This window comes from Podarcis muralis, chromosome 1, assembly GCF_964188315.1.
Source record: "Podarcis muralis chromosome 1, rPodMur119.hap1.1, whole genome shotgun sequence".
In the NCBI taxonomy this organism is placed as follows: domain Eukaryota; kingdom Metazoa; phylum Chordata; class Lepidosauria; order Squamata; family Lacertidae; genus Podarcis; species Podarcis muralis.
The window spans coordinates 45,508,590-45,645,458 of record NC_135655.1 but is presented as its reverse complement, the minus strand read 5'-3'; the positions used below and the strand labels follow the sequence as shown (position 1 = coordinate 45,645,458).

Here is a 136,869-nt window from a genome sequence, read left to right as displayed (position 1 = left end):
ATTGCTATATAGAAGTTCCACAGAATTCAACCCAGTATATATACTTATGGGTGGCATTCAATTAAGTCAAAAGTTAGACCCCCTGAAGTCAGCTCTATGATCTATTTCATATATACATTAGCTGTCCTAGGATTTACGTAGCAGTCCAAGGATTTATTTGCAGTTTCATAAGGGTATATATTGAAAGTAAATAATTAAATGAGCAAATGAAATGAATTTGGAAGGTATTTTTAAAAGGGGGGGAAGAGGGGGGAAGGAAGTCAAACTTTGAAATGTTGAATTGATTGTAAAACTAATGAAATGTATAAACTTGAAAAGTATAAATAAAAACTTTTTTTAAAAAAAAAAAGGATTTACTTCTCCCTAATTGTACTATTTCTATCTTAACACTAGGCTTTCAAGAGAAAGAGCTGAGCTCTCAATGCCCGCGCCTCCAGGGCGAGCAACAGCGCATCTCTGAGGTAAAACCAAAACCAAAAACTTCTCCCGAGGGCGGGACGCCGTTTCCTCAACCCGTTTCTACGAGTTGCTCGAAGCCACGCCCACACGGGTTCGTCGCGTGGCCAGAGAATCCTCCGCGCCCCGCCTACTTCTTCTGAACGGACAATACAGTAACCCCTTCCCCGCCGCCAAACAGTCACGTGACCGTCAGCGAGGCAGGAGGTTGGGCGGAGGGGACGCGGGGAGAGACATTGAAGATACATAGTTCGGCCGCTCTGGATCTCTCTCTCTCTCTCCCGGCGAGGAAAACAAAACAGCATATGATCGGCACCCCGATTCGACCAATTGAAAGGCTCGGGCGGGCGGAGAGGCGGGACGAGGAAGGGAACCAATGAGAGAGCAGTTGTGAAGGGGGAAGCTGAAGGAAGTGCTGAGTCGAAGTAGCTTAAAGCTTCCGAGTGAACGGGCTGCGGGGGGGGGGCGGGGGGCGAGGCAGAGAGTAGTTTTTCCTGCCACGTCGCTGCTGGAGGTGTCTGGAACCTTGAAGATCAAAGATTAGGTGGGATATGCGTGCGCGCGCATGTGGTCGCTAGCAGAGGGAGGAGCTGGGAGGAGGAGGCGGAGCAGAAGCGGAGGAGGAGACGCAGGAGTAGGAGCGACTCCTTGACCACTTCCAGAGTTTTGAGGGAAACGGAGCTGGAAGGAAGGAGGCTGCTGACGGCTGCTGCTTGAGGCTGGTAGGACGGAGTCCGGGGGGGGGGGGAGCGGGAAGTTATGGGTCTTTGCTTCACTCCTTGAAGCGGGAAGGGCAGAGGCGCCGTGTGCTGCCGACTTTGTGGACTTCCCACAGGCACCTGGTTGGCCGCTACGGCCCCTCGGCACAAATTCGCTGTTTTTTCCTCCTCTGACTTTAGCTGTGGGTTAGGTTTTGGTTGGGTTATGATAATTTTAGCTCATATTTTAGTGGTCAAGATTTAATGTATATTTTTAACTGCTGCTAAATCTGAATGGTCTCTGTTAAACCCAGTTGCAATTCAATGTATTCCTGTTGTGTTTTATGATTTTTCTGATCTTGTAAGTGAGCCGGAACTGGTCTGTGACTGTAATAATAAAATTCATTTTAATTGTTGGGTTGAGAGACCCTTGACTTAATCCAACCATAAAATAATAGTTACAGGTAGTAGCCGTGTTGGTCTGCCGTAGTCGAAACAAAATTAAAAAATTACTTCCAGTAGCACCTTAGAGTCCAATTAAGTTTGTTATTGGTATGGGCTTTCGTATGCATGCACACTTCTTCAGATAGTCTGGCTTGTATAAACAACTTCCATGAAAGCCGATATAGAAACAGTTTCCATTAAAGTCGGCCTAACAACACAATTGCAGTACAAGGCTAATAATACTAAGACAAAACTAACCAGTAGTAGGAATAGCCAATACCTATATCCTAACAGAAAGCTTGTTACGGGTTTCACGTGCTGTCTTAAATGAATCAGAGAGTAAGTTGGATGAATGTTATTGTGCAGCGGCTAGGATCCAGAGAGTTGCTTTACTGGAGCTCTGGTTTTACTGCTAGCCCGGTGGACTTATTTCCTTATTTTTTGTTTTTTAAGTTGAAGAACACATGTTGTATGTACAGTGGTATGTACAGTGCTTCAGGATGAGAACAGAAATTGTGCGGCGGGGGCGGGAGGCCCCATTAGCTAAAGTGGTGCTTCAGGTTAAGAACAGTTTCAGGTTAAGAACGGACCTCCAGAACGAATTAAGTACGTAACCAGAGGTACCACTGTATCACAAACTACTTTTTGAAATAATTTCCCCAAAGAATCCTGGGGGAGCTACAATTCTCAGCAGCCTTTAACACGCTACCGTTCCCAGGATTCTTTGGGGGAAGCCATGTGCTTTCGGGGTGCAGTGGCGTAGCATGCAGTGGCGTAGCGTGGGTTGTCAGCACCCGGGGCAAGGCAAGTAATTTGCGCCCCCTAACCCGTGGATTTGCGCCCCCTAACCTGTGGATTTGCCCTAACCCCAGATGTTGCGCCCGGTGCGGCCGGCCCCCCCTGCACCCCCCATGCTACGCCACTGTCGGGGTGTATGATGTGGCCGTGAACACAGAATTTAAAGCAGCTGAATTGTGGTGTTATTTGTGTAGAGCTCTTCAAAACTGCTGAAAGTTGTGCTGTACAGTGTACAGAATGAAACGAAACTGTTGGCGAGGCAGAATCTGCTGGCGAGACAATCGAAGGCCAGGTCCCAATCAGACTTGGAGGATACGCCACCGCTGGACTTCTTCAGCAAGGCTAGGGTAGGTGATGATACTTTCAAATTTTTAAGGATTAATGCTTTAAATAGAATGGATGAGTCTTGGATATTTACAGTGAAAGTCCACGCTTAAATATTGGCACAATAGTTGCCCTGCCACACTCAGTTTGCAACTCAGTGCTGCAGAACATCAGTGTCGGTGTCCATTGGAGGAAGCAGAAAAACTGAAACATTAATTTTTTTCATGCACTTTCTACAGTGGTTTACAGAAATAAATATGCAGATAGTTAAGAAAAGTAATAATAAATATGCAGACAATTTAAAATATTTTCTATAATTTTAAATTTTATGTGATTTCAATTTGTATGTATAATTGCTGTAAACCGCTTTCATTGTTTTTATGAATTTGAAGTATACAAGTATTTTTTAAATAAAATAAATATATAAGCAATGAAGCGTTTTGGCCCTTAAGCATTATCTAAGAAGGTCTTTAGGGTTTTATGTTAATTTTTTGTTCACAGTTCATATGTGATATATGCCTTTTAGATGAAAATGGCTAATTTTTTGATTGCCCCTATTAAAACAGATAGCAAACTAACTAATGTTTGTGTGGACGTCACTCCGAGTCAATAGTAAATTATCTGAAGTATGTACGTTGCTCTGGATAACTCTGTAGAGATTAGGTAATCTGTCTATAAACTGCATACACACAGTAAAATTGATTCCTATATTGGGATAGAGTAGACCATGGGACTTAACATTTGGTTATTGTAAGCAGTGTTGTAGGAGGACTTGGAAGTGAAAGATCCAGGGGGATATTGGACGAGGTGGAATTTGAGTATTATACTGAGAGGTGGGGCATTTTTCCAATGCGGAAGGGAAAAGAAATGTAATAGCGGGGGGGGGGGGGGAGAGAGAGAAAGCAGGGGACATGTTCCCTTTTCTTATTCCGTTCTCTTCCTCAGCGTCCCCCAACAAAATTGAGTTCCCCAGTAGAACACTGGAGTAAAGGTAAAGGTACCCCTGCCCGTACGGGCCAGTCTTGACAGACTCTAGGGTTGTGCGCCCATCTCACTCAAGAGGCCGGGGGCCAGCGCTGTCCGGAGACACTTCCGGGTCACGTGGCCAGCGTGACATCGCTGCTCTGGCGAGCCAGAGCCGCACACGGAAACGCCGTTTACCTTCCCGCTATAAAGCGGTCCCTATTTATCTACTTGCACCCGGGGGTGCTTTCGAACTGCTAGGTTGGCAGGCGCTGGGACTGAACAACGGGAGCGCACCCCGCCGCGGGGATTCGAACCGTCGACCTTTTGATCGGCAAGCCCTAGGCGCTGAGGCTTTTACCCACAGCGCCACCTGCGAACACTGGAGTAGGTGGCTTTATATTGCTCAGGATAATGACATTTCTTGAAATTAGTTTCCTGCTTTTTTATTCACTCTTAACCTTTTCACTGATAGTTAATTCGATATTTGTACTTGTTTAATATTTAACCCACCAAATATTTTATGGAATCTTTCTTACTTATGTATCTCCTTCTTATAGACAAGAACCACCACTGCACCCAGACACTGGCGAAGATGAATCTCCCTCCTCTGCATTATCTGAAATACTCTCGAACTTGCCACCACCTGGTAAGGAATTTACCAAGAAAGTTCCCACTGCTTTCATGAGTTTGAGACCTTTGACATGTATCGTCACTCAACTTTTCAAAGGGTGCCTGCCGCCTGTGTCTAAGGAATATTTTAATCAGTTTTAAAATATTGACAAGTCAAATTGACAAATGGAAAGTAGCGGCTTTCTTGAAGTCAAATATTTTTTTCAAACGATAAATATATAAACATTTTTTTCAAACATAATTCACTTAAATGAATATTTCAAGGCCTTGCCATGCCATCTTTATTAATACAAGTTTCTTTAGGGTGCTTCTGCCAGACATGTTGTCAACTTCAGCAACTGAGAGTGAGGTTTCCATCTTCATTTCTGTACATAAGAACTGCCCTGCTGCATCAACCTGCATGATTGACAAATAATTCCATTACTAAATTCATAGGGTTAATACGCGGTTTAAAGATTCTCACATTCTAGCAATGTCAACAGGGATGAGTGGGGGACGACTGCCATATCTGATCAGATAGAAATCAGATACATCTGTCCAGAGCAATAATACATGTTCATATTGTAAAAGGAGTTAACCTCCCTGAAGCCTCTAGGAGACGGCGAGTATAATGTGCTAAAAAAGTTATGTGCAAAGTTAAAGTAATCTTAAAGAATGACTATGCTGTCTCTATTCCAGTTGGTGAATGCAGTAACTTTGATTTGCTGCTTTCATTGTAAGTAGCCAAGGTGGATACAAATCAGTGATTTAAAAAATAGAAAAAAATGATTTTTAAAAATTTAAATTGGATTTTTAAAAATAAAATGCTTTTGGAGGAAAAATCTTGCTAAAGATAGTTTTCTAATAAGGATCTGCTTTTAATTATGTAGTATGAGGCTTTATATGCAATGTTTAAATTTTTTGGTAAATGAATTTCATTAATCCATTCACAATGTCATGCTCTTCCAGAGATTATTTGGGGCAGTTTTCTAACAAGAAGGTATTATCACAGATGCTTGTTTTTGCAGTTCTCAGAAGTATGAATTTGTGTCTGCAGATATAACATGCCTTTTCTTCATAGGAAAAATGTTATAAACATACAGAGTTGAGGAAAAAAACTTAATCCCATTGTTCCTTTCCAAATTTACATGCACAGAATCAATCCCATACCTCTTAAATGCTGAGTTCCAAGAGGTTCAATGAATAGATTGTTTGGAGTGGAATAGATCTGCACAAGTAGCTAAGTGTGAAGCTGTAAAAATGAAAGTGCAACCTCGTGAGCAGAAAACTCCGCAAGTCTTGGGATCTTTGTGTAATAATTGTGCAAGTCCGTTGTTTAACCACATCAGTTAACAAACATGGATACATATGCTATAATGTTACTGTTTTAGTTAAATAAATTGTTTAAATTGTTATTAAGGAAGTGGTTATTTTTCTCCTTCCAAAAAAGTACAGCAGAAAAGTTGTCCAAATATAAATAGTTAAATTATTAAATCTCACAATAATTTCATACTTATCTATGTATTTCTAATAGTATAACCAAATCAGTAATTTTTGCTATAACAGTAAAAACTACTCTGAAAATTTATTATTCCAAAAATGAGAGCTTCATCTGGTTGTAAATATTAAGATTATACCAGGAAGAACGAGTCTTTTTGTAAAAAGATTATTTAAATCAAGTCTTTTTAAAAATATATATATATATTTTTTAAAAAATACACATACACTTACAACCATAATAGCATAACAACAAAAAGAAAAAAGGATAAGAAGAAAAACAAAAGAAAAAAATTAAGGTAAGAAAGAAGTACATAAAATAGGTGGATGATAATACACCTTTGTGACTTCCCTCCACTAGTGCTTGTCATTTTTTCATTCAAGTTCGTATTTACATTGCAAATAATGTATCACTACATTATTTCTTTTAGTATACTATACTATTATATTATCAAGACAACTTTATGAGCTTAGTCTAAACATACCAGCATGTTATCTTTAGAGCAGTGTTTGCTCATGTACTCTTCGAACCATAACCATTGTGACCTTAATTTCTGATGTGTTTGCTATCTTATTGCCGCAGTTAATTTTGCCAGTTCTATAAATTCTGTTAATTTATATAGCCAATCCTCTTTTGTGGGTATATAATTTCCTTTCCAGTTCTTTGCAAGGAGTAACCTGGCTGCTGCAGTTGCACAAAAGAGTAATTTTTTCCTTTCTTGTGGTATCTCATCTCCTACTATACTTAGTAAGAATGACTCGGGTTTTCCCCCTAAAGATATCCTGAGCATCTTTTTTAGTTCCTCATGGATGCATCCATCCTATTTAAATCAAGTCTTACTGGCTAGTGATTTAAATCAAATCCACCCTGTAAGTAGCTACAGTTGTCCTTTGCACTGAGTTTTTATATTTATTTGTAAGAGAACTACCAGCTACTTCCTTGTGTTAAACTGCAATGGTGGATGCTTTTCCTACCACAGAAAGTAATTGTATGAAGTCCTACAAATGTTTGTCCCTTGTTATGCAGTGTAATCTATGGGGAGGATGGAAGAGGGTTCTGCTAACAGTGTTTGATTTCTTTTTAAGAATTACCAGGATTTTACTACGATCCTGAAAGGAACCGCTACTTTCGCTTGCTTCCTGGGCATAACAACAGCAACCCTCTCACCAATGAGAGTATTCAGCACAGAAGGATGGAGAGTCAAAGGCTAAAGCTCTTGGAGGAGGAGGAGAAATGCATGAAGGTGAGCTGTTGCACTTAATTATTCTCTCAAATTAGGTTCGCTTAACGCGTAAGGTCATTGCCATCAGCTGCTTTAAGGGTATGTACCCTATTTTTTGCTCTATAAGACTCACTTTTTCCCTCCTAAAAAGTAAGGGGAAATGTGTGTGCGTCTTATGGAGCGAATGCAGGCTGTGCAGCTATCCCAGAAGCCAGAACAGCAAGAGGGATTGCTGCTTTCACTGCGCAGTGATCCCTCTTGCTGTTCTGGCATCTGAGAGTCAGAATATTTTTTTCCCTTGTTTTCCTCCTCCAAAAACTAGGTGCGTCTTATGGTCTGGTGTGTCTTATAGAGCGAAAAATACGGTAATTCTATGCCGGATTCTGGTTTCTGATTTAAGTTTACACATTTCTCTTACGTATGAAAATCTTATTGTTCAAGCTTTAATTCATAAATTGAAAGCTTACATTAGTCATATGATTAAGCATAGAACAAGATTATGTGAAGTCCACACACTTGCTCGATGTAAGAGTGACAATGGTACATGAAGAGTTCATGGAGTTGTATTCAATGAAGTCACTGGATGAACAACTTCCAGTGGTGCAATGGAACTTCCTGTCCTTTGTCCTTTGGGAGTTCCCCCATTCCTCCAGAGCAGGACGGCGTTTGTCTGTACTCAAGCACACATGTGGAGGTTGGGAAATTCCATTGTGTGACAGTTCTGCTTATGGTTTTGTTGGATTCAGCCCATGATTTTTTTAAGCACAAGGAACATGATTGTGCACTTTCACCATTTTTAAACAGAAAGCATCCAGGTCTGGGCTGAACTCTTCAATCGTTTTACGCAAGAGGCAGTTAGGTTTGCCTAGCTCTATCAACTATCGCAGGTAAGAGGATTTCACATTCCTTTTATGTTGCAAAGCTCTTTCTCTTAAGCTCTGTGGAAAAGGGGAACTTCTCTAACAGGCCAGAGTGACTACAAGGTGCCCAATTACTGAATATACATTGTTGCTTATGGGTTTATTTGTATCAGATTCTACAGTATGTGGAGGATGGATCTACAACATACCTTTCACATTTATTTGGTTTGCAGCCTACCTAAAACCTCTTTTGCTTGATTTGGTGGAAGAGATAGTTATCAAAGTACTTTTTTGATCAAATGGTAATTTTTCTCTGTTCATGGTACTTTAAAAAAACAATGTGTAGTTCTTGTATATAAGTTACTTTTACTCCATTTTTATCCCGTCCTTCCAAAGGGCAGCCTTTATTAGACTAGATTTTATTTCAGCTAAACAGTCTAATTGCTGCTGTCACTGAGGGTGATATCCAACTAACTCACTTGTAAATGCATTTGCGCGATTCACCTTACAAACCCCATCAGCAAAAGCCCTATGCGAGGGCTTCCACTTGCATGATGGGGCTTTCCCTCGTCTCTCCTCCCACCACTGTATGCCACCTGAAATTGACTGGTGGGGAGGTGGAGGTGAAGCCCCCAGAGCAGTGAAGGGGGGGATCGATCCATCTGGCAAGTAGATAGGGGAGGAACCACCTATTCAAATCAGCAGGCTTAAGTCTCTTTTGAGTATGATGAACGCTGGATATCATCTATGGAATTTCACTGATCTTGATAGGCAATACACTGCAATTTATCCCCCCCCCCCCCAAAAAAAAACTCCACTATTGGACTCTGCACTGGAAATGATAGGTTTGGGAACATTCAGGTACCAATCCTATGGCTAGTTGGTGGGGAAATATGAAGGCATTTTAACCACCCATCTATTAATGCCTTGTCAGACTCCACTGGCAGAATAGAAGGGAGTACAGAGTGCAGTCCTTCCATTACCATGTGTAAAATATTTTTAAAAATACTTTGGTTTTTCCTCCTGTTGGAAACAAGGGGCCGGATACATTTAGATAAAGTTCAGAAGTGTATGTAAATCTCCGAGTTTTGGAATGTTATCAGGAAACCAGGAAGGCTTTGGACCCAACCAGCTTCCTAAAATGTCTTCACCCTTTTGACCCTGCATCATGTTGGGCCAAGGTGTCAGAAGAAGCTGGTGCCATTGGAGAAGGATGCTCCGACACTGGTTCTCCCTGACCCACAGTTCTGTTTGTTATGTAGAAGGGTTAGATCTGATTGTCCTATGAGCACTGCTACACCATCTCCAGGGGCCACAGGACAGCACTCTTAATTTATCTGATCACTCTAAAATAACACTTGATTATTAGCACTGATACTGGCTTGTTGACATTAAATGCCAGTTTCCTTGGTTGTTCTCTTTTCCTCGTTCTTATGTAGGTCGATCCATGAATTAAAAGTGAATTGCATGCAGAGAAGGAAATTGGAAATTGAGACCCCAGATTCCTCTATTTGTGGAAGCAACAATTTTAAATTGATAATGGTAAGTTGGAGGGGTTTTGTTTTGTTTTTTTACTTATGTTAGGACAGTCATTTATCTTGGTATTAAGGTTGCAATGTGGTCTTACAGCAAGAAGGATCTCTTCTAGATGCATCCATGGGTCCCTTTAGAAATTATTCTTCCATTCATTTGGAAGAATGGCAGCTAGGATCTTGGGGCAGGATGGGTGGCAGGGGGGCATTTGGCAACTGATAAACTTTCTGTAACATTTTGAGATGAGCTTGCGATTTTCTTCATTAGTGGAAGAGCCCTCCTTGGGGGAAAAGTAACCCCTCAGCAATTCACACCTTGCTTTTGCAGGCAGACAGTGCCTCTGAAAGAATATTCACGGTGAATGATGTGGAGCATGGAGGATGTAAATGTGGTATTGTCAACCTCAGTGGTCTGGGGAAGAATACTCTTACTGTGGAAATGTACGACAACCTGTATTTTACAAACCGCAAGGTACTGCTCTGTCCTTCTTTCAAGTTTAGAATTTATTTCTTCTCTTTAACCCTAACTATTGAGACCAAGCAGAAATGTGGAGCACTTAAGTAGATTTCTGAATATCAGTTGCTGGGGAACAACACTTGGAGAGGACCAATTTACTTGTGTTCTGCTTATGGGCTTTCCATAGCCATCTGGTTTGACCGCTGTGGGACATGGGATGTTGAACTAGATAAGCCTCTGGTCTCATAAGTTGGTCTGCTCTTGTGTGAGAGCCTAGCCACAGTTATCTGTGTTCCAGGTTAGATTATTGTAACTCATATGTGGTTTGAATATGGAAGCTCTTTTCAGAATTCAGTTGCAAGACTGCTAAACCAAGACCAGACATTAGGAACATGTTTCATCTCTGCTTAAATAAGTTTTTGGAGGGTGGAATATCAGTCCTTATAACCATAGGGATGAGACCCTTTTCCAAAGATTGTAGTGCGCAGTATAAAAACACAAAATGCCTAACATTAAAAAAAAAAAATAATTACACACATCCCACACAAACATACTTTTAAAAGGCCATAAATTTTTTAAAAGGCCTGGTTAAAGAGCTGTGCCAATCTGTATGAAATCTATGGATTCTCATCTATTAACTAGATTGCGTTCAGCTTCCTATTCATTTTCAGGGGGCAGGGGGAGCAGGGTTATACTTTCATCACTAAGCCTGTTCAGTTAATCTATCTGCATTCATATATCCTTGTTCCAATAGGCATTTTCTGTTTTTTTGTTTTTGTTTATTTTCAAGGTGAATTCTGTGTGTTGGGCCTCGCTAAGTCATCCGGATTCCCATGTGTTATATCCTTCTTATAAAAAAATGAAATGCTATCGACTGTCTGGCTCCGAAACACCCTCTCTGATTGCATGAAGCCCGGCTGGCCCTGTAGTTTTTGCTGGAGATGAGGATGATGAAACAATCGCTGACACTGCTAGAGCACCGGTGGCTGAAAACTCATTCCGAGTCAGACCAAACACTGGTTAGAGCTCAATGTTGAGCCTACCAAGTGGTGATAGTGACGGCGAAGAGGACCTTCTTCACCGCCTCTATTGCATCTGCAGAGAACAGCAGCAGGAGACTCTTTTCAAGTGGTTCACAATCTAGCGGAACCACCTTCACCATCAGGTCCTTGTGATGACCCCAATTATCTCCTGCAATGATTTTGAAAAGTTCTTTGCAGATAGTCGCTCAGATTCAGAAAGAGGTAGACTCCACGGTGGGATCCAGGCTGGGGTGGAAGAGTGCTAGGGTCCTGTCTGGTGATGTTGCATGGGATCAATTCCAATGAGGATGTGGACAGGCTGCTTGGACAAGTGAAACCAACCACATGTCTCCTGGATCCTTGCCCATCCTGGCTCATAAAAGCGAGCCGGGCTGGGCGATGGGCTCCACAGGGTGGTGAATGCTTTCCTCTGGACACTGAGGTCCAGCTCCGAGGGCCTTCTAGCGGTTCCCTCACTGCGAGAGGCCAAGTTACAGGGAACCAGGCAGAGGGCCTTCTCGGTAGTGGCGCCCGCCCTGTGGAACGCCCTCCCATCAGATGTCAAAGCGATAAACCTGACATTCAGAAGACATCTGAAGGCAGCCCTGTTCAGGGAAGTTTTTAATATGTGACATTTTAGTGTATCTTTCATCTTTGTTGGAAGCCGCCCAGAGTGGCTGGGGAAACCCAGCCAGATGGGCGGGGTACAAATAATAAATTATTATTATTATTAATATATCTGTGAGGGAGCCTTCCCAGACCCGCTGAAAGTGGCAGTTTATTAAACCGCTTCTTAAAAAACATCTTTGGACCTGGCCAATATGGCCAACTATCACCCAGTCTCAAATCTTCTGTTTTGGGGCAAGGTGCACCATTTAGGTGCACCATTTAGACCCCTCCCAAAAAACATGAAAATCATGTTCTCTTCAGTATGACTCTAGAAAAATCAGTTTTCTGTTCTGGGGCTTTGAAATTAAATTAAGTAACGCTACTGCAATGTTTTTGTGCTTTGTGGTAGAAAGAGGAGGAACATGACTTCCATCATTTATCTGTTTTTTCCTTCTGTTTATTCTTAGTATCCATGCTAAAAGTAGGGAGCAGAGATTGGAGACATTGGTTTAAATGGGGGTGGGGAACCCCGTAAGTTAACACTTTTATCTATGATGCTTTCTTGATAGTGCATGTAGTACATCTTGAAATGCTCTGAAATCTCCTGTTTTCTAGTGAAATATTTATTAGTGCAACTGTGGCAGAGGGAGATCCGCCTCTTGGGCTGATTTAAAGTGACACATTCTGTTCCTGCGAGAGCTGTCTGTATTGTCTCTTTAATATCCTTAACTACCTCCATCAAGCTGTGCCTCATGGGCATTGCAGAAACTCTCGGCTGTGCCAGCCTGCTTCCAGCATCTTTGTTCAATAACTCTAATGCAGGTAGTGTATATCTGTTGGGTGAAGTCTTAGGCATGCAGAGATCCTATATGAGACATACCAGTTTTACCGTTCCCAAGTATGGTTTTTCTGAGTGTTATAAGAATAACACTGACATTGCCTTGTGTCCAGGCCTCTGGCTTTTGTTGGTTTGGTTTAGGTAACTAGTCAGCCTTCTGTCGGTAACTGTTTTGCTCCCTTTATTGAACATGGTTTTTTAAATTATGTCCGAAGCACGTTGCTAATGTTCAGCCACTGAAAGAGGCAAGCATATGCTTTGGGTAGAGGGCATACTTATAAAAGATGGGATTTAGGGATGCATCGTGCAATTTATTCATCATAGGGGGAAAGAGAATGTTAGCCACTTTGAGACTCCTTAAAGGGAGTGAAAGGCGGGATATCAAATCCAAACTCCTCTTCTTCAAAGCAGTTTGACTAAAGTAAATGAGACTGCTTTGGTCTAAGTGGATTATGGCCTTGCTCCCTGGCAGGCATGCAAAGCAGGCATTGGGTCATCAGTTAAGCAGTTCAATGCAGCAGAAGCTCTTCAAGTGGTTTTTTTGCATTTGAATGTTTTGAAGATACAGTGGTGTGAATAATAAAAGATAGGTACCCTATACCGGTTTTGGGGAGACAAACCTGGTGTTGAGGATGCTTTCCTAATGGCTTCTTCCTTTTTCTTTTTAGGAGACCAGCCTGGAATGTTGTGCAGCTTCAAGATCTCCACAGCCTGGTCCTGTGCTTGGTGTCTGAATCCTCAGGCTGATAATTACTTTAGCACAGGTAAGGTGCAATACTTTACCACTATCATTATGGAGCTAATTACTTGTCTGGTGCTTACATTTTGTTTCATCTTAGGTTTAAGTCAACAAGTCCATGTGACCAATGCAGTGACCGGTCATCGTCAGATATTTTCTATCAGCAGTGATGCTCTCGCACAGCAGTTTGCCACCCAGGTAGGAGACACTTTTTGTGCAACAAGCAGACCCAGGCAATGATAGCCCTGAATTTCTGTGGTTAATGTTGTCACCACTCAACTTAAACAAGCTTTGAGGATACAGGTAAGTTGTACTATAGAGTAGTGGATAGAGCACTGAGCTTTGGTGGAGAAAACCTGGGTTCGGATCCTAGTCACTGAATTTGCCTGGTTTTCTTTGGTTGGTATCATGTAGCTTATTTCAGATGGTTGATGCCTGGATAAAATGGAGGTGGGGAAAAGCCCAGGTACACAACCCCTCGCTACCCAAGAAGGAGGGTTTGGGTACAAGTAGTAAGGCAGTGTTGAAATCCACTGAATTTGTTCTTTGGCTTTTATAGGCTCCAGTGCTGTATAATGGCTGCCGTTCAGGGGAGATTTTCAGCATTGATATCCGCCGCCCCATGAATACAGGGCAAGGGTTGAAAAGCCTCCGGCTGTTTCATGACTCTGCAGTCACATCTGTGAATCTTCTGAAGGATGAACAGTACCTCTTGGCTGCAGACATGGCAGGCCGGGTAGAGATCCAGTTTGTTTCACAAAATATTCCATGAATATTGTTTTTACTGATTTGCCTAAGCATTCCTGATGTGTTTGTTCTCTTACTCTGTCCATTTACAGATAAAACTCTGGGATCTGAGAAAACTAAAATGTGTGAAAGAATATCATGGTCATCACAATGAACACAGCATTCTGCCTTTGCATGTCAATGAGGAAGAAGGGCTTCTTACAGCAGGTAGGGCACATGGTCATGCACAAAATGGAGTTTGCCTAAAAAACAATGTTGAGACAAAGCTGTCTGCCGTTGTTTTTGACAAATGTTTTATATATCTCTAGGGCTGTGTAGTGAGAGTTTTTCCACCGTTGTTCAGCCACTGGATCCAGTGCATTTCACTCACAGTAACTGTACCAAGTCAAAATATTGGTCCATCTGCCTTAGTGTTGTCCACACTGGCTGGCAGCAGCTGCCCAGTGTTTCAGACGGACTTATATAACCTATAATTAGAAAATAATGCTGTCCTGCATTTGAATTGTGAAGAAATCTTAATAGCTGACAGGAAACATGCCCAGGACTCCACAAAATGTGTTTAGTCTGCTGACCCAAATTTTCAGAAAAGTTCTCCTCTTTGGGAGATTCATTTGCGCTTTCTTCCACATATGTATTTCCTGGGCTTGTGTTTTACTCTCCACAAATGGCTGAGCTTTATCCTTGGCCTCTGATGTTGTTGGCCACCATCTCCATAAATCCACAATCAGTCCCAGCCTCGCATGACTGAGGAGACAGGGAGATGTAAATGTAAATGTAACAAGTATTTCAACAAATGGACGCAATGGGCTGTTCGGTGCTAGAATTTTTGTTCTTTCCTTCCTCAGTGGGTCAGGATTGTTATACACGAATTTGGAGTCTCCAAGACGCTCATTTGCTACGGACTATCCCTTCTCCACATCCATTTTCCACTGACTCCATCCCAAGTGTGGAGTTTTCATCCCACCTTGGAGGCTCCCGAGGGGTTCCTGGCTTGCTTATGGCTGTCAAGCAGGATCTCCATTATTTCTCCTATAAAACAGACGATCCATATTGTCTGTCTGCCAAAGAAGCGGACAATTCCACTCCACCTCAGTGATGGAGAACAAAAATGTGGAGGCTGTCTGCCCTGCATCTTGGTGTATGGAGGTGGGCTGTGGTTCTTTCCTTTAACATTCTTTATTTTCTTATTTCGTGAACACTTTTCTCCTCAGTTTTCATTTTTTCAGAATATTGTGAATAAAGTCAACTGGTTATGGGAGCGGTTAGTTGATTTTGCTATTTTCAAACACAGTTCTTTGATTTTTATTGCATATTGTCAGCTTCAGATGTTGAAACTCATAGAAGAAAAAATTCAGTATACCTGCATCCTCAGATATGCCACTTTACAGTTTCCATGCTGCATGCTTGCTCCTAATTGTTTTCTTGGAGAGCTTATAGGTTTTATATAAGCCCACCGAAATAGTAGAACAATGCTGGCTATCGAGGAAGGGTGCTTTCATCAGCAGTGCAAGCAACCTGCAGGAATATTGCCCATGCCATGCAGAATGGCTGCTGTTCTGGAAATCCTGATTATACCTACCATTCTTGCTTCTGGGCTGAACCTGTTCAGTTCCAGTTACTGAGCTTGTTGATTACTCAATACATATTTTTCTTGCTTCTGTAATTTGCTAGGAATGCTTACCAAAAGCTATGCCATCTTGCATAGTCTCTGAGGTGGGTCTGCTCATGTTCCCAATGTCCTAAGAACTAGAATTATCTAAGAGATATTTCAAGTGACATAAATCAAGCACAACAAATACTTGCTTCCCAAAGTATGTTTCTACTTTGATGGATAGGGAACAAGTGTGTGCAGATTTATGCTAAACCTGACCTGTTCAGCACACCATTTTACGCTTTTTAAAATAAGTGGATTTAGATTTTATTTTGACTGTTCTTCGGCAACTTTGCTTACTGAAATCTAGATAAGATTTTTGTGTTAAACTCAAATGTTTAAGAATTTAAGCAAAAGTTTGTTATTTGTTGCTGCTGCTGTTTTTAGAGATTCTGCATCTTCATCATTCCACTATGAAAATGTTTCTTAAAAGATAAAGGGAGACTGAAGTTCTCAGTGGATGGTGGATTTGAAACCGCAGATCCATTCCAGCATAATAACAAACATTTTTGCAGTCTCTGGAAAAGTGGTATGGTTTTTAAGACAACAGCAGCTGAAGGAGGAATTTAATTATTTTACTTGGAGCTCAGATACCAGCATGTCTGATGACACCTAATCCACAATAGCAGCTTGTAGTTCTGAAACAAGTAAGGAGTGAGAGACGGCTGCCAAAGAGGGCTCCCCCCCCGCACCAGAACAGAAATTGAGACTCTCTTGCCCACCTTTGGGGGCTTGGAAGACAGTTTTGGAAATATCAGCACAGCTTTTGCTGAGATAACTGTTAAGCATCATTTTCCAAGGCTCCAAAGAGCCTACCAAAATTCAAAAGACAAGACTTTTGATGTGGAAAACAGTTCTGGGTGTTCTCATTATGGTTTTAATGAGCGTTTGGAACAGGATATGACAGGTGTGTATGGCTTGCAGATATATTTGATTTGAAGGTCCCCGGGGGGGGGGGGATTTGAGTATACTCATTGAGTTAACTTTTCCACTGGAGTGGCAAGCGGGACTTAATGACATATTGTAGTAAGTGAAAACCTTCCTTACCAATGAGGATCAGCACAGTATTTCAAGACTGATCTGCTGGGCTGTTTCATTGCAGGGAACAATTTTCATTGAAGTGGGTCATTGAATCCTTAATCTACTTAGGTGTACAAATACCTACTCAGTTGTCAAAACTGTAATTTCATACTACAGGCAACCACCACCTCAACCCCCTAGAGAAGGAGAATCTGGAATATGATGCTTTTGAATGAACTAGTTAACGTGACTTTTTTCATAAGCATAACCGAGAGTCTGTTCCATGTTCAAAATATTTTAAGACACTGTAGGGTTTTTTGACGAGTAGGAATAAATTAAATATTTTGGACTGGAGGTTCTGAATGTGGCTCTCCCAGACATCCCTTTAGTGTGCACCAAGTTCCCTCACCATTCATTCTTTATTATTATTATTAATTGGGATTCCTTGGCGCTTGCTATTCCTTTCTGCCTCCACACCCCATGTAGACTAGGACCTGGGTAGCCAGCACTGAAATCCTGCCCTGGGCCAGTCACTGTCTTAGTCTAACCTGCCTCACAACGCTGTTGTGACAAAGATTAGACGGGGGGAGAAACCTTGCGCTCCTTAAAGGAAAAGTGAAATACGTAGAATGAATAAAAATTCTTTATAGGATTGGAAAGGAAGAGAGCGTAGCAGGTGGCGGAAGCCTTTGCATCTTAGCCTCCCGCAACATTTCCAGCAAAGCACACCTGCTACTGCCTAGTAATTCTGAGGGATCAGGGAATGACCAGGAGTGCTTTGCTTAGAGGTGGGGACAGGTATCTGCTTTTTAAAAAAAGCTTTGGCCAGTTCTTGTGGTTGGCCTGTTGTTTTGGCCCGTGAACCTCTCCAGATAGGTTTCTGCTTCAGCTTGAATCCTAAGCTGGTAGCAGGCACTCCTAGCCACTGGATTTCCACAGAGTCCAAGAGAACCACCAAACTGTATTCTTGCCCCTTGAGAGGAATGCAACCCTATCCTGATAAGACACAACAGTGAAGACTCTCTGGATGACCTTCCCAGTGCTTTCATGTAGAGAAATCATAAACGTGTCACCATAAATCAATTAATGGAAGACTTGCAGTTACCTTTTTCAGAAGGGGAACAGTAGGCTTGGGGAAAATATGATTGTTTTTACTGAATCTGTAAAACAGACTTTGATATTTCTCTTATTAAACATTGAATCTTTACATTGAAATAATATATAGTGAAGGCTGAATTCAAATACTTCATTGTAAACAAAAGAAGAAATGCTTCATTTTTGATACCAGTATCTAAGCCTATCTTTCCATTTGCCAGCTGCCACGTTGGAAACGAATGATAACTTTGTCACGGAATAGTTGACTCGAAGCCTTTAATTTTGTAACTTTTTTTGGGTATGTTTTGGCATGGTTGCTTCATCTTACTACAGCCGGATCCCAGACGGAGAAACACACCTGTGTGCTGGGTGACCCATGCACTGCGCCTTGTAGAATATGTAAACCAGGAAAATCCCTGTTTGTGGGGCTCTTTATGGTATGGTGTGTGAAGAATATTTATTTCATTTTATACAAAACCTATGTGGGATTTAAACTTCAGTTTGGCAGGGGTGTATCACCTTTTCCTACTTTCTTTATAATGGCAAGCCAAAGACACTTCAGTAATTTGTATTATCTTATGACAATTCCTTTGTGAGCAGACACCTACTTTTGGCTTCCCATTTAAATTCCCACCCTGGCTGTGAGTCCTGGGAGAGCTGTTCCCTGCCCTGCAAGCCTTTTCCCACTTGGCCTGGGAGGACCTGGGCCCTGACTGACTTCAGCTACAAAAGCTGAGGCCGCTGAACAGACTTTGGGGCTCGACTGACTGAGGTGGGGGTGGGGGGTTGTTGCTGTTACTTTTTTTTTTTTTGTATTTTTATTTTGGTGTTATGATTTATATGGATTTTTTTTAATGTGGTTGTGTACTTTTTGATGTCTTATTGTTTATGACTACTTTTAACGTTATAATTATGTATTTTTCATTTTGTAAGCTGCCATGAGCATAGTTTTAACTATGGAAAGGTGCCATACAAATAAAATTATATATGTTTGAAAAATCTGCTAATTTTTATTCGTATTTTTTTTTACTAGTTACCACTAGCTGTACTAATTTAGCACCAATACACACATCCCTTTTTGTCAATAGATTATGAGAAGGGTGTAACGAAAGTCCATGGCAAAGGTTGATATTTTTGGCATATAAGCCCTTCTTACCGATAAAATCCCAGTTAGGAGATGGGAAGCAACAAGGTGGAAGGGGAAGGAGAGAAGGCTTTTCAGATATCTTGCCTTCCTTTTATTGACTTTGTGCACACTAAACTTAATTTGAACATATGTTAGCCTGGTACATTTGCTTATTTGTCTTTTTTTTCAAGGAAGATGAATGCCATTTCCCCCAGGCTCCCTTAGGCATATCCCTCTAATGCAGAGGTTTTCAACCTCTTTTGAGTCCATGGCTCCCTTGACCAACTACCTTCTTTCTTGTGGAGCCCAGTTATGTCACCCCTTGCCTGCAGAGTTGGCAGTCCCTCACCCCTTTTTGAACACCCTCCCTTGTGGAGTGTTCCCTCAGCCCCCTTTCCTCGGGAGTCCTCTGGGCAGCCACAGCTGCCGCCCCTGCCCCAAAGAGAGGTGCCTCCTCACACTGCCTCACAAGGGCCTGGGAAGCACCCCCTGGCCAGCCCCAGAGGCACCGTTCACCTGCTGAGCTTGTAGCCAGGGGTTCTGCAACAAACAGCTATGCATGCTTTTGGGAGGCAGAGACGCAAGAGGGCATCAGAGGAGGGAGGGAGGGAAGGAAAGAGGGACAGAGACAGCAGCAGCACATATTTGAAGACAAAGGAGCAGCAAAGGTTCACGAGGATCCCTTCACCTTCCTTTCCGGATCTGCTGTCCATGGGTAATGGGTGGACAGGCCCTCCCTATTGGGGAAAGGATACTAGACTAAATGGGCCCTTGGCCTGATCCAGCAGACACTCCTTATGTTTTAGGTGCAGGTAAACGCTAAACTCTGAAAGTCCTTGTGCTGGCCTTCCACAGCTGTGGCAGGTTAGCAGAATCCCACCTATGGTATTTCTCACAGAGAGCCCCAGTAGTTTGAAGTCTTGTTTCTTGCTATAAAAATTTCTAGATTTGTTTGGTTTGCTACTGATACAGCTAATCTTTTATCTGAGGGGTTGTAGTCATTCAGATACCTAGCTTGTCTAGGAAAAAAAGGCATCCTAATTATTTGATGCCTTGAGTCCTTTTGTATCTGGAGATTCCAATCTTTTACTTGGGTATGATTTTGAAACTAAGGGAAAGCAACCAGTTGCTCTTGGAAGCATAAACCTCCCTCTTGTTTCCAATATAATACTGAGTATTGCAGGGCCAAGCAAAATTACAGGTTCAACTTCCCCATCTCCTAAAAATTATGGCACGTTATTTCTACTTTGTGGAAACTGAGCCAGTTCTTAAGAGCATGGCCACTTATAAGCTTTCTCCACTTTCTAGAACAGCTAAGTGACTTAAGGGGAGAGGGGAGGGCAAGGAGAGTGAGTGAGATGGTGCTAACAGGCTTTCTGTTATCCCTCAGATACACTGAACCCACCATGGCACGCATTGTAGAAATGCAATAGCTGGCTTTAAGAGAATGAGGCTGTTCTGTGGTAACAACAAAACCCAGACAAGTCAATGAAACAGAAGCTTACAAGTGAAGATTTTATACAAGGAATGCCAAGGGTGGTCTCTGGGTGTGCAATAACATGGTAGAATACCTACATGCATGGAGAACATACAGAGGGCATGGACTACACAACAGGTTTCACTTGTATTTTCCACCACAGAGTCAAAAATAAAACACTTCAAAGTGCAGTTACCTAGGTTGAAAAATCACTACAAGATAACTTCTCCCACTTCTATCCCTTGAAGAAAAAAACCCCAAACCTATCAGCTTCTAGTTACAAAACACATATTAATCCCTGTAGAGTTTAGACAGCAGGAATGTACTACTACATTATCCAGTTCCATTTTGGCATGCAAGCCGGAAACTGTCTCCCCCTTCCCAAGACACAGCAAGATTAGGTAGATATACAGAAGAAATCAGCACACTTGTTCAGAAGGGATAGTCCTTTATAGCACTTAATTTCATATTACAGTTCTAAAATAGGGGTCAGTCATCAAGGTATACAAGGTTATATTTTAATAAGTGGGAGAAACAACAGTGCCAGGGTATTGTGCCTGACTATCATGCCAAACTCCAGCTGTTATGAGTGACGACAAATCTCTGCCATGGGAATGTGCCATTCTCAGGAGTAAAAAGGAGAAGGGGATTCATTCTTCAAACTGATTGGGTTTCTGAAGGTCTCTTGTCATGGAAGCAGAGATCCACATCAAAGTCTAATGCGATAATTTTACTCAGTGGTTTGATCGGTGTCTCAAAGTGGTTCAATGCAGGGTTTTCTCCCTCCAAAAAGACAATCCCCCGATGTCATCAGAAGTACATCACTGTTTTCCAAGTTGGTTTATATGAGTGCGTTAAGGGTGGTTGACATAGATACCGCTAAGAATCTATACTTGGGACCATTTACAGAAGACAAGTGACTAAGATGCTAAGCAAACACTACACTGCAGGTTTGTGGGTCTTGCCTAGTACTTACCTTTGCTCTTAGCCTGAAGATTTTTGATTGGGGGGGGGGGGGCGGGGAAGAGTCCATCAACAAGGAAAACCAAGCATAGAGGAATGTGAACAAGAGAAATAAGGCCTCGTCAGCCCAAAGTGAAGCTGAAATAGCTGTTAGAAGACCAGCTTTAAGTTTTGTGTTACATTGTTTGATTCCCCCCATACTTCCACTGCCTTTAGTGCATGGCCCTTCTAAGATTACCATATGTGCAGCAGCACCTATTTTTATCAGGACCTGTACAGAGCAGCTTCCTCATTTCTCCGGCTGGTTTCAGCCCTGAGGAAACTCCTTAGCTCTGGATGACAAGGCCCTATAAACAGAACAAAAGCAATCTGGGGTAAAATAAATATGGGTGATGGGAGTTCCAAAGGGTCAGACCCAAAAGCTTAGGACTCACTGCTCGAAACAGGGAGTATGAACATCGGTTAGCTCAAGGTGTATAGAACCAAAGCCTTTGTAAGTCTAAGACGCTGTAAACAAACAGCAAAATGCTTCACACAAAAGAATTCCAAGGCACTCAAGAAGCTGTATGTTTGACCCCCATTACATTTCAGAAAACGGTTCTATTTACCTTTGCTTGTTTTAATTGTAAATCATCAATGCTTCATCAGCCAGCTGCATTCTTAGCATACTCAATAATATAGATATAGAGATACATACTTTAAACTGGTATATAATACACTGGATTTTTGGATTCCTCATTTTACTGCAAGCTTCTCCATACATCCCAAGTTGGCCAAGTCCTGCAGAACTTGTTAAAACTAGCTGTTCAGCAATCCTATAGAAATCCGCACATGGGGAAAAAGGGCCAGAGATCAGGAGCATGCACTCTGGCTGTAAAAGGTTAAAAAGGGTGACTTTTGTTTTATCTAACCCTGAGAAGCTAAGGTGTTACGGAGGACCCAGAAAGGTAGGTAGGGTTAAAGGTCACCGGGCTTTTTATTGCAATTAAAGCAGACTCTGACAGGATGATCCCAGCCACGGGAAGGGACAGCTCTGCGCTCCAGAGAGCACTCGTCACAGAAACCCTGGCCACAGGCACGGCAGTGGTGCTTCGACAGCTTGATATTGAATTCCTTCTGGCAACTGTGGCAGTGTAAGATTTCATGGTCGGGCACCCAGTAGGCAGGTCTGGCAGCATCCTTCACAAGACCTACAGAGAGTTAGGGGGGAAAACCCACAATACCATTTCTGTTTGTTATCAGTAAAGAGGAGGAGGGACTGTACAAAACCCACCTCTGCTTTTGCTGCCCTTAATGAAGTATTAAGACTAATCTATAGGATGGTTCAAGTAATTCTCAGGCTGTGGTTTATAAAGGATTAGTGAACAAGTTGTTGATAAGCCCAAGATTTCTGTTTTCCCTGCTTACGCTTTTGGGTGCAACCTTATGTATGGGAACCAGGTTTAGAGAATAAAACAACCTATTGCAAAGCTCTGCATCTTAGCATTAACTTGGTGGGGGAGAGGGAAGGATGGCAGTACCTGTGCAGATTCCCCACACCTGCCACCTGGAGAACCCTGGTCTTCTGCTTCACTGGACTTCTTTTATTTCACTAAGTGTACTTGCTGAGGGGGAAAGAAAAGCCTCCAATTCTATACATACCCAATGAACTGAGAAGCTAAAAGGTTTCTAAATGCACCAATAACACTTACCCAACGGGATATCAATGGCAGTCACTACAGCTCCAAGAGTGTTCTGCACAGCTTCACCAACCTTCCTGGCAATCACTGTCCCCCCTTCCTCATCAGTTGGAGCCTCAGGCACATCTGCATGACAGAGGTTAGGGCTCAGAGACAAAGGCACAACTCCAGCCTAAGACACAGCTGTTCTATTTAGAATTAAAATTGACGTTCCCCCAGAAGTTGCAGCCAGCTGCAGTCAGTGGTTGGTCCCTAACATTGTAGGGGACAATAACTGAAATCCATAGATCTTCCATACTGAGATCTTCATCAAAGGCTACCTCCTCAGGACGAGACCACCAAAAACTGTTTTGTGGGCAGAATCCATGAGTAAGAAGAGATGAAAGCTCACGATTTGCCTTTCTTGTTACCTTTACTTTCAGCTACTGCCAAGTGGGCAAGGCACAAAGCAGGGCTATATCCTCACAATAGTGTGAATAAAACTATTGTGCTTCGCTACCCTATCAGTGGCATAGGCTATCTGTGTGACTGTGAAGGTTTTCAAGGTAGCAGCAGATGAGGGGACTAACTGCCATAGGAAAATTTGCTGTGATTTATCATGCTTAGGCAACAAATTGTTCAGTCTGCAGCTTACTTATCTGTCCATGCTTAAAGACATGGTTTCTACATGAGCATGAGTTGGAAATGAGCTGAACATGGGAGAAACAGGTTCTTGATCCTCCTTTGTTTTATTTCAGGTTAAGTAAAGGTAAAGGGACCCCTGACCATTAGGTCCAGTCATGGCTGACTCAGGGGTTGCGGTGCTCATCTTGCTTTATTGGCCGAGGGAGCCAGCATACAGCTTCCAGATCATGTGGCCAGCATGACTAAGCCGCTTCTGGTGAAACCAGAGCAGTGCACGAAAACGCTGTTTACCTTCCCACTGGAGCGGTACCTATTTATCTACTTGCACTTTGACGTGCTTTCGAACTGCTAGGTTGGCAGGAGCAGGGATCGAGCAACGGGAGCTCACCCCGTCACGGGGATTCGAACAGCCAACCTTCTGATCAGCAAGTCCTAGGCTCTGTGGTTTAACCCACAGCGCCACCCGCATCCCACTTTCAGGTTAAGAGACCCTGTAAATAACAACAGGCCCATTATACCAGGGATAAAAGGGTGACTGGCGTTCTTGAATTCATTGTAATGCCATAGGATCCTTGAGACAGTCAACAAAAGTGTGTGATTGATTCTTCGGGATGCAAACAGATACACCTTCAAAGAGGAGGAAGGCTTTTCTGCTGTGGAGGGAGCTCTGCTTTCAGAAGCGGCTGGCATGGCAGGGTAATGCAGGAGTGCCTTCCTGGTACAGCAGCCCTGCTGCCAGCTACTGACAGTGGCAAGATCAGGGATGTGTGGGTTCACTGGCAGAGCCAGTCTGGCACTCCCACCATTGCCCCAGTGAAGTCCTTGCCACACTGCCACTCTGTCCCACCCCACTGCACTAGCCACTCCTGTCTTCTTCCCTACCGCCGCTGCCACTCTTGCAATGGCACCGTCTCACGTTACGCTTCCGGCGGATGCCTGCTTTGCAGGGTAGGGGGTCAGGGAGAGAACCTAAAACACAAGGATCTTGGCTAGCTATCTCTTGAAACATTGGTTCAATGCTATAATAATAAATAATAATAATAATAATAATAATAATAATAATAATAATAATAATAATAATAGAAGTTATGTGTTAAGCTTTATAAAACTGCTTTTGAGAAGGAAGTGGATTTGTGAATGACAGAATGGCTAGCCAACTGGCACGGTCAAATTCAGCATCTGCTGAAAACCAGAACATCAGGACTTTCCTGCGTTTGATCGGAGCAGAGGAAGGTACATTTCACAACAGGCTCGCTGCTGAAATTTTTTCATCTGTCCAAACACCATGATACCCCCTTGTTGAATCAACTCTCATTTATCCACAGGTGTATAAGCAACCTCTATAATACGTTCTCCTAGCTTGAATCATGCACAAGTGTCTTGAAATGGTATGTTATCAGAGTCATAAACAGCTCTGGTATAGCCCTGGGCAGGTTGCCCTCCAAGGTTGCACACAAGGCTTCTCTAGTGAGCACCACACTGAGTGCTGCCACTTCCTCCCCTTGTAAGCTCAGCATGGCAGCAGCAGAGATGGGTGGCAACACTCAGCATGGTGCTCCCCAGCAATGCGCCGAGCAAAGCAGCTGTCTGCTGCCATCTTTATTAATCCAGAATGCCTTGGGAATTCTGGGGTAAGAAAAGATGATAGCTGTTGTGTTCAATTAGCTCAGTGCTCATCAGAAATTAAAACAAAACAAAATAAAGAATGACAGCATCAGCCCAGTCAGCTCTCCAGGGTCCATGGGGAACTATGATGAAAGTGTCGGTTTGGAACTGAGCAGCTTCAGGAGCAGAACGACAAGAAAGCATCAACAACCTCCTTCCTCTGGGGAAGCTACTCGGTACATACACACTGTTTTCTCTATTGCCATTAAATAGATCATTTTCTTACAACCGGTGAATAAATCCATTGATTCTAGAGTTAAAATGAAGGAGATTTAATTCAATCTGAATAGCAATTTCTTAAGATTTAGGTGAGTTGTTTTCCTGGAGGAAGAAGACTTCAATTGTAAATGCACTGAGAAATTTGGAAACTAAAATGTATTATTATGCTCCTTCATTTTGCTTTCTCATTATTCTGCTGTTTGGTGGGGAATTGCCCTCTACTTTTGGATACAGGAAGGACCACAGGTGAGTGTCAGGTCAAAACTAGATGAATCACTCAACTGGAAGGGACAGGAGATCATCTTGCCTGATGCAGGAAATGCAGTGCTACCACATCCCTTATAGGTGGCCATCCAGCTTCTGCTTAACACCTCTAATGAAAGAGATGAGATGTTGGAAATCCACAGCTAGATCCCCCGATTTATTTCATAAGCAACCAGAAGGCCTTAAATCAGAACATTCTCCCACCCATGGGGCAAATAGTGACTTTGGGGTGTATTTAGATCAGGTGTTGGGAAGCCTTTAGTCCTCCAGATGTTGCTGGGCTACAATTCCCATCATCCCTAGCCACTGGCCATGCTTGCTGGGGTTGATGGGAGTTGTAGTTCCACAACAGGTGGAGGGCCAAAGGTTCCACACACATTATTTAGATGATGCAAATAGCACAGGTTAACAGCTTCCTCCAAATGATGCCATCCCAATCCAACTCAGGGACCCCATGGCTGCTTTTGAAGAATCAATGCAAGACATCTAATCACAGATCTTCAACATCTCACATAGCCTGACCTCAGTCTCAGCTGGGAGGTGACAAAAGGCAACAGGGACAAGCATTTAAAAACACAACATGATACACCAACACACACAGAAGGTTATAGGTTCCCCCCCTTTGGTTCACACACCTACTATGGTCAGGATGGGATTACCTAACTGAACGCCCCTGCTGTCATAGCAGCCATCGCACACTCGCACAGGTGCGGGGCCCCAGCCACGTTCGGGAACAGGGCGGGTCTTGGATGAACAACCATCACAGAAACCTTCTCCACAAGCCCGACAATGGTGTTTGGTGTCATTATCTTTAAAAGAGATGCCACACTTTCTGCAATTCTGAAGGAGATAAAAAAACACGACAAGCCATTGGACTAAGTAGTTTGGTGAAAGAGGGTGAAGAGGCATTTTTAGTCTTTCAGTCAGCTAAATTGGTGGTGGGAACATCTGGCCAGCAGGGAACTCAAGCCATATCCACTTGTTCCTACACCTGATACGGCACTGTGTGTGTGTGGACCAGGAGTGCCAACTTGAATATTGGGTGGGCCAAGGTAAGATCCACCCCACATAATCAATCACAAGTCACAATGCACACACACCATTTGAATGGCAATGCCTATCAACTTGGGGGGCCCAAACCACTCAAATATTTCAGGGGGGGCAAAGGGACCTTGCCCCTAGGAGCTGGCTCCTATGGTGAGGACACAGCTCTCTGCTAAAGGCCTCCTGAGACAAGCTAGGGCAAGGCAAGCAGGTGTGAAGGGGTCATTAGCATCTACTACAGCCTCAGAGCTAACCACAGGATGGACACAATTCATTTTGTCATGAGGCTCAGGATTGGCACCTGCATCAAAGGTGTCTGTGGTCCAGCTGTTGAGCCTCGAGCAGAAAGGCTTATTTCTTTTTTCCTGGTGGGAAGCAGGAGAGTGAGAGCCCACAAAGGGGGAGACTGCACACAGGGCTGTCTCACTGTGTCTGCTAGAGGCAGCAGATTTGTAGAACACAACAGAGGCATCAAGCAATGAACCATTATTTCATCTCTTTGGAGAAAGAGAAGCAGGGGAAAGGAAAAGGACTTCTCATCAGCATGCAAGTATGATGACTGCTAGATACCAGAATCTGGGAATTGGGTTTCCAGTAGGCTGGAGCGATTTGATCCGTCAGCCAAGAGGTCACTGCTTTTGTGGGTCCCAGGCTCAGTTCAGACACTGATTGTGCCATAAAGTTCATCCCGTCTATGAGGCGCTGAGCAGCATTGTTGTTGTCTTTCAGACTGCAATCCGTCTGCAACAAAAATGGATATTCAGCACAATTAACATCTCATTGTGCCTGCCTGCTGCCGACCTGCTGACCTCTACCAAATATTAGAAGATATACATTGTCTTTTATTTGGAGAAAGGAAGTGACTCACCGGTGCAACCACATAAGGAAATTAGACTTCTGTTACGGACTGGGACGCCCCAGATCTTCATGTAAATTCCTTAGAAGGAATTCAGAATAGGAGCTCTGTCTAGAGGCATGGAAGTTCCTAATGCAGGGCTCTGGTCCCTTACTCTCACTCTTTGCTTTGGAATGTGTGGCCTAAACACACTAGGATGCATCTTAATGGAGAGGTTAGGAGATGAACCAGGATGAATACAGGAAATATTTTTTGAAGCTGGGCAGGAGAGATCTGGTTTACATATTTCTCAATCCATTTCTCCAAGACACAACATGGTGGTGTCAAACTTGGCTTTAACGGCCTGGGCATGTAAAACGTCTCTCATCGCCAACATCTTCTGAAATGGGATGATTTAACACAACAGGGGTGGAACGCCTGCTACTGTGGCAGCCTAATCGTTTCCCCTTCAATTAAAAGGACAAGAAACAAATGTATGCAAGTAGACTTACACCTGGCCAGATGTGCACAATTTCTGTCCTCACCACGGTATCCACAGGGTCTTGGTTGCCAAACCAGTACTGTCGGCTGCGGTACACAACTCCGCAGTTGGGGCACTCGATCACATACCTGCAGTCAAGAAGGAAGAAGAGCTGGTCACTCGAGCATGCGCCAAGTGAAGAGAATGGGAGCAGGGAAGGATGAAGGGAGAAAACAGCTCCTCTGCTCCTGTACTCACCCTGACCAGGCATACTTGGCAAGTCCCATCCAAGGGGAATCAGTGGAAGCGGAGGTTTTGGGCACCACTCTAACTTCATTCCCACGTTCATAACAGGCCTGGAATGCAAAATATCAATTAAAATTACTTATCTTCAGATTTCAAAGTCCATGCCTTCCATTTACAACGAAGAGTTATGTGTTAGTTCCCCCAAAACGGAGGCAACGAGGAATGGCATGGTTTGAACATATGCACAAAAACATTAACAGCATTAAAACTAGGAACTTACTGTTCTTCAGTAGACAGTGGGTGCCAGAAAACAGGCCAGGGAAAACCCTAGTTCTTTCTAGCCCAAAGCTGTGAAATCTTTGACCCACAAAAGTGAATTCACAGCCCAGCAGAGGCTCAGAGATCCTCTTGTTTCTGCCTCCAACTGCAAACATAGATGGGTTGTGTAATGTACAGAGGGAGGGGGATGCAGAGTTTGCTCCTTAACCTCTTCAGGTAAGTTGACAAAACTTCAAAAATACAGGGAATACCCATCAAAGGTTGCAAAGCACCTTGGAAGTTACAATAACATGGACTGGTGGGCTACATTAATCTTAGCAGGTTATAAGCTATGCAGGCTCTTCTTGTCAACCTCCAGTACCAGAAGCTCTCTTTCACCTGCTCCACTCACCTTGCATGTAAACACTCTGTTATCGTACTGATGGGTGTATCTACACCGATTCTTGGCTTCATGAGGTACCCCTTCTTTCGAATGGTTCATGCTGTTTTTACATCCACACCTGGAGTTTCAAAGCAAAGCACATAAATACTCAGAAGGCAGACTGACCGGAAGCTCCCCAGTGGATCTCTAAGGCTCCCAATCATTCTTTTGCAGTTGTGGCTTGCAGTGGTTGCTCTTTACAATTACAAGCCACATGCAAGCCACACTGCTTCAGCTGGGAGTCAGATCAACCTTATGTCAGATGACTGGCAGATGGGCAACCCTGCCCACCTGTCAAATGTGGCCCATGGGTTGTTGGTTACAATTGGATCTGGCACACTAGCTAAAAGTGGTTCCCCACCCCCAAATATATAGATTCCAGGTTTATGATGTTAGCCAATGCCTTACACACTAAATATATATACCGTACAGTGGTACCTCCGGTTATGAACGGGATCCATTCCAGAGGCCCAGCCGCATCCCAAAAACTTCGTAACTGGAGACGCCCTTCTGCGCGTGCACACGGCGCAATTGAGCGCTTCTGCACATGCAGTGAAACCCGGGAGTGTATGCGTTTGCAACCTGAAGTTTACGTATCCAGAGGGATACATAAACAAAGGTACAGTGGTGCCTCGCAAGACGAAATTAATTCGTTCCGTGAGTTTTGTCGCCTTGCGATTTTTTTCATCTTGCGAAGCACGGTGTCGGGAAAGTTTTGGAAAAGCTTCAAAAATCACCAAAGTCTTTAAAAACCTCAAAAAAGGCTACCACACCGCGTTCTATGAGTTGCTCCTCGAAGTCAAGTCGCAACTGTATTAACGGTGTTAAGAAAAAGGAAACAAACTTGCAAGACGTTTCCGTCTTGCGAAGCAAGCCCATAGGGAAAATCGTCTTGCGAAGCAGCTCAAAAAACAAAAAACCCTTTTGTCTTGCGGGTTTTTTGTCTTGCGAGGCATTCGTCTTGCGAGGTACCACTGTACGACTGTACAGTAATGTTGGATTTTATTTAAAGTTAATAAGATCATTTCGGAAGCAGTGTTCTCCCAACAACACAAGAAACAAAGCAAATTCCCGACACGAATAACCAACTGCAGAATTTCTCACCCAAGTTTTATTTAACAGTGACATTGGCAATTCCCTATGACTGGGTTGCTTGTAACATAGTCATTATATTGTAATATATAGCATAATTCTGACACTGTAGATCTTATTCAAATAGTGTTCTTCCCGTTCCACCTACCCGCAGCTGAGACATACAGAGGAACAGGTGAAATACTCGTCTGGAAAGAAGGAGCTGTGGGCCATCTGATCATCTGGGATCTCACCGCAGAACCTATCACTCAGTGCCTGCAGAACACAGAGAGAGAAACCAGCAATGAGAGGGACAACAAAAAAACACCAACTTTTATGGAACGGTATAGGAGCGTGAAGCGCCTCTTATGTGTCAGATCAGGGCATGGAACATTTTCGGCCTGGCATGTCAGATCTTTCTCTCCCCGCACCCTGCAAGCCAACTTTAACAGATGCACAGTGCCACTTCCCTGACAAGCATCTGATGGTTCCACGAATCTGTCAAAACTGAACTGTGAGGGAGAGGTCTGCTTTGCCTGCATGTTCCCCACAGGAAACACAACACCTAGCAGGACAGAACTCTCTGCTCACAAGCTGATGAGCGGAGGGTACAATCTTGCCCTCTGCAAGGGTCTGCTGTCAGTAAGTTCCTCCTCCTCTGTAGGTAGGACTGACGAGGCTCTCTGCTGTGGCGGATATATATCGTGATAGATTGAGGCATTGTGATGTTTAGCTGGTGATATATTGTGATGTTGAAAACCAGCTATTGCCCAGATCTTCAACCAGCTATTGCCCAGATCTTCAACAAGGATGGAAAGACTGTCAAAACCGTTAGGTTCTAGCCATATTGCCATTAATTTATTCTTTTTGTAAACCACTTTGAGGTTTTTATTACAATTAAATGGTATATAAATTTCATAAAATAAAAATAAATCATAAAACTCCAAATTTCCAGGAAAGAGAGGCAAAGAGCTTACACCTACATTGGCAGCCTATTGGCAGGAATTTAGATGGGTGACTCTATGGGAGAGACTTTCCCTGATTTTTTTGTAAGCAACTTCTCTCCACATTCCCTGCTCACAAAGACTGAATGTAAAGATTGCAAAGCACCAAGCAGACCCTGGAAACCTTTTAGACTACAGGGGTATCATTGCCTGGCCATTACATGCATTTTGGGAGAAGCAGAACTTTACAAACTCCTCTCTGCTGCACAGTTATTAAAGCCACAAAATCTCTCTTTGGCTCAGCAGGCAAGAATCGTAGATTAAGACAGTGCAACTGATTGCAATTCAGATGAGAAACTTTTCTTCTGGCAACGAAACATTAAATACCTCATGATCAGAAAGTGTATACTTCACACTGCAACATCCATAAATAGATAAGCCATGAATGAATAATGAACATTAAAACCATGGGTAACTATACTCTTCACGTACTGTAAAAATGCCTCTCAAATCATAACCTGAACAAGGAGGGGTTGTGGAAAAGAAAAGTTCAGCTGCAATGCCATGCACAATTTCTGGGAAGTAAACCCCACTGAGCACAGCATAAATAATCATAGGATTCTGAGAGAACATGTTAAGGATTGTGTTGCTAGTGACAACACCACAATAAATATAGAGCGGGGTTGTAGGGAAGAAGTCAAAAAATACATCTTCTCATTACATGGGAAAGATCTAATTGTGTAATAAATGCTCAGTGGAGGATGTGTTGCAGTAAAACTTCTAATTGCAAACATATAAACTCTCTCCTCCAAAAACATATCCATCCTCATTTTAAAATACTCAAGCACTTGCTCACACACTTTCCCTGACAGCCACTCAGACTCTTACATTGTCCCCTGAAGAGCTGTGCTCTTGACCTCCACTAGCTCCAGATGTTACATCTTTGCTATCTACAGATGAAAAACCATTTAAGGAAACTGAGGGAAAAAATCAAGGCAAGTCAGAACATAGGTTGTTGCCTGGAGACCATGTCCTGACTCTCAGTTACCCTGGCAACAAGAAGGATCTTTCCATTGTACTACAGCAGCTTAGTCCCGCCTTGCTTAGCCATTTATGGTGCATTACTACTAGTAGAAGTACAGTGTCTGTAGAAACTACATTTGCAAACACTGGGGGAAAGTATTAAAGAGACATGGGCTTGATGAAGTACTCTTTTCACCTACTGCACAAACCCAGTCCAAAGTTTCTTCTGGCCTTTTTTTTAAAGAAGAAAATAACTCACAGAAGCTGATATGCCCTGGGCAACTGGAATAGTCAGGAAGTACAAATCAGACCTCAGTGTTAGTTGTAAGCCTGCCAATGTCCTCAATTTCCCTCGGTGTCAGCCTAACTGGAGGCGGGGTGTCCATTTTCTCTTGGCATGGCTCACTTGCTGTACAGTTCTGGGTCTGCCTACTCTTCAGGAGCTCTGATACACTGTCTACTCCGGTCAACTCTCATTCTTTGCTGTTTGCTTTATATTATGGGAGTTGCTCCGTGGATAGGAGGAGTGCGGGTGACCCTGCTTTGGGACGGGGGTTGGACTTTGATTTCTAAGGGACCTGATGGCAATCAAAGTCCAACCCTCCACGAATGAAACTGGAGGAATTTGCAATTTGAAATATAGCCACCTGCCCCCAGAGCTGCTGGCTGTGACGACGGAATCTGTGATCCTTGTATAGAGGAACAGTAATTCACCATCTTACACTTACTTTGAGTGCCTTGTAGATAACTCCAGGAGGCCGGGGAGAACGGGTCGTATTATTTTCTAGCTGCTGCTCCACGGCATGCCTGAGCCCAGAGAAATCCGTTGGGGGGTTATGTGTCCTTGTTCCTTTGTAATGGATCGAGCTGAAGGCTTCAGGGAAGAGCCCAAGTTTCCGGAACCGATCCTGGACAAGCTTCTCAGGCACCTCAGAAGGGTGATCTGAAAGATTCAGTCACTTTAGCTATATTATCGTGAGGTTTGCATGTTATTTACATATTTTTTTTACATACATATCTACACATATTTGCATGTGAATTCTTGATCAAAACAACGCATTCTCTCCTAAATAATAGGAAACACCTAGAGTAAAGCATAGGCTGGACCCAAAGGTTACCTTCCTTTCCCAGAAACAACATTTCTGTGAACACAAGGGCCTTCAATCCGATGGAGGGGCAATTTCTTCCAATCCCTGCAGCCCCACCACCACCCTGTCACCTATGCTGTTCTGGAGTAGACTGGAGGAAAGGGGGGAGGCTGGTAAAAAAAACACCAGCTGCCCTTTTCTATTAGCAGATGACAGGATAACGGGATCCAACTCCATGCTGCCAGCACATACCTTAAAAAAAGTAGCTTACAAATTGTTAACCTAAATAGATTATTAGAGGAAAGAAATGGGGAATAAGAAGAAGAAGCCCTTTATAGGAAACCTTACCATCAATATTACATCATTATTTAGATGCAGGTCTGCAATTAAATTTCTGCAATTTTAGTGCTATTGCCTTCACTTGTATTGATGGCCTACTGATGGGGTCACATTGTTTTTTAAAAAGTGTATCTACTGCAAGGTGCAACTGATGAAAGCCTCCTCCTCCTCCAACAGCATAAACTACTTGTACTACCATGGTCTATAAACAAGGGATTTTTAATTTATATAATACCGCTTGTTTTCTTGTGTGCACAAGTGGTGGCGGAGTTTTTTTGGTTTGTTTTTTTTTACTACTCTACCTATTTCTGTGAAATCAGTGGCAATGACATTATACTCCATTATACTCCAGAGATGGCAGAATCATCTCCTGCAAGAAAGTTCCAGGAACATGTTCTTGAAACTCCTTTAATTCAGATCAGATCTCAGCTGCTGAATATACCAGCTGGACCACTTACCACTGCTCTTTAAAATGCTTATTTGACTGTCTTTACTGTTTACTGCTTGTTTTATTAATTTACATTTTGTTGTTGATGATTATATTGTTGCTTCAAAGCTCTGAAGCATCTTATTGAAAGGCAGATTTTTAAAACATCTTAAATAAAACAAAATAGTTTCTGCATCTTTGTCAGTTTTTCGGTTGTTTCACTGGTGTTCTCCAGAGCTACTGGTAATGCTCAGCAAAGTCAGTCCACAGGGAATTCCTTTCCTTTTAGTGAGGGGCTGATACCCGGGACGTACATACTGCCAAGCTTTTTATTTTTTAAAATATGTATAAAAGTACTCTATAATATGCAAGCAGGATTTGCATCTATTGCATAAAAATTTAGTCTGCTTCTGTTAGGTATCAAGGGAAAAACTATGGAAGACAATGAAGCCATGCTTCCTGCCACTGGAAATTCTGGTCAACCCTGCCTCTAGTTTCTGAGATTTCAACAGGTGGTATACACATGCTTTCAGCCCTAGCTTTACAGCTAGGCTATCTAGAAACTTCCTTCTTCTCCTTGCTTTTTAAAAAAAGGATGATGAAATGTGATCCCAAACACCATATTCACACAAAATACACATAATCTAAGCTAACTGGCTTATGCTTTGCTATTTGCCAAATGCAAACTCCCTGCACATTACCTCCCCACCTTCTATATTCTAGATAGTGAGCTAAGTCAGGATTCAGTCTCCAAATCTTCCACGTAGCAACACCCAACTCTGGCTGTGTTATGATACAGATCCATCCCAAGTGATTGACATTGCAGCAACCAACGTGCGTCTACTCACCAGCACCTAGTAACTGTGTGTATACAGTCTCGTGGAAGATAATGACTCCAGGGCCCAAAGTGGACAAGGGAACATCCAGGCCACAACGGGCTGTGGTTGCCTTCAGTTCTTTGGTGAAGTGTTTTAGGTAGGCCTCTGAGGCATCTCCAAGAAATTTGAAAAGATCGTTGTGAAGTCTGTCAGCATGAGTACGGTAGATGATAAGGTCCGATATAGCCAAGACCTTCAGAAGCAGCCGGGTCCTCTGACTCAGGTTGACAGTGGCCCCCAGAAGACCCTCTGTGTCAATCACCACCATTTTGTGGACAGGGTCATAGGCTGCCCAAACCCCTACCGTACAAGACTCCTGAGCGGGAGATGTTTTAAAAACCTCACGGCCGTAGAAGAAAGTGTGGTTAAGGGTATGAGACTTGCCATCCCCAGTGTTCCCAAAAATAGACACCACCTTTACGTGCTGATCAGGTTTGCAGTCCAGTTTCCTGATAAATTCGTCTTCGTTTGCCACCTTCCAAAACAGGAAGAGAAAGATTGCGTTAGAACTTTTTAATGGAAAGAACCCACTGCTGAAACGGTGCCGCTTCTGGGACATGACTTGTAACTGCAAGTGACATTCTTTTAGCCAGTAACACTCTGAGATACTGGTGCCTGCTAAAGACTTTTTTGTTTAGGCAAGGAATGGACGGTAACATAGCTAGCCCACACAGGAATATTTGCATTCCTGCCTAAGCATGTCGCATCTTAGCAAGAGGGGCAAAAAACTTAAATGATTGTGCAAGGATTTATTCCTTTACTCTTACTCTATTTTAAAATTCTTAGCATCTAGAAATCATTCTGTTATTATATTTGAGCGTAGTTGAACTATGCTGTTATCTTACCTCCAGGAAAAAATATGATCCAATCATAGATTCTTTGCCACTTTAAATTACATACAACTGACATACATTTTTCCAGTATGGAGTGAGCCAATGAAAATGTGAACTAAAACTATGAACTATTAGGGGGGGGGGGGAATCATATATGAATGGATGTCATGTATTTTCTTGTTCATCCGCAGCATCAATTTGACTTTGTCAATGAGATATGAAATTATACATATAATTTGAAACATATACCACATAAATTGTACCATCTTTCTTCTCCTTAGCAGGACTCCTCTACATCTAACAACTGTGTGATAAGCAAAATTTAGCGGACGAGGCTTTTCCTGGCATACAGCTGAAGCGAGAGGAAAAGTTTCTGCTTGTCTTGCAGCCTTTAAAAATGGTACAGCAATTCTCCACAATGTACACTATTTAAATGAAGGTAGATATTTTGAGGGAGAAGCCACACCTGAATTCTCTTCTACTTCTTTGAGGCTGTTAGAGAAGCAGACTCTCCAGGTTGCAAATCGGCAACCTTAATTGTCAGGGATCCACTTTCAATGTCACCATTATGTTTATTAGAAAAGAGAACAGATGTGCTGCTAAGACATAACTGAAGGCCTTATAGCCAAGCCACAGGAAGGTTTGTCCTCACTGAAGTCAAATACAACCTTGACATCTATTGCATTAGAAAATAGCTCCACCCACCCACCCATTGCTGATGAAACAGCTAGAAACAAGGACAAATGAGATAGAAAACTGAGGCTGCATCCTACAAAAACCTTCTTGGGAGTATGCCCTGTTGAACAGAGTGAGATTCACTTCTGAGTACACCTGCTAGGGTTGTGTTGTTAATTCAACAACTTTTGTAGTTGCATCAGAGAGATACCTCTTTCAAAAGAACTTTCAACTTTAAAAAGATATAGAACAGTAATAAAAAAAGAAAATCCAAGACAGCATGACAGTCAAGCTATAAAAGAGCTAAAAACAGCACCCCACAATAAAGTCAAAGTTAATAGGTAAATCATTTTTTAAAAGCTTTCTCTAAAAGGATATTCATAACTGCTTGCTGCCCATGAGATATGACACCCTTGTTCCTAAGGAGTCTATTCAAAGTCAGTGGAACTGCACCAGTTTATAAATGGGTTATTTTCAATCTGACCTGTAGATGAGGAACCATACCACCGACTTACCACCGTCTAGAGATGGGAAGGCCTGGGGAAAATTGGGAGAAAAACCAGGGGTTTTTTCTCGTTTTTTTCCAAACAGGGAAAAACAGCTTTGGGGGGGGGGGACGAAAAAAAGGGGGGACTGGTTTCCCCCCAGTTTTCCGGGTTTTTCCCAGGCCTTCCCATCTCTAGACTTGCCTAAGAAGAGAACAGAAGTTACAACGCATTTTACAAGCCTGTAAGCTTTCACACTGTTGTTAGGGCTGCCATTTTATTTCACTTGTGCTCTTCTTCTGCCTGCAATAGCATCCTCATACCCAGACCCCACCCAGTTATACTTTTCCTTATCTCTGTAACAGAGAAAGCTTTACCTCAGTGTCAGTCACTAGCATTTGACTATACAATAGAAACAGTATAGTTGGATAAGGGGAAAGTTATTCCCTTATCATTAAGCATGGAAACTGACAACGGATGCCTTACTTAGGAAGTGGCCTTATAAGTAGTCTGATTATTTGGCCCTTCTATTGTTTGGCTTGAACAGCCCTCCAGGGTGCCAGACAGGGGGCATTCTCAGCCCCACCTAGTCAGTCAGTCAGATTTGTTTGTTAGAAAGCATTGGTCATAAATGTCCAAAAATGGTACATGTGGTGAATCCATAGTGAATTTGATGCAGGAATCAACCCTGTTCATCCAAGTAAGAAATTCCAAAACACCCAAATTCTGATGAGCAACGTTATAAATATATGTCCTACTTAGAAACAACCGCAATTTTGAACAAAGAGAAAAATCTACATGTACACTGCATAGCATATTATGGTAGATAATATAACACTGATATATATCACTAATGATATATATCAGTGTGGGTTTAAATAGTGGTGTTTGGGAATTTCTTACTTGGATGAACACAGTTGATCCTTATATCACTAGTGCACATGGATTTTTAATAGATATAATTTTTTACTTATAAATCATCCTCAAATTTGTGTAAAAAATACAGTAAACCAAGTGACAAGAACATCGTATTATATATTAAAACAGGAATCATTCCACATGTATCACTGCCATTTGGACAGTTTCTAAGGCTAAAACATAATTGTCCAATATATTGAATAAAGGGCCACAGACACACAATTTGAAACAAAGAGATTTTCATCAAGAGGGTATAAAGAAGGCTAAATATTGAGTATGAGCTCTTGTAGGATCAGTTCAAAAGCAGAGGGGAAAAAACCTTTTCAGGTATATGAAATGTAACAGAATACCTTTCCCTATTAGACATATTGTACTGAAACACGGATACTTAAAATAAGATACTCCAGGATTTACCTGTTGTAGGATATTGGATCTTTAAATGTGAAGAAAAAAATAGTATATTCAGTTACAGTTTACCACATGAAACCCCTTATTACTAAAGGACATTTTAACAAAGTTAATATTCCAGATCTGTACAACCTGTACAAACAAAACAATTTTTTAATCCTAAAGATGGTAAAGCTTTTGTTTTAAGGGATTTCATTACATGTCACTCCACACATGTGATCTATGTGATTGCATATCCTTGTCCACGTGTATATGGAGGAACATCAAAAAAGTGGAATTTTGGAATTATGGATCATTGAGCAGTAAGATCAGAACTAGAACAACTGAAACTTTATTACTTCCATATTTCATGGTATACAACCATACACCGTAGCATTTGAAGTTTTTGGCAACTGAACAAAAATTTCAAATCCTCAGCAATATTACTCAGCAAGAGTTATATTGAATTGATACATTAAAGACAGTTTCTCCCAATGGTTTAAATTAAAGATTTGATTTCACAACATTTCCGTAATAAGGTCAATGTTATACTACGCCTTCCCACTTTGGATATATTTTGATGGGCATTTATGTTATTTAAAACATGTATGGAAGAAGTATGTCATTGTCCTGTCAAAGGAGTGAAGGTTGTCCAGCTGACAAAACAGAGAAGTGATAGTAGGAGAGTTTCCTTAGGCCAGTACTGTTACAGTAGTATTTCAGACAGCTTGTTTTGTTCTAACTACTGAAGCACATTTAGAAACCAATAAATATGAGTTGTTGTTGTTGTTATTTTAATGTGATAAAGCAGGGAACTAATGTACCTTATAGGCAATAATTTTTCTATAAAAGAAAATACTTTTAAGTTAGAAGAACTGCAGCACACAGCTATCTAGGAAAAACAATTGCACTATATAATTCAAGTTGGAATCCATCTAAGAAATGTAGAAGTTGTTTTTCATCTATGGAGCTTGAAAATGGATGTTTTACGGGTGATTTGTAGTATATGTTATTGTTGTAGATGGTTGATAACTTTTATTATTAGCACAGTATGTGGACTATTTGGATATAATTTGGGTTCCCATTTGTTGTGCAAACACAAACACAAAGGCAACAGTAAGCTTCCTTAACCTTAAAGGCATATTACAGCTGAGAGTGTGATTTTGGCAAGACTCTACAGGAACTCATCATTCTCTTTGAAGCTCTTTACTTATCTGCTCAATCTCAGCCTCCCTTTAATTTCCTTATACCAAGTAGGTTAACTCTTTCAATGGATTGCAAAACTAAGAACACTGTAAGTATGATGATTAACTGCCATGATAGTCTTGAGGTCCAGCAAACAGCACTCTCAAACCTGAAGTGACTATGCAAGACACAGTGCAGAAAAACAGAACTATTATGCAGGCACCGTTGCAAAAGAAATTGGAATGAAAGTTCAATTCTGACATCCAACAAATCAGCAAGTATCTGTCTGTTTACATCTTAACCAACTTGCATTGGTCATACTTATGAAGTTCAAAGCTGCTTGTGGACTTTGGAATTCAAATCCTAAGATCTCAACTCTTCTAGCGGCCAGACCAAAGGTTCCTTCTGTGACATCAGAGCAGTTAACCCAGTGGCAGCAAGAAGACTTATGATGCCTCTGCCTACTGTGACATCATAGCAAAGAAGCCATTGCTTCCTGACTTCAGTGTATGCTAGAAACTACAGAAGAGTTTCTCTGTTAGGACAGATTTAAGTCACTTTGACCATGACCTCATTTGTATGTATTTGAACCAAGTGGCTTTGTTAAAGTTTGCAAGTTGAGGAGTGGGAGGGAAAGTGGGTGGGCGGAGGAAGAAGGGGAAACTGATTTTGCTATTGCTAATACTTGTTATATGCGCTACATATAGGAGGGAGGGAGAGAGAGAGAGAGACAGATTTAAATGTAAGGCACATATGTAGAGGCTCTCAAAAAAAAATTTCTTTAAAGACTGAATTGAGGCTGTAATGTTAGCTACTTACTGTGCATCTTGCCCACTTAAGAAAGTATTCACGCCACAACTGTCAAGTTGAAAAGTCACAACGAATAATCCTATACTATATCATTGGGTTTATTCCCCCCAATATGATGCTGCCTTGAGTCCCTCAGATAAAGCAGGGAACTAATGTACCTTATGGGCAATAATTTTTCTATAAAAGAAAATACTTTTAAGTTAGAAGAACTGCAGCACACAGCTACCTAGGAAAAACAATTGCATTATATAATTCAAGTTGGAATCCGTCTAAGAAACGTAGAAGTTGTTTTTCATCTATGGAGCTTGAAAATGGATGTTTTACGGGTGATTTGTAGTATATGTTATTGTTGTAGATGGTTGATAACTTTTAATATTAGCACAGTATGTCAACTATTTCATTATGTCTGCCTTTCAAAATTCACAACATTTCTTACCTGGATCTCCTCTGTTTCATCTACCAACAGGAAGCTTACAACGTTTTCTGTCATCTTCTTCCTCTTGGTCTCCTCATCCATCCCCTCCTCCTCCTCGTGAGATTTGTTGCCATGGTAAACAGTAATGGGGTGCTTCCTCTTGTTTCCACCCGCATGAGTCCTCTTCTGACACTCTACACAGAGGTTAATTTTGCATGCTTGGCATCTTATTGCTGCCCTCTGTCTGGAGTTTATGATATTGCTCTGCATGATATTCCCACTGGCAACCTTGCAGGTGTCACAGTATGGGACATGGCCGGCTTTAATTCGGGTCCGTTCATGGTTTCGTAGCCTTTCCTGCCTGTGTAGTTCTTCTTCACACCGCTGGCACTGCAGGCTTCCACACTCATCGCACTCAAAGGTTGCTTCATCTGTGCCACTGCAAGCATAGCTTTCCTGGCACAAAAGGGCAGTATTCAGTCCCTTATCTGCTGTTGGAGGCTGGGCACTCATTTTCAGAAATTTTACTGTTAGCTTTACAATTTTTTAACAGATATGTACATTGGTTTTCCAAAGGATTAGAATTTGTATTTATCTTAACATTGAGGAAAGTCTGCATATGTTGATATTTCTATTAAAGAATGTGTCTGTCTTGATTTTCTCTCGTCTATAATGGTATCATCATATGCAAAGCCAATGTAAACACTGCAGCTTTCCACAATTAAGGACAGGCCCAAATGAATTATGGGCTTAAAAGTCACACTGAGGTTAGATATGTGTAAGCAAAACAAGGATATGTTTCTAAAATGCAAGCTAGATCTTTTCCCTGAAAGGCCTGAAAAAGAAATAGGAAAAAGATTTATAAAGATAACATCAGTGGTTTTAAATTTAAAAAAAAAATCAACAGAAAATTCAGACAATATTAGTAAACCTTGTGCTTTCCTGCCACAATTCAACTCCTCCTGAACAATGCAAAGCTCTTGTGGACATTTTCTGGATCTATGTTTTTTGCAAAACAAGGAATGTATTTGTCTGCTCACAGCAATGCTATCTCAGACAAGATCTCTATTTCAGCTGCAATTATATCTGAACAAACTAAAGTTCATCACACAAAATAAGCAGAAGGGCCTTTATAAAAATAAGTGGCATAGGCCCCAATTCTATGTATATTCACTCAGAAATAAGTCTGACTTAAGTCTGGTGGCAGTATATAGGATTACAGCCTTAGGAAGCACGGAAACAAATCTGACCAGGGCAAGCCACATCAAAGCGCCACATATTTTTAAACCCTACAATCTGGGTTTTTATTTTTCCCAGTGGTGAGTATCTACTTACCTTAAATTAGGACAATAATAAACTAAAAACGTAAGTCAAGCAATGTTTAAGCCAGCAAACGGGGTGGGAGGGAGGGTAGGGGTGTTACAGTAAGACCATTCCATCTGTTTACATTTGTAACTTATTTGCTTCCAAAACAGGACCTTTTGCCTTAAAGCACAATAAATATTTATCTGCCCATATTGCCTAAAAAAGGGCAAAACATATACCTAACGAGCTGCTTACTTAAGGTTACTTTAAATCACAATAGGAAAATATTGCTATATACTAAACATTTCTTTTAAACTAGTAGATCTTCTCGTAAACAACAAAGGGGTGGGGAGGAAACAGAATAAACGAAATGACAAGGGTCTGCCTAGGAGTAAAATATCCCCCCAACATCCCGATCTATTGTTTACGAAAACAGTAGGCACCTTCCTCCTCCTCTTCCTCCCTGGAAGTCTTAGTGACTAAGTAATCAGATCACAGTCTCCTCCTCCTCCTCCTCTGAGCTTCAAGGATCGAGCTGGGCAGATCCTTCCTCTCCCCCGCAGGGTTAGGGCTTAACTCCCACAGTGCCTGAGCCCACCATGTAGACCTGGGACCCCCTAGGAGGGATCGGGGCCAGTCCAAAGCTCTTCTCCTTCTCCCCTTGTTGTCAGTCTTGATCAGCTGATCGCAGGGAACTTCAGGGTTATTTTTTTTCTAAGACAGGAAGGTGAGCGGTCGAGGGTGGAAGGCCGGGTGCATTGTGGGAATCGTAGTGCTCAGGGAGCGGCGCTTCAACGCGTTCGGAGCGGGGGCAGAACTACATGTCCCAACATGCACTGCGGAGAGAAGTTGAGCCGACTTGCACAGCATCCCGGGAGATGTAGTTTCAACAATCCCTGGGCTCGTAATTGTGACAAGCCGCGGCGACAGAGTGAGGTTTCGGAGAAGGAGGAGAATGCATGGATGGGTGTGATGTGGCGTAACGTGTTGTGGAACGCGGAGGGATAAAGAGAGATTATCGGGTAGGGGTGGAAATTCGTATAGATGTTAAGCTCTTCGCCTTTATGGAATATTAGGGTTGACTGCGGCGCACCTGGGAGTTCAGTTTGGCTAAGGGAGCAAGGAGGAGGTTGCAACAGAGCCCCATAAAACTCCCCTCTGGTTTATTCCCAAAGCGAGGCTTCCTTCTGGTTTGCCACGAGTTATCTTTAGAATGTCAGTTTAGCCGCAAAAACTTGGGATCCCAAGGGCTGCAGGAGTTAACAGAAAGCGCTTCGAACCGGTTCTCCCGGTTCCATCTTTTTGATGGATGGTGAACTTCTGTCCAATTGCTAGCAGGACTTCCGAATAGCTATGAGTGAAGTTGGTCCATTAAACTTGGCTTTGGCACTGGGAGTTCTACTGGCAGAAAACGCGTAGAGTTGGACTGGAACCTGAAAGTGATTGCGCTATATAATAATCTGATGAAGAGGATGTCAGGCGCAGTCTGCAGTCACAATACAAGTTGCACTAAAAGGGAACAGATAAAATGGACTATAGAATTGTAGTTAGAAGGGACCTCAAGGGTCATCTAGTCCAGCCACCCACAATTTAGGAATCTAAGCTGGGTCATACATGACAGGTGGCCATCCAACCTCTACGTAAACCTTCAAGGAAGGAGAGTCCATCACCTCTTTTGGGAGTCTCTTCCACTGTCGAACAGCTCTTACTGTCTTCAAGTTCTTCCTGATGTTTAGTCAGAATCTCCTTTGTGATTGTCCTTCCTATACACCACATCCCAAACACACTGGTGTAGAGCACACACTCCCAGAATAATTGTACTTTGAACTAAAGTGCCTGAAACTATGTTGTATATGTATAAATGGAAATCTTCAAACTATTCATCAATAATATAAGATTAGTTGAGCATAAGTGATTATGTTACATTAACACATTAACAGAAACTGATGCTATACATAAAGTACATGTATTGGGTATTAAAGATGCCAATGCATATGCTAGTCTGAGAGTGATACTGAATAAATGTGTTGCCAATAAAGTCACTTAGGATCAATAAAGATGAACATCCTAACGTGTAAATTAGCAAAGATTTCTATAGGCGTATACAAGACTTTTTGAGACCCAAAATGACTAACATGTTTTGAATTCAATAGAATTCTTCATGAGAAAAACCTTTTGTTTCTATTTTGCGTTCAGCTGCAACATGTATCTTCACTCTCATTGGACTATAGGGTTGCAATCCTTTAAACCCTTAGTAAATGGCTTATTTCTGAGTAAACAAACGTAGTAATGCAGTGCAATGCTACAAGCCTGTACACATTTCTCTGGAAGTAAGCTTCACTGAATGCACTTGGACAAAATTGTACTGGGCTGGTATGAACAGTAGAGTGCAACCACTTCGGATATGAACATTTTATACAATTTTTCAACCATTTTTCTACTCACATGGTGAACCCAAGGCAACATTCAAAACTCCATAACTACAACACACAGATATCTCATAGTTTAAGGCAAACACAATGGGATCTCTATCTACTTATTCCTGTGATGTTGACTCCTTCTTGCTGCCTTTATACAAATCTATGGTGTGATCACTCTTGGAATTCTCTTGACAGTTCTGGTTACCACAGAGCTGGAAAAGGTGTAGAAAATGACAAACAAAATAATCAGGAGGCAGAAGCAACTCACTTCCAAGAAAAGGCTACAATGTTTGGGACTTATTAGTTTACCAAAAAAAATTAAGAGTAAGCGGGCATGATAGTTTATAAAATGATGTATGTCGAGAAAGTTGTTAGAGCTAAGTTTGTGTGTTGAACCACCGTCAAAGCACAAAAGCTGCTCAAAGGGCCAGTTGGCAACTCTACAGGTGTCTTCTGTTTTCCCCAACATAGTGTGATCTGGTTGTAGCTGACTTCAGGAGGTGACTGTAAGGCAGGGAGCTGCATCTGCTAATGGGCAGCTGTGCCTCCTTTCTCGGTTCACTTAGGTCCTGTAAGCTTTAAGGGAGCATGCATCCCAGGCTACTCAAATAGAATAGCATACGTAGTCAGCTGGTCTAGATAGGATGATGGAGTCCTGCTGCACATTGGGCTTATCAGGCAATACAGGGAAAGTTGCCATGGGGAAAAGAGGGGTCAATATGGCTAGTTGGCTAATGGAGGGGCAGGATTTTACTCCATGCAACATTCCTCCTGGTTGGCTCAGGTGTGACTGACTGTGGAGGCTGATCCTTCTTTCCTAGTGTGCTGCGTACCCTGAATTTGACTTAGGGCCCTCCAAACATGCAGAAATTGTTCCACCAGCCCAGGGCTCCTCTTTCATCTCCTATGTTCCTGGTACCTATGACTGTGTGTTGGAGTTGTGGGCTTCAGAGTGACAAATGCTCCATGACGTATGTACTTGCCTTCTGCTCTTATGGCTAAGTGTGTAGGCAACTGCTCTGTGGTATCTGAAGTGTGGTCTCAAGTCCTATATCCACTGGGAAGGATTGTTGGGGTGCTTCCCATTAGCCCACTCTCCCCTGGTTATGTTCAAACCTCTTTCCCAAACTGTGCCTTATGGAGTGTGCCACTATGTCTGTTGGAGTGAGTACACTGTAGCAGTGTACGTTCTGGGTGGGGTGAGTGAGGAAGTGCCTGAATCATTGTAATGATATTGGCTGCCTCCACATGTCATGTGGCATATGTTTGAGCTGTATCAGGGAGGGAGGGTGGGCACGTCTATCCTTGTTTTCATTTTTTGTTTGGAGATGTGTTATTACTAACCTCATGTCTAGCAGGCATAGGATGCATCAGCTATAATGGTGTATTGGAGGCAATGCTATGACCTGGCGTAAATAAGAATATAGCACAACTTTATCTGAGTGGGGAGCTTCAGAGCTAGCAAAGTAAAGCAGTATTTTTACTGCACTTTGCCTTGGCCAGTACAAGAACTGGGCTGTAGATGTGAAGCTGGCTTTGCCACTCGATCAAGCTCTGCTGAACGACGATTAGGATTGTATTCTAATTTTTTGAGAGCAACTGTTGTAGCCCCAACCAAGGCTGCATCACAGTTTAGCTAACACTGTCCAAACTCTCAGCATGATCACTTTCTGTTAGTCACACAGAAACACACACACCTTTTCTCAGGAAACTTCAACCTTAGCTTCTATTGAGGGAATGCCAATTTGGGACAATTTGCAAGCAAATAAATCTTGAAATTGTATTGTATTGTTTTGACTACTTAATGCGGAGTTGTCCATCAGCCAGTGTAATGATGTGTACAAGATCAGAATGCAAGGTATGTAAATGTAATTGCATAAAGAATAATTTAAAATATAGTTGTTACTCTACTGAGTTTAGTTGGAAACTGCTTCATCAATAGCCAGATCATCTGCCACATCTTAATATTCCCACTGAATATTATTACTTGTATCTTCATTACTTGTATTGTAAGGCTGCTAGTTGTTTAAAAACGGTTGTTACTCTGAGCCTATGGAACAACAAAGGCTAAATATAAATCCATGACCCGTAGTCTTTCTGTCTGTCCTTCTACTCTTTTTCTATCCCTATTCAGGCATTATATTAACGAATAAGTAATATACAAAAGCTGAAAGAGTGGGGCCAGGTATGCTAGTTCCACCACCACCCCATCCTCCTTCACAACTTACATTACAGTACTTTACATCAGGGGTGGGGAACCCTTTTCAACCCAAGGGGCCACATTCCTTTCCGGACAACCTTCCTGGAGCCACATGCCAGCGGTTGGTAAAATCACAGGCAAATGTGGGCAGAGCAATGAATCTGTATTTTACCTTTGTGTGGTAAGCTAGTTTATTCACAGAATTGCACACCCCTCACTAACCTCCATTTGGGAAGCAAGAAATGTAATATGTGTTAAAGGACAGTTTCTAGCCATAAAAAAATCACCCGAGGGTGCAAAGCAGGGATGGTGAGAGGTGTGGTCTGGAGAGGCCTGAGGGCCAGTTAGAGAGGCCTGGATTTACATGATTAACTAATACTTTTTTATCCCAGGCCAATACTGACATTTACTGTAATTCATGCATTAGCATAGATTCAACTGTACTCATGCGCAGAAAGACACATGGAATTTTATGAATAAATGGGGGTGGGGGGAAGTGTCAGTTTTCTACTTAAGAGCTTGTAAAATATGAACAGCCTAGAGAATAATGTAGCTTGGGCCCTGAGCGTATGTATGTGAGGTGTTGTGTATTAGTGGTTTGTAATAAGAGTTAAAAGGGGTCCTTCTCCAGGAGGGAGCCTGGACCTCTGGCAGAGCACAATTGAAAGCCCCTACTGGCTAGTAAAATGACAGAGACCAGATCAGAATTCCAGTGAAAAGCAAGACAGCTAGTTAAGCCTGATCTTTATTTTAAAGTTACAGATGGGTAGCCGTGTTGGTCTGCCATAGTCAAAACAAAAAAAATTCCTTCCAGTAGCACCTTAAAGACCAACTAAGTTAGTTCTTGGTATGAGCTTTCGTGTGCATGCACACTTCTTCAGATACCTGAAGAAGTGTGTATCTGAAGAAGTGTGTATCTGAAGAAGTGTGCATGCACACGAAAGCTCATACCAAGAACTAACTTAGTTGGTCTTTAAGGTGCTACTGGAAGGAATTTTCTTTATTTTTAAAAAACTGTTGCAACAGGGTGCTCCCCGCCACGCAGGAGAGAGGAGGAGGACCCAGAACAAAGGTGTGCCCACTGTTATATAGACATTTACCCTGTCTGCCAGGTTACCTGTTAATGGTCACTTGACCGGATTACCTGGGGAGTCTGGCCATCCTTTTGTAATGATAATACTTAATTCCTGAGCCAGGTCACAGGCTCACCCTATTCACACCTTAAATGTGCCCTTAAGGCAGGATTTGTGAGGACAGGGACAATGGGGAGGTTTCTGCATTTCCTTTGACCTTGTAGAGAAATATCTGAGGTGACTGAAAGAGTCAAAATGGCTTTAGGACTTTTCCTATGGGTTTCAGACATGTGGTTTTATATATTTATATATGTGTTTGCTTGGTACATTTATGAACATTTATCATTATTATTATATTTCATAGCTGTCAACGTTTCCCTTTTTTAAGGGAAATTCCCTTATTCCAAATAGGATTCCTCGCAAGAAAAGGGAAAAGTTGACAGCTATTATATATATATATATGACCTAAAAAATCTTGTAACAGGTTATAATGCCAAACCACAACAGGGGAAATCAGACACAAGTTCAAAATCCCCCCCCCATGAATTTTACTTGGTGACCTTTGACCAGTTACTACTCAACTTGATCTACCTCACAGAGTTGTTTGGAGTTCAAGTTTCAAGAATGAAGCTGCCCTACACCAAGACACGTTGGCTTCGCTACCTAGAAACAAGGCCACAGCAGGTTCTTATTTTCATAGTTTTTCCGAAGGCACTGAAGGCAGCCTGCTATTGAAGTACGGAGCCCTACAGTTCAGGGTTCCTGAATGTTTATCGTGGCTGTGCGTGTCTAGGAAGCCATTTCGCAAACGAAGAGAGCCCCAATAGCTTCGCTTGAAGCGCTGGCGTATGCTTAATGCATGAAGGGGTCGATGAGAACAAAGACGCTCTACAATGTTGGTTTTCCATGGTAAGAATCCAAAGAAGCTCAAATGTGACCGGGAAATGGCGGTTCGCCGCAAAACATTATGCGGTATTATTGACTGCCCACAGCAAAGATGGCGACAGAGTCGTCAAGCCGCTCGCCGCCCTCTTTGCAGGTAATTGACGAGAGGCACCACAGACTTCATTCCTTCTGACGCTCTTCTTGTGTGAGCTAAAGGAGGCCGCTACTCCTAGGAAACATTGCAGCAGGGGCAGAGGTTAGCACTTTTCTCTAACTCAGCTTTAATCCTCGGCGATTTTTCTCAATGAGAAAACTAGTTAGTTACAACTCTACCCTCTGAGAAACGGGCGGACAGGCCGTGGGGAAGAGCTGAGGTGATTCCTAGAGGTTTCTGTTTCCTTTCGGAGCGGGTGTCGCTCTAGCTCCTATCTCTATGGTCGGCCGCGCGCGCTGCTGCCCGGTCTTCTGACGAAAGGCGCTCAGGGGCGGCCCCTCACGTGACCAGCGGCGTAACGCGACGGCGCCTGTGGCTCATTGCGGTGCGTTCGCGGCCTAGTTGCCTTTGCCGGGTTTAGAGGCGTCGCGAGGGAAAGGCCTCGTTTCCTCCGGCAGCGCTTGCGGTGAGAGGCGGGTGACGTCCGGGCCGCTGCCGCTAATCCTCCTCAAGGAACGGGGAGGGGGCGAGGACATGACGGGCCTCGCCGGCATGGGGCACCTGCGGTACTGGGCGCCACTCTAGCAGGGGGCGGGAGCGGGTCGAGGGGGTTGGGGGGTCCGCTCTTGGTTTCCCCGGGGGAGGGGGAATGGCGGAGTCCGCGACCTACAGGCCACGAGGGGGGGAGGGGAGCTGGGCGGCGGGATCGGGTCCTCTTTCGCGGGGAGGCGGGTGTTTGGAGGTTCCCCCCCCCCTTTCTTAGCGGATGGGCGGAGGGGAATGATGTGGGGGGCGCTAGTGGGCGAGAGCTTCTTAGGGAGGGAGGGCCACACGCTCAACCGCCCTGCGAGTTAGCCCGTTTAGAACGAAGCCTTATAGTTGTGTTCCTGGAAGCCCCCTGCGTGTTTTGTACACGGGCCCGATTCACGACGTGCGTGTTCAGAGCTTGACGAGCATCAAGCTTTGACTCGTACGTGTGAATGGGGCCATCGCAGATCACGCACCGTAGGCAGAATTGTCAGCTTGTTAAAGCGCAGTGTTCTTGAAAGGTCTCACGCGTGCAAAATAAGCTTATATATGGCAGTGCGTTGGCAAATGGGTAATTTTATTCCAAAATGTTGAGCAGCAAGCTGAACTTCGCTCTCTTTCAAGTTCAGCGTGTAAAAAAAAGAAACCCTGCAGCTTCTATACTTGCACATGCAGATAATCTCGTAGAAGTACCTGCAACATGCCCACATAATGGGGTTGGGATCAATCATTCATAACTGTGTTTTAAGTAGCAGGTTATTGTTCCTTTATTGCAGGCAAGGCTGTGGGATGTAACGGTAATGAATCTGCACATCTTCAATGGAGGTTTTCCATTATGTGTGTGAGAAATGTGTTTTAAGCCTTAATAACATTTACCTGAAATGAAACCCCAATGGAACTTGGTATGAATTAGACTTGCAGCAGAAATAATGCTGGGAGAGCTGGCATATTGATCATAGCTCAGGGGTAGAGCATCAGCTTTGCATTCAGAGGGTCTCAGATTCAGTTCCAAGCATCTTCAGGTAAGACTGGGAAAGACTCTAGTCTGAAATCCTGGAGAGACTGCCAATCAGCCTAGGTATTGCTGAACTAGAAGGCCGTGTGGTCTGACTGCTTTTTATCTCTAAATATCTCCAGAAAGGGACGCGGGTGGCGCTGTGGGTAAAACTTCAGCGCCTAGGACTTGCCGATCGCATGGTCAGCGGTTCGAATCCCTGCGGCGGGGTGAGCTCCCGTTGCTCGGTCCCAGCGCCTGCCAACCTAGCAGTTCGAAAGCACCTCTGGGTGCAAGTAGATAAATAGGGACCGCTTACCAGCGGGAAGGTAAACGGCGTTCCGTCTGTGCTGCGCTGGCACGCAAGATGCAGCTTGTCACGCTGGCCACGTGACCCGGAAGTGTCTGCGGACAGTGCTGGCTCCCGGCCTATAGAGTGAGATGAGCGCACAACCCTAGAGTCTGGCAAGACTGGCCCGAACGGGCAGGGGTACCTTTACCTTTATCTCCAGAAAATTCATGTTAAATTTGCACTGAACATTTCAGATCTTTCTATGCAATTCCAAAATACAGTAGTTCATAGTCCTCTGGCTCTGTTTCCGGTGACCCTCAAACTAGTTGTCTACTTGTGTTTAGGCAACATTTTGATAAAATGTTAAGAAAAAATGCTAACTGTATTGCATCTATAATTTCTTGTTTTTTTCTTGTTTTTTAAACCAAGATGCACCAGTTAATCCAAACTTGCAATCTCTGGTGCAGACTGATTACTGATATTCGTTCAAGCATAAAATTATCTATAGCAGGATGAAGAGGAGTACCTTAAAACAATTAATACAATGTAAATAGCATAATTTTAGGTGTATCAAAACAAACTTCTATATAGTCTTGGCATTTTTTTTCTTTGCTAAGCATAATAGTATTGCAAATACCGTACTTTTTCATGTATAACATGCCCCCTTGTATAGCACGCCCCTATTTTTGGGGATTCCAATTTCAGAAAATGGCCCAAAGTTGTTGAGCTTTTTTGGGGGGAATGCAGTAAATCACTAACCCGGCGACGCTTGCGCTGCTCGTTAACAATCTCATCAGCTACAGGAGGCTGCCCGATCGCCAACAGCGGAAGTAAATAGCAAGCACAATTGCCGCAGTGGCAGCCAATCCCCAGCAGCCCTTGACACAGCAACCAATCACACACCCATTTCCCACAGCCAATATAAAGAACCCCTTGCTGCAGCCACCAATCACACTACAAATCGCCAATGACAATCTGCAGCTCACGGCTGCAACCAATCACCTGTCACCCCTGCCCACTACCCATGTATAAGACGCCCCCAGTTTTTAAACCTTTTTTAGTAAAAAAAAAACCCTAGTCTTATACACAGAAAAGTACGGTATTTTGTTGGTCATCTATATTTATTAATATATATATTTCTATGCCACCATACATTTCAAGGTGATAATATACATGTTAAACATGAAATATCATTTTTTTAAAAATACAGATTAACATTAAGATGACTTGGTAAGCAAAAATTAAACAGCTGCAAAAACCTGTTGGTATTTATAGGATCGCTGGTGGAAATGTGGTTTGGTGTATGACTATGTCCCTCTTAATTTAAACTTTATTAAAACTATTTCAACAAATGAGAAATGGAAAATATTCTGGGATCATATAACATGACCAGGAACTTTTTCTCTTTCATGCATCTAAAAGCCTGACTTTGTCCAAGATTTTTACTATCTGACTCCCCCCCCCCCCCCCAAAAAAAAACCACCTTTGAATTCTATGGAATTCATGCTTTAACTCCTTATTTTTATATTTTTACATACTGAACAGCCTCATCATAAAAGCTGGATTCATTAAAATGCCATATTTGCAAGACATGTCTTGCAATGTCTACTCATAAGTACCATTGTTTTTCATGGAATTTACTCTCAACTAAGTGCAAATGGAAATTCAGTCCTAATGTCTCATCTTTATTACACACACATGTATCTCACCTCTCAGGATACACATGCTTCCAAGAAAGTAAAGCAACACATGGTAAGAAGTAGCAACATACAGAACCATTGGGATTCTTTCCACAGTACATATGGTGGTAGATTGCCCTCTGGGAAATGTGGGGAAAATCTACTGGAGCAGGTTCTGATGTAGTCTTTGCCTGCATTCCCATCTCCTGGAATCCTTCCCAAAGGACAGTTGATGGCTCTGATGTGATTTTCACCTGCATCCCTCTCTCCTAGAATCCTCCTGAGCTCTGTTTATTGTCTAGCTGTCTTGCCAGTATCCAGAGTTGAACATGGCAGAAATAAGTTTTAATTTATCCCTTTATTTCTTGACATTTATTCAATACACAAATCTTTTAGTTGTTGTTGTTTTTTTACAGTTATATGTATGACTATGGCAGAGCTCTTTATTTTAAGGCAGCATTCTAGGAATAAGCACATTTCTCCATCCATGCCAAGGTTTTTGGCCAAGTTTTGTCAGTCCTTCAGTCTTTCCAGGTTTATCTATCTCTTTACTGCTAACTTGTTTATATATGGTTATAACTGGTATGAACTTCTGCAACCCCTCCCTGCTAACCTTCCTTCCAGCAGTCAAATTAGAATGCTTCTCTTGTAATCTTCAGATCTAACACTGCTGTAATTTCATTCATGACTTGCTTTCACATGTTCCCCATTGTTTTCTACTTAGGATGTGGATTTCCTGAGCAGGGAGAATTAATTACAAAATGTAATGCTGCCCTAAACTGTTTGGATATGGCATGCATGTTTGACTTTTATATAGTAGTGAGAGGTTAAAAAGTATATCATGCCAATTTTTCATGCTGTATAAATATCTCTTTAAAATGTACTTTGTGTGATTTAAGTGTTACATTCTATATTTTAATTATGGGTGTTTATAGTTGTACAGTAGTTGATTTGTTTACTTGCAAACCCTTTATAAGTTTGTTTTGGCATGAAGCAGTATACAAAATTGGGGTCTTCAATCAATTTCACCTACTACACCAGCAAAAGCCATATCTGGATTGGAATATTCTGGCCACCGTAGTCCATGCATTGGTAACTGGATTAATGTAATGAACAGTCAGACAGGCAATGAGGTGGTGGACTTACGCATGCAAGTGGTGAGCTTGGTGACTGAGCATGGACTTTATCCAAAAAATTAAAGCAATACTGCATGTACGGGAGTGGGCGGGAGGCAGGTGTGATAAATATGTCAGTGATATATCCATTGTATGATTGCCAATCCTGCCTTTTTAAAATAGGATTTTAATTATTTATTGGTTAATTTATCCTTTGGGACAAAGGGTAGCAGTAATAATATTTTTTACTAATCTTCTAAATGTTTACTCATAATTGGTAGAAGATTGATTCATGAAGCAGCATCTAATATCCCCCAAATGTTTAGGTTTTCCACACCAGACAGATGAAGGGCATTTTTCTCCTTTACATTTTTGGGGCTTCCATCCCTTGGTTTTTCTATTACTGTACTACCCAAGATACTCTCTGTTCCTTTATCTCTCCGTCTTTCAACTTGTTTTCTTTATTTCCCATGCCTGCGTTCCTGCCTTGTGCTATAATCTTACTTATTTATTGACCAGCCATACCATTTTCTACTCAAGAATCCACATTCCTTTCCACCTTCAGATGCTCCTCGGACCAACTATTTCTGTCTTCTCTAGGTCACTATAAAGTCAACACTTCTGTATCCCTTTGATATCAGTTAACCTTTCCCTTGCACTATTCTTACTGCTGCTTGGTTAAATTATCATTCATGTTGTAATGTAGAAGCTGCCTTATATTGCCCGCTTTCAGACAGCACATTAAACTTTGGTATATCACGAGAATAAGCCTAAGCGAGTCTCGGGCTTGTGTACTGCAGTTTTGATTTCATTTTTTATTAACTGCAGCTTGAGGTGACATACCAATCTGACAAACTCTAGTTAATCTTAACTACCTGTGGTTGGAAAGTAATTTATTTGAATAAATCATAGTTAAGATTAACAGTAGTTTTTCAGGTTCAGGCAACACAGACTTACTACAAAAATTTAGTGACTATTTCAGAGGATTTAGGGACACGCAAACCCAAGGCTCACCTAGACTCATTCTCATTATGATGACGGATTGTTTCTTGTGTCATCCAAATGCAGCAACTGTTTGTTCATCTTGTCCTATATTGTTCAATCTAACTGGCAAAAGCTTTCTGGTACTTAAAATAAGAGTCTTTCCCAGCCTGAAATATTTTCATTACGGATGCCAACAACTGGACCTGAAACCTGCATGCAAAGGGTGCTCCACTACTGAGCTTAGCCTGAGGTCATATGGTTAGAGCAAGCCTTCATGCTTTTTATTGTTGAGCTTTAGGTTATTGTTGGTCTAGTGCACCCATATTTCATTTACTTGGAAGTACTGATTTCAGCGGGACTTGATTTCAGGTAAACATGTATAGAATTGAACAAATAAAAGCATTAAGTGCCTTGTCTAATATTTACTTTGTTTTATAAATTTATATGCCACCTCTTTAAAATTTTATTTTATTTATTGTAGTAATAATAAAATAACACAAGCAAGCAGTAAATACCAAGATGAAAGAACACCAAATCTAAAAACAGGGTGGCAGCAGACAAAAACAATCCAAGCAAAAATTCCAGCTCTAAAAGCAACCTCAAAAACATAGTAGGTTATATCCAGTTGATGCTGTTGTCCAAGCACAAGGGCTTTTGATCCAGCAGGAGCAATCCTCCTGAGTCAAAGCCATACTAGCACTTCGTATAAAACACCAGTACCAGAATTGTACTTGGAAGCACATGGGAATCTAGTGAGCCTGCTTAAAAAATTGTGTCATATGGTTCACATAACGGTCCTAACCGATGCTTTCCCCATGGGAGAACTATTTTCTCATTGGAGATGCATCTTATTACTGACATTGCTGACTTTTTGTAAATTAGTGAAGACACTTCTCTTTGACTAGGACTTTGGGAGGGCTTGAGGATTAGTCAACCAGCATTAAATTGGAGTTCCTCAGTTTGGATATAATGGGGAATTCTGGTTTAATATAAGCCCGGGTCATCACATCAAAGCAGCAAGGGAGGAATATTCATCTCAGCTGCAATTCTTATCCAGACTGAGCCTTTGTGGCTGTTAGGATCAGCTGTGTTCCCGACTGAGCCTTTTATCTCCACAAAACTTGCTAGCCCTACCTACATAGGGGGGTAGTTTTTGTAGCAACAACCTGAGGTGAGAACCATGCTCAATGGGCTTTCTTTGTAGGTGTTTCACAGTTAGATATCTCATATCTGATAACTTGGAGCAAGATGTGCTTAGGCAGCTAGAGTTAGGCTAGAGCTCCTGTTTTCTACCTGGTTTTAAGCATCCTGCTCATTTAGGGGGAGAGTAGAAACACATGTAAACAAGCACTGATTTGAAGCTAATAGGTTCATTCTTTTTCTAGGTTACTGCTAAAAATGTCTTTTCCGCCTCACTTGAATCGCCCTCCTATGGGTATCCCAACACTTCCACCTGGGATTCCACCTCCACAATTTCCAGGTTTTCCTCCACCTGTACCTCCTGGTAAGTTTCCTATCAGAAGCTTGTCTGATAAACCTCATTCTTGGTTTATCAGATATTGGTCAGTAATATCTTAACATTTTAGGATGGTGTTTAGTTTTTCTTTGTAACGTGAACAAAATAATCCTGCAGCTTCTGTACTTCCTGAGAGCACTTAACAGTTCTGTTCCGCCTATTTAATACCTGATTTGAAAAAAATATATATAGTTTTTTGGTAGCTCTTGCTCAAAGACTATTAATGCAACCTCTTATTTCACAGGGACACCGATGATTCCTGTGCCAATGGGTATTATGGCTCCTGCACCAACTGTAAGTATTGCATAAGCCACTGTTCACTGTAAATATCTTTTTAATTTAAATGATAACTTTATAAAAAAGCATTAAAATAAATAACAATAAAGCCACAATTAGCAGCATCAAATATTAAAACACAGCATAGTTGTGTTCATCTTCTCCCTACTGTATATGTAACACTGTACTGATCCTATATCATAGTTAGCAAATTGGTAACCATTCCCATGAACACAAAGAACGACAGAACAAAGGAAACAGGAAACCTGTGTACGTCACATCCCGTCTCCCTTTCCCGTGGGAATCCAACAGTAACTTGACTGAGGAATGAAAACATAGTCTTGTGACTACCAGCTGCTGCTCAGTGAGGGAAACAGAAACTAACATCACCCACCCTTCTCCAAAACAAAGTCCTACCTCCTTTCGCTTTTTGGCTTTAACCATGTTTAATCATTGGATCTGCACTGACACTAACGATGGTTGGGGTGACGTCTTTGAATTTGAAAAGAATGCGCATGAAAAATTGCAAGGCTGTAACAGTGTAACACATTTAAATATAAGGTTCCCGACTTAAATGTTATTTCCTGTGTGCTTTTATTTATAAAGCACGTGTATTGCAATTTGTGAAGTAGAATCAACTCAAAGGAACTGTATGAAATTTCCTTTGCAGGCTAATCTGTTCAGGCAAAAATAATTAATGCTAAGTTCCTGCTTGGTACCTTAGGAACAGTGCTTTTTAAACTTCCTAATTGTTGCAGTGGGGGGGAAAATCACGAGGTATTTGTTCCTCATCTTTCAGGTTCTGGTCCCAACTACCGTGTCAATGGTTGGAAAACATATGGGAGTTAGAAAGGAACATCCAGGTCTAAAGAACAAGGAAAATGATGAAAACAGCGGTCCCACTACTACTGTTTTTGTAGGCAACATATCTGAAAAGGCTTCAGACATGCTTATACGACAGCTTCTTGCCGTAAGTGGAATTGCCGTTTAGAAAGCAACCTTGCATTGTGTTGATTAGAGATTTTAGTGTTGCTTAATTTTTCATTGATTTCATTGACTTTTTGTATTCTTTAAAATGTTAGTTAAATTCTTTCATGTTAAGTGTTCCATATGCATGTGCAGCGCTTTTTAGCTCACCTCTTCCCCATACCTCTGGAAAGTCCACCCTCAAGATCAGGGCCCTCCAGACCATATCTCATGACACATGAGGGGCTGCCCTACAAAGATAAATAATCTACCCCCAATAGGCATGCAAAAAAACCTCCTGCATTGCAGGGGGTTGGACTAATGACCCTCATGGTCCCTTCCAACTCTACAATTCGATGGTGGTGGTGGTGGTGGTGGTGATATTTATACTCCACCCATCTGGCTGGGTTTCCCCAGCCACTGTGGGCGGCTTACAGCATATAAAAAATTGTTGAAACATCAGACATTAAAAATTTCCCAATACAGGGCTGCCTGATTCTTTGAAATGCTAGATTATTGCTACATATTATTTCAGCCCTGAAGCTAAGTACAAATTTACTAACTTACCAACCTGTTTGCATTGTGTTAGGATCGTCAGTGGTGGGTAGATGTAGTTTAGGCTGTTACCAAACTAAACTCTTGGAGAAGCTCTTTTCATGGAAAATAAGGCTAGGTTATGCCTTCACTAGCAGTATGTCACTGGTAATCACAAGCTGGGAGAGGTACAGTTGCTCTCAGGTCCTTCTTGAAGATTTCCCATAGGCAGCTGGTTCACCACTGTGAGAACAGGATCCTGGACTAGATGGGCCACTGGTCTGATCCAGGATGGCTGGCCTAATGTTCTTTAGTGGAGAACACTAAAACATATACATTAAATCAGAAACTGAAATAGCAAATGCAGTTCATAAAAATATGAGCTACAAATGAATTTCAAAATCAAAACCAGATTCCTATCTAATGGGTTACAATGGCACAATTAAAAAACTTAAATCAGATTGGATTTGAAGGGGAAATATTCAGGAAAGAATAGGTTTTCATTGTGTAAAGTTTAAAAGATATTTCTGTCTAGGAAAGAAGTTCCATAGCTGGGGCACCAATACTGAAAAGACCATATCTAATTGCTATGCCTCAGATAATAGGAGCAGATGTAACAGGGCCTTATTGCAAAGATTTCAGTCAAGGAAATGAGTATTTGGAAGGAGATGGCAGACCTTCAACTCACCAGGGTTGCAGAATAGGGTTTTAAACATGGCAGCCTTTAGAATCATAGAATTTTAGAGTTGGAAAGGGACCCTAAGGATCATCTAGTCTAACCCTCTGCAATGCAGGAATATGCAGCTGTCCCATACAGGGATCGAACCTGCAACCTTGGTGTTATCAGCACCATACCCTAACCAACCAAGTGATCATAAATTATCATGATTAGTAGGGTTTTAAGGAATTATAAGTGAGATCCAATTCTGGCAACCCATTTGCAGAATGAGACTTTGATTTTGATTTTTCCCTTTCCAGCCACATACAAGCCCCAGAATTTGCTCTGGTTTGTCGCCTAATCCCCCAGATTTTGGTAGTGCAAGTCCCAATGCACTATCGTGCTTTATAAGATGCAACCCTATTAATATATAGAAGTACAGTTCTTAATTCATATTTCATTTTAAACCAGGTTGTTTTTAAAGAGACACTTTATAAATAGGGAAGTGGTAACTTAAAAATTTGTTTAGTTTTTTAAAAATCTGGTTATTTTTCCTCTCCTTTTAAAAAATAATCAAACCCACTGAGAGATAATAGAGGATATGTTTTAAGACAAACTTATGTACAAGGAGTAAGGAGCTGTCTGTGGAGGTGGTAGAAGAGGTTAAATAATGATGATTAGCAGGGTTGTGATAACAAAATACTAGACGCCACCACAATTATTAGGTGTGCTAATTTCTTTTAGGATATCTTCTCAACTGACACAAAATTCATTGAGAACTTTCAAGAGTGAGAGAAGTTTTCTGAGTAGCAAAAAATAAAATAAAAAATCAATTGCCTCAATAAACATTATGTTAAAAATATTTTACAGAAATGTGGCTTGGTTTTGAGTTGGAAGAGAGTTCAAGGAGCATCTGGAAAACTTCAAGGTATATATACTTTTATCCTTTTCTTTTCCCTCTAATAGCTATGAGGATATACACAAGCTTGGTTAAATTACTGAAGTGCCCACGCTTCAGCAGCAAGGGCTTAATTTTATTTTCCCTCTGAGCTATTCTGTGAGTCAATAAGTGTATCGGATGGAACACAAGTTGTGCTTTCCACTGCAGATCAGTGGTGATCTGGGCCCTTGATCTGGTACGGCTTGCTACCCAATTGTACTGTACCAACATAGCACTGAGAATTAATGCTGCCATGCTAACCAGCTTCCCCCACTACTGAAGAGTGGATTGTAACTTTATGCAGCCAGTTAAATGTTGCAGCAACCTAGTATTTTTGAAAAACTAGTAACTGACCGTAATGGGATTTCAGATGAAAGGCAGCAGCACAGGACAGGTGCAGCCTTCATCCTCTGAATTGAAATTGCTTTGGTTTATGGGATTGGGCTGAAAATGTGTTTTAACTGAGGTCCTGCCATATATTTGGTGAAATCATAAAACAAATAGTTGACATTAAAGGCAATTGTGTGTGAGTGTTGCTCTCATGTGCATATATAATTTTTTTTAATTTGCTTTTATAAATCTCAATTATTCATTCCCTAGCCTTTGGGTTCTGCGAGTATAAAGAACCAGAATCCACACTACGTGCGCTCAGGCTACTACATGATCTCCAAATTGGAGAAAAGAAACTACTTGTGAAAGTTGATGCCAAGACAAAGGCTCAGCTAGATGAATGGAAAGCGAAGAAAAGGGCTTCCAATGGGGTATGTTGTGTGTAACTATGCTAAACTGGGACAGGAAACAATTGAATTACAAATAAATTGGATTGGCATTAAGTGCTCTTAGTTCTTTTACCTGATTTGCTTATTCTCTGTTGCAATTTAACCTGCTATGCTGACTTTATTACACCTTTTCTGCAGATGACTGTTGCACTGTTCTCTTGTTTAATTTTCATGATCAGAATTTGAGTGTAAACTTCAAATCCCCAACAAACTGCACTTTCTGCTTGAGAAACTGGATTATAAAACTTTGGCTGACAGAAGAAGGTTAAGGGATGAGCAGCTGGAGTCTCTCAGATCAAACCCAACCATTTTCAGGAGGAAACCAGATGCCCTGCTCTCTGCTAGACTTGCTGATCCAGAGTAGAGTCTGCCAACTCCAAAATAAAAAAAAATCTGATTCCAGCTGGGTATGACCAGCATGAAAAGCTTTGCTTAACGTACAAAGTTGTACACGTGCTTGCATGTCCTCTGCCAACAAGCACTGTGTCCATATATGTTCTCAGGCCACCATAGTTCAACCTAACCATTTAAGTGATAGCTTCATAACAAGCACAAGCAGGTGAACCTAGCCACAAACTGCATGTCAAATCACATTTGTAAACACCCTCCCAGTTAAGTATTTAGAAGAGAAAATAGTAAGATTGGAAGAAGTGAGGCATATAATAGTCCCAAGAACAGTCAGCCCTGGCTAAGATGCAAAACATGAGGAAATCAGTCTAGAAAGTGAGTCATTTCACACAGGTGCAGTATATCAAAATTTCAAATAAGTTCACAAGTTGCAAGTCCTTGAATTTTTTTACAGGCTTGCCTATCAGCAAGTGATTTCACTTTAAAAAAAATGTATCTAATAATAATCTGTCTGCTAATAATACAGTGTTAAAGGGTCTAAACCACTGAGCCTCTTGGGCTTTCCGATCGGAAGGTTGGCAGTTTGGATCCATGCAAGAAAGTAGATGCTAGTGCAAGTAGATAAATAAGTACTGTGGTGGTAGGAAGGTAAACAATGTTTCCATGTGCTCTGGTTTCCGTCATGGTGTTCTGTTGTGCCAGAAGTGGTTTAGTCATGCTGGCCACATGACCCAGAAAGCTGTCTGTGGACCAATGCTGGCTCCCTTGGCCTGAAGCAAGATGAGCGCCACACCCTGTAGTTGCCTTTGACTGGACTTAACCGTTCAGGGGTCATTTACCTTTACCTTACCTAATACTACAGCTTTTCTGAAATGATAATGTTAGAGAGAGAAAAACACAAAATATTTAGATTTATTTAATCTTGATGTAAATCTATAGCCAAGGCTCAGCCAAAGAAGATGTGAAATATAATGCATTTTCTTAATTGTAGTAACTTAAGCAATCTTGCATAGCTTGCAGTGTTGCTGTACTCTAGCAGCTTCAGCAGACTCCTGGTTAGGAATACATGCCTCACCATTCACTATAATTTGTCCTTGGGGCAAGGAAGGGAGAAATAAAGACCAGAAGCAAAACACAGCCAACCCGGTCACTGAAACATCTTTAAAAGTGTTTTAATGCATTGTTAACTTTTTTCTATGTTTGTGTGATAAAGTAGTTAAAAGCTTTTAATGAGTTAAATTTAGTTACCCATGTGCCATAGAAAGGGGTTCAGGGTTTACCCTTTTGATACACAGCCTGTAAAGTAGGAGTATATTAGTACAGTGCTACCTCGTGTTACGTACCATCCACCTTATGAATGCTGTGGTTACACGCTCCGCTAACCCAGAAGTAGATGCCCCTTGTCCCAGGATGCGAGCGGAAGTCGCGCTCCAGGGGCACAGGAGGCGCCATTAGCAAAAGCGTGCCTCGTGTTACAAACGGACCTCCGGATCGGATTAAGTACGTAACACGAGGTACCACTGCATTTATTTCACATGAGCAGACAAGAAAGCTCTCCATAAATTCCTGCTGTCTTAAAATATGGAGAAACTAAATAAGGCAGATATCTGGCTCTACTTAACTTCCATCCCTGACTAATACTGTTACCCCCTTAATTTCTTTTACTACCACCTAAGCGGCACTACCTATTAGGTCATTTCAGGCTGTTCCTCCTTGACATTGCAGCTTCTGCACCAGCTGAAATCCCCTCCTGCCCCTACTTCTTAGCTACTGCTTCTCCATAAGCCTGTCTCTTTCCTATTCACTCTTTATCCACTTGGCATTTGACTGGACATCCATCTCTTATTCTCAGGTGAGATTCCCATCCCCTCTTTTTAAGGCAAGAATTTATTATTTAAGTTTAATACAAGTGTATGAAAAAGGGAGGGAAAACATGGTAGGACATTGCCTGGTTTTTTCCACTGCTCCTCAGTAGCAATAGCAGTGACAAATGTTTGATGGGATGGAAGATTTAAAAAAAATGTAATATGCACATTCTTTTTCTGTATTTAGGTTTTCCTTGCAGCCAGGCTATAGGCTGAGAATGGCCTGGAGCAAGTTGAAGTCACTTGGCCTCAGGTCATTCATACTTCTATGTGCAGATGAGAATTTATCTATTTACTGTTTGTAAGGAGGAAAGTGGGGATTTTCATTTCTTACTGTATTTGATTCTGTGATTTATTTATTTTTAGATTTAGAATTGTTGTGAGCCCCTTTGAGCCTTCCGAGAGGCAAGCTATAAGCCTTTAAATATATAATCGTTAAAGTTTTGTAGACAACTGTGTATATATTAATGTTTTTATTAATAGTTTAAGGTCTATGTTACATTCATCTTACATGGAAAATTGAAATTCAGCAATTCTAGTGTGGAAGTGACAGTCTACATATATGTATGTTAAAGCATTTTACACACATGTATTGTCATTGTACAGTATGACCACTTACATCCAAAAGTCTGTTTTATACTGCAGACAAACTTTGTGTATAAGTTTGGTAATGTGTGACCCAAAGGGTAGGTTGGTACGGTGTTGCCTTGTATGTGTTCTCCGCTTTGTTGAACACCATTCTTAATCCTACGGAACAGAATATTTCTATAACTGCTGACATAGCGTATTAATTTGAAACCTGCACTGTGTTATGTTGTACTTGCTGCATAAAAATATCACATGAATCCACACTAAATTATTTTTATTTCTTCAGAGAGCACACACATTGTAGTGTAGCATTCTCTTTAAAGTTTGTGCCAGGCTTCAACAAATTCATTTGCCCTCTGTCATGTGTGATGAGTGGCAAGCATTATTCTCAGCTTGAAAGGTACATCTGAGCAGTAGAGTGGTGGTTCCTGCCACTGCCCCAGCTTCAAAATTGGGAGGAAGGTGGTATGGCAGAGGAACCAAAAGAGACTTAGCTATAAAGGATTGGCAGGCACGAAAAGTGTTGGATCTTGCTGCCTAAATGCATCTTATGCACCTTTGTGCAGCACCCAAGAGTGCATGCTGCTCTCTTTACCCAGGAGTTATTGGGTACCACTTCCCAGAAATCCACAGAGGACCTTTCTGCAGCAAGTGCCGAGCACTACTCAGCTGGTCTTTACTGAAGGCAATGCTGTTGTGTGTGATCACTCTGCAGCTTTGTCAGCTAGCTGGTTGGTTCTGTACAAAATAAAACATTTTGAATTCTTGCAGCACAAGCAGTGCTTTAGTCATTAATTTAGCTTTGAAAATAAGTAGTAGAGTGCTAGGAAGGCCTTTTGTCTTGAGAAAATGATGGGGATATATGTGAACTTTCTGGGTTTGCCAATTGAAAAATTCTGTGTATCACTCTTGTGAGGACTAAGGCTGTGCAACGTATTGATATATAATCCAAAACTGGTTGAAGTCCATATCATTATATCTGTTTCATAATTTTTGACCTGGCAATATATTGAGAATCATGGGGTGTGGCTGTGTGGGTGTGTTAGTTATGCAGAAATCCCAATGTGGGAAAACTGAAGCCAGCCAATGCCTCTACATAGCTCCATCCTTATTTCAGACATTGTGATGTATCAGTATATTGCAATGTTTAGCTGGTGATATAGCACAATGTTGAAAACCAGATATCGCCCAGCCCTAGCGAGGACCTACTAGAATCCGTAATTAAAGGCTGATTGTAAGGATGTTAAGTACACCTAACACTTCCACTTGCTAGCTACATGTAATAGACCTATCTAGTTCATATGAAGTAAACATTTTGGATGCCGTTCTGCTATGTCCCATATGCTTGACTTCAAGATTTGTGTTATTCTTTAGAACACCAGGCCAGAAACTACAACTGATGATGACGAAGCCCTCGATGAAGAAGCAAAGAGAAGAGACCAGCTAATTAAAGGGGCCATTGAAGTGTTAATACGGGAATATTCCAGCGAGCTCAATGCCCCCTCCCAAGAGTCTGACTCTCATCCCAGGAAGAAGAAAAAAGAAAAGAAGGAGGATGTATGTGTTTTGATTTTGGACACAAACAGATTTACTTCATCTCCCTACATAAGGGCCAAACCCTGTGCCAATACATTAGCTCAAAGCATCTGATGAGAACACAAATCAACAAACCTTGATGTTAGCAGAAGTTTTCATGTTTCATACTGAAATTAAATCAGTTCTAGATGCCAAACCCTGTGGATGTTGTAGGTCTGTGAACACAAAAGGTCACAAATGCCTAGACTTCTTGGAGCTACAGGTTTGAATCTCAGCAGGTTTGATTCAGCCTTTCATCCCTTCTAAAATACATGTATTGAAGTAATTGCAAAATGTTTTTTTGAGATGGGGAGATGATTTTAAGACCCTAAAAGAGATTCTGCCTGTAATGTTTGACATCTTAAATGCCCTAAGTCACTGGGTCATAGAGGTTTGCACTGGTGTTATAGCCACAACTCAGCTGATTGGCAGCCCTTCTTCACTGTCCTGATTTAATTATGTTTGTGCACATAGTTAAGAAGCTCGCTCTTATCCTTGAGGGATGAAAGCCATGATGTTACAAAATGGTTTGTTAATATTTGGCTGTTGGGCCAGTGACGTCCATACTTTATAAGTGTAACATTTGACCCAAAATGCTATAATCCCCCTTCTGTGGATAACCCTGCTGATGATTACACTAATTTTTGCTTTCCTCTGGGGGGGAAAGGGTACAGCTTAGTAGTAATTATGCCAGCCTTGAAAATGCGTCATGATTGTTTCAATGATGGACTCTTAATACCTGCCACTCATAGCAAGAGATGGGGGTGAATTTTGGTTTCTGTCTGCAGCCTTTCTTACTAAGCTTAACTTTCTCCCTTATGTTGTGCTGATAGCAAGCAATAAGATAGCTTGGGCTGCTGGTGAAGTGTATGAAAAGGCAGTGGCCTCCACTTAACTTAATCTTGCACTGATTTTTTTGCATTCTGCACTTATTTATAGGCAAGCCATGTCTCTCTCTTTAAAAGTTATTATCCATGCTATGGATTGTGTTATGTATATAATCAAGAATATAAGGGTATCGAGAGACATAATGGTACTGAGAGGTTACTTTTTAGAAGCCCATATTAAAAGAACTGAATATTGATCTTCCTCCTTTAATAACTGCTAGTTTTAGGGTGACCTGTAGCCACACCTTGCTGATGTAGCTGGGTTTTAAATTTAGTGTGGTCTATCAGAACAATGAAATATTTAACTGTGTCCTTGTCTTCCTGCCCCTTGAAATAGTGGAAGTGCATCTTTATTTTGTAAGGATGAACATGGGACACGAGCATGACTTCTCATGCCCTTATCTGTTGGGAAGTGTGGTATTAAAAAAGCTCTGTGCATGGTGGGGGGAGGGAAGTATATAAAACTGTGGTGGGTGCCATGTAAAGCTGGTTTTGAGGCACTGTTATCCCCTTTATTGAATGCTTATAATTGTGACTGGTTCCCTTGCCCATTCTGTTGGTTGAAAAGATGAGGGATAATGTGGGAAAATGGAGAGTGCGGGGAAAAGAAATGGCAAGTGAAATCTGACTCTTGATTTCAGATGTGGGGAACCTCGCTAATTTGCAGTAACTGTTGGCAACCCGCCCCTTGATATAATTACAATTTTGCGAATTAGCGAGTAAGAAACAAAACAAGGCTTATAATAGTACCACAAAAGGCCACTTTTAACAAGCGTAGCTTAGCTTGCAAGATTTCCTAGAATGCTAATGTTCTGCAATTTTAAATGGAGACATGCCAGGGTGAGGTGGCACCCAGCAAACCTTTGCCGAGAAGTAGATCAGTAAACGGAGAATTAGCGAGGTTCTTCTGTAACTTTGTTGAGTCAGACCTACGGTCACAGCAATGCAATATTGCTTATTCTGCAAACATACAGAACATTGTTTTTTTTCCAGAGTAGTGTGCAATCTATTTTTTAAAAAAGAAATCTCCGTGGATTTTTCCGCAGATTTTCCGCAGATTTCCAGTGGCCCCACTGATACCCTATCCACTCATCACCAAGGTTCGTTTACATTGTAGGCTTTGACAATGACTATGTTTACTGCTAGTTACCAGATTTGTGACTCGTGTCCATCTAATTTTTTTTTTCATTCATTTAACATCAGACTGTGAGGTTTGGTACTGCAGAAGGCCTTTATTTATCTCTTACAAGACTGGTACAAAACATCTAACCTTCAGCTTTTCTTTTGGTTCTCCTGTTTCTGTGCAGATGGGTTTTAATATTCTGTCTCCTGTTCTGCCCCCCTTTCTCTCTTACAGGAGGATATAAATGCTATTGAAATGGAAGAAGATAAAAGGGACCTGATATCCCGAGAGATCAGTAAATTCAGAGATACGCACAAGGTAGTATACTTGTTTTTGTACCTTATACAAAATTAGGTTTTTGCAAAATCCAGTTTCCCTCCCCCTTTAGAAAATTTAAAAGCACATGACCATATCACATATAGTAGGCATAATGTGTGTCTAAAAAGCCACTAAGGACAAAATCCCACTTAAATCGTCTTATTTTGTCCTTTTTATTTTCTAATGACTACCTTGCAGTCTCCTCAGTGCGAATACATTAAAAAATCAAACACATCTACCCCACTTTTCTTAAAATTAACCCAAAGCAGCTAAAACCATTTACATAAGATCCAATAATTAGACTGGGCTGCTGCGTAAAACATTCTGGCCCCCACAACATTCAAGCAGTTGTAAGACATAATTCAAACTCTGTTTTACTGAGCTCTGCTGCTTAATTTAAACTTGAGATTTAATTTAATAGCTCTGAGTTGAGAATGGGGGTGAAATTAAATTAGGTTAGTGGTTATCAGACTTTACCAAAATTTAGATGCATGGAAGAACTGTAAATTCCCATTAAGCTAATCTATTCATTGACCCCCACCATTATGATAGAGATCATATGGTGACTAATGCAAGATGAAAAACACAGCTTGGAAAGTAACATGGAATAGGATGTAAGTATGAGCTTCTGTTTTTTTTATTATTTATGGATGCCCCCTCAGAAAAATATGCAAAGGGGTAACTGGCTTGGAAATGTGTTTACACAGCAAATCCTACCTCAGGGTTCCCACCTACAGAGGTTTCTGTAATGTGAATTTGTGAATGTGTTCCGGTTGGGAAGGGTGGTTTAAGGGAGGGTGAAATTCAAGCTATGCATGCACTGTCTCTTGATGTTAGCTTCTAAGGGAATATGAACTGCCCACCAAGGCTGGAGTACTGCACGCTCAGTGAAGTATTTATCCCTGAAATGAGTGCTTGTAGTTTGCTAATATTGGTATAATGGTGCGAATTTACAAAACGGGTAAAAAGTACTCTGGTTACAGGATCACACTTACTTTAAAGCAAAAATGGATGTACATTGCTGGCAATGCAACATATTGTAGTATAACTTTGGAATGAGAACCTGAGGATAATTGTTCCAGAAGATGTATGAAACTGTTCAGTGGTGAAACATCGTCTTATTTCCAAGCCCCAACATACCTCTGAAATGTAAAGAAATAATGTGGTTAAAACAAAATCAAAATATGCTTCACTGTTTCAGAAGCAATCAGGCATTTTGCTGCCTTTGATCTATCCTATTGGGGGAATATTTTGAATTAACCTCTTCTAATAGATGGAACTAAATCTAATACAAAATGGCCATTTCATATATTGGGTGGGATGTTCAAAAAGGGGCTGGCTAATGAGCACAGTGAACCTTTGCATGTTTTTTGGTTAGAATTTACAAACAATTGGACTGTTAGGGTATCAGCATTGCAGGGGGTGTCCATTTACAGCACAGATGAGTCTGAAGAGAACCGAAGGTAAGATTTTACGTTTTTTTCCCTACCTATCTTCTTTGCTCATTACTTTATTGGCATATCCTGAATCCTTTTCACCCCTCATTTCCTATAAAACATCCTTTTGTTCACTTGGAAGCAGCCTATTACTTAAATTTTCAATATGAAACAGCAGCGCTGATTTGGCTTTTAAGAAAAGAGAAGCTTGAAATAAATGCCTTTAAGATGCCAAAAGTCAATGCAAATTTTTATCATGGCTTTTACTACAAAAGAAATTTTTGCGGGGGAATCCCGGAACTTAACCAAAGACATTCTTATTGGAACAACTAAAATAATCTGTAAGTATCGATCATTTCAGTATATAAACTTTTCTATAAAAGTATACGAAATTTGAGGTAAGTTCTGCTTTTGAAAGTTAATATAGCTAGCATAATCTTAATACACTAAATGAAATTATATTGTATGAGAGCATTTCACTTAGAAAGTAGGTTGCCACATTCTGTACACTTTCACTTTTTCCTCCTCCATTATGGCTGTTCTCTACCATTCTCAAATACCCTTTTCTTTTGTGAGTTCAATGTATCTAACACCACCCTCCCTATATTTCACTTTTGGTGCCATTTAGTGTGGTGGTTAGATATATTGACCTTTTGTTTATTAGTTTTATTACTGTGACTTTGTTTTGGTTCTCTGGTCCATGAGCGCACACGAGAAGACTGTCTGACAGGTAAGATTGTTTTTAAAGTTGTCTTAAATGCTTTGTTGAAAGAGAGAAATATATGCGCACTTTATTGTTCCAGTTTATAAATTATTTCAGCAGTGGTAAACAAGGTGCCAAATGGGGCGATTTTGCTCTTCCCCCTTGCATCAACTGCATACAATATATTTAGGGTGTAATCCTTCCTCACTCATGCTGCACCCGTGCACAGACGGGTCCTGTAAGGAATAATGGTGCTCTGTTACTTTCTCCTTAGCATACATGCAGGCAATGAACCAGGCCACTGCTGAAAATAAGAGGCTTGTGCACTTCTCTTACATCCTCCTCCACTTGTCACTTGGTGAAGGAACGGATCATGCTCCTTCCACCAAGTGACAAGAGGGGGCTGAGTAGTGATGCAAGAGCCTCTTATTGGCTGAAATGGTACGGTGCACTGATTGCACATGTGCGCTAAGGAGAGGAGGCGTGAGAAACGGGCTCTGTTAAGCCCTACGTAGATCTCTTCAGGCACAACACTTGGATGTGGAAGGATCATGCCCTTAATATTTTGGCACCCATCAGGCTGATATTTGGCTTATGTTTTTTTTCCTTCCTTTTTTTGGTTTACTTGTGAACCATGTACTTGCTCTTCCTCCCAGAAATATAGCTTGTAGGCAAGGTTAATCCAGTGTTGGCGGTCCATGTCCTAGCACAGCATCTGTAAGTTAACACACACCAACTGCTTCCAAGGATGGATTTATCTATCATTTTAATGAGATTTTATTTTTCTATTGTCTTCATGGGAGTTTTGGTAATAGGCATGACTTTTTGAATTAAAAAAAATGCACTTTTGTATAGAATTCAGTAAAAATGTACTGTATAACCTTTTAGTCTTGTCTATGTGCGATTTCCAACCTTCTTGAGGATCCTGTTCTTTAGAAACCATTACTTTAAGCAGTGAATGCAAAAAAATAAAAAAGTTGGGGAGAATAAAGTGATTGGTAAGATGTATCCTTCCAAACATTTTAAGTAACGTACACAGTTGAAGTTGATTTTACTTCCCATCCTTGCATAGAATGAATTTGGTTTGGCTGTGGTATGAGGTAATCTTGTCTGTCAGCATCCTACTAAATGATCTGTCTACATGGGCAGGATTAACTTTGCCAGCTAAAAATTCATCTGTGTTCAAGCTCTTTTCTATCTTTCGTGGCTCGGGAGTTTTCTGTGAACTATTGATGGCAATGCACTATATAATTGTCAGCATATGCATATATGAGGTGAGCATTGCCCTTCTTTCCAAGGTTGGAGATTGCCAGTCTGTGTTAGATATATGCTTTTTGCACGAAATCTAGCCTTACAATTACAGAACTTTTTTTCTTATGAGCTGACAGTAAGCTGTTAAATATTTAAATGTTAAATTATTGGTGTTCTTGAAATGCTCACTACCAGCCTTGGGTGTTGTGCGTGGTGGTGGGGTGGGGCCTCCGACTATAGCTATGTGCTAACTTTGAAAACCCTCTTGGTTTCTAGAAATTGGAGGAGGAAAAAGGCAAAAAGGAGAAAGAGAGACAAGAAATTGAAAAAGAACGGCGTGAAAGAGAGAGGGAGCGGGAGCGTGAAAGAGAAAGAAGGGAGCGTGAAAGAGAGAGGGAGAGAGAGCGTGAAAGAGAGAAGGAAAAGGAACGGGAGCGTGAACGAGAACGGGACAGAGATCGGGACCGCACTAAAGACAGAGACCGGGACAGGGAAAGAGATCGAGACAGAGACCGCGAAAGAAGCTCAGACCGAAATAAAGATCGGAGCAGATCCAGGTAAATTGTGCGGTGTAATGAATACTTGTTAATAAATTTGACAGTGGTTCTTAAGGAAATAATTCATGGATGCAACCTGTTTTGAAGACCAGAATGCAATAAGCCATGAGGCAATGAATTAAATAGTATGATTTGCTGACAGCCGTGCTGCCCTGTCCCTCAGGCCCTTTTGTATGGTTTGGCTGACGGAATAAAGCCACAACCAACGTACAGAGAGACACGTGTGTGTGTGTGTGTGTGTGTATCAATGTAAAGACAGCAGACTGATGTACTGTGTCTGTTGTTCAAAACGTCATTTGTCTAATGACTACACAAGCAACGTTGTGGCTAATTTGAAAAACTTAGGTTTTGAGTTTTGGCTTAATTTCGGTGATCTCAAACTCACTACTTTTGTAAACCTCGTATTGTATGGTGTTTTAATTATCTAGTAGAGTTAGTTTTGTTAGACCTAACCTCTGTTACCAGCAGTATTAAATGCATTAATCATTTGTCATGATATTTGTCCACAGAGAGAAAAGCAGAGACAGAGAAAGGGAGCGTGAGAGAGAACGGGAGAGGGAACGGGAACGAGAGAGGGAACGAGAACGAGAGAGGGAACGAGAACAACGGGAGAGAGAGCGAGAAAAGGACAAGAAACGGGATAGAGAAGAGGATGAAGAAGATGCCTATGAGCGGCGCAAACTGGAAAGGAAGCTCCGTGAAAAGGAAGCAGCTTATCAAGAGGTATAGGAGGATGTTGCTTCTGATCTGGGGATTGGATTCAAAGGGATTCTGTTGCAAATGGAAAGCACCCGGTTTTGGGGGGTGGGGTGAGAATATTAACTCTACCATCCCACCCACTGGCTGCAGAGCCCTGCATTGAAGCCTCTCTCCCCCAGTACCCCATGCCCCCTCAAGAGACACTTGTTGAAAGGAGCTTGTCTCTTTTCAGAGTGAAAGCCCCATTCTCTGAATGGAGGTCTGATCACAGTTGTTAAAGATCCAACTCCATTATCGTGGAGCATGTTTCCTGCCCATACCTGTATTCTAATCATTTTGTAGCATTGACCATCAAGCTTCAGAGCATTTTACAGAACCTCTGTATTGAAACAGAAGACTGGGTGATATAATTAAATGTGGATGGTTTTGCTTCTCTCAAGTGACATATGGGATTTTTTCCTCTCTGGTTCAGTAAATGGTAAACAGATCATTTGGTTTCAGCGTCTTAAAAACTGGGAGATCAGAGAACGGAAAAAAGCTAGAGAATATGAAAAAGAAGCTGAGAGGGAGGAAGAAAGGCGAAGAGAAATGGTAAGGGGTTCATTATTTTTTGCAGTGCTTTTATTCGATGCTCAAATGGCAGAATCTCTGTGCTGGTATACAAGGGTGTCCTGTAGTGGCAGTAGTAGTAGTCGTAATATTTTTGTGACTTAAGTGGTAGCTCACAAATGTGAATGCAAAATAGCTGAGTCTGTATGTTGCTGCAATTTTTAAAAAAGCATTATGCGAAAAAACGTGTTTGGCTGCTTTACAGACTTCATTCCTTACAAAGTGAAAAGGTTCATTATCTAAAACTATTTTCCAACTTTACTAATATTGCAACTTTGTTTTCCTTATTGCTCTCAGACAGATTTGAATAAGTAATGGCTGCTTATATTTTTTCTACTCAGACTTCAACCATTTCAAGTAATGGACCAAAGTTTGTCATGTCCATTAATTTCAAGTGGTCCACTCTCAGTATGACTATCGTTGGATACATGGAGCTTGATGTACCCTAATCAGTTTGCAAAGAGCTTTCTGAATTGCCATCTTAAGGCCATAATGTCATACATGGCTTTGACTACCCCCTATGCCATCAGCATATTTTTTCTCCTCTCTGCCCTCCTTATTTAAATCTGAAAGCAGCGGAAAAGTTTTGTGAAGCTCGGAGTATTTTTTCTAACATACCAATGTGGCTGCCTGCTTACGATCTTCAGCATAAATCTTCAGAACATAAGCTTTTAAAAAAACTTCTCGGTGTTTTTATATAATTTTTTGGCTTTCATGTAAATTAACTCAAAACAGATCCTTGTTTTGTAGTATTGCTGGTAGCCTGGAACAATCTGCCATTATAAGCAGCAAGTATTGTTCATGCTGTTGTAAGCTAAGGGGGGAAACTGGACAGTCAGTCTGCACCCATGGGAGGTCATTTAAAAAACTCACACCTTGTTGCCAGAAATGGAGAGAATGGATTTTGCATGGTTCTCAGAACTCCTAATGCTGAGAATATAATCCTAAATACACTAAGGGAATAAGTTTTATGGAACTCGGTGTTACTTGCATCTCGGTAAACATGTTTAGGGTAGCGCTCTTAAGATTGAGAGAGAAAAACTCTAAGCATTTACTTGCATAGGCCAAGGCAAGCTAGCTGTGACTAGGGCTGGGCGATGTTAGGTTTTTAACATCATGATGTATCGCCTGCAGAACATTGCAGTTTGGTGACAACCCGCGATGTTGAAACAGGCTGCATTGACCTCAGCTGGCAAGGCACTGGGAGAAACTGCCTCAGCTCTCATGGCGGGAGCTGAGGGGCTTTCAGCCCAGCATCTGCCGGGCTGGGGACAATGCAGCTGTCCCAGCTTGCTGCTCAGCTGTGGGGCACCAGGCCCTAACTGCTCCAACGTCCCGGTGAACAGGATCAGGATCAGGGCTGCTCATCTGGGAAGCACAAAGCCCCCACTTCCCAGCTGAGAGATCCCTGACCTCTCCTGCTTGCATGCAAGCAGGAGCAGGATTGGGGCTGCTGACCTGGGGAGCACAAAGCATCCACTTCCCACCTGAGAAATGCCCGCTCCCACTCCAGCTTGCATGCATGTAGGAGCGGGACTGCTCACCTGGGGAGTGCAAGCCCCTCCTCCCAAGCTGAGAGAGCCATGATCCCGCTTCTGCAGCCCGGCAGCTGCATCTGAGAACCCCTGCACTGCCTCTTATGCAGCTGTCAGGCTGTCTCCGCCTTGCCAGGTGGTGCTCATTTAAACTTCTCCATTGAGGGGAATGTGGCCACACATCTCTCACAGGAAAAGTAAGTGTGATGGAGCCTGCACCTCCTCAGCTGATCCCTCTTCTGCTCCCATGCAAGCAGGAGTGGGGTCAAAGATCTCTCACCTGGGAAACGGGCTTTGCACTCCCCAGCTAAGCAGCCCTGATTCCGCTCCTACTTGCGCGGGAGCAGAAGCTGGATCTGAGTTTGCATGCCTAGTGACATTTTTACATGTTTCTTTCAACAGCAGGACCCATCCATTTTCAAAAGCTATATTGTAGACTGTATTCAAAAGTGGATTGGCACAGGAAACTGCTTTCTAAAATGCATGCCCAAATTCCTCTCATGCATTTAGAGCTCATTAACTTGGTTCTCTTGCATCCTAGCCAGAACTGACAGGCTACTTGAGGCAGATTTGCACTCAAAGCGATTATTTCAGGTCCCTTTTGCAAAGCCTGGCTAACTTATCTCATGCCTCTACACTTTAGTTCAGAACTGGGAAGTCCAAGCTTCAGAGGGTTCAGTAGTTTGTGAGGAGGAAATACCGTTTCAGAAGCAGGAAAAGCAAACTAGTAGTGACTTGCTATCTACTTAAAGGAAGGTGCTACTCTAGAAACTTTCTGGTAGGGAATAACTTCTGCTCCTTCAAGGGTGATGAGCTAATTTCTGTCTGAAATTAATTAAATGTTTTCAACTCTCTTATAGGCAAAAGAAGCTAAGCGTCTAAAAGAATTTCTAGAAGATTATGATGATGACAGAGATGATCCAAAATACTACAGGTATGCTTAGCATGAACTGCAGGAGATTTTTATTTATTCATTAAATTTGTATACCCTTCTATACCTGCAGGTCTCAGGGCGGTTCATGAGATAAATCAGTTTGTGGTCTCAGGTTTCGTCAACGTGACTCCTATCAGAAAGACATATGTAGGAAACCTTGTGTTCCAACATGTGATGAGTAGGAGAGGTTTACAGTGTGATTTAGAATAATAGAATTGGAGAGTTGGAAGGGATCACGAGAGTCATCTAGTCGAACCCACAGCAATGCAGGGATATTTCTGCCCAATGTGGGGTATGTAGTGAGTGAATCGGGTTAAGCTGGCCGAAGGTGCTCCACGCCACAAAGGAAACCTGTGTGTTCAGTGATGGAGATGGCAGCCCCAAATTTGTAAATTTAATGCAGCACCAATAAGAGTGATCATTAGACAAATCCTAGCAAATAACCTCTTTTATGAAAAGCACTGAACATATTCAGATAACTTTGTGTTGGAAGAATGAGGAGACTCGTAATCACTTTCAAACTAAAGGATCTTTTATTTCCCTAGTTTTAAGAATTGCTATTCCTTCATGGCATGTTCTTGTAAGAATTCAGATGCAAAGAAGTACATGGCTAAATCCTACTCCAAACAGAATATTTTATTTCTCTGATGTAGGGAATGAAACTTTATAGTCAATATTCTGTATCGGGTGCTTATGGTGTGCTGTTTTTGACAAATATTTGTGGGAAACAAGTGCCACGAGACCTTTAAAACAAAAGTGAATACATGTTACAGGGGAAGCGCTCTGCAGAAGCGATTGCGAGATAGGGAAAAGGAAATGGAAGCAGATGAAAGAGATAGGAAAAGGGAAAAGGAAGAACTGGAAGAAATCCGGCAACGTCTTCTTGCAGAAGGACACCCAGATCCAGATGCAGAGCTACAGAGGGTAAGAAACTCCTTTTTTGGCAAAGGGTGGTGAATGAGCATTTTTATAATAGTAGACCATGTCATGTAGTTGACTATTGGTAAGCTAGAGATTTGTGACTGACACTTTTGGTTGACATGTCCTGGGTTTATCCCCATGTTCATGTGGAAAGCAGTTTTTTTGTTTCAGATCTCTTTATATAAGTATCATAGTATTGTTAATCTGGATTATTCCTTACTTATAAAGCCAAATAAATTTGAGCTTTTGAAAAACTGCCTCGGATTAACTAGGATTATCCATTTACGGGGACAGCCAGGCTTGCTTTGCATGTTTTAACTCCTAATAAGTGCATTTGGTGAAGAATGTGCATAAGACCACAATTTTGTTCCATAGATGGAACAAGAGGCTGAAAGGCGTCGACAGCCACAAACCAAACAGGAGCCAGAATCCGAGGAAGAGGAGGAGGAAAAGCAAGAAAAGGAAGAGAAGAGGGAAGAACCTGAAGAAGAAGAGGAAGAGCCAGAGCAAAAGCCCTGCCTTAAACCAACCTTGCGACCCATCAGCTCTGCCCCATCTGTTTCCTCAGCAAGTGGCAATGCAACTCCTAACACTCCTGGGGACGAATCTCCCTGTGGTATTATCATCCCACATGAAAACTCGCCAGATCAGCAGCAGCCAGAGGAGTACAGGCCTAAAATAGGGCTTAGCCTCAAATTGGGCAAGTTTTTTCCCTTGTTTCTATCCATGTAAGGAAGGAGGGCGCAAAGATAGGAAGTCAGATTCTGTGCTTCCCTTCTTTGAACCTTTTGATTGTATAATTATTATTGATCCATTTGAGAGCAGAGCAGTTGAGTGAAGCAGCATAGAATAAACTCTTTAATCGTAGCCACTTTGCTCTATGGTTGATTTTTCTCTCCCCAGCCTTTTATTATTATTATTTTGTTGATATCCCATTGTTTTTAAAAGTGCAGCTCTTACCTGAATTTGGAAGAGTCTCCAGATTGTGTTTAAATATATTAGAATGAATCTTCTTTATATTTTAGGTGCCTGCAATAGTCCTAACCAGCCCAATGCCGTGAAAAGAAAGAAACTCACTGTGGACAGTGTCTTCAATAAGTTTGAGGATGAAGACAGTGATGACATGCCACGAAAAAGGAAACTGGTGCCCCTGGATTACGGTGATGAAGACAAAGGCTCCTCCAAAGGCAGCGTCAATACTGAGGAGAAGCGCAAGCACATTAAGAGTCTAATTGAGAAAATTCCCACAGCCAAACCAGAACTCTTTGCTTATCCTCTTGACTGGTCTATTGTGGATTCAGTAAGTGTAAATTTTTACAAAATCTTGAGTATGAACTACAGGACATGTGTTGCACTAATTTGCCAGCTCTTGTGGTTCAACACTGAGTATAGGTAAAATTTGTGCACCTCATTGAATAATATGAGCTCTGTGGGAAAATCCTTATTTCAGTACATAACCAAGCCCCCATGCCTGCTATTTATCTTTAACTGGGGGAAAAATGCTACCCTATACATAGGCATGTCACATCATTTTAATTTAATTTAATTTAATTTAATTTAATTATGTTCTGTTGAAAGCCACCCAGAGTGGCTAGGGTAGATATTTACTTACTTACTTACTTACTTACTTACTTACTTACTTATTTCTACCGAAATGCAAAGATTGGCTTGGATCCTAAGTTACTAAGTGCCCCTCTGCTTGTGAAAGGCTTCCAATCTAGCAAAGGATTCCACTAGCAGTAGGAAGGGGAGACAATATTCACTTGTTCATCTTACAGCTCTCCCACAATGTTCTGGAAAGTCCCCGAAACCTATGGAACACATTGCAGTGGTACCTCGGGTTGCATACGCTTCAGGTTACATATGCTTCAGGTTACAGACTCCACTAACCCAGAAATAGTACCTCGGGTTAAGAACTTTGCTTCAGGATGAGAGCAGAAATTGTGCTCCTGCGGCGCAGCGGCAGCAGGAGGCCCCATTAGCTAAAGTGGTGCTTCAGGTTAAGAACAGTTTCAGGTTAAGAATGGACCTCCAGAACGAATTAAGTACTTAACCCGAGGTACCACTGTATGGAGGACACAAGAGGCTGGGGGGAAGAGGAAATGACTTCTGCTCACTGTGCTTTCATCAGTGAAAGAGAATTCTGGATTCAAGCCGTTTACCGTAATTTTTGCTCTATAAGACTCACCTTTTCCCTCCTAAAAAGCAAGGGGAAATGTGTGTGCGTCTTATGGAGCGAATGCAGGCTGCGCAGCTGTCCCAGAAGCCAGAACAGCAAGAGGGATCGCTGCTTTCGCTGCGCAGCGATCCCACTTGTTCTGGCTTCTGAGATTCAGAATATTTTTTTTCTTGTTTTCCTCCTCCAAAAACTAGGTGCGTCTTATGATCTGGTGCATCTTACAGAGCGAAAAATATATCAGATCATCTAGTAGTGGTAGCATGGAATATATAGCAGTCAAGAAGTAAGGAGGCATGTTGCTGTTCAGTCAAACTTGTCTCCGTGATAAGATCTGCTGCAGGCAAAGGGAGGCAACTAAAACCTGTTGTATTGATACATCTGCTCATGTCCTATTTTGGATCCTGGCTTGCAAGTTTGGCAAGAGCTAGCTACCAATTGAATAATGTTAAGTTCATAAACATTTTGTCTTTTAACTGGTCTACTTAATTTTTTTTTTACATGTTACATACAGTACATGCCTTGAAATCGAAGGAATTTAAAGCAAATTTTGATAAAGGAAATGCCATCTTAACTGTGCAGGCCTGTCCATATTGTCTTAGAAGTAAGTCTCATTGAGTTCAGTGGGACTTCTTTCCAGGTGTGTAGGGTTGCAACCTCAAACATTTTTTCTTTTTCATTCTGCTATAATTAAACACCAGAAGCAGATAAATCTTAAAAAAATAGCACCAGTAGTTAAAATTAATTCAAGCTTTACTTGGTTTATTTACTGATGTAAGCCCATTTAAATCTTGTAGTCATAAACACAATAGGTACTTCTTTACACACTACATTACAAGATGTGGTCATAGCCACCAGCTAAAATGGGATTAGACAAATTCATAGACAAGGCTTTCAATAGCTATTGGGCATAATGGCTTTATACTGCCTCCAGGATCTGGAGGCAAAATTCCTCAGTAGTAGTCACTGGGGAACAGTGGGAAAGGGCTATTTCATTCATATCTTACATGTTAGTTTCCCAGAGGCAACTGGTTGGCCTTTTTGGGAAACAGGTTGCAGGACTAGATAGGCCTTTAGTCTGAACTAGCAGAGATTTTCTTTCAGTGTTAATACAGTATTGTTGCTATAAGTGACAAAGGGACGTGGGTGGTGCTGTGGTTTAAACCACTGAGTCTCTTGGGCTTGCTGATCTGAAGGTTGGTGGTTTGAATCCGTGCAATGGGGTGAGCTCCTGTTGCTCTGTCCCAGCTTCTGCCAACCTAGCGGTTCAAAAGCATACCAGTGCAAGTAGATAAATAGGTACCGCTGTGGCAGGAAGGTAAGCAGCGTTTCCGTGCGCTCTGGCTTCTGTTACGGTGTTCTGTTGTACCAGAAGTGGTTTAGTCATGCTCTCCACATGACCTGAAAAGATGTCTGTGGACAGATGCCGGCTCCCTCAGCCTGAAGCGATATGAGCACTGCACCCCAGCCCTTGACTGGACCTCACCGTCCAGGGGTCATTTACTTTTACCTTTACTTTTACCTTTTATAAGTGACAAGGGATGAAAGCAATGTATGTTCCAAATAAAAAAAAAAAAATGGAAACTGTTTAAAATGATATTTTCTATTCTAGACATTAATGGAACGTCGAATTAGACCATGGATCAACAAGAAAATAATAGAATATATTGGTGAAGAAGAAGCAACGCTAGTTGACTTTGTTTGTTCAAAGGTAAACTTCTTCATAAATACATATTTTAGGTGGCTTGTGCTATAATTTCGCTTGCCAGTTGGGCTTACTTGCACCTCTGGTGGACTAAGGCAGGAAAATAGCTTTTACAGCAAATAGTCTGGCTCCTTTTACTCTTTCATTTCGGCTTAGCAATTTTCTTCTGTGATTCCGCTGTTTCTACTGTTCTTTCTATGTATAAATACTAAAAATAAAAATTAGACTTCCTTTCCCTCATCTTCACAGACTGGCTTCTGGGAAGGAGACACAAGAAGCTTGCCCCCCACCCCCACTTTAGGGATAATTGGATTGCCCTCCTTAGCAGCAGTGATACAGTGAGATCTACCTCTCTGCAGGCTTTAATTTTCAGCCTTTACAGAGGTGTCATCGGCTGAGGTGGATTCTTAGAAATGTATACTGTCATCACTAGTCAAAGTACGAACTGTTTCCCATCCCCTATGCACCCAAACCACCAAGGCCTGAAGTAGGCCAAACACTCCTGAGCAGCCTAGACCAGGCCTAGAGGACACCACAGCTGTGTGTGGCATTCCCTTCACCAATGGAGCTAATATCCCCCTTATAGGGTAGGATGGCAGTCTCAGCGCTACATGAGTGCATTGGAGCACATTGCAAGGGGCAACTGGTCCAGGTGGATGGGAGACCCTTTGAGTCACAACACAGCATTGACTGGCTCAAACTTCAGGCAGCATGTCTGGCCACTCAGTACTTCTACAGCATGCCTGTCTCACACCCTTTGCTTCCTCTGAAACAGCATTGGCTGGAGTAGTAAGTTGTTGCCGTTGAGATCCACCCTAGTTGGTTGGGCTTTTGTACATCCCAACCCAGTGATGCTACATGGGCAAGTGAAATAGCACCATTGTACCTATCTGAAGAGTCGTTTTGCTTGTCCAGTGTAGCATCACCGAGGCCACACCCTTGCATAGCCTGCAACACCTCTTCCCACCTCGGGTAGCACGGTCGGCTTTCAGTTAATGGTTTGTTGTAGGATATAAGTTAACATTAGTCTGAGTTTCATTTCTGGACTGTTCATGCTCAGTGAGTATGCAAAACTAAAGAGGAGTCAGCCTATTTCCTGTAGAAGGTACTCCTCCCTTCATCCACTAGAGGCGCAAGGAAGCCCAACTCAGTGATGCTACACTGGACAAGCAAATCTACACACATAACCTGCAGGCTTGTGCATCAGTTATTTTGGGAAGTACAGTCTGCTCCAACATGACAGCAAACAGTGTGAGGGTTTTGTTTTGAGTTAACTAAGGTGGCAGGACACAAGTGGTAACTTTCCTTTCTCACTGTTCTTGATCTACCTCGGTCACTTACAAATGCAATCAAATACCTGTTATGAATCGAACAAGGGGGTTGAAACTAAAAATGCCTTTTGGTCCACCTTTCAAATCATTTAGGTTTGTGTCCAGTTGTGTTTCTACTCACAATAAGGGTTTTTGATCAGCAGAGGCTTTTGTAAATGGAATGGGAAGAGAAGCCGTTTCCTAAATTCCCTGTTTCTCCTACATACCTGTAACACCTCCCGTGCTCTACCAAAAGCCCCCCCCCCCAATCTTCTGGAACAGGTTTTTGAGGGGGAAGGGGGGAAACAGTAAAAATCACAGTGCTTGCTTCCATTCTCAGAAGCTTCCCCTGGAACAAACAACCTTATTTAAAATTGAAAGCAACGGGCTTGCTTTTCATGGATTTTATTTTAAGATACATGTGTTTGCTACCTGCTAGAATGTTACTGTTATGCGGGTAACAGTTCTAAATCTTGCATGGTTCAATTTTCAGTCATACAAGTGCTGTGTTCTCAATGTTGATATGCCTCTCTTTTCAGGTTATGGCTCATAGTTCACCGCAGAGCATCTTGGATGATGTTGCTATGGTGAGTAAAGGAAAAACACGCCACATCCAGAATTTCTAATTTGTGTAAACTTAGAGCTCTTCTGTGAGAATCACCTTCACTAAATGTATTCAGATGTACTTTTTCCTTTGGTTTTTAATGCCCTATTTTCTTCTTTTTTGGTGTAGGTGCTAGATGAAGAAGCTGAAGTTTTTATAGTCAAAATGTGGAGATTATTAATATATGAAACAGAAGCCAAAAAAATTGGGCTGGTGAAATAAAGAATCCCTTTTTGTTTTGGGGGCGCCATTTCAACTTTTGTTCTGCATCACTGAAGAACTTTGAAGTTTCTCTGTCTTCAAGAGACATTTGTGAGACCTGTATTTTTTAAATGTAGAAAATGTGAATTTTTTCCCCATCTTGTTACACTGAGGTCCCCTCTCCCTCCCTCCTGCCCTCACCCCAGCTTCCTTGGTTGTAATTATCTGAATTCTGCATTGGTGGTTTTTCACTCACCAAGTACAGTTACAGGTATTGTTTCATAAACTACTGCAGCTGCTGTACACAGTCTCTGATATTCATCTTCTAAACTGTTCCTTGTAAATATTAAAAAGACCCATGTTTTAGAAACATCTGTGCTTACCACAAACCAAAATAATTGAATTTTATGTAAATACACCAACCTCTTCTTTCCCTTCTCCATTTTAAAATATTAGAATAAACTTTAAAATTCTAAAAATGGATGGGAGTCATTTTGTTGGCACACAGTTTTCATCTGCATGGATAGGGGATCATTCCCTTGTTGGACTTTATAATATTTCTAGAGGAATCTATAGAAAAACATGGTGGACTTGCTTCAACTCAGGCATCCTTGTAAAGCCATTGATAATTTTCCTCCTGCTCGTTACATGAGGCCTTTTGTTCAGTTACGGTGGTGACAGAATTTCATACTCAGTTGTGTTTTTAATCAAGGATAACTAGTGCACAAATTTATTTAATTTTAGCTTCCTACTAATACAAGTCTGACATCTAAAGTATTCTTTTTTAATTATTTAAAATAAAATCCATAGACAGGTTTGGGAAACTTGTGGATAGAAAAGGTTTAAAAATGTAACTTGAGCACAACAGTTTACAATGTTAAAATCATATGCTTTCGAACAATGGAGAAATTTGTTTCTATGTAAGTCATCAAGTCAGTTGTGACTTTCTTTTTGTACTGTAAGCTGTCTGTCGGATAGAGGATGATATTTCTTGTCCTCTTACTCTGTATGAGTTTTATACATATGCTGATGTGGTATCAATAACAATGTACTGTAAACTGCATTTTTTAAAATCTTCACAAGTAGAAAGACTGTACGCTATGGGCCTTCTTGATTGCAGGATGAACACTTTCCAGGAAGCAACAATTCTCACTTTTTAAAATACTGCTCTTCTGATATCTCTTTACCTGAAGGATACAGGTTGACCTATTTAGGAGGTGCAACCATGACACTGAGTTACTGAGTACATGCATTATAAGAAGACAGCTGGAAAAAACTGTTCTTAATAAATGGGATCCTATAAATGGTTCCACCATGTAAATATTTCAGATATTAAAAATGTATATATTTGATCTGGATTTTGATTATTTAATAACGTTTCAAAATATACTACCACTTCTACGTCATTTCTGGAAGTAATGGATTAGTTGGCTTGTTGATCTGGGAAAAACTTCCCAGTATGGAAATACAGCTTCAAATTCTGCACATGGGCCAAACTATATAGTGTTGAGTTGGATCTAGAATAAGCTGGTTGCACTTGAGTTTGTTGAAATCAAGTTAGTCATGACTAACTGAAGTCCCTAAGTACAATTTGTTGAATTTGTAGCCTACGTTTCCAACAAATGTTTCTGTGACTAACAGTAATAATTTAAATAAGAGTACAATAAAACACCAACAAAATACAAGTTGAAATAAAAACAAAGTTGCCAAACTTAATCTAGATCCCACCTAGTGAATTGTATTGTTACAATACTGGGGGTGGGGAGAAAGAATGGAATCTCAAGAATGAGAACCATACCACTTCTAGGAGACAAATTAAATGTATTGACCTGTTACACAATGATAGAAGTGACAGCCTAACTAATCAAAGAACAATAAAAACCTGAATAATAATGGTTTGTTCTACCACAACCCTTCACAAAAAGGGAAAGGGCCATAACTGGATCCTAGCGTTTCCAGGCAGGATCCAGCTGAACTGGAGAGTTGCTGTCAGGCATTTCTCAATCTGATGCCCTTCAGATGTGTGAGATGATGACTCCTGTCATCTGCTGATCATTGACCATGCTGTCTGAGGGTGATGGTTTAGAGTCCAATCTGGAGGGGAAGCCTATGCACAATGAACAAGTGGCCTGACTGCTATAAAGCAGCTTCTATGGTTGGTTTATCGAAAAAGCAACACTGCACACTTGAAAATGAGAATGCATGCTTGATATGTATGGATATACAGTGCTAAATTAGCAACAACAGTGCAGCAATAAAAGGTAAAGCCAAAGTTAGCTGCATGGCTCCCTGGAGTTGATGTTGTTGGTAACATTAATCTCATCATCAAAATTAACAATTTGCATCCTAACCAGCAAAAAACAAGTCGAGAGCAACAAAAATTACAACAAAAATTAATTTTAATGTACGTAACTCCCAACCGTCTGCTGAAACATAACGTTTTTAACACAGAATTGACCTGATAGTGTCTTTTATTGGTCCCTTTTTTTAGCAGACATGTAACTCGTGTAACTTGTGTATTTGTTTTGAAACTACTGATGTTACCTATGTTTGATAACATTTTCTGTCTTCTTGTTTTCAAAGTTTTATTTCACTGGCATTTTATTACAACTATATTCTATGAAAACCACATGGGAGTTTTTATTATTAGCATATGCATCTTGTAAAACATAAATAAATAGATCGGGGGGGGGGGGGAATAGTTCATCATCCCAACTTGGCCATGCATGCATCTGATGGGAGTTTGATACCAGCAACATCTGCAGCACCATAAGTTCCCCATAACTTATTTTATATAAAAAGTTTTTCAAGGTGTGTATTAACACAAGGATATTGGTTTATAAGAGGTGCTGAGATAATAACCTAGCTCAGGGTTTTCAAATGCCTTGGACTACACTTTGCATCTCCAGCCAGCATGGCCAGTAGTTGGAGATTATGGGAACTGTAGTCCAAAATTTAAGTTTCTGCAGTGTCTTCCAAGTTGTGGGACCCTTGATTGTATGCTCCTCACTTTAAATCAGGGTAGATTTGTCTAGCTGACAGTTGGGCCAAGTTCACACACTAGTAGTCACAGCTGTAGCAACATAAACTGGATACCTTGTACATCTTATAACAAAGCTTATCTAAAACTATGAAGGCAGTCCTTATTCCCAAACTCAAAAGGTATTGTAGGTTAGGATGTTGGAAAGCCATGAGGCTTGTTTGTACATTAAGTTCTTGCATTCATGAAAATCACCACTACGAACAATCTACAGAGTTACATGTAAACAGCCTTGTATCGATTGTGAAAAGTCAGGAGCCTTTGCTTGTCGGAGTAAAGCAGGGGTCAAATCCCCAGTTAAGCATGAAGCTCACTGGATGACCTTGGGCCCCTCACTGTCTCTCAGCCAAACCCACCTCACAGGATTGTGAGGATAAAATGAAGAGAGGAACCATATACACTACCCTGAGCTTGGAGGAAAGGGGGTGGGGTATAAACGTAATAATAAAATGAAATAAACCTTGCCTCATAGGGCAAATGTAGCAAGTGGCAGAGGTAAGATAACTAGTGGCTGTGGCTCCTTCTAAACTGCTAAGGGAGTTGTAATCCTCTGCACACTACTTGAAAGTAATCCTAACTGAATAGTATTTTAGTGTCAACATACATGTATACATAGGGTCGGGCTGCACAATAAAGTGGGTGTGTACCAAAGATGTTGACTTTGAAGACGCTGGAACTCAGGAAGAAAGGTAGAAATGCGCTAAGAGGAAGGCACGTTTGGCAAACCCTCACCACGATAAACTCCCACCCGGAAATCTACGTCCCCACTGTGGAAGGACGTCTGGATCGAGAACTGGCCTCCACAGTCACTTACGGACTCACTGTTAAGACCGTGTTCATGGAAGACAATCTTACTCGGCTACAAGTGATCGCCAAAGCATAGCTGTCAACTTTCATATTTGAAAATAAGACATCAGCAGCCTCACCTGTCCCGGGTCTACGGGATATCTAACAATCCAGGATAGCAGCGGGAAGCGGCGCTGGAATAAGGGAATTTCCCGCAAAAAAAGGGAAGGTTGACAACTATGCGCCAAAGAAGAAGAATCGCATGGGATCTACCCAAGAAAAAAGGAGCGACTTCTCTGTTGATCCTCCACGAACAGAGCTAGTATTTTCTCTCGGCCAAATTAAACCCAAAGCGCAGCCCTTCAGAAAGAACGCAGCTGGTTTTGAGCTTTAATGTATTTATTATCCCCCTTTTGCGCAAATACAACCTGACCAACCAGGCACCTACACTTCGGTGGAAGGCGGCGGGCGGGCGAGCGAGCGAGGACCTTTTAACTCAGGCAGCAGAATGCCTGGGCAGGCCTTGCTTCGAAGAGAAACGTGCAGATTAAAGCAACCCTTCTCCGAATTCAGCTGCTGCCTTTTTGGCGCAGCGGTTCCTGACGTCATCAGCCCCCGCCCGCTTCCTCCGGCGGCGGCTGCTGCTGGTGCAGCTGTTGTCGTTGCGCGGCCTCGCGCGCTCCTTCTGATAGACAGCTGCGGTCCGCCGAGGAGAAGCTCGGCTGCGCAGGCGCACCACCACCCCCGAGAGAGCCTGAGTGGGCGGGGACGAGGCGCCGACTCCCGAGGGGAGGGGGAATGGGGGCGGGGCTTCGACCGGAAGCGCCGTGCGTGTCGCGGGAGGAGGGGGTGGGAGGGAGGGGGTTGTGCTGTGAATTCGGGCCGGGAAGAAAACAAACCGGTGGGACCGGCTCCGAGGGGGGACAGGTAAGGAGAGGTGGGCCCGGGGCGGGGAGCTGCGAAGAGCGCGACGAGGAAAGCAGGCCCGTGAGGGGGAAAGGAAGCGGGGCTCCTCTTTCGGGGGGGGTGGGGGCCCTTCCCCTTCTCCTCGTCACGTCGCCCCTTCCTCACACGAGCGTTTCCGAGGGGAGTCATGGGACTCCGGAGCCAGCCTTCCCTCACACCTCCGTGGCCCTCTTTGTCTCAGATCAGAAAGGATGCCCCTCCCCACACGAAACCTCCTCCAGGCTTCAGACACTTTAAACAATACCGGCTGGAATCCCACCTCCCCGCCTTCGGGTGAAAATGCCCCGGAAAGAGGGCGGGTCTCCTCCAGCCACTCCCGCGGACCTCCAGTCCGTGTCGGAAGTGTGTTGAAATCTGAATTAAAGGGCACTCCTAGGCGTGTCTACTCATTAGTAAGCCTCGTTAAGTTTGTTGTTGTTTAGTCGTGTCCGACTCTTCGTGACCCCAGAGCACGCCAGGCACTCCTGTCTTCCGCTGCCTCCCGCAGTTTGGTCAAACTCATATTAGTAGCCGTCTCGCCCCTGTCGTCCCCTTCTCCTTGTGCCCTCAATCTTTCCCAACATCAGGGTCTTTTCCAGGGAGTCGTCTCTTCTCATGTGGTGGCCAAAGTATTGGCGCCTCAGCTTCAGGATCTGTCCCTCCACTGAGCACTCAGGGCTGATTTCCTTCAGAATGGATAGGTTTAATGGGATTTATTCCCGGGTAAAGGTGCGTAGGATCGCGCGACCTTAAGTGATTTTGAGCCTACAGCATAGCCAGAATGGACTTGGTGTGCTAGCAGTGGCTTTAGAAGCTCTGAGTGGTATTCTAAGTTTTACTCGGAGAGTAGACCACTGGAATTGATGGGATTAGTTGCGTTCATTAATTTCACTGAGCCTACTCTGAGTAAAGCTTAGTTGATTTTTACCCTCTGTGTCTTTTATAGTTGTACAGAATGTGGAAACTTGGAGCTTATGTCATCATGGGGATGTGGTAATGGGGAAATCTTTTGTCTGTTGAAAGTTCTCTTATGAGTTTTTTTTTTAAAAAAGGTGCTTTTTCCTTTGGCACAGTGTTACGATAGTACTGGACTGCTGTTTGTGTCCAGTTGTTTTCTGACTTATTTCAGAATAAAGACTAAGTGCTCCTTTTGAAGTATGTTAGCCAGTTCTTTTTTGCTTTCCACCAGAGGTCTTGAAGCCTCTAAACTGGTGCTTATCAATGAGATGCAGAAATATGCAGCGATGCACATAGTTCTGATTGGCTGTACTGATGAAATTTGGTCTTAGGTCTGCTCCCCCCTCCCCCTTTAAAAATAGAGTTTTGAGGAGATTATCTGATAGGAGAGGGTTGTAGATGACTTGGATGGTATAAGACCTTTTTTTAAAAAAAATCTAACCATATTAAAAATTGTAAAAAGTGCAAATCATTCGTATAGTCTGGATAGTAGAAAGTTGGACTTTCCCTTATTTCTTTGCATATTTGTCATATGTAAAGTAGGGTTCTATTTGGCATTGACAATGGAAATATGGGACCCAGCAGTGTAACTGGGGTATATTCCAAGCTAAGTAAGTAATATTCTAAGCACTCTTGGAAACAAATGAAAATGAGGTAATGCACAGAATTCCTTTTTAGTGCTTTTGAATTGGCCACAGCTCCTTCTAATTGCTATTACTATCACATTTCAAAAAAGTTGGCAGGACTATCATAATCTGTCTAGACTGTTCATGAATTGATTGGTTGCTAAGCAATGGATTATGTTTTCCTGTCATTTTGTTTCAGTGGTTTCCAATCAAATAATGTCTGTTAAGAGAACACTGCACAGGAACCTTGGTTAGTTCCAACCATGATTAATGTCACTGCTAACATAATAATTTGTTGTCACTTGAAGCTAGTTTGAAATCCTCTGTTAAGGAGGGCGCTAGTAGTTGCTATGTGTAGCAGCTAAGCACAACTAGGTCCAGCAAGACAAATTTGTGTTCTAGAAAGTAGAAAGGATTCAGTCCTGTGGTCCACTCCTGTGATTAATTTCCAAAAATTATAGTGCTCCCTTCATTGTAAAAATAATCTCGGGGTGAGTCACAATAATAGTAGAGCATCCACAACATAAAATTGATAATAGAATATTGCTAATATGCAAATTAGCATCTAAAAGAAGTACAGCAACCCTTAATGATACAACAGAAAACTACTACTACGACTTCTTTGGCGATCACTCGTAGCCGAGTAAGATTGTATTCCAAGAACACAGTTTTAACAGTGAGTCCATAAGTGACTGTGAATGCCAGTTCTGGATCCACACATCCTTCCACAGTGGGGACATAGGTTTACATACTGGTGTTGATCAGATAACAAGGTTGTGTCTGTACTGGTCTTGTGTTGTAAAGCATCTCTGTGCTGAAAATAAGTATCCAGAGAAATGTTCCTGTTTAAGAACAGATCATCTCTACCTGAAATAATAAAGCATTAATATGTTTTTAATCCTATTTACAACCTGTCATGCACTTTCTTCCTGTTTTTAAACCAGCTTCATTTCTCAGTTCCCTCCAATCATTCTAGTTTGTTTCCTTTAAAATTTAATTCTCATTCATTGTGCCATGCATGCAATAACTTCTAAAATCCACTTGGTCCACATGTGAGATATTTCTTAATAATTAATACATACATCCCTTGTAGTCAGAGGCTTTTTCTAGGTTGCTTCCACATAGTTTATGAAAGTTCAGTGGAAATACTACAGAAGAGAGTACCAACACTTCTTTCAAAGAATCAGTCTGAGTAAAGTATATCATTTATTTCATTAACAAATGTGAATAAAATTATGGACTCTTTTGTTTTTATAAGCATTGCAACATCCTTCCTTTATAATATTCTCCACCTCCCACATTCACTCCTCCACTCTATCGATTTTTATCAGAATGATAACTGGCAATGCTAACTGCAAGAATACCAAACCAGAAAAAAGTTAACTGTCTACTAATAGATCGTGCTCATTTATTACTACATATGGTGTTCAAATATCTGACTTTTCCCATTATTGCATTCCTTCACTGATAAATGGCTGTGGAGAAATAAGTATGGAGTCTTATTTAGCTCTCTTAGTAAAATATAGTAACAGTATACTACTACTCAAACATTGCTTCCTTAGACTTGATTAATAGAATACAAACTCGAATAAACAACAATAGATGCTATGACTATATATTTTAATTTTTCTCTGTGATTGTTTAATGCTGTCCTACTGGACAGTTAATAATATTCCATGTGTGTATGTCTCATAGAATAAAGTCAGTACAGAGTGAACACTGAAATCTTAAGCAGTTTTCGGTGAAGGTGAAAGCAACGATCAACTGTCTGAGCCTATGCAATTATTTATTCTAGACATTCTTCAGGTGGAGCTTGGCCAAGCTTGTCAGTAGAAGAAGGATTACTATTATACACATCAGCTAGCCTACCAATCTTGCCACCAGGGTGGAAAGTATAGAAACCATCATTCCTGATTGCATCCCCAAAGCCTTCTTGGAGCATCTGTTCATGATGATAATGAAGTGTTTCTGCCAGTGAACTCTGTAGCTGTCTTTTATTTTAAATCTCAGAGCAGGCACATTATTGAAACAGTATTTTTCAGTGTACAGTCATACCTCGGGTTGAATATGCTTCATGTTGAGCGCGTTCAAGTTGCGCTCCACGGCAATCCGGAAGTAACAGAGTACGTTACTTCCGGGTTTCACCGCTCGCGCATACACAGACGCTCAAAATGACGCCATGCGCAGAAGCAGCGAAAAGCGACATGCGCGTGTGCAGACATGCCGTTGCTAGTTACATTTGCTTCTGGATGCAAACGGGGCTCCGGAACGGATCCCGTTCGCATCCCGAGGTACCACTGTATAGAATAAATAAGTCTAAAGTGTTGAAAATTTCCCTTGTCTCTGTTGGTTATATCCTACCTTTTTATGTAATTTTCTACAGACCTATGTTTGTTTCTTAAATGACCTTATCCAAAGAAGAGGATGGAAGGGCAGAGTAGATTGTGTCCCAGTGGTATAGGAAAGAGACCTGGGTGACTGGTTTCAACTAATTAGTGTGTTATCAAGTTATTATTTGAATAATTCCATTCGCCATAGGTTTAAGAACGCTAGTGTGTAGACAGTGTGTATTTGGAAGTTTAAGAAACAGTTCTCTTGGCTCTGGTTTTGCAAAACATTTTTTTTTGTAATAGTGTTGCACCCAGTAGAGCTGATTGGCTTGTCTTCCATTCTTTCTTTTATGTGTCTAAAACTAAGATTTTCCCCATCCTTTTGATTTTTCAGAATTACCATATATCAGTATTAGATCTTATTGTGTACATATTATTCTAATTGGTTTTCAGAGGAGGTCTTTGCATTGTTTTTAGATAACAGTTAGAAATCTTGAATGGCTGTCACATTTGAATCTGTTTCCCTTACTACTGCCCATCAGTTCCATGTTTCTATGTTGCAGACAGCTAAGGCTTAGAAGTAATTTCCATTTAGCAATGTGGAACTTTTCCGTTGTGCTCAGTAGGGCTGGGCAATATATCAATATATCGTCCAAAACCGGTTTGAAGTTCACATCGTCATAATTGTTTCATAATATTTGAGCTGTCAGTATATCACGCATCACAATGTATGTAAGGACTAGGCGATAACTGGTTTTCAACATCGCAATAACTCACCAGCTAAACCTCACTATATCACCAGCTAAACGTTGCAATGTTATCAGCAGCTAAACCTCACACAATATCACCAACTAAACTTTGCAATCCATCACATCTCTAATAAGGATGAAACTATACAGAGGTGAACAGGACAATGTCCAGGCAACTGCTACTACTTAAGAGGTCTAAAATGGATAAATGACAATATTATCAATCATCACACAGTCAGTTTCATCAGCAGGCAAGCCAGAATGCATCCCAACAGGACTTTTGGTTTTGGCTTGGCTACCAAATGGTGGTATGCAGGACAATCCAAAGTACAGCAATGAGTCATAGTGAATACAAATAATCTGAGTCTGCCAGCAGGAGGCAGAAGCAGCAGTGGCAGAAATAGCTGGCCATGACCACGGTATGTGTCGGCAGTAACTTGCAAGGCCTCGCTGTGACAGCCCAATCAGTGGTGGCCTGCAAGTCCTTGTGGTGATGACGGGAGGGGGCAGTAGTAGCAGTGGCAGCCTGCAAGGCCTCGTATTGACAGAAGTAGCAGTGGAGACTTGCAAGGCCTCACAGTGGCGATGAAAGCTGGCGGCAATAGCGGTGGCAGCCTGTGAGGCCTTGCGGCGCCGGCACAAACAGTGGCAGCCCGCGAGGCCTCCCATCAGTGATAGAGAGTGATGGCAGTAGCAGCAGCAGCCTGCAAGTCACAGCAGCGATGGGAGACAGCAGCAGTAGCAGTGGCGGCCTGTGAGTACTCAGCAGTGATGGGAGGTGGCGGCAGTAGCAGTGGCAGCCTGCAAGGCCTCGCAGTAGTGATGGAGTGACAGCAGCAGCCTGCAAGGCCTCATGGCGGTGACAAAAAGTGGCAGCAGTAACAATGGCAGCCTGCAAGGCCTCAATGGTGACAAGGAGTGACAGCAGTGGCAGTAGATTGCGAGGCCGTGCGGTGGCAATGGGAGATGGTAGCCTGCGACGCCTCGCAGCGATAACAGGAAGTGACAGCAGTAACTGCAAGGCTTCGTGGTGGCGGCAGTAGTGGTGGCGGCCTGTGAGGCCTCACGGCGATGGCGAAAAGTGGCAGCAGTAACGGCGGTGGCTTGCAAGATCTCATGGCAGCGACAGGAGGTGACAGCAGTAGCAGCGGCCTGCAAGGCCTCGCAGCGGTGATGGGAGATGGCAGTAGTGGTGGCAGCCTGCAAGGCCTTGCAGTGGCAGCACAAACAGTGCTATCACCGGCCTGCAGGCGGTGATAGTGATGGCAGTAGCGGCAGTGGCCTGCAAGGACTCGTGGCAGTGATGGGAGGCAGCGGTAGTGTCCTGTTGGCCTCTGCGTAGTTCCTTCCGTATTTCAGATATCATGATATATCAATATATTGTGATGTTTAGTTGGTGATATATTCCAATATTGAAAACCAGTTATCGCCCAGTCCTGGTGCTCAGTACCTTCTGCCAAGCTGTTTCCTATACATTTCCCCCCACCCCACCCCCCAGTTTATTAAGTGACCTCTCCTATCTTTAGGATCTTCTTTCAAAACCCAGTACCTTAGCACAGCCTTTCTGCAACCAGTCTTGTCTCAACTTACTTACACTTCTACTGCCATTTGACATACCTTTTCCCTTCCTTCTATACACTGGACCCAGAACTTACACTTACCTTTCATTCGTGATTGGAACCGTAGGTGGGTGAGCAATAAATAAATGGAGAGCAAGGAAAATACACCATTCCCTGCTCTCCATTTATCTATTTTTCCTCCCCCCCTCCCCCCCCGCTCACCCAGTGGGTTTTCCTTCTTTCTGGGCATTGGGAAGGTTGCAGGAGGGCTCTGGTAGCATCCTAGGGCCCTCTCATGATCTCAGATCCTGGTAAGCAATCCTCTGCAGTGCGGGAGGGGGCAGTTCTGGGGTTACTGACTTTGCATGATTTTGCCTTTGTGTGTAGACTCCTGCAACAGAACCTTAATGTAAGTAGCAGGCCAACTGTATATTTATAAATCCTGGGTGTTCCCTTTATTCCCCATTTCTGGCGAATATAACTTGCAAACTGTGTGTACAGCACACATCAAACTTTGGCAAATGGTGGTAATAGTAATAGTGGTTTACATTAATGTTTTATATTGATTTAGGAAACCATCAGAACAACAAATGTATCAGATGGTTGCATGTAAAGCTTGGTTTCTTTCTGATGTAATCATTTTAAATTCTGTTCTTATCCCTTTTGAGTTGCTTCCTTAACCACTAACAAGAAATTCTAGATCACTTTCACACTTCCTGGTATGCCAGATTTTTTGTGGGGGAGGTAGATATGTTGAGGGAAGATGGCAGATAACATGTTTGTCTAGGCACATGTTCTTGTCTTGAGCACTATCACCATTTAGTTTTCAGGGGTTCATTGGCCTGCTCCAAGCATAGACACTGCTCGACTTTCTAGCCATGGCTTAGAGACAATTGAGTGTGTTCTGTGGGTTCACAGGCTCATCTTGTGTGAGCATTCCTCAGTCTTGTGGCCAGCTGTGGTTAGCATTTTCTCTGCTCAATGTCAAAATTAACCATAAAAAGGTAAAAGGTAAAGGTACCCCTGCCCATACGGGCCAGTCTTGACAGACTCTAGGGTTGTGCGCCCATCTCACTCTATAGGCCGGGGGCCAGCACTGTCCGCAGACACTTCCGGGTCACGTGGCCAGCGTGACAAGCTGCATCTGGCGAGCCAGCGCAGCACACGGAACACCATTTACCTTCCCGCCAGTAAGCGGTCCCTATTTATCTACTTGCACCCGGGGGTGCTTTCGAACTGCTAGGTTGGCAGGCGCTGGGACTGAACGACAGGAGCGCACCCCGCCGCGGGGATTCGAACCACCGACCTTTCGATCGGCAAGTCCTAGGCGCTGAGGCTTTAATCCACAGCGCCACCCGCGTCCCTAAAATTAACCATAGGGAGTGACAAACAACCATTTTCAACCCAATGGTTAGAAACTGGTTTGTGTTAACTACTGTTAGCTTTTTAACATCAGTGCAAATATATGATTATCTCTGAAAGGGGAGGGAGTGCCCACCCAGGACAGGAAGAACAAATGACTCCATGGTGTACAACAGATCACCTAGCAATAGTAGGGTAATTGTTAGATGGTCAGGCAGCAGTGTACTTGCATTCAATTACTTTCCCCTTCACTCTTGTCTTGAAAGCCAAAAGCTTAAAGCAAGAACATCATTTCAGTTCAGGGTAAGATAACAAAGGATTTCAGACTCTCTCTTTTTAAAAAAATTACAGTTGCAGTATCTCAAGAAGAAGGAGCATTTGTGGAGTACCAAGTTCCAATGGCAGAACTATCTGCACACTTATCACAAGTCCAGCGTGGGCAGCTGAGAGAGAACTTGCCTGACAACCATCAGACCAATACTGTACGTAAGGACTGTTTTTTCACATGCCAGATTATAAACTACATATGGTAGCTGTGTTACAAAATGCTGAAAGATTGTGTAAAGCCTCTTGTGTTTGTTAAATGGGTCTTGTAATCTTGAATGTCATGAAGAAAGCAACATTTAGCAGGTGTAGTGTAGTGGTTACAGCAGGCATAGGCAACCTCGGCCCTCCAGATGTTTTGGGACTACAACTCCTATCATCCCTAGCTAACAGGACCAGTGGTCGGGGTGATGGGAATTATAGTCCCAAAACATCTGGAGGGCCAAGTTTGCCTGTGCCTGGGTTAGAGTGTTGGACTAGGAGTGAGAAGACCAGGTTCAAATCCATGCTTGGCCATAAACTAATTGTGTGATCTTTGTCCAGTCACTATCACTATCACTTAGCCTAACCTACCATTATAAAGTTGTTTTGTAGATTAAAAAGTCATGTGTGCTGTTTTCAGCCCTTGGAGGAAAGACAGGATACCAATGTAAATAATAAAAATAATAATATAAATGCATTTAAGGGGGAAAAAATCCTGTTTCATTCTTTGCTAAATCTTTCACACCACATGCATATTATACTACTTTAGAAAGCAGTGACCAGTAAACTCTTTAACTTTGATTTATTAAGTTATCAGATTGTATACAGTGGTACCTTGGTTCTCAAACTTAATCTGTTCTGGGAGTCCGTTCGACTCCTGAAACTGTTCGAAAACCAAGGTGCAGCTTCCGATTGGCTGCAGGAGTTTCCTGCACTCAAGTGGAAGCCGCATTGTATATTTGGCTTCTGAAAAGCGTTCACAAACCGGAACACTTACTTCCGGGTTTGCGGTGTTCGGGAACCAATTTGTTCGGCAACTAAGCCATTCGGAAACCAAGGTTCCACTGTACTGCTTAGTTTTTATAGACAGTACAGATTTATTTATTTTTTGCTGTGTGAACATTAGGATTTATTTGTTTATGTTTTATTAAAATATTTACAATCTGCCATTTGTCTGTACTGATATCAGGGCGGAGCACAGAACAAAAAGTAAAAACAGCCACCTAAATAATATAATAAACAGTACTGTTAAAATATACCATCAAGCAAAAAGAAAATGTCTGAGAAAAGAAATAACTCTTAACCTGGTGCCAACATGAGGATAGCATTGGTGCTGATTGTAAGGAAAGGGTGTTCCACAGACAGAGTGCCACTACGGAGGAGGCTCTGTTCCTTCTTTTTCTTCTCTTACTACACATAATGCTAATTTAATGGTGCAACTGATGTATCACACTTTAAGAAATTGGCACTGCATACTGTGTTGTGGCATCTGCTTGAAGTTTAGTACTTGTAGTATCCTCTGTATTTGCGACATACTCTTCCAATCTCACTTGCCTGATAAAGAACCACAATCTGGGCTCAAAAGCAGATGACTGATGAAGTAACTCTGGAAAACTTCTAAACCCTTGTCTTGTAAATCACATTGTGAGGGCAATGTAGCCTGCAAAGTGGGTTATCTTTTAAATAAAACAAACGAAAAAGGCCTTGTTCAATCAAAGTTTCTGAAGATCTGAATTCACTAGAAAGCTGCATGATCTAGTTCATATTCAGAATTACTGGCCTTGTTCACCTGTCACAGTAAACCACAGTTAATGGTTTATGGTTAACATATCAGTACTGGTTTTTTCCCTCTTACCCACTTCTGCTACATAGGTAGAAACAAACCATAGTATCTGACTTAGCCTTACGTCCAAATTAGTGTGGGCCACGGGCCATTTTCTCCAAACCATACCCTTTAGCTCATCAGTTGATGTCACTTAACTCCCTGCTCATCACCTTATGAGTTAATGTTAAAACCTGCTCAGTTTGGCAGAATTACATGCAAACCCCTTTCTGATTTCTTGATTCAGGAAGGGATATGCTTTGGAATCCAATGCTAAAATGTGGGATGGGGGCTTTGTATAATACTACCTTGCAAGATGCTTTGAAGTCTTGACTTTGGGACTTTCTACCTTGTTAAATTTATGGCAGTTCAAACCATATGCAATTGCAGGCAGCTTGGGCCAGTTTTGGAGCCCCACAAGCTATCAAGGAAGCCAAGAGAGGATTTTACATCTTAAGACACATGAGCGTCATCTCTTCTGATCATTTAGCTTACTCATTCAAAGCTTCAGCTGTTTCATCAGGTCACTGCTAAATTCTGGACCTTCTCTCTGTGTCCTGATCCTCAGTGAAATTTTAGACCTCATAAGGCTTCATGGACAATTTGGTCATTAGCTTTACCAATAATGTTGCAATACATTATGCAGCGAAAGTCATGTCTTTTATTGCTTTAACTGTGTTGTACTAAATTCATTCAGAATGGGACTTTTAGAGAAATATCATAGCATGTGCTGAACAATGAGGGGCCAAACAGAAACTGACATTTGTGAAGAATTTGTAAGACATTTTGAACCAGTATTATTTTGGTATCATTTACAAAATCTTAAACAGCTTGTGCCATAAAAGTGGAAATTTCAGTATTTGTTATTAAAATAAATGCATAGGTATGGTTCCCATTCTGAGTGGCCAGTCCAGATGATGTTAACTTGGCAGGTATACACAGGATCAGCATGCAGGAATAGCATCATTTAAAAAATATTATTGCTCCCTAATTTCCTGACAAAGATCGCAGACACTTGTAATACCTTACCAGTTCATTGCTTTTCAACATGAGTTCCAATGCTTTGAACATCTTTTTGAAACCTTAGTGCCAAGCAGACCTCCCAAAAGTTTCCATACTGAATGTGAAGGTTTCTCAGCATTAGTTCACCCAACTCCTGATACAAGTTTTTCAAGTTTCCCTGAAAATCTCTTGCATCTAAGAGATAGTAAACACATTCATTTATACTGAATGACCCAGAATCTGTGTTTCAAATATTGCCATTTTCACATGCTGCTTGAAAACCATTTATGGCAAGAGCCGTAGTTGGAAAAAGGTTTCCCCCCCTAAAAGGTTCACTTACTGCACTGACTCCTTGCAGAAACCAAGGCTCATCCTACATAGAATCCTCAGTAATTGAAGAGTCAGTGGTCCAAAATTTGGCAACATTTTCAAACCCTACACACCATCATATCTCTTTCCTGGAGCTGCCTTCTGCATTTCCAGTTGGGTGAAAAGGCACTGACATAGTTCAGGAAGTTTGCACGTCCCAGTTCTGCACCTCTGGGACTATTGCTTGGGTTTGATATTTAACTCTTTTTTTTGATAGTTGCCAAGGCTGCTGTTTATCTTTGGTATTACTCATTCACCTTGAAGATATACAGTCATTCTTGCCCACACACCAGAAGTACAAGGGTCTGGTTCAAACCTCTTTCAAGGCTTTGCTTCCATAATGGCTGATGAAACTGAGGAATCTGTTCCTTTGCTTCCACTGCAGGTGGCACCTCTGACCTGTGATCTGTTTAATGCTAATCAGGTAGGGATTTGTGTTTTGTCTGTACTGGAACAAAGTGCAACAAATATGACACAATCCCCAGTGTCATAAAATGCATCTTTGCTCAGATATGCCTGCAGGTTTCACTGTTGTGCATTATTTTATCTTCTGTTCTGAATTGCAATCCTCAGCGCAGTTCTTACTTGGAGTAAGAACCATGTCATAATGTCTTTTTTCCGTCTTTGTGTACTTGTGGCCAAAACCCATTATGCCACCCTTCAGAAGAACTGATACGAAAACTATTTAGTTCATACAGCCTGTGAAAATTAACTCCCTGTAGGAAGCAGTCATCAATATTCACTTGCAAGTGTCTTTGAATTGTACTTAATACTGCACTTTTCCCCCCTTCCAAGGTAAGGGCCAAAGATGTTTCTTTGAATCCATCAACAGTTATTTTCAGTTTCTTTAAATAAAAATGTGATGCACTTGACTCTCACCAGGAGAGGAAATTTAGGATCATGGATGTGGTTGTGATGTATATTCCTGTGATATGTATTCTTTTATTACGCTATAATGTTGCGGCTTTTGGGAGAGTAGTTTTACTTAGATATTTTTTCCTCTCTAAATTGAAATTATTTCATATGGTGTATTACATTTGAATGCTACAACAGCATACAAGCTAATGTTTCATGTTTTTATGCCACCACTGCCAACCTCCACAATCTCATAAGCATAGGTATTACTGCTCTTGTTCCTGCTCCTGTCTTGTGGTGATGCCGTACTTGCTTATTTCCAACACCCTTTCATAATTGGCCTGTGTTCCCTTTGCAATTAAAAAGCAATTGGAGAAGGCAGAAGTGTAGGAATGGATATGGTTGCACTTACGGGAACAAAGGATAAGTTCAGTCCTACTTTGTTACTGCTGTTGAGGATATAGATTTTACCTTGGACCCTCTAGCACAGCATTGGCGTTTATTATTTATTCACAAAATTGGTTGCTACACTGACACCATACCTAATGCAAGTACACCAAAGGAAGGAAATGAAAATCTTGGAAATTTTTGAAGTCTTCTTGCTTATATCCGCTTCCTGTTTTCCTACTTCCTCTATTCCCACCTTGCTCTAAAGTATTACCTTTCCCATACCAGAAGGTGCAGTACTTTTGCATAGCATTCAACTGAAAGGGAGGCACTTCTCAATGTCATTTTTGGCAACATTGAAAAGCACGCTCATCCCCCCAGTTTAATTTATTTTATATTTTGTAATTGTATCAAAAAGGCTGGAGGAAATCTTTGTCTCAGGGTCATGGCAACATTTCAGTTCAGAGTGATATCAGCCTCTAGCCAAAATTGATATTGTATTTTCATGATGTCATCCTGTTCATTACATCATCCCTGATTTGCTGTCACTGTATGACTAATTGAGGGGGGGAATCAGTGCCGTGAGGAAAGAAAGAAAATGGTACAGCAGACTTGGTAAATGGTACAGCAGAGTGAAAACATTGTCATAAAGAAGGGGGTGGGGAAACATCCCTGCATATATTTTTTAGGAAATACCTTGGGACTCAAATCCAAATGCATTACTTTCTATCCCAAAACCAAATGGGAAGAATATCTGACACAGCCATATTATTTCAAGGCCTCGACTTAATGCCATGAAGCTCTTCTTAAGGGAAAGGTGCTGTGGCAGAAGGAGAGGCTGCAATTTACTAAATGCCCTAGTGGAAGGAAAAGATGTGTATCAGTAAAAAGCACATGAATCCTAATGTGCTTGTGTGTTCCTTGTTAAAATATTGAATGTAAATTGCAGATTTTAAAACGTTTTTATATCTCTTCAGGTTGTAAAGAAGCTTCAGATAGAAAAGTGATGGGAAAATGTTGGGGAACAAGGAGACTAATAGGTTGAAATTTACCAAAGCTCTTTCCCCCAAGAGCTGATTCATTTTTTATTTTTGGCACATTAGTAAATAGCAATATCAAGTAAGAATATTGTAGACAAAATTATTGAGGTAAATTAACTTTGGCATTTGTCGCATATGTAGAAATGGTACACTAATTAACTGAATACAGGTAACTGATATCTGTCTAATTAGCATAATTACCCCTGAGGATTGTAACACTAACTGCCCTGCCTAACATATGCTTTCTTTCTGCTTCATCTACAAGTGCACATTTACCATTTATCACTTCTTTTTCTTACAGTGTGACTGTTATCATTAATTGCCCCTATATATTAGATGCTCTGCTGGTCTTTAGATCCTTTCAGCTGAATCTTTCCTTTATTTCACATGTTGCCCTTTAGTAATATAATTTTATTATCCCCATAACCAGCAACTTCATGGGGCTCCTGGCGATGTCCTGTCTGGGCACAGGTGGGGCCCACGCCCACTTAGCTTCAGCAGTGCTGCAGCATCAAATGCTGCCAGACTACTCACTGAGCTCTGCCCTTTACGATTACAACATGGAATATACATGTTGCATGCAGGTGCTTATGGATCTGGGATTTTTAAAATTATGTTTGTAGAATGACAACGTTGAAAGACGGCGTAATGAAAGCAGCGATCGAAGAGGCAACGATAATCCCGGTTCAGCCTCTAACGGGCAGCCACAGCACAGCACTCGGCAAGTGGTGGAACAAGATGATGACGATGACGATGAAGAGCTGACGCTGAAATACGGGGCAAAGCATGTGATTATGCTGTTTGCACCAGTCACGCTTTGTATGGTGGTAGTTGTTGCAACCATCAAGTCTGTCAGCTTTTATACGCGGAAGGATGGACAGCTGTATGTATTATTATTTTTCTTTTTTGCTCTGATGTCCTCTGATATCTACCCCCTTTTGTGTTCTGCCATTACACCAGTCTTTCACAGTCATACAGTGAGCAAACAGGAGACAAATGTTCCCTTGGTTGTGCTTTCTTTTGCGGGGGCGGGGGGACCCTTCCTCTAGCTGCTTTTCTCCCAGACACGCTCTGAGACTAGAAATGAGCTCTACCAGGAGAAAAGCAACTGGGGGGGGGGGAGGCAGTTTTGGAGGGGAAGGATTAAGCTGCTTCTTCCTCCCACTTCTCTTCTTTAGATCATTCTGGACGCAGGTCCCACTTTAAATGACCCATATTATAATACTGTACACTGCTACATCTAGTTATACCTTCAGTGACATTCTGTGAACCAAAGGATAACTTGAGGTTTCTCATTTTATAATGACATGCAACATTGCTCCTATTGTTGGATCACAGCTGTCAACTTACAGATTTGAAAATAAGGGACCAGCAGCCTTGAAAATAAGGGACCTGCAGCCTCACCTGTTCCAGGCACTCCAGTCCTCCTGCAGTCTGGTCAAACTCATGCTGGTAGCTTCGAGAACACTGTCCAACCAACTTGTAACCAGAGGTTCAACGGGATAGAATCTGAATCACATGCACCACAAGGCCTATGCAGCCTCAACTTAAGATGGCTACCCGGCCTGGCTTTGCACTGCAAAGTTTGCAGCAGCATGTGCAACAAAATGGCATCCAGCATTCAAAAACATCCTCAGATTGCATTAACTAGCCACACACAAGGCATGCAAGCTCCACCCCCCAGTCGTTCTTAGACTTCTTATTGGGTGAGCAACACAGCCAAGCAACACAGTTGGAGCCTCCCTCCTCCCTGGCAGGGAGGGAGGGAGAGGAGCTGCTTCCTTTGAAATTTAAGGGACACCATTTAAGGGACATTTAAGGGACATCCATCAATAAGGGACAACAGTGGGACATGGCGCTGGAATAAGGGACTGTCCCTTCAGATAAGGGACACTTGACAGCTATGTGTTGGATTCCCATGTAAAGTCAAGTTGCACCTAGTACTTTATAGATAAATAACCCAAGTTTTTATTCTATATGCTCAAGTCCTCAGTCTTAAGGGGTGTTTTTTTAGCATGGTAATCTTTTATTAACCTCACTACAAAAAGTAAGCTTTCTGACTACAACGTATTTCCTGTGTCTGCCTTTGGTTTTGTTCACAAGTGAATGAAATATTTAATTGTAATTCATTCCATATCCACTAGATGGTGTGGGCATACAGGCATTACAGTGGAACCTTGGTTCTCGAACGGCTTAGTTGACGAACAAATCAGCTCCCGAATGCCAAAATCCCGGAAGTAAGTGTTCCGGTTTTCGAATGTTTTTCAGAAGCCAAACGTCTGATGCGGCTGTTGGCTATTTTTTCCGGGGCGCCAGCACCAATTGGAAGGCGTGCCTTGGTTTTCGAACGTTTCGGGAGTTGAACTGACTTCCAGAACAGATTAAGTTCGAGAACCAAGGTTCTACTGTATTTAGAAGAATTATGGCTCAGAGTATGTACTGTATGTACTAATGCTTGCTTATTTGTTGAACTCTCCTTAGGGTTGGTCTCTTGCGCTTAGTCAAAAACTTACCACAGTTTAAGAACACATTCGTATTGCACAGACTTCACCTTTTACTTTTTATCTGTATTCTATTGCAGCATCTACACCCCATTCACGGAAGATACAGAAACAGTTGGACAAAGGGCTCTGAATTCTATTCTCAATGCTGCCATTATGATTAGCGTCATCATTGTCATGACCATACTCCTGGTTGTGCTTTATAAGTACAGGTGCTATAAGGTGAGCTCAGGTTTACTCTTACTGTATCGAGGCTATTACGGAAGCCTTCATCATGTCTGCCTCATTGTTTCTAATAGCATACTTGGAATATTTTCAGCATACAAAGAGCCAAAATAGTTGCTAAAATAGTGTCTAAGCTAAAGATCAACTGTGATAGAGCAGCACAGGATGATAATAATAAAGGTAGCCGTTTTTTCAGTATTTCACTATAGATAAGGATAGTTATGAATATCTAAATTGGCAAGTAATGTGTATTTTTTACTTTAATTTAGTGGGCTTGTTTTCAGGGAAAGAATAAATATTGAATTAAATTAAAGCACCCTTTAAAAGCTGGGAATAATATGGAAATGTGCAAAAAAAAACACCCAACCTATTAGAGAATGGTTTTGTTGCATGCTCTCCAATCTCTGATCGGTAAGAGACTCCAGGGGTGCCAGTGCTTACCCAGGCTTTAGTTTTCTTGGAATAAAGGTCAATGGGGACTGTGGTGTCTTTGGGATATATTGCTTTATTTATGCATATATACTACATGAGAATAAGACGGTTCACAGCATTAACAGTCTAGGGTGGAGGGGGAGGGTCACCAAGTCATAGTTCTGGATTCAGCACACAGAGCAAGTCAAGCTGCTGTGTCTCTCCAGCTTCCTCCTCTAGCTTCAGACCAGACTTAAGACAAAGGGCTCACTCTTTACTGATGTTTTCCTTGATCTTGTACTCCTAGGATGATGTAACGTTCAGCCAGGTGAAGGGGGCAAAGGCCCACTCATTTGTCTCTATAGCAATATGGTCACTCTTTCCTTGTGTAGCTGAAGGGTGCCTCCAATCCCAGCTAATCTTACAGAGAGACTGGCTTGACCGGTTCAGTGGTTCCCTCTGCTAGATTCCAACCTAACAGATCCATCATCACAGACTTGGAAGGGACCCACAGGCATCATCCAAACCACCAGCCCAATCCTGTAACAGGTTATTTGGACCTCTCGTAGTCTTTATTTGTCCATAATGCTGGTTCTCCCTCCCTTTGTCATGGACTGCATGTACTTATGAAATGAAGACATTTTACTGTGGAATATATATGTACTCGCTGTCAAGTATAATCATCTCCATATGGCTTGTTAAGCCAAACCTTGGCTTAGTTGCCACACACACTCAGCTAAAAAACCCCAGAAGGAGCCAATCACCTCTCTGGGAGCCAGCACATTTCCACAATCTTGGTAAGCCATGGTTTACCAGGTTCTTGTCTTATTGACCAACAAATGACATTTTTCTTTTTTTATTAGTAGTTTAGGTGTGTGTAAAAAGAAAAAATTCCAGAAAAACAGGCTTCAATTTTCATTATTATATTCCTTGTGTAATAGTAAAGTTATACTGTTGTTTTTTGTGTTTTCAGGTGATCCATGGGTGGCTCATCGTTTCTTCACTCTTCCTGCTTTTCTTTTTCTCATTCATTTACTTAGGGTAAGTTTACAAGTATTTTGACCTTTAGAAATGTTAGTAAGTAAAAGGATTAGCAAATTTTTGTTGGCTTGTAAAGTCTATACCCCTTGTAAAAAGTAAATATTGAAGTACATCTGGAGTAAAGAATACCACAGGTGCAGCACTGCAAAGCTTTGTGTATTTGTCCTTGGACATTCCTCACAGCGAGGAACTAAGGATTCTTAATTCTCTAAGTCTTGTAGTCTGAGCTGTAGAAGAGTGTGCTTCTCAATCAAGACTAAAATAGAGATATTCAACCTTGGGTCCCTAGATATGTTGCAAGTCGCATTATCTTAGACCATGGGTAGTCAAACTAAGGCCCGGGGGCTGGATCTGGCCCAATCGCCTTCTAAATCCAGCCCGCGGACGGTCCAGGAATCATCGTGTTTTTATATGAGTAGAATGTGTGCTTTTATTTAAAATGCATCTCTGGGTTATTTGTGGGGCACAGGAATTCGTTCATTTCCTCCCCCAAAAAAAATATAGTCCGGCCCGCCACAATGTCTGAGGGACAGTGGACCAGCCCCCTGCGGAAAAAGTTTGCTGACCCCTGTCCTAGACCATTGGCTAAGCTGGCTGGTTTGGTAGGAACTAGGAACATCTGGAGACCCAGAACTGAAGAACTCTTCTCTGGAACACGAATGAATGGCGTTCAGTTATAGCGTAGAACACTTACATGTCTCACTGTTGTGATTACTTTTCCAGTTATGGAGATTAGAAGGAGGTAAAAGGCAATAAAACAATGTGATGCGCAAGCAAGCCTAAAAGCATGACAACACATTTGAAATGAAACTTGAATCCTGTGTTTCTTGTAAATGAATTCCCCACCCCTAAGCTTTAAATCTAGGCTAGGAAATGAAGAAGAAACTTTGAGCTTGCCGCACAAAATGCAAACATACAGTGGTGCCTCGCAAGACGAAATTAATCCGTTCCGCGAGTCTCTTCGTCTTGCGGTTTTTTCGTCTTGTGAAGCACGGCTATTAGCGGCTTAGCAGCTATTAGCGGCTTTAAGAAAAAGGAAACAAACTCGCAAGAACTCGCAAGACGTTTCATCTTGCGAAGCAAGCCCATAGGGAAATTCGTCTTGCGGAACGACTCAAAAAACGGAAAACCCTTTCGTCTAGCGAGTTTTTCGTTTTGCGAGGCATTCGTCTTGCGGGGCACCACTGTAATTTGCTGGGTTGACGGTTGCTGTTTCTTCTCCACCATTCTTTGCGTAACAAGTTTTTCTCTTAATCTTGTGTGTGTGTCCAATAGGGAGGTTTTTAAGACTTACAACGTTGCCATGGACTACTTTACCCTAGCGCTCATGATCTGGAACTTTGGAGTGGTGGGAATGATCTGCATTCACTGGAAAGGCCCTCTCCGGCTCCAGCAAGCCTATCTCATTATGATAAGTGCTCTAATGGCCCTGGTATTTATCAAATACCTCCCTGAATGGACTGCTTGGCTCATCTTGGCAGTGATTTCAGTGTACGGTAAGATCCTCCAAACACATCTTTTACTAGGAACAACATTGACTTACTCTGCTTTTTTCCACTTTTATATTTAATGCCTAGAAAGCTAGAATTAAGAACCAGACCCTTTTACTTGTGTCCTTTTGAAGTCTAAGAAATCATACTGTGAGTCTGTAGAATACCTTGATTATGCTTCTGTGTGTGGACTGTTCCATCACAAGAATGATTTATTTTCAAAGCATTTATTTCCCCCAATCCTCTGTAGAAACCTTTGCCCTTAAGGCAGCCTGTCTCTGGTGAAATGAGATAGGTGTAGCTAAAGGGAGAGAGATATCATTCTCAGTACCCAAACTCAGAAGACATCTGAAAAAGAAGGAACTAGAACTTTTCCATATTTTGCTGCTTGATAGCAGCCAGTCCTAAGAAGAATCTCTTAACAAAAAATCTCATAACAAAAAAAATTGTTATGGAAAATATCTAGTAACAACAACTCTTAGTAGTTTGCAGTTAATAAATTAATACCATCTTATCTTTCATGGCATACTTCCTCCTTTGTGATGCTGGACTAGGTTTACCCTTGGCCTGATCCAGCATGACTTTTCTTAAGTTGCTCTCATTCTAAAAAGAAAGAAAGGGGGGAAAGAGCAGATTTGAGCAAGCCATGTTTCAAGATTCTTCCCAGGCTTGATCTGAGGTGAGAATTGTGATGTCTTTGCAGTACTGAACAGTAGAGAAGACAAAAGAGCAGCCAAATTCCCCGACGACTAAAACATAAATTACTGTAGGAAAGTGTTCCTTTATCACTTTAGTTAAGCGTTTAGAACAAAATCTACTTTTAAGTATAACAAACATGTCGTTTATTTTTTTATTTGCACTCTTGTTTCCCCCTTAAGACAGTAAGGTATGATGTAAATGGAAGGATTCATCAGGTTTTGCCATTCATAATTTTTGAATACCTACATCAGGTTTTGGCTAATGCTAAACACCTCTAGTTTTTGAGCCAGATCATATGTAAGCTTTACCTTTTTCAAGTGGGAACAGGAGCTTGGCAGCCTTTTGAGATATACACACAGGTTTGTGAATGTCACATGCTTTCTCCTCAAATTGTATTTGTTCAGGAAATCCAAATGACCTTTATAAAGCATTCTTGTTCTTCAGCATAAGATGTACAGAAACAAAGGTTGCACATAAACACAGATGTTCCGTGTCACAAGATTATGCAGATTTGACAGTGCCATCATATAACACTCTGTCATCATTCAAATTCTGCACTCAAAATTTGTTTGTTATGCATAAAGGCAATTTATATAACTGTTACTAACATCTATGCTGAATCTGAAAAGAATTGCCATGTCACGTGGAAATACACATTTGCATCTGCGTAAGACTGTAAGTGAGGATGTTCCGTTCAGAGTGGATGTTTTTCACACTATTGAATTTCAGGCATATCTGATTTGTGTGTGTGTGTGTGCTGCTAAACAAAGTGATGGCATTTAATTTGGTAAATAGTGTCTAAGTGTCTTAAAATTACATAGTTCTAGAGATAGCCAGATAATGTTTAATTTTAAAAAGAACCCGGAGAATAGGCTGTGTCGTGTACATGTTGTATAGACAATTTTATTCTTTAATATGTGAGCTAAACCTATTGAATGCCCAGGTGCTAACATGTTTTTGAAGCCTGCCAGAAGCAGCCGCATAGGGTGGAGCAGGAATACATTTAAGCCCCAGAGGCCACATTGAAATGGAGGACAGCCATCATTTGCTAAGTCTGCCTTGCCTCACTTGTTAAGTCAGTTAATAAAGATGCTTTAACTTTTTGGTATCCATGGAGGGAACTTAGAAATGATCAGACTGGAAAGCTCATAAACAGATACATTACTCTGGTTGCTGCATATATATTTTTTCAAATAAGACTATATCTTCACAATTGTGAGACTTGTGAAGATTTGGTTACTGTAATATTTTGTCCACAATGTGGAGAGATACACAGGCAGTATCCTAGCACATAACCTGAAATTTTCTGTAAGACTTCTTCCTGCAGGAGCACTGAACTCCTTACTAAGCTCTTTACCTGATCTTTGACATCTGAGGCACAGTTTTTACTATTATTTATTAAATTTGGATATCGCCCTTCATCCGAAGATCACAAAGCAGTACACAACATAAAAATACAAAAGAAGAACACAAAATATATAATAAAACAAAAACAAACCAATTATGCCCCCCCCAAAAAAAAACACCCCAAAAAAACCAAAAGGCCGTAGAATGTAAATAGGAAATGCGTCCTATAGGGCAAAAAATACGGTATTTTTATTGATTTTAGTATGGTATTTTTATACTGTTGCAATCCACCCTGGTGTCTTACGGTGACTCCTCCACTTTTAAGAAACTATTGCTAAAGTTTAGTTTTTTTTCTGGACAGGAGTTTTTTCTGTGTGTGTTGACCCCAATGTTGGTGTCTTTCAGATCTGGTTGCTGTATTGTGTCCTAAAGGACCTCTTCGTATGCTAGTTGAAACCGCTCAAGAAAGGAATGAGACTTTGTTCCCAGCACTCATTTACTCATGTAAGTATACAGAGTTGAGTTTTATATTCTGCAGCCTACTCCCAAACTATGGATATTAAAAATCCATCTGATTTTCTGCTGAAGTTGTGTGATGCTAGATGTGCAGCTGTGTTGTCGCTTTTTCATTTCTTTGGGACTCAGATCTGCTGTTGGCTCCAGACATTGGAACGTGTGCTGCGTAGGATGTCCCAAGATGAAAAGAACATTATGTTCTACCTTAATTAAAAATGGAAAGAGGGAAAAAAAGATTTGGCCTGGTCAAAACACCTCTAATTGTTTTTAGCAGTATTAACTTACTGCATTTATATCTTTCTTCAGTGGATCCAAGGCTGGCCCTGTTAACAAGCATTTATAAAGATACAACTGAAAAATACAAAGTTCATCTTAGAGATTTGGGAGATCTCTGCCCATTGATTTGTATGTAACTTTCAAGGATTCCTTTTGAGGAGTGGGAGGAAACTGATCCACCAGTGCAGCAGAAGAAGGACATACGAATAGTTCAGCTGGATCTCTCAGTGGCCAACCAGATGCCCATAGGAGGGGCACAAAGGGGACATGAGTGCAGCAGCTTTCTCCCCACTGGTATTCAGACACATACTTCCTCTGACATTGGAAGTAGTACATTGTTACACCCTGCGATTTCATGCGGATACATAGCTGTCAACTCACAGATTTGAAAATAAGCAGCCTCCAAAATAAGGGATCAGCAGCCAAAATAAGGGATTTTAGTTAGCCACCTGAAATATGAAGTTAAAAGGGACCAGATAATTTTGGAGAGCAGCGCCGGTTTTTAGCCCTTCGTTTCCAGAGGTTGCTGCTCAAGCTGATGAAACACTGCAATTAAGTAACTACAAGCAGCAACCACTTTTCGCGCAAAACGAAGTCCAAGCTACGAAGATGCTACCCCAGGCAGAGACGCTCAGTTTGGCGGCCGCAAGGAGGATGGCGGCAGAAGGGCCCGAGGCTCCCGCCAGTCCCGGCAGGGAGGGGCTCCTGGGGGCCAAGGCTGGTGAGAGGAGGCCGGAGGGGGGCGGGCCCTGGCAACCAAGCAACAAAGTTGGAGCCTCCCTCCTCCCTGGCCGGCAGGGAGGGAGGGAGAGGAGCTGCTTCTTTTGAAACCTGGGAAATTTAAGGGACATCTTCAGTAAGGGACAGCAGCGGGACACAGCACTGGGATAAGGGAGTTTCCTGCCAAATAAGGGATGGTTGACAGCTATGTGCAGATAGCAGTACAAATGATTTTATGGTTACGAAACTATACAAATAAAACACACGTGCCTGTCTATTTGGATTAAGTCAATCTGATTTCTTTATACTAATCCAAATGATTCTACCAGGGGTGTCTACTATGCATTTGTACTGGCAAATTTCTTTTTAAAATAAATAAATAAATAGCCTAATCATACTTCTATTTGATTTTGACATTTTGTTTCAAATTAAGATTGCATTATAGTTTTATGCAATAGAGAGGGGTTTTTTTTAATCAGCTGGACTTACGACTAGCCTTCCCAGCACCCATTTACTCATGCAAGTGATTTAATGATAGCTGTGCAGTTAACGAACAGAGAAAACAGCCTGGTTACTGTCGTCTTCCATTTTTTGCTATATTTATTTATTTGTTTATTTAAAATAATTTTATGCTGCCCTTCAAGCTCAGTAGCAGATGAAACATCTTGCTGGCTTACAATCTAAACACTAGGTTTACAACAGGGATGGGGAGGGAAGAAGGGGAAAAGAAAACCAGTCACTGGTTCCTGAAGTTACAAATGGCATAATGGAACTCTGGAAGAAGAAGAAAAAAACCTTAAAAATATACTTTCCTGTAATTGACGTGTAGTTAAAAAATTTAAAAAATAGGTAGCAGCAGTTAATTAAGGATATCTCTGATTTTTCCAATAGCAACAATGATATGGCTGGTGAACATGGCTGAAGAAGATCCTGAATCTCAAAAGACAGCCACCAAAAACTCCACTTATGATAAACAAGGTGGGTTTTTTCATCTTTGCTTAGTTTAGTTCTTTTCACAATGACTTACTGATCAACTTACAAGTGACCCTCCTTTGCTAATAAAAAGTACTTTGCTCACCATGTACAAGGATTTTATGAAATTGTATTAAAGAATTTTGCTTTCTGTGATTGGTACAACTATACTGGAATGGTAGTTGGGGTAATGACACATAATGTTAATTCTTCTGGAATCCCATTAACACCCCCCCCCCCATGCATGCTCTTTTCCTTTCATCTCCATATCTCCTGCAGACATGGAACAAAAATCCTAAATAACATTTACAACAAGGACATAAACATAAAGTACTATTCTGTTAAAGATAGTTTTCACGATGTTTTTAGATGTCCAAAACATTGGATTCCAACCATAAAATTAACCCTACAATGTATCTTATTATAATTATTATTGATTAAATTTGTATATTGTCCTTCATCTGAAGATCACAGAGTGGAAGTTCTGTTACATGAGCAGAGGTTGTTCTGTTCATGCAATGATTTTGTTGGATTCAGCCCATTTTCTCTTTTCAGTTCCAGCAAATCAGAGCCAGAATGCAAGTAGTGAGGCAGATGATGGAGGATTCAATCCGGAATGGGTGCAGGAACGAGATCGTAGAATAGGGAATCATGAATCAACCCCTGAATCGCGACAACCTGTTCAGAATCTTCCCAGTAGTTCACCAGCAAGTGATGAAGACCCAGAGGAAAGTAAGTAACATTGCCAGATAAATATATGTCAGCTTAGCAGGCACCTAAAAGAATCTGGGCCATTGCAAAAGGACTAGTTGTTGATATGCTTGTAGACCTTCACAAGGTTTTTGCTTCAGATTACTTGCCCTCAGAAACTTAAACAGTGTTACTTTTATATAAGTAGGTGCCGTAAGAACCTGCTTCTTTGCCATTCTTTAAATGAAACTGTAAGCTTCAGTGAGAGATGAGGTATAGAGCATAAATTGTAATTTCTGCTTTAATTATTCAAGTGCCCTGTTCAGGAGGTAAGGATGAAATGTAAACATTTCAGTCATTGCTGGTTCATAATCAAGAGATCAAGGAGACAGTAAAAGTATTTGTAGGTTATTCATCATGTTTTCTGTGCAGTAGTACTGGGCCTGCATTCATCAGAGACTCCTGTAAAGCTTTTTGGTACTATGCACACAGAACATCGCTTAATTTTTATGCCTTGTTGCAGCATTGTGTCCAGATGTTCATTTACTAATAGAACATGTAGATAGACACATGGTAGGAGTTTGTGCACATCACCTGACTTTTGGGACACCAGCCCACCACTGTGATAATGGATGTATATGATTAAAATAAATAGAGAGAGAGAGGACAGACAGACCCTGTTATCCATGCCTGTAAGATACATTGGCCAATATAAATAAATAAAAACTTACTCCACATGCCCAAGCTGCATTCATCTTGTGTTTCTCGTATACCAGCCTCTTGTGCCACATGGCGGACCACTTTTGCAACCGGAGGTACTTTCAAAAGCATTTTGGGATGCAATATATATGGGTCTTCTGTTCTGAAGACAGAACCAGTGGGGTGTAGTGGTTAGTGTCTTGGCTTAGGACCTGGAACACCAAGGTTCTAATCCCCACTCTGCCCTGCTGGGTGGCCTTGGGCCAGTCACTCTCTGCCTAACCTACCTTACAGGGTTGTTGTGAGGATAGGGATAGGGAGCAAGAGGAACCATGTACACCACCTTGAGTTCCTTGGAGGAGAGGTGGGATGCATTCAAAAGAAACAAGTTTTTTTTAAAAAAAAAAAAACATTCCCCCCTCCCCTAAAATAAGTTCATATTTTGTGTGTTTCAGCTGAGAATTCCAAATCATTGGGGGTGGAGAAAAATACAATAGCCATAGTACTTCTCCCCACTCATCTGGAATTCCCAGCTGAAAGAGACAAAATAAGAAGTGCAACTGACAGAATTGTGGTTTTCTATATGTGCTCAAGACTGCCATTGTCACAGATACAGATACAGGCAAGGAGCGTTGGGAAGAATTTAGGTATTTAACCAGGACAAGAGACCTTGCACAGAAATACCATCTGCTATCTGGCAACAGAGATGCTTGAGGATAAGAACAGTGAGGAAAGTCTAGTGAGGACCTGGGTTTGGAAGTGATAGTCAGTGCCACTGTTGTAACTTAAAGACTTGAGAAAACATTAAGGCACTGCTTGAGTTGTATGGAATGGGATGAAAATACAGAGGCCCTCCTGTTTTCTGTTAATTGAATGTTATGATTCCAAAAACCTTGCCAAGCTGCTGATTATCTTAAAAAAATAAAGCTAACTCATACAGAAACCATAAAGATAGGTTGAATTATAAGGATGCATCATAATTAGACACATGTAACTTTATAAAAATCATTATAAGAATTTTGTAGGAGACACGAGGCACTGAAGCAATCTTCCAAGCAAGCAAACTTATTATTTTATGCACAAACTGCAAACTCCAAGCAAATTATTTGCTTTCTAGGCAGAAAAACTGAAGTTGTCTTTTACCAGAAAGTTGTAATCAAGTAAGATGCATGATGAATGTGCCATAATTTCAGTCAAGGACTTCCCACTTGATGATACCACTTACATGGCAGGGAGATGACTAGGAAACATGTGGGTAGAAGCATAGAGGTATGTCAGGCAGTATTTGTAATGTTGTAGGAAGGCAGTAATGTAGTACCTGACCACATGGTTAAGCCCACTGCCACTACAATTTCCTGCAGCTTCTTGGAAGCATGGAGAACACTGAGCTTACTGTGGAGTCAGAGGCTGCAGTCTGCCTCTCTACATCATGAGTGGACGACCTTTGGCCCTCCAGATGTTGAACTGCAACGTCCATCATCCCTAGCCATTGGCCATGCTTGCTGAGGCAGATGGGGGTTATATTCATCAATATCTTGAGGGCCAAAGGTCCCCCCCCCCCCCCGCCTCTCCAAGTTCTACCCTATGATTCTTGGTCATCTGTTTCCACTCAATCTGAAGCTGTACACTTAATTTGCATATGCTGATGTGGATGTTGTTGAGTGTGTGCCCCCCCCCCCCCGATTTCCATTCTAGTGATGTGCACTCACTCATCTTCTTGAGAAATAAAGCTTCCAAGAAATAATTTGTGTTTCTGCTTTTTTCAACTCCCTGTTTTGGTTCTTAATTGACTCAGTGGAATTGAAATCCTGGGACTTCACCATATTTATTCAGGTCACATCTGTTTGATATGAAATAACAAGCATTTGGCACATTGCCGTAATATCGCCAAGAGAACTCATGGAAGGGCAGCAGGAAGAACCAAAATACTTTTAGCTGCTTAAGATGGCCTTGATTTCAGGGTTGAATGGCAGGAGTCATTTTGTGCCATTGCTTAGTTCTTCTCCTTTTCCTTGGCAGGGGGAGTTAAGCTTGGCCTAGGGGACTTCATTTTCTACAGTGTCCTGGTCGGCAAAGCCTCGGCAACGGCCAGCGGAGACTGGAACACAACTCTAGCCTGTTTTGTAGCCATTTTAATTGTGAGTATAATATTAAGGTAGCAATGTTAACGCCCCACTCTAAGTAGCAAAGTGAAGGGGATTCTAGAGATCACATTTCAGAGCTCTATTCTGTGGGATTTGTTTGTCTGCCTTGCCAGTCAGGCAGCCTCATTAGCGCTTCTTAAATGTGTGTTATCTTTCTTTTGTCCCCCTCAAAAATCAGTGGATGAATTGTGGTAGATTCTGAACCTGGTATGTAGTTTATGTGAAGAATGTGCATACCCAATTTGAATCCTCTGCATGATGCTGAGCCACCAACACCTACCTGCCTGGTGGAAATGAGGCTTTTCAGCTTGCCACTTTGATGATCAGTTGAAAGAGCCTCTACTCCCTGCAGGTTCCAAGAGCAGGCGGGCTCTGCTGTTTAACGGAGGGAAGGTGAGCTCAGAATCTGCCAACAGATAATACCCAGTGGCCATATCCATGTTGGATTTTCATTCAACAAGATAAAGGGGGTGAATCATCTGTAGAACATTCAGTGCAAATAGTGCTTCTTGGAAGCAGGCAAACATAGCCTGTAGTGTTTTGTGTTTGTTAGAGTTCCACTGTCTAATTTGTGTGTCCTTTTTTGTCTTTTCCTCCCCAGGGCCTGTGCCTTACCCTCTTGCTGCTTGCCATTTTTAAAAAGGCCTTACCAGCTCTTCCAATCTCTATAACCTTTGGGCTCGTTTTCTATTTTGCCACAGATAACTTGGTGCAACCTTTTATGGACCAGCTTGCGTCCCATCAGTTGTATATCTAGCACACTCAGAGTTGATCACCCATGGACATTTGTAACGACTGTAGCAAATATGGGAGGGAGCAAAGATTTTTCCCTGTTTCTTAACTGCCGCTGTGCTGGGCACTACTGGTTTCTTCTCTTCTTTTTTCAAAAAAGGGTCTCTCAATGAAAGGGTTATAGCACATTAAGTCTTCAGCAAACTTGAGTTATACATCTTTGAAAAGACCTTATGTACAAGATACCTATGCTTTCACCAGCAACACTTCTGTTTAGCATAGCGATTCCACCTCCACCCCACTGCTGAAGAGTGCTGAGAATTGTTGTGATGCTAAAGAAAGGGAACTGGTAAATCAAACTGAGATATCTGAACCATTTGAAGTCAGCCTGACTCCGGAACATCAACTCTTGCATCCCGGCTTCCACTTTGGGTTACCTGGAGAACAGTAACTGGACTTTGGATGAGAAGATTTATATCTTGTCTAAAGAGAAAAAAAATCATGCAAGTCATTCTGTGTGTTTTGTGTTGAATTAAAAAATTCCTAATTATCATTCTGGCACAAAACCCTGTGTGCAAATTTGCACATTTCCAGCATTCTTTGGCACAAAACACACACTTTCTGATTATGCTGCCAAGTGTTCATTGGATTCCATTTACAACAGGTTCGTCATGAGATCAGAGTTGGGGTCCTTGTTTTTGAGACATTTTTAATCCTATATTTCTCCCTGCCCCCCATAAAAATATGCTGAATATTTAATGTCCTTTCAGCATTGTAATGAACATTATAATCTATAGAAGAATGAGAGATTTGAAAAGATGTAGAAAAGCAATGAAACACACTGCAACCAAAAACATTTATAGTTTTCTTTTCAACAGAGTAGTGAATTTTGGAATTCCATCTTTGTTTTCTCAGACTTTTTTTTAGCATTTCTTGGGATCATTTAGTAAAATAGGATGTGTTTATACTGTAAAAGTAAAAAAGAGTAAATATTTATTTTATAAGACTGAGGGCTGACACATAACATTTACCCCCACAGGACTGTTATGTAGCAAACTCTGTGAAAGCATACATGTGAAAAATACTACATCTGAGCTGGTCACACATATGGGTTTTTCAGACAAAGTCTATATGCAAAACAAGTTCATCCTCTGGCCTACCCATTGGATAATTCCAGAAAAATTCTTGTGGTAACCACTTGTAGGGTAATTTAAAAAACAAACTTGTATTCTCCATTGGGAATCATTCCAGAAGTACTCGTATAGAAGTGTCTGTTATGTTAGGGAAAAAAGACCTAAAACCTACACAAAGACTATATTGGCTATGTTGGCTTTCTTCTTCGATTGCCTCGACTTGAGTGCCCTTGAGAATGTCAGATGCACCAGGCTGCAACCTAGAAAGTAGAACATCTCTATTGAAATGAGATGTACCTAATCCTGTAACACTGAACGGCTCACAGTTACCTATTGAATTCAATTTGGATAAACATTAATAATGTGGAAAAACTCACTGTGGCTCTCAGGCTGAGATAAGCCAGAGCAAGCTGTGCAAATAACAGCTTTCTGTTTCCAATATTATTTGAGGAATAGGATCTGAAATGAACTACTGATTGTCAGATGATAAGCTGTTGGTATTTTTGTTTGTATTTGTACATTGTTCCTCACTTAAACGTTCATCGGGGTGGGGGGAGACTGTCAGTATGATTCCTATAGAAGGAGATTGACAAAGTCTGATACTACAGTTGATACCCTGGATCTACATCTTAGCAGAGCAGTGCAGAGAGGTCATCTTACATGTGATGTTTATCTGCAGAAAGAAAGAAACCCTAGTCAACGCCCGCATAAACCAATAGAAGTCTTTACATGAATTTCAGGAGGCCCTGAGAAACTTGCTTAGAATTGACTCGCACTACTAGTTTTTGCACTGCTAAGATCAATTGCACCAAGTTTGTTAGGCCTCAGTGAAATGGGAAACCTATGTCTGTACAGCTTAGGACTATGGTGGAATGGGCTTCTGTGCAAAAATAAATAAATCCCTCCATTTAAAAAGACAACATTCCTCTTTCTGACTTGCTAGTTGCTAACCTTCAAGTTAGAAAATTCAAGATGGAAAGTGTTTATTAACTAGTGCATCGAATACAGTAAATTTTAAATATACTAAACTAAGTGATCTCTTTTGGTCTTGGCTTGCACCTAGGAAGTAAAAGTTGCACAAGAGTCTGAAACAAGATCACTCACTAATTGTATCTTGTAAAATATTAAAAGAATTGATTGCATTGCTGCCACTTTCTTAATCAGTGGCAGCAACTAACATGGTTTAGGTTTAGTAACCAAAATCAAAACTTGGACACAAGAGACGTGTGTATTTAATATAATATTCATTTGGAAAGTTGTAACCCATAAGAGGTTGCTAGGTACTAACTGCTTCTCAGGCAGGACTAAGTCATTCAGTAATTTGAATTCACTTGAACACATTAGATTACAGTACCCTTCAAAAGATGAGACAACTGTAGTGTTCTGTTTGGTTAGATATGAATATAGTTCCTTATTGAACAGGCTATCAAATTTGACCTTAACACAGAAGTCAGTGTTCTATTGCGAGCTCTGGTATCTGCAATTCTGCATGGCTCTTTTAAGGGGGATTGCTTGTAAACAGAAGTTTGAAAATTCAAAGCAAGAGTTACAGGAGTACTACTGTGAATGTGGATTTTCTCTGTCTTTTCCATATAATGGAATTTATTAATAGATTGACGACAGAAATGGGGGAGGCGTCTGTAGCATACAGTATAGTAGCATTTTAGAATGAGGCACGTAAGTTCAAGTGCCATTTAGAAATGTTGGGTTAATGCAGTTTATTCAACCTTGATGGTTACCAAACTTTTAAGGGCTGTAGTAAGCTGAAAATAGCTGAATCTTCTTGAAGTACAAAGCACATCCTGGATGTCTTTGACTTGCAAGCTCTTGATATTACAGTAAGAGCAGTTGCTTTATGGTGTAGTAAAAGAAACAAATAATTGGGGTACATTACAGAGGATGATTAGAATGAAGAACATTTAAGGGTTTTTTGGTAAATTGTTTTGGCAGCTATGTGTAAAGGCCATTATCAAGAAATCTACAGTACTTGCATTTGTACAGTGGTGTGATTTTTTTAATCTCACAATATTGGTCTGTCAGTGGGAATACTGGAAATGGGGTAGAGTTGAATTATTTTACACTCTAGCATTTTGTTTTTTGTTTTTTCCAAACACTGGTTTGTATATAACCTGAACTGAATGTGAATAAGTCTTTTTAAAACACGTTTCCAATTAAGATATCATTTTGATAGGTTATTGCAATTTTCCCTGTATTTATCTGATTATTAAAAATAAAGAATGCATGGATCCTATGACTTTGTCATTATTTTTGCCAAACACTTTTAATTCCAGAACAGATGAAAATCTTGAAGGGCACCTTGTCTAGTACAAATACAACCCCCCCCCTGCTAATATATTGCACCACCTCTATTACTGTGGTGCACCATTCCAGAGATAGCTGTGTAGCAGGAACTATGCATAACGTTTAAAAATGCGAGTGGCTTAAAGCATATATGCTTCAATTGGAATTAAGTAAGGTCACCTCATCTGGAAAATCTTTGCCACACTCCAGATTGAGAACTGAGCAAAAATGCAAAACTTGCACGTTGAAGCCCTCTAGGATAAATAAATGATTTGGTCAAGCTAATTGTGATTGTTGTGGCAATTTTTATTTCATTTCAGGGAAGCTGCTCAAAATTTTTTAGTAGAAAACATTCCTGTCAGTGATGGGCAATTTACAATGGGCAGAATCCAACTAACCTGTGCCATCGGGGCAAGGATTTGCAATGGTGCAACAGGACCTTTCTCCTCCTCATCCCCTCCAGATACTCCTCAGATCTATTCCAGAGGGCTAGGGAAAGGCCTGGAACAAATTTGATGGACAGAGGAGAACATTTAGTTGTGCAATCAGAAATACTTGCAGTGATGGAACATTCATTTAGCAGCCTGTTTAATTCCTCTCCATGATGCCAGGTTAGCATTTATATAATGCCTTTCATATTCAATTTTGTTTTACAACAATGCGGCTGTTCCCATCTAGAACAAGAGTTCTCCTTATCCCTAGGACTAGAGTAGAGATGTCTGAAAAACCACCAGTCACAGTTACAAAATTTTGGTAGGTGTGGGCACAGTTTGGTGTCATCGGCTGCCAATTACTGACATTTTCTACTGATACCTAATCCATCTTCAGAAATTTATAAATCCTTTGCCACAGCATTTTCCTTGTGGCAATGAGTTCCTTATCGACTTTCCTTCACACAGGCATTTGCTTTGGAGGCATAGTGACTCAGCTGCTTCATTTTAGGCAGAACCTGCTGCTCCAGAGGCTCTAACTGGAGAAAGCCTTTTTATTTTCTTTACTTAAATTAGTAAATTCATATCCTGCCCTTCATCTCCAAGGAGCCCAGGGCAGCAAACAAATCAGTTAGAAAACAATGCATTTTAAAACACACATTTAAAAAATCAACCAAAAGCATGTAAAAAAACAACAAAGCTCATACCATCACAGCTAGCAATTTCAAGGCTGCCAGGAGCAGACATTGAAAGTTAATAATTGAGAGAAGCAGATGCACGACACCAGGGAAGGCATTTAACAAACTGAGGAGCTGCCACCAACGAGCCCTTGTGGGAGAGCATCAACTTGACCAGATGACTTTGTAAGGTAAAGAGACCCCTGACCATTAGGTCCAGTTGTGGCCGACTCTGGGGTTGCAGCGCTCATCTCGCTTTATTGGCCAAGTATCTCAACTCACAGTCAAAGGTACCTGGCCTCCCCCGAGGCAGCTGAGCGAGATACTTGTTTACCTTCCGTCTGCGACCCCCGGCAGACTAGGTCAACAAACCCGGGGATTCTTCTCATTAGACGTGAGAAAGAACACACCCTCTGCTTCTCTGCTTCTCTCCCTCCCTGCATTCTCCCCAGGGAGGGGAAATGAGACAGACAGGAGTCCTTTTTACATGTTTTATTCCTGTCCATTCAGCAGCACATAGAATCGTGACTGCACCCTTCTGACTCCATTAGAAGAGACACAAACTCCGCCCCTGCACTTCCAGCACAGGTCAGATGACACACTGAGCTAACATCCGGTGCTCAGTACAGAGAAAAGACTGCCCCTTTTCTCCAATAGTACATCTCCAGACAGCAACACCCTGTTTTGCATTCCAGCCACCTGCTGCTGGCTTTTGCATTGGTGCTTTTTCCTGACATCCTCCCCCAAAAGCATCAATAGGCAAAACATGATTCAGAGAAGAAAACAAACAGTTGTTATACATATAACAGTCCCCTGTTGTTTCAGTTCCACCCTTGGAACTCCCCACCACTGGTTTCACCAGTGTACCTCTCTGGTTGTCTGGCTTCCAAGGAATGAGTGCTTCTGCATTACCTTGGCTTGTTACTCTCTGTTGTGTCTTTGTCTCTGACTTAGACACTGCTTTAACCTGCTTTGAGCTGTTAACAATAGCAACACATGCAACAGCTATGTTGGCAAACTCTTTTGAGTACCTCTTTGGTGGTACACCCTTTGTAACTCTCTCAGACCTGCGTATGAGGTGCTGATCCTCTGTGCTCACAGGTTCAACCTCTGGACTTTGTTGAGAACCAGTAGCATTGGCAAACAGTGGTTCTTCCTTCATCTGTGAAGGTCTAGCCATTGTGTGAGATTTCCTCTCAATGACTGTTACAACTGAACTCTCTGAGCTATTACTGTCATCATCAGTACCACTGTAATCTGTGACATCAGAAAAATCATCATCTGAATCGTCACCTGTGGGAAATGTTTGTTCTATAACCCGCTCTTTTTCTGGAGCACTCTCTAGAAACTTTGTGAGAATCACCTGACCAGATTCAGACAAAATTACTCTGTAGAGACCCTTCTCATAACCCACAAAAATACCTCTGGCATTCTTTACTCCACCTGGAGCTTCTGTTCTCACATGAGATCCGAAAACCTTAAAGTAGGCAACAGAAGGTTTTCTTTTGAACAGCTTCTCTGTGATGGCCTGGGATTCCGAGTCTGAGAGCGATCCGGAGGAATCCCAGCCGGCACAGGAGTCCCCGCCTCCAGGGCCGGCTGAACTGGGGCAAGGCCTAGATGCTGAGGAAACTCAAGAGCAGGCACCAGGTGAAACCATTCTGGCCCCAGAGGTGCTGGAAGACTCAGTGGCTACAGGTGAGCCTTCCCCGGGGCCCAGTAACCCTTCGGCCTCTCCTGAACTGCAGAGGCTTAGGGCAGAGAGGCGAAGGGAACTGGTGTCTCCCAGGAGGAGTGCTCGCCTTAAGGCCAAGAGAGGCGGGGCTTCTGGGGGCCGGGACCGCCCCCGGCCTTAGAAGAAGATAAAGGTCAGGCAGCCCGGTCCCAGGTTGCGGGAGCAACGTCGTTGTGGAGTACCTGCTTTACCCAGTCCTTGATCTGCACTCCCAGTGTGCCTGTTCCTCGCCCGGCTTCCTGTTTCTGACTCTCCGGTGTTCCTGTTCCTCGCCTGGATCCCTGCTTCTGCCCTACCAGTGTTCCTGTTCCTCGCCTGGCTTCCTGCTTCTGCCCTACCATCGTTCCTGTTACCCCGCCCGGCTCCCTGTCTCGGACCTCGCGTCTCATCTAGTGATCGTCTACCCTGCTAGAGACTCTGGACTGATCTTGGGTTACGGTAATAGTACCTTATCCCCCCTGGGACCAGCACATTCTCAAAAGGAGAACATCCCAACTCTGTTGAGACTTTTCTCAACCACACATGAAGATAGGACACTAGCGATTCGGCCCAATAATCATGTGGCAAATGTGAACTCAGCAATTGCGCATGCATCCCCTTTTGCAATTCTTTGTTCACTTTCACACAGACCCCTTTGTTCCACGCTTCTGGCGAAACAGAAACTTTGTGGTCTATCCCTTTTCCATCCAGGAACTTCTGAAACTTCTGTAACAGAAAAACTTGCTTGTCATCTGTGAAAAGACAATCAGTGTTAGCATTATGCATATTTTTAACCTTGTCACAAAACTCCTGAAACTTTTCTAAAGTTTCTTGCGGTTTCTCCATCAAATAAACCCAAGAATAATTAGTGAAACAATCAACACACACAAGGTAATATCGTGCACCGCCTCTAGATGGTTCTAGAGGACCAATCACATCAGCATACACCCGCTGAAATGCCCTGTTGACCTTCTTGGTCACCTTCCCGGTGTTCGTGTTGGTCACACCTGCAAGAGAAATTGCGTTAGAATCAGAAGAATTACATTTCATGTAATCACTTTGATCAAAAGTCAACAAATACAGTCCATCTTTCTCTCTGGCAGTAAGAAACAGTTCTCCATCTTTGTAGATCTTGCATCTTTTAGCATCATAGGACAGTTTCAGTCCTTTCTTCGCAATCTGCGACACACTCAGCAGATTAAATCTCAGTTCTGGAACCAGGTAAACATCGCTTATAGTCAAGTTCAGACTCTCAAGATACACAGTCCCAATTCCGGTCGCTTCCAACTCCTGACCGTTGGCCTGTTTCACAGTGAAGCTTTGCTTCTTCAACGTCGAAAACAGTTCTCGGTGCGGGCACAAATGTTTCGTGGCGCCAGTGTCAATTATGAATGCGTTCCCAACATCTGGCGTGGTTCCTTTCGCCATCATAGCCTTTGCAGGTTTCACCTGGCACTTGGTACGGCTTTTGCCTGACGCCTCAGGCTTCGCAGAGCTGCTCTTGGCTCCTCTTGACTGTCGTGGCTTTCTACAGTTCCGCTGTAGATGCCCAGTCTGTCCACAATTGTAGCATCGGACGGCACTCAATGCTACAGCATGCTCTCCAGTAGCATCAGCAGTGGGAAGATTTGAACTCCGTTCTTCCCTCCCCCTGTCCTTCACTTCCAGTGCAGCAAGTCTGTCGTGTTCGTTAAGGACGACGGCACACACTCTCTCCGCGGTCAGGTCTGCCGCAGGTAGGGAACCAAGCTGACTGGCAACAACCTTGTAAGTCCGATTAAGGCTGTTTATCATCATGAAGCAAAATACTTCCTCCTGAAGACGGAAATTGCGTTCCATCATCTGTTGACGCAGAAACTTCATTTCTGTCAGGTGCGCTTGAACATCTCCATCAGGCGCTAATCTCAGATTGGTCAACTTCTCAAAATACAGCAACGCTGAAGAACCAGCATCTCTCTGATGCGTTGTGCGTAGTGTATCCCAAACCTCTTTCGCATTTTCTAAATGCTGAATATGCACAAGCTGCTGATCTGAGACACACAGAATTATAGCAGTCCTGGCCCTCACGTTCTGTGATTCCCAACCTCCGGTTGGTGCTGCAGGGATGGGGTTTTCAATTACATCAAAAAGCCTCTGATTCTGCAGCAGGGCCTTCATCTTTATAGACCAAGATGAATAATTGTCATTATTTAAGGGAGGTGGGCAAGGCAGCCCCCCCTTCTTGGCATCCATCTTGAAGCCAAGCCTCTCTCACTTTCCAGCCTTGCTAATACTCCAGTAGCCTTTTGCTGGGTTGTTTACTGCCTTTCCGGGCAAGCTGCAAGCTGATTCTCAGACCTTGCACAGCTTTGGCAACGTAGACAAAACAATCTTTCGCTTCCCAGGCTCACTCTCAGAGCCATCTGCGTAGCCAGTAAATTTCCACGTCTCTGACGGGCTTCTTTTAGCTACTGCGCATGCGGGAAGGCTTATCTTAACCACAGGAATTCGTGGAATGCAGGCTGAGTCTCTGAACTGCAGGCCTCTCCTCCTGGAGCTGTTGCTTTCTCAAACGCAGCTCTCCCGTGAACCAGAGAATAAAATCAATCTGCGTTCACCCTTTTAGCCCGAAATGCAGCATACCTTGAGCTCTGTTGCTTTGAAAAACACTTTCCTCTGGATCCATCCGACAGGTCAGCCTCCGACTGCTATCAGACGCTTATCTTCTCCCTCGGAGCAGAGGAGGACACTTCACCAGCCTCTCATGCAGAGGTCGATGGATCGAAACCATCCTCTGCTACCATATGTCAGTATCTCAGCTCACAGTCAGAGGTACCTGGCCTCCCCCGAGGCAGCTGAGCGAGATACTTGTTTACCTTCCGTCTGCGACCCCCGGCAGACTAGGTCAACAAACCCGGGGATTCTTCTCATTAGACGTGAGAAAGAACACACCCTCTGCTTCTCTGCTTCTCTCCCTCCCTGCATTCTCCCCAGGGAGGGGAAATGAGACAGACAGGAGTCCTTTTTACATGTTTAGTCCATTCAGCAGCACATAGAATCGTGACTGCACCCTTCTGACTCCATTAGAAGAGACACAAACTCCGCCCCTGCACTTCCAGCACAGGTCAGATGACACACTGAGCTAACATCCGGTGCTCAGTACAGAGAAAAGACTGCCCCTTTTCTCCAATAGTACATCTCCAGACAGCAACACCCTGTTTTGCATTCCAGCCACCTGCTGCTGGCTTTTGCATTGGTGCTTTTTCCTGACAGCTTCCGGGTCATGTGGCCAGCATGACTAAGCCGCGAACCAGAGCAGCGCACGGAAACACCGTTTACCTTCCCACTGGAGCGGTACCTATCTATCTACTTGCACTTAGACGTGCTTTCGAACTGCTAGGTTGGCAGGAGCAGGGACCGAGCAACGGGAGTACACCCCGTTGTGGGGATTCAAACCGCCGACCTTCTGATCGGCAAGTCCTAGGCTCTGTGGTTTACTAACACTTTAAATTGGACTCGGAGGCTCAGTGGCAGCCAGTGCAGTGCTTTCAGGACTAGTGCCGCATGGTTCTAGCAGGCTTCCCCACACACCAGCTCACCAGCCACATCCTGCACTTGTTGCAGCCTCCACACCATCTTCTAGGGCAGCCCCATTTAGACTGCATTATGGTTCCTCTTCCCACCCCCACAGGCCACTCAAAATATTTCTACCCATCTCCTGAAATTTATTTAACTCCCTTCTTAACCCCCTTCCCTTCACCACCAGTTGGTTTCGTCTCTCCTTCTTGATCCCTTTGCATTCATTTAGTCTGCCTGTAACAGATTTTCTCCCTTAGCATCTTCCTTTCTGTTCCCAGCTGGTTTGCTTATTTATATCATTAGTAATTCTTAACCTCTTATCTTGCTTTCTAATTATTATCAACACCTCCTCTGGCCCTTACTTGAACCCACAGGAGACATGATTAAGACACGGAAACGGCTATATGGAAAGGCAGAAAGGCAACTTGCATTTGAGCAAGTAGCCTTATTAGGACAAAATGTATATAGGTCACTGATGGGCGGAAATACTTTGTGGGCAGTCTCTAAATAAATCATTAGTGTTTATAATACGAGAGCAGCAAAATATGGGCAAATGTTTTCTTCTTCTTTTCCCCAGTTCATTCTATACTGTTGAGTGCTTTCATACTGGGGTAAATTTATCCTTTATGTGTTGGTGGTGATCAACACCACAAAGGATGTAATAAACACAACTTCAGGACATTTATCTTGCAAACCAGAGAGACTAGGGAATTGCTATTAATGAACATTGCTTAATATAGTAAAGCAGGTGGCAGATGGGGTCTTCCACCTATTGCTGCAAAATAGGCTCCACTGAATTTCAATAAATTACGTGGAATTTAGTGTTTCCTGGGGTGATTTATAATGTCCTGTCCTATGGACAGCTGCCCAGAAGATTTCTCCCATGACATTACCTGCTTAGTGAGCCTGTCTTAGGACCAAACTCAGCTTAGATATCAAGATGGTCCAGTGGGGGGGGGGGTTGGGGGGAGAGGACTGTGTCTCTAGAAATAGTCCAGCAGTATATATAAGCCCTCTCAACTATTAAGTCAGATTTTATCAGATGCGCAGAGAATCCAAAGACAGATTTTCTTTAACTTAAGCTTCAGTTCAGCGGGTAAGATTGGATTTTCACAAGGCACAGCAGTGGAACAATGAGAAAAGCTCTCAGAGCTGGGGAAATTAATCAGCGCACCTTGCAATCGAAATACGGGTCAAGCGAAAGTGTGAATGAGCCCTCAGATAAATGGGATTTATTCCTGGTTTGTACGGACAGCAGGGGTGAGGAACCTTTTCCAGACTGAGGTCCTCACCTCGACAGCCTTTCGTGGACCACATGGTTGCACTGTAATGTGCCTTTTCTCTGTTTCTAACACTGTTTGTATTGGTGGTGGTGTGATACAAGATTAAAACTGACTTTTTGAGAAAAGCTCCACTCCATTAGTAACCCCATTAGTTTGTCATTTCTTAGTTACGGCTTAAAATATTTTGTTTGTTTTACATCTTTTGGTATCCCCTTGCTCACTGTGTCCTTAACATCCTTTTTCCATATGGAACAAAAGACGCCTGCCATTTAATCCTTAATTTTTCTGTTAACTTGACCATTACATAGCTCATTATGTAAGTTAACACTTGCTCTCCACCAGTGAGTGGGGCAGGGGGTTGCCTGGTGCTATAAGCCCCAAGCCCCACCAAGAAATGGCTGACCAAGGAAGGGGTGCTATAGGGTAGGGTTGCCATATTTCAAACTGAAAATCCGGACAGAAAAGTTGTTGAGCTTTTTTGGCAAAATCGCAAAATAAATGCCGTTTTTGAGCTATTTTTTATGGGAAATCAGCAAAAACAGCACTGCTGACACGGGCTGCCATATGTCTGGATTTTCCTGGACATTTCACCAATTTCCACCCAGACACTGCTGCCAACTGCAGTATTCTGGATGTGTCCAGGAAATTATGGATGTATGGCAACCCTACTATAGGGCTTTTATGAAGAGTCTCAAGAACCAGATAGACAGGGCAGAATTTGGCCCCCAGGCCTGAGATTCTCCAGCCCTGGTGTAGAGGATTTTTATATTCTTTGCCAGATGGAAAAGACTGTGGCCTCAGCAAAAAGTGCATATATTCTCAGGAGTTTATTGAGATCTTTATCCTGCCTTTCTCATTATAAAAAGAGCCATTCAACACAGCTAACTGTATCATTACAAAAGTACACCCTACATACTATTAAAATAATCAACAAAGCATCACAATAATAATTAAAAGCACTTTAACAGTGCAATCCTAGTTGAATGGGAATTAACTCCAGGTAAGCTTATATAGGAATGCAGCCTAAAACACAATGAATAATCGGCGACAGCCAATAAAATTTTCAGTGGCTGAAATCTAGAGGTCATAAATTTTACTTGCAGTAGTTTCTCCCCCTTTCTATTCTATTTCTATTCTGTTCCAAAAATCTATAATTATAGAATGAAAACGCGCACATAATAGCAGAGGAAACAAAAGGCAGCGCACCTTGCTTGGTTTGACATGAACTACAAAGCTGCAGGTCACTGGGACTGTATCCTGGAGGTGAGTCACAGTGAGCTCAAAGTCATCAGCAGCAGTTTCCAAACTATTTTAAGAGTAGAACTTGGCTGTTGCCATAGCAGCAGTAAACCCTTTTAATCTCGCTTCCTGCAAAGATGAAGCCGCCGCTGATTATCCACTTTGGAAATCAGTGGTAGGCTGTGAAAACAAGAAGCAACAGTATGCACTGGCAGTACTAAAGATTCCACTGCAACCTTTTGATTTGTATTTTTCAGGAGCAAGGAATAGACAGGTTCCCTATCACACACTGAGCATCTCAATGGAGCTTTTGTGGCAATATGCCAGTGTGGTGTAGTGTGGTGGTGGGGGCAGCTGCTAAATCTGGTAGATTGCTGCATGACTTGCTATAGATTTGCAAAGTGTTCTCAATCCCAATTGTTTAAAAATAGCAACAGCGACAAAGCTGTTTTTTAAATTCCTAAATTAGGCAGCCGAAATGAATAAAGATTGGGATGGAAGCCAAGAAGTGATTTTTGTGTGGAAGGGACTGTGTGTTTAGCCATCCTGGTATAATACTCATGGGGTGCAGTAATGGACACAGCGATTGATGTGGGCTGAGATGGCACGTGTTCAGATCCCCGCTCAGCCATGAAGTGATCTCTCGCAGTCTCCCGCTGCACAGCCTCCTTCACAGAGCTGTAAGGACAAAAAGTGAAAAGCCCAAGTATGCCACAATGAGCTCCGTGGAGGGAAGCTAGGGACCGTGAGGGCCCCTCCAAACTGATGGCTTCTTCTTTTTCTTCTTCTTTGGCTGGTATATTCTGCAACATGTCACTGATGCAATACTAGTGCATTAGTGATGCTTTTAATACTGGACCACCCACACTTCATTCTGGTTTATTAGTTGTTCTGTGATGCTCCTCCAAACAACATTATCAACAATTTCCAGAGTTGTTTTAAAAACCAATCCCTCTTCACAGGGAACTCTGGGAATTTTAACACTGTGAGGGGAGTAGGGGTGTCCTAACAACTCTCAGCATCCTTAACAAACCACAACTCCCAGGATGGATTGCTTAATGTGGCATCAAAGTGCTTTAAACGGCTCCAGGGTTTCAAGGTTTTCACAGCCCTCTCTAGCAAAGGCAGGGATTGAACCAAGTGCTTTCTGCATGCAAATAATGTGATTTGCCATTGAGCCACTCTGCCTTATTGTTTTTTTAAAAAATAAAACAATTTCACAAACATTTTAAGTGAATAACACTACACTGGGACTGTGGCACTGCAGGTGGGGTTAATTCTTTTTCCTGCATCCCCCCATAGCAGGGATTTGATTTGCAAGGATACTACTGATACCACATGAGTCCCAGTATTTTTTTCTTCCAACAAGGTAAACAGCTGCTTCAGGGCTGTTTTCTTTTATTGGGAAAACAACAGAAACTGTTTTAACAACTATTCCTAGCACAGAAATTCTAACCCAGTTCAGAGTTGCTGCTATTATTTTTTTAATAGCTTGTGAGCTCCTGATACAGTGGTACTTCGGGTTAAGTACTTAATTCATTCCGGAGGTCCGTTCTTAACCTGAAACTGTTCTTAACCTGAAGCACCACTTTAGCTAATGGGGCTCCTGCTGCTGCCACACCGCTGCTGCATGATTTCTGTTCTTATCCTGAAGCAAAGTTCTTAACCCGAGGTACTATTTCTGGGTTAGCGGAGTCTGTAACCTGAAGCGTATGTAACCTGAAGCGTATGTAACCCGAGGTACCACTGTACTGGAAACGCAAGGAACAAGTCTAGTTGTGTCTACATGGTGAGCCGCTCTGTACAGGGTTGGGCATGTGGAGGCTGTTTATATGGGAATAGGTAAACCAGTGAGAAAGTGGCCCCACACAATATTTTACACACACACACACACACACTCGAAGTTGAGAGTGGACTTCATGCTCTTTATTCAGCTCATAGTGGTGAGGAGGAATGGAAGTTCCCCCACAATATCTGCTTTATATATGCTATTTACACAATCAGCTGCACTTGATTGGCTAATTCCGGGATACTCCTGTAGGCCAATCAGGTTGCAGATTCACTTCCACCTGGAGCTGGATTGGGTGGCTCCTGTGTTCTAGGCTCCTATTGTTCTAGGACCAATCAGACTGCTGCATTCTGAATCCTATTGTTCTAGGACCAATCAGACTGCTGCATTTTGGATCCTATTCAACTCAGTACATAACATATATTCTTGCGAAAGTATTGTATGCACGTTGTTTAAGTAAGGGCACTCGGTGCTAGTCAGCACACATATAAGCCCAGCCCACACAAAGATACCTTACCACCAAAAATGTCAATCCTTCAAATGTATTTCTGTAAAAATGTGTTAATGTGTTGCGATAGCTGCTCTTTAGCAGATTATCTTAAGGCTTAAGCAGTGGAATGTGTGAATGAAGAATAGCTTCCTCCTGGAGGCTGGCCAAAGCATCAGCATCACAAGATCCTATTTATGCGGTTGATGTTTACTGGCAGAGAAACAGAACTAGCTTAACTTTTACATGGGAACTGTTTTAAAATATAGTTTGAAAATTCTTGTTTGCTGTGATGCTGCACATCAAGGTGAATTATAGTGTTATGTTGTGGGTGCCAGACTCCCTTGTCTTAGGAGTTTGTGGATGCCGGACCACTGTAATCTTCAGATCTGGCTAGTGCTAGAATTTAATCAAGGCTTGGTTGTTGTTTAGTCGTTTAGTCGTGTCCGACTCTTTGTGACCCCATGGATCAGAGCACGCCAGGCACTCCTGTCTTCCACTGCCTCCCGCAGTTTGGGCAAACTCATGTTCGAATCTTTGAGAATACTGTCCAACCATCTCGTCCTCTGTCGTCCCCTTCTCCTTGTGCCCTCAATCTTTCCCAACATCAAGGCTTGGTATATGTGTGTTAATCTGGGTGCCAGACATTTCTAATCCCTGGACCCAGTAAGTGTTAAAATCCAATAAATGTTCTTATTCCCAGAAATAAACAGGCTAGCTTGGGGTGTTAAGCTGTGTGCTAGACCTCTGTAATCCTTGGATCAACAAGTGTTAAAAGCTAATTAAGTTCCTAATGTTTGATGTTTCATTATGTTTTTTATATTCTGTTGGAAGCCACCCAGAGTGACTGGGGCAACCCAGTCAGATGGGTGGGGTGTAAATTGTTGTTGTTGTTACCACCACTACTACTATCTTTTTAAATGAACTTTTAAAAGCTGTTATGATTACAAATTCAAAACGTGAATTAAACTGATCATTGATAGGCACAATACAAATATTCACATGAAGTATAACTGGCTTTTGGTATTTATTGCCAAATGCTTCTTCTAATGCAAATGCCCCAAGGTCACCTAGGCCACATACAAACCTCGAGTTACATACACTTCCGGTTACATATGCTTCAGGTTACAGACTCCACTAACCCAGAAATATATACCTCACGTTAAGAACTTCGCTTCAGGGTAAGAGCAGAAATCGTGCAGCGGCGGCAGCAGGAGGCCCCATTAGCTACAGTGGTGCTTCAGGTTAAGAACAGTTTCAGGTTAAGAAAAGACCTCTTAATAATAATAATAATAATAATAATAATACTCCACTCTGAGCGGCTTAACCTGCCCAGTTCTTAACCCGAGGTACCACTGTATCTGTTAGTGTATGTGAGTTTATGCATGCAGAGAAAAGGGACAAGAATGGGTTGATTTGGGTGTGCTTGTCCTACACCTGCAGCTGCTTAAGTGTGAGTCAGCAAACTTGTGAGAGTGAGTCAGAGAGTGGCTCAGCACAATCTAAAGTATAAATACTCTTGTGTCTGTAGCAAGTTTGCCTTGTGCCCTGCCGCTTGGCTAGAACCTAATCTGTGTAGCAACACTGCAAGGAAGACATGTTGCTGGAAATACTTTTTATTACTTTTGCTGTGAACAGTTGAGGTAGGATTATTTATGCTTCAGTGGTGTGTAACTGCTAAGCTAAGGAGCTGCATTATCCTTTGGACTACCTGTCAGTAATGGAACTGAGCCTACCTGTCTGGTGTTTTTCTTTGACAACCCCATTCTAGGTTTTCCATTTGCTGGTATGTTGAATGGGCAATCTGCACAGTATCATCACCCCAACAGTACCATCCCACTGTAAATAGTCCTGGGTTGCCTCAAAGAATCCTGGGGTAAGCCAGGGCTTTTTCGGCTGTGGCTCCGATCTGGTGGAACACTCTGTCACAAGAGACCAGGGCCCTATGGGACTTGACATCTTTCCGCAGGGCCTGCAAGACAGAGCTGTTCCACCAGGCCTTTGGCCAGGGCACAGCCTGACTCCCTCCCTCGGCAATCTTCGCGGAGCTCTGGCCCAATGGTTGCCAGTGGCTTGAATTAATTAATTTTATGATGAATGATTTTAGAGTGTTGTTTATGCTGTACTTTTGTACTGCTTTATTGTTGTTAGCCGCCCTGAGCCCGGCTTCGGCTGGGGAGGGCGGGATATAAATAAAATTTTTTATTATTATTATTATTATTATTATTATTATTATTATTATTAGTACTAATAAGTCTTGTCAGGAGACCTCTATTATCCTCACAGAGCTCTGCAATTTAAAGAGTTTGCTGGGAAAAGGGATTGATTGTCAAACCACTCTGACAACTGGAGCTCTTTGAGAGGAGGGGAATGTGTGGGTGGCTGTGTATACTACAGTGACAAACAAAACATAAATGTTAAATTCTTATAACAAAATGTTTTGGCTTCCGCCTTCATCAGTTGCCCTGAGATATATTTACTCAACGCAGTCAGATTTTATCTCCACACCCACTGCCTGCTGGGGACAAACTTTATATTCTGATGCTTCATTTTTAACTTCCCAACTTGTTAGATTAATCTCTCACTTGAGGGTGCAGAGCTTTGCCAGATGCACCATCATGTGTATGTTAGCAACATTAATCTTACTTTGCAATTTCCCCCACATTCTAATGGGCTTCAGGATAAAGTCTGAGGATAATTCCCATCCATCCCCCTGCTTTGTGCTCTTTGCTGTTCCTCCTAAACTGTGTGGGTGGGTGGGTGTTAAATCTTCCACATCTGCAACACCAGCCCCATTACTCCATTATAGATAGCCCCCTTTCCATTTGTCCCATCTACTTCAGCTGACAAGCTAGAAAACAATATATTTCTGTCAAATGTTTTTCCCCAACCTGGAATGTGAATTCTAAGCAGGTTGAAATAGAATTAAACACTGTGTACGGCACTGTATCAGCTGTAGAAATCTACTCCAACAACTTCTCTGCCAATGTTCTGTCTCTGCAGTACCATAATTCTATCATTATAAAAGGGGTGGGGGGGGGTCGTCTTCCATTAAGAGCTGCTCTTTCATAATGCTACATGTTCCAACCTGTTATACGACTAGCCGTGTCACACAAGGTCTGGGCTTGAAGCCAGCACAAACGATTCCACAAGGGCATCCAGGACGTATATTTTCATTATCATTTTCCCCTGCTCTCCTTTTCTGTTTAAAAGCATCCTTCGGGAACTGAAGCTCTCTCAAACCCAAAGCAAGAATCTTGCCCCTAGACTAGGAATGGCAAACCCGTGGTTCTCCAGATGTTGCTAGACTGACCTTTAGCCTTGTTGGCTCAGGCTGATAGGAGTTGGAGTCAAACAACACGTTTGACTCCAGCACCTTACTAAACCAATAAGCAGCCTGGGACTCTAAAAGCACAGTTCCAGGTCCTGCCTATATACTGTACAGTGGTACCTAGGGTTAAGTACTTAATTCATTCCGGAGGTCTGTTCTTAACCTGAAACTGTTCTTAACCTGAAGCACCACTTTAGCTAATGGGGCCTCCTGCTGCCGCCGCGCCGCCAAAGCCCGATTTCTGTTCTTATCCTGAAGCAAAGTTCTTAACCTGAAGCACTATTTCTGGGTTAGCGGAGTCTGTAACCTGAAGCGTATGTAACCTGAAGCATATGTAACCCGAGGTACCACTGTATAAACCTTCTGCTCCTTACAAGTCATCCATACTGAGAGCCAGTGTGATATATAGAAACCTATTGTGGTGTAGTGGTTAGAGTGTTGGCCTAGGGCCAGTCATTTTCTCTCAATCTAACGCTAACCTACCTTACAGGCCTGTAGTGAACATGGAGGGAGGGGAGAACCATGTATGCCATCTTGAGTTCCCTGGTGGGATATAAATGTAATAATGATAATAAATTTTAAATAGCATTGTATTGTGGATAACCAGTCAGCCTATACTATAGTGTAGACACAGAGCTATTTGTCTCTGGAGAGTTTTGTGTGCTTGTCTGACTCCTAACCGTGATGATGTTGGAAGTGCAACACCATTAATCATTCTGCTTGTAACCTCAGGTTAATTTTGGTATCAGTAAGTCAGCTAATGAAGGCAGGGCTGGGGGTGAGGTGTTGCTTGGCAACCAGGCAGAGTGGCATGATGTTTGCTGAGGTACTACATGCTCTGATTGGCTGTGTAATTCTGGGGAAGTTTTCCTCTGTATGTTTGGTTGAATGCAAGGCCTGAAGTAAAGAAAGGCAAAACCTCTCTGTTCCTTTCTCCTCAATTTATACACTATTTTTTGTTCAGTTTCCTCCATAAAGTGTTATCAATATTTCTTTTCTCTCTGGACTCTCTCTGCTTTATTTAAGTGACTTTGCTTGCTGCCTTTGAGCAGGCAAGATTGGGAGCAAGGATGCCTCCTGAACTGGCAAGGAAGTAGAAAAAGAAAAAGACAAAGTTTTACTTCAAGAGCACTGAATTCAGACAGAAAGTTCAAATAATAGAGGGTGTATGGCTGTGTCATGAGTGTTTGCGCTCTGCCGTCACATTTTCCAAACGTGTCCCTGCAAGCACAAGGGCTGGAACAAACTCTGAGGTAATAATGTATGTGAAGAGTTTCCTCATACTTAAAATGGGTTACACAAAAGTCTACCTATTCCAACTCATAGCAGAAGTAATCCTAAAATTTTAGAGAGAGCCTGGGAAATTTTGTTTTTATGATAGGAAAGCTAGTACAATGCAGTTTGTCATCTCAAACACATAGGAAGAGAGGAATGTGGATGGGACGAAAGCAGGTGGTTCTGGCTGCTATCACTGGAAAAAACTGCAGGAGAGGTAATAGGAGAAGGGGCTTGAGATGCAAACTCAGCAGGAAACTGGCAAGAATGTTAATGTCAGCAGTAAAATTTTAGATTTAATTATCTGGATGATGGAGAAGGAGTTGCAAACTTCAAAGCACCAAGGATGAAACCTGGTGCTCTCATTAAACCCGGTTTTGCCTCATTTTATATCTGTACGTTAATGGCAAAGTAGTAAAAAGGCCAGCGCTCAGCATGGGAGAAAAAACTGACAAGGGCGCATTTATATTAGACATGCTCTCCGCATTGTTGCTGAAGCAAGACTTAACTCCAGCAGGAAGGCCTCTTAGAATCCTCCCTGTCTAGAAGAAGCCAGTGACCAGCTTGAGTGGATGGGAGTCAGTCCATGGGCTAAGGATACACTGCAACCCGCGGTTCAGTGGCTCACTGCATAGGGCAGCCAATCACAGAGCCAAAGGTTTCTAGTTAGAGCTCCTGTTACTATGACACAGTGCCAGATAATCTGGATACTTCATGGAGGTAGTGCTGCTGAGTTGGCTCTAGAGAAGTGCGCCAATCTCCATTATTAATTGTCAAGAGGAATTTGAAAACATTCTGGTTTACCCAGGCATTTGGTGACAGAAGAATACTGTTCCTTGCAACCTCAAGATGTTTAGATAGAAGTATGCTTTCAAGTCTAATTGCTTTTAGAATATATTTTTTAAAACTGTATTTGCTTTTAGATGTTTTTAATTGTATTTGTTTTTAAAAGGTTTTGATCTGTTTTTGAATGTTTTCATTTTGTTGTTGTTTTTAAATGGTACAGTGGTGCCTCAAGTTAAGTAGTTAATTCATTCTAGAGGTCCGTTCTTAACCTGAAACTGTTCTTACCCTGAAGCACCACTTTAGCTGCTGCTGCCGTGCCACCGGAACACGATTTCTGTTCTCATCCTGAAGCAAAGTTCTTAACCCGAGGTACTATTTCTGGGTTAGCGGAGTCTGTAACCTGAAGCGTATGTAACCCAAGGTACCACTGTATATCTGTTTGCCACTCCGGGCTCCTTGGGGTGGAAAGGTGGGATAAAAATTCAACAAACAAACAACAAAATGTCTGCCAGCAGGCATCCAGAGAATACTGGCTGGGAAATAAGGTTGGAATTTAAAACCACACCGACACTACGATGAATGAAAACATGGAACATCCTGTCAGTGAAAAAATTCTTTCACACAAAACCATAAAGCCTGTGCAGGAAAGCACTGGGATGATACAAGAAGAATATTCTGTGCAAGTTACTCAGGGAATTAATTTATTTTATATACAAGCTTAATACCCAAAGAATAACAATTCCTCTAAGATAATCAGTCTTTCATTACCTGACTCTGCAGGATACATCAGCCTGCCAAGTAAATAATATACATTTAATACTATTTTACACTTATGTCAATATTATGCCATTAAATAAGCAACATACACTTATTAGAGTGATCTATTATCTTTTGCTATGCATTATGTAATTTTTTTCCTATGAGAAATAGATCATTTCTTACTATTGTGTGCTGGGGAGCGGAAGACACACCCCTAACCGTGCACACAATCCAGCCAAAGTCAACATCTTTTGAATATCATTGATTTCAGTGGGACTCAACTCTTCACATTCCTCTGACTTGCAGCACAATCCTGTGCAGTTCTACTCATAAGTAAGTTCCACTGAGTTCAGAGGGACTTACACTCTGGTATGTGTGTGCATGCACTATCGGCTTAAAATGCAGCTACATTGTTTCTTCCCCCAATTTGGATTAAAGCTGGTTTGGGGAGGGGGAGATACACACACACATAAAAATGTAGTTACTCCCACTACTGGTTTGTGAAGCGGTTTATACAGGACATTACCCACCATCCACATCTATTGAGAAATGCTGCATTTATAACATCGACTTTGAGAGGTGGCTGGAATTGTGGAATACCAATATGAAGTTCACGGCGTGTATGGCATTAAGGGAAAACCTGTGGGAAATGATCTATAGGTGGTATCACACGCCAGTGAAGCTGGCTCAAATTTATAGGTTGAAGAACAAAAGATGCTGGAAATGTGGAGAGGTAGAAGGTGACTTCTACCACATGTGGTGGTTATGTAGCAAAGTGAAAGGCTTTTGGGAAGCGATCTATAATGAACTTAAAAAATTTTTTAAATATACTTTCCCCAAAAAGCCCGAAGCTTTTCTGCTAGGAATGATGGGTAAAGAAATTAAAAAAGAAGATAAGATATTATTCCTATACGCCACAACAGCTGCAAGAATTATGTTAGCACAAAATTGGAAAACGGAGGTTATACCCAATATAAGTGATTGGCAGGTTAAAGTGATAAACTATGCCAAGCTCGCTAGAATAACAGGAAGATTAAGGGATCAAGACAAACAGAAATTTCATGACAGTTGGAACAAACATTTGATGTATATTGGAACTAAATTTCAGACGACACTGGCAGGGTTGGAATAACTCTAACAGTAAGTGATTACTAAGTACAAGAGATGAAATACGTGACCGTAAAACTTATTTGATACTTACCAAAGGAGTGGAGGGAAGTTCAAGGCTCGGCAAAGCCTAAAACAACTTTGTATTATACTTATGATTTGTGGAGTGGATATAATATGTGCAAGTTATGGAATGGATTTTGTATATGTTTATATGTATATATATGCAATATCAATTAAAAAATTATCAAGGAGAAATGCTGCATTTTGATGTGTTTCCCTTCAAACCAGCTTTGATCCGATTTGAAAACATAAACTATATGAAGACATGCAGGCCCTGCTCTGCCTACTGATGTGGACAGACTGTTGACAAGTTGAAAACACACCTAACTATACTGATGTGTACCATGACATGCAGCCGGGGGGGGGGGGGGTAGAGAGAGAGAGACCTTTCTATGTTTTAAGCTGACAGTGCTTATACAACCTCACTGAGCACTTAATGTTACCTGGATTGTGTGTGTGTTCCATTCTCAGCATCTTCAGCTAACAGATTGTTACATCTGATGAGTGGTTGCTTTCTGTATGCTTTGCCATGCAGCCAGCATGTATGTTACTTCAGAACATTGAGCCCCTCCATAGGTTTTTTTGCATTGCAGTATAAATAAGTAGATTATCCCCAGCAAAGAAGATTAGGGGTAGTTTGGAGAAGAGAAGGGAGGAGGAGGACAGAAGAGAGAGAGGGTGAATAAAAGAGACATCAAAAGTGTCAGTATCCAGGCTTCTTGCTTCAATATCACACGGTGGCTTTTTTTATCCCCTTTGGGTTTGGGTTTGGACTTGGGCGAGTCAACGGGAACGGACCAGACACCAACATGTCTCGGGAGAAACTGGAAGCGCTTGTGAAAAACATGGAGATTATGCTCTCCGAAGTGGAGCAGCTGAAAATCCACTGTACCAAACAGACGGAGGAAGTCAACCAGGTGGTTCTGGAACTCCGCCGTGAAAACAAGGAACTGACTCAGAAGTATGAGCAAATCTGTCAGGACCTAAAGGAAGCCAAAGAGGCCATAGTCCAGCTACAGGACACCAAAGTCGCCTTTGAGGCCAAAGAACGGCAAGCACAGAAACTGAATCGGCAGCTGTGAAGCAGGAGGAGGAGGAGTGTGTGTATGTGTGTGTTGAGGGACCATGATATTTCCCCAGCAAACATAGAAGCCAAAGCAAATTAAGGGTTATGGATGCAAAACCATGGACTGGCACCTCTAAACCAGCATTCGTCAGCTCCCCTCCAAATCCATGGGTAAGCTGAAGGTTAACATCCATCTGTGGAGATAAATTTAAGGCAAGAAAAGTGCAACTGTGTGTGTACATC

At 42.0% G+C, this 136,869-nt stretch overlaps 4 protein-coding genes across 13 annotated transcripts; 3 read left to right on the top strand and 1 right to left on the bottom strand.

The window, feature by feature from the left end:
* Positions 1 to 858: 858 nt before the first annotated feature.
* Positions 859 to 18,586, top strand: DCAF4 (DDB1 and CUL4 associated factor 4). 3 transcript variants are annotated; one of them, XM_028724627.2, is made up of 14 exons: positions 859 to 1,000; positions 2,591 to 2,743; positions 4,244 to 4,332; positions 6,879 to 7,036; positions 7,820 to 7,902; positions 9,315 to 9,417; positions 9,736 to 9,879; positions 10,655 to 10,704; positions 12,238 to 12,317; positions 13,002 to 13,097; positions 13,173 to 13,270; positions 13,632 to 13,808; positions 13,912 to 14,026; positions 14,665 to 18,586. In XM_028724627.2, the coding sequence occupies exons 2-14, from the start codon at positions 2,634 to 2,636 to the stop codon at positions 14,913 to 14,915; spliced, it is 1,554 nt and encodes a 517-aa protein (XP_028580460.2). In that variant the 5' UTR covers positions 859 to 1,000; positions 2,591 to 2,633; the 3' UTR covers positions 14,916 to 18,586. The 3 variants fall into 3 exon arrangements, with proteins under 3 accessions (XP_028580460.2, XP_028580452.2, XP_077783565.1); XM_028724619.2 differs by lacking the exon at positions 859 to 1,000 and adding an exon at positions 1,021 to 1,178; XM_077927439.1 differs by lacking the exon at positions 859 to 1,000 and adding an exon at positions 1,269 to 2,204.
* A 1,621-nt stretch (positions 18,587 to 20,207) lies between these two features.
* Positions 20,208 to 42,438, bottom strand: ZFYVE1 (zinc finger FYVE-type containing 1). Of its 2 annotated transcripts, none has more exons than XM_028724598.2 (12): positions 42,135 to 42,438; positions 40,408 to 41,221; positions 34,649 to 35,153; positions 32,675 to 32,889; positions 30,149 to 30,255; positions 28,879 to 28,987; positions 28,221 to 28,318; positions 27,994 to 28,111; positions 27,217 to 27,387; positions 26,238 to 26,442; positions 22,843 to 22,956; positions 20,208 to 22,341 (listed from the first exon to the last, which is right to left on the bottom strand). In XM_028724598.2, exons 2-12 carry the CDS (start codon positions 40,897 to 40,899, stop codon positions 22,109 to 22,111), a joined length of 2,367 nt encoding a protein of 788 aa, XP_028580431.2. In that variant the 5' UTR covers positions 40,900 to 41,221; positions 42,135 to 42,438; the 3' UTR covers positions 20,208 to 22,108. The 2 variants fall into 2 exon arrangements, with proteins under 2 accessions (XP_028580431.2, XP_028580440.2); XM_028724607.2 differs by having other exon boundaries at positions 26,262 to 26,442.
* A 6,295-nt stretch (positions 42,439 to 48,733) lies between these two features.
* Positions 48,734 to 82,381, top strand: RBM25 (RNA binding motif protein 25). 4 transcript variants are annotated; one of them, XM_028724566.2, is made up of 19 exons: positions 48,734 to 48,889; positions 55,401 to 55,519; positions 55,776 to 55,825; positions 56,607 to 56,777; positions 58,836 to 58,893; positions 59,506 to 59,666; positions 63,860 to 64,042; positions 65,994 to 66,047; positions 66,305 to 66,388; positions 70,055 to 70,335; positions 70,845 to 71,058; positions 71,536 to 71,625; positions 74,039 to 74,112; positions 74,886 to 75,036; positions 75,409 to 75,733; positions 76,059 to 76,333; positions 78,822 to 78,920; positions 80,764 to 80,811; positions 80,958 to 82,381. In XM_028724566.2, exons 2-19 carry the CDS (start codon positions 55,414 to 55,416, stop codon positions 81,048 to 81,050), a joined length of 2,517 nt encoding a protein of 838 aa, XP_028580399.1. In that variant the 5' UTR covers positions 48,734 to 48,889; positions 55,401 to 55,413; the 3' UTR covers positions 81,051 to 82,381. The 4 variants fall into 4 exon arrangements, with proteins under 4 accessions (XP_028580399.1, XP_028580409.1, XP_028580390.1 ...); XM_028724576.2 differs by having other exon boundaries at positions 48,784 to 48,808; XM_028724557.2 differs by having other exon boundaries at positions 48,858 to 48,989.
* A 3,278-nt stretch (positions 82,382 to 85,659) lies between these two features.
* PSEN1 (presenilin 1) lies at positions 85,660 to 117,011 on the top strand. 4 transcript variants are annotated; one of them, XM_028724526.2, is made up of 13 exons: positions 85,660 to 85,782; positions 93,735 to 93,865; positions 97,268 to 97,306; positions 99,788 to 100,047; positions 101,309 to 101,401; positions 101,746 to 101,887; positions 103,275 to 103,342; positions 104,618 to 104,838; positions 107,284 to 107,382; positions 109,282 to 109,368; positions 109,918 to 110,094; positions 112,771 to 112,889; positions 113,497 to 117,011. In XM_028724526.2, the coding sequence occupies exons 2-13, from the start codon at positions 93,782 to 93,784 to the stop codon at positions 113,650 to 113,652; spliced, it is 1,545 nt and encodes a 514-aa protein (XP_028580359.2). In that variant the 5' UTR covers positions 85,660 to 85,782; positions 93,735 to 93,781; the 3' UTR covers positions 113,653 to 117,011. The 4 variants fall into 4 exon arrangements, with proteins under 4 accessions (XP_028580359.2, XP_077783513.1, XP_077783522.1 ...); XM_077927387.1 differs by lacking the exon at positions 97,268 to 97,306; XM_077927396.1 differs by lacking the exon at positions 101,309 to 101,401.
* Positions 117,012 to 136,869: the final 19,858 nt, after the last annotated feature.

Coding starts and splice junctions, on each gene's coding strand:
- DCAF4 (XM_028724627.2), top strand. CDS start 2,634: ATGAAACGAAACTGTTGGCGAGGCAGAATCTGCTGGCGAGACAATCGA. Junction 12,318..13,001: donor GTTCAATAACTCTAATGCAG/GTAGTGTATATC, acceptor TTTTCTTTTTAG/GAGACCAGCCTGGAATGTTG. Junction 13,271..13,631: donor CACAGCAGTTTGCCACCCAG/GTAGGAGACACT, acceptor TGGCTTTTATAG/GCTCCAGTGCTGTATAATGG.
- ZFYVE1 (XM_028724598.2), bottom strand. CDS start 40,899: ATGAGTGCCCAGCCTCCAACAGCAGATAAGGGACTGAATACTGCCCTT. Junction 32,890..34,648: donor CACACAGTTACTAGGTGCTG/GTGAGTAGACGC, acceptor TGAATCTTTCAG/ATCACCCTTCTGAGGTGCCT. Junction 27,388..27,993: donor TTGTGCACATCTGGCCAGGT/GTAAGTCTACTT, acceptor TTTTTGTTGCAG/ACGGATTGCAGTCTGAAAGA.
- RBM25 (XM_028724557.2), top strand. CDS start 48,958: ATGACGGGCCTCGCCGGCATGGGGCACCTGCG. Junction 55,520..55,775: donor TCCTCCACCTGTACCTCCTG/GTAAGTTTCCTA, acceptor CTTATTTCACAG/GGACACCGATGATTCCTGTG. Junction 71,059..71,535: donor AGGAAGCAGCTTATCAAGAG/GTATAGGAGGAT, acceptor ATTTGGTTTCAG/CGTCTTAAAAACTGGGAGAT.
- PSEN1 (XM_028724526.2), top strand. CDS start 93,782: ATGGCAGAACTATCTGCACACTTATCACAAGTCCAGCGTGGGCAGCTG. Junction 104,839..107,283: donor GGCAGTGATTTCAGTGTACG/GTAAGATCCTCC, acceptor GGTGTCTTTCAG/ATCTGGTTGCTGTATTGTGT. Junction 110,095..112,770: donor TGATGAAGACCCAGAGGAAA/GTAAGTAACATT, acceptor TTTCCTTGGCAG/GGGGAGTTAAGCTTGGCCTA.